The sequence below is a fragment of the Ambystoma mexicanum genome, chromosome 4q, assembly GCF_040938575.1.
Source record: "Ambystoma mexicanum isolate Mex_15411 chromosome 4q, UKY_AmexF1_1, whole genome shotgun sequence".
Classification (NCBI taxonomy): domain Eukaryota; kingdom Metazoa; phylum Chordata; class Amphibia; order Caudata; family Ambystomatidae; genus Ambystoma; species Ambystoma mexicanum.
In genome coordinates, this window is record NC_090928.1 from 528,312,980 (window position 1) to 528,415,699 (window position 102,720).

The 102,720-nt window shown below is 39.0% G+C and overlaps 36 non-coding genes across 36 annotated transcripts; all 36 read right to left on the bottom strand.

Moving 5' to 3' along the window:
* Nucleotides 1-188: 188 nt before the first annotated feature.
* TRNAK-CUU (transfer RNA lysine (anticodon CUU)) lies at nucleotides 189-261 on the bottom strand. Its single transcript has one exon. It is a non-coding gene; the product is annotated as a tRNA-Lys (tRNA).
* A 2,788-nt stretch (nucleotides 262-3,049) lies between these two features.
* On the bottom strand, nucleotides 3,050-3,122 carry TRNAK-CUU (transfer RNA lysine (anticodon CUU)). Its single transcript has one exon. It is a non-coding gene; the product is annotated as a tRNA-Lys (tRNA).
* Nucleotides 3,123-17,669: 14,547 nt separating this feature from the next.
* Nucleotides 17,670-17,742, bottom strand: TRNAK-CUU (transfer RNA lysine (anticodon CUU)). Its single transcript has one exon. It is a non-coding gene; the product is annotated as a tRNA-Lys (tRNA).
* Nucleotides 17,743-18,524: 782 nt separating this feature from the next.
* TRNAK-CUU (transfer RNA lysine (anticodon CUU)) lies at nucleotides 18,525-18,597 on the bottom strand. The gene has a single exon. It is a non-coding gene; the product is annotated as a tRNA-Lys (tRNA).
* Nucleotides 18,598-23,180: 4,583 nt separating this feature from the next.
* Nucleotides 23,181-23,253, bottom strand: TRNAK-CUU (transfer RNA lysine (anticodon CUU)). The gene has a single exon. It is a non-coding gene; the product is annotated as a tRNA-Lys (tRNA).
* A 4,131-nt stretch (nucleotides 23,254-27,384) lies between these two features.
* TRNAK-CUU (transfer RNA lysine (anticodon CUU)) lies at nucleotides 27,385-27,457 on the bottom strand. The gene has a single exon. It is a non-coding gene; the product is annotated as a tRNA-Lys (tRNA).
* Nucleotides 27,458-33,408: 5,951 nt separating this feature from the next.
* On the bottom strand, nucleotides 33,409-33,481 carry TRNAK-CUU (transfer RNA lysine (anticodon CUU)). The gene has a single exon. It is a non-coding gene; the product is annotated as a tRNA-Lys (tRNA).
* Nucleotides 33,482-34,674: 1,193 nt separating this feature from the next.
* TRNAK-CUU (transfer RNA lysine (anticodon CUU)) lies at nucleotides 34,675-34,747 on the bottom strand. Its single transcript has one exon. It is a non-coding gene; the product is annotated as a tRNA-Lys (tRNA).
* A 1,275-nt stretch (nucleotides 34,748-36,022) lies between these two features.
* On the bottom strand, nucleotides 36,023-36,095 carry TRNAK-CUU (transfer RNA lysine (anticodon CUU)). Its single transcript has one exon. It is a non-coding gene; the product is annotated as a tRNA-Lys (tRNA).
* Nucleotides 36,096-36,702: 607 nt separating this feature from the next.
* Nucleotides 36,703-36,775, bottom strand: TRNAK-CUU (transfer RNA lysine (anticodon CUU)). Its single transcript has one exon. It is a non-coding gene; the product is annotated as a tRNA-Lys (tRNA).
* Nucleotides 36,776-37,886: 1,111 nt separating this feature from the next.
* On the bottom strand, nucleotides 37,887-37,959 carry TRNAK-CUU (transfer RNA lysine (anticodon CUU)). The gene has a single exon. It is a non-coding gene; the product is annotated as a tRNA-Lys (tRNA).
* Nucleotides 37,960-43,259: 5,300 nt separating this feature from the next.
* Nucleotides 43,260-43,332, bottom strand: TRNAK-CUU (transfer RNA lysine (anticodon CUU)). The gene has a single exon. It is a non-coding gene; the product is annotated as a tRNA-Lys (tRNA).
* A 1,098-nt stretch (nucleotides 43,333-44,430) lies between these two features.
* Nucleotides 44,431-44,503, bottom strand: TRNAK-CUU (transfer RNA lysine (anticodon CUU)). The gene has a single exon. It is a non-coding gene; the product is annotated as a tRNA-Lys (tRNA).
* A 2,265-nt stretch (nucleotides 44,504-46,768) lies between these two features.
* Nucleotides 46,769-46,841, bottom strand: TRNAK-CUU (transfer RNA lysine (anticodon CUU)). The gene has a single exon. It is a non-coding gene; the product is annotated as a tRNA-Lys (tRNA).
* A 4,973-nt stretch (nucleotides 46,842-51,814) lies between these two features.
* On the bottom strand, nucleotides 51,815-51,887 carry TRNAK-CUU (transfer RNA lysine (anticodon CUU)). Its single transcript has one exon. It is a non-coding gene; the product is annotated as a tRNA-Lys (tRNA).
* Nucleotides 51,888-55,531: 3,644 nt separating this feature from the next.
* Nucleotides 55,532-55,604, bottom strand: TRNAK-CUU (transfer RNA lysine (anticodon CUU)). Its single transcript has one exon. It is a non-coding gene; the product is annotated as a tRNA-Lys (tRNA).
* Nucleotides 55,605-58,560: 2,956 nt separating this feature from the next.
* TRNAK-CUU (transfer RNA lysine (anticodon CUU)) lies at nucleotides 58,561-58,633 on the bottom strand. The gene has a single exon. It is a non-coding gene; the product is annotated as a tRNA-Lys (tRNA).
* Nucleotides 58,634-60,402: 1,769 nt separating this feature from the next.
* TRNAK-CUU (transfer RNA lysine (anticodon CUU)) lies at nucleotides 60,403-60,475 on the bottom strand. The gene has a single exon. It is a non-coding gene; the product is annotated as a tRNA-Lys (tRNA).
* Nucleotides 60,476-64,093: 3,618 nt separating this feature from the next.
* TRNAK-CUU (transfer RNA lysine (anticodon CUU)) lies at nucleotides 64,094-64,166 on the bottom strand. The gene has a single exon. It is a non-coding gene; the product is annotated as a tRNA-Lys (tRNA).
* Nucleotides 64,167-65,264: 1,098 nt separating this feature from the next.
* TRNAK-CUU (transfer RNA lysine (anticodon CUU)) lies at nucleotides 65,265-65,337 on the bottom strand. The gene has a single exon. It is a non-coding gene; the product is annotated as a tRNA-Lys (tRNA).
* A 2,265-nt stretch (nucleotides 65,338-67,602) lies between these two features.
* On the bottom strand, nucleotides 67,603-67,675 carry TRNAK-CUU (transfer RNA lysine (anticodon CUU)). Its single transcript has one exon. It is a non-coding gene; the product is annotated as a tRNA-Lys (tRNA).
* A 4,097-nt stretch (nucleotides 67,676-71,772) lies between these two features.
* Nucleotides 71,773-71,845, bottom strand: TRNAK-CUU (transfer RNA lysine (anticodon CUU)). Its single transcript has one exon. It is a non-coding gene; the product is annotated as a tRNA-Lys (tRNA).
* A 419-nt stretch (nucleotides 71,846-72,264) lies between these two features.
* Nucleotides 72,265-72,337, bottom strand: TRNAK-CUU (transfer RNA lysine (anticodon CUU)). The gene has a single exon. It is a non-coding gene; the product is annotated as a tRNA-Lys (tRNA).
* A 1,091-nt stretch (nucleotides 72,338-73,428) lies between these two features.
* Nucleotides 73,429-73,501, bottom strand: TRNAK-CUU (transfer RNA lysine (anticodon CUU)). Its single transcript has one exon. It is a non-coding gene; the product is annotated as a tRNA-Lys (tRNA).
* Nucleotides 73,502-74,081: 580 nt separating this feature from the next.
* On the bottom strand, nucleotides 74,082-74,154 carry TRNAK-CUU (transfer RNA lysine (anticodon CUU)). The gene has a single exon. It is a non-coding gene; the product is annotated as a tRNA-Lys (tRNA).
* A 432-nt stretch (nucleotides 74,155-74,586) lies between these two features.
* On the bottom strand, nucleotides 74,587-74,659 carry TRNAT-CGU (transfer RNA threonine (anticodon CGU)). The gene has a single exon. It is a non-coding gene; the product is annotated as a tRNA-Thr (tRNA).
* A 786-nt stretch (nucleotides 74,660-75,445) lies between these two features.
* On the bottom strand, nucleotides 75,446-75,518 carry TRNAK-CUU (transfer RNA lysine (anticodon CUU)). The gene has a single exon. It is a non-coding gene; the product is annotated as a tRNA-Lys (tRNA).
* Nucleotides 75,519-82,485: 6,967 nt separating this feature from the next.
* On the bottom strand, nucleotides 82,486-82,558 carry TRNAK-CUU (transfer RNA lysine (anticodon CUU)). The gene has a single exon. It is a non-coding gene; the product is annotated as a tRNA-Lys (tRNA).
* Nucleotides 82,559-86,820: 4,262 nt separating this feature from the next.
* TRNAK-CUU (transfer RNA lysine (anticodon CUU)) lies at nucleotides 86,821-86,893 on the bottom strand. Its single transcript has one exon. It is a non-coding gene; the product is annotated as a tRNA-Lys (tRNA).
* A 3,427-nt stretch (nucleotides 86,894-90,320) lies between these two features.
* TRNAK-CUU (transfer RNA lysine (anticodon CUU)) lies at nucleotides 90,321-90,393 on the bottom strand. Its single transcript has one exon. It is a non-coding gene; the product is annotated as a tRNA-Lys (tRNA).
* A 915-nt stretch (nucleotides 90,394-91,308) lies between these two features.
* On the bottom strand, nucleotides 91,309-91,381 carry TRNAK-CUU (transfer RNA lysine (anticodon CUU)). The gene has a single exon. It is a non-coding gene; the product is annotated as a tRNA-Lys (tRNA).
* Nucleotides 91,382-92,471: 1,090 nt separating this feature from the next.
* On the bottom strand, nucleotides 92,472-92,544 carry TRNAK-CUU (transfer RNA lysine (anticodon CUU)). Its single transcript has one exon. It is a non-coding gene; the product is annotated as a tRNA-Lys (tRNA).
* A 432-nt stretch (nucleotides 92,545-92,976) lies between these two features.
* On the bottom strand, nucleotides 92,977-93,049 carry TRNAK-CUU (transfer RNA lysine (anticodon CUU)). The gene has a single exon. It is a non-coding gene; the product is annotated as a tRNA-Lys (tRNA).
* Nucleotides 93,050-93,965: 916 nt separating this feature from the next.
* TRNAK-CUU (transfer RNA lysine (anticodon CUU)) lies at nucleotides 93,966-94,038 on the bottom strand. Its single transcript has one exon. It is a non-coding gene; the product is annotated as a tRNA-Lys (tRNA).
* A 1,090-nt stretch (nucleotides 94,039-95,128) lies between these two features.
* Nucleotides 95,129-95,201, bottom strand: TRNAK-CUU (transfer RNA lysine (anticodon CUU)). The gene has a single exon. It is a non-coding gene; the product is annotated as a tRNA-Lys (tRNA).
* A 5,991-nt stretch (nucleotides 95,202-101,192) lies between these two features.
* Nucleotides 101,193-101,265, bottom strand: TRNAK-CUU (transfer RNA lysine (anticodon CUU)). Its single transcript has one exon. It is a non-coding gene; the product is annotated as a tRNA-Lys (tRNA).
* Nucleotides 101,266-102,720: the final 1,455 nt, after the last annotated feature.

Genomic DNA, 102,720 nt, shown 5'->3' on the forward strand with positions numbered 1-102,720 from the left:
TTTTAGTTGTTTTCACCCAACGTGGGGCTCGAACCCACGACCCTGAGATTAAGAGTCTCATGCTCTACCGACTGAGCTAGCCAGGCTCCTTTGGATGCCTATAGTTTTCTTCCCTATCCCTGCACTGCCGTTTTCCACAGATAGGATGTATTTTTTTGGTCAAAAAGCACTAAAATTTTAGTTGTTTTCGCCCAACGTGGGGCTCGAACCCACGACCCTGAGATTAAGAGTCTCATGCTCTACCGACTGAGCTAGCCGGGCTTCTTTGGATGCCTATAGTTTTCTTCCCTATCCCTGCACTGCCGTTTTCCACAGATAGGATGCTGTGTAATCATAGGCTCTGGTGGAGTTTGGAAAGAAAATACACATCAGCCAGAGGCAGAAATAGTCTAAGAAAGTATCAAACACAATTACCAGTCAATATCAGAACGCATTGAAGAATATCAGGAAATAGCCGATTAAACCTGTGTGGAAAAAAGTCTTATTTGTGTTTTCTCCACTTTATTTTATAGTAAGATGATACATACTTTTTCTTTTACAGTGAATACATTAAGGTGTGGTATTGCCCCATTACACATCATCCAGACATGCATTCATATATTGCATGTTAACAATCAAAATATTGCAAATATTGTAAAGAGACTTTCAATTTCTATTTTTTTGGTCAAAAAGCATTAAAATTTTAGTTGTTTTCGCCCAACGTGGGGCTCGCACCCATGACCCTGAGATTAAGAGTCTCATGCTCTACCGACTGAGCTAGCTGGGCTCCTTTGGATGCCTATAGTTTTCTTCCCTATCCCTGCACTGCCGCTTTCCACAGATAGGATGCTGTGTAATCATAGGCTCTGGTGGAGTTTGGAAAGAAAATACACATCAGCCAGAGGCAGAAATAGTCTAAGAAAGTATCAAACACAATTACCAGTCAATATCAGAACGCATTGAAGAATATCAGGAAATAGCCGATTAAACCTGTGTGGAAAAAAGTCTTATTTGTGTTTTCTCCACTTTATTTTATAGTAAGATGATACATACTTTTTCTTTTACAGTGAATACATTAAGGTGTGGTATTGCCCCATTACACATCATCCAGACATGCATTCATATATTGCATGTTAACAATGAAAATATTGCAAATATTGTAAAGAGACTTTCAATTTCTATTTTTTTGGTCAAAAAGCACTAAAATTTTAGTTGTTTTCACCCAACGTGGGGCTCGAACCCACGACCCTGAGATTAAGAGTCTCATGCTCTACCGACTGAGCTAGCCGGGCTCCTTTGGATACCGATAGTTTTCTTCCCTATCCCTGCACTGCCGTTTTCCACAGATAGGATGCTGTGTAATCATAGGCTCTGGGGGAGTTTGGAAAGAAAATACACATCAGCCAGAGGCAGAAATAGTCTAAGAAAGTATCAAACACAATTACCAGTCAATATCAGAACGCATTGAAGAATATCAGGAAATAGCCGATTAAACCTGTGTGGAAAAAAGTCTTATTTGTGTTTTCTCCACTTTATTTTATAGTAAGATGATACATACTTTTTCTTTTACAGTGAATACATTAAGTTGTGGTATTGCCCCATTACACATCATCCAGACATGCATTCATATATTGCATGTTAACAATGAAAATATTGCAAATATTGTAAAGAGACTTTCAATTTCTATTTTTTTGGTCAAAAAGCACTAAAATTTTAGTTGCTTTCACCCAACGTGGGGCTCGAACCCACGACCCTGAGATTAAGAGTCTCATGCTCTACCGACTGAGCTAGCCAGGCTCCTTTGGATGCCTATAGTTTTCTTCCCTATCCCCGCACTGCCGTTTTCCACAGATAGGATGTATTTTTTTGGTCAAAAAGCATTACAATTTTAGTTGTGTTCGCCCAACGTGGGCTCGAACCCACGACCCTGAGATTAAGAGTATCATGCTCTACCGACTGAGCTAGCCGGGCTCCTTTGGATGCCTATAGTTTTCTTCCCTATCCCTGCACTGCCGTTTTCCACAGATAGGATGCTGTGTAATCATAGGCTCTGGTGGAGTTTGGAAAGAAAATACACATCAGCCAGAGGCAGAAATAGTCTAAGAAAGTATCAAACACAATTACCAGTCAATATCAGAACGCATTGAAGAATATCAGGAAATAGCCGATTAAACCTGTGTGGAAAAAAGTCCTATTTGTGTTTTCTCCACTTTATTTTATAGTAAGATGATACATACTTTTTCTTTTACAGTGAATACATTAAGGTGTGGTATTGCCCCATTACACATCATCCAGACATGCATTCATATATTGCATGTTAACAATGAAAATATTGCAAATATTGTAAAGAGACTTTCAATTTCTATTTTTTTGGTCAAAAAGCACTAAAATTTTAGTTGTTTTCGCCCAACGTGAGGCTCGAACCCACGACCCTGAGATTAAGAGTCGCATGCTCTGCCGACTGAGCTAGCCAGGCTTCTTTGGATGCTTATAGTTTTCTTCCCTATCCCTGCACTGCCGTTTTCCACAGATAGGATGTACTCTGGTGGAGTTTGGAAAGAAAATACACATCAGCCAGAGGCAGAAATAGTCTAAGAAAGTATCAAACACAATTACCAGTCAATATCAGAACGCATTGAAGAATATCAGGAAATAGCCGATTAAACCTGTGTGGAAAAAAGTCTTATTTGTGTTTTCTCCACTTTATTTTATAGTAAGATGATGCATACTTTTTCTTTTAAAGTGAATACATTAAGGTATGGTATTGCCCCATTACACATCATCCAGACATGCATTCATATATTGCATGTTAACAATGAAAATATTGCAAATATTGTAAAGAGACTTTCAATTTCTATTTTTTTGGTCAAAAAGCACTAAAATTTTAGTTGTTTTCACCCAACGTGGGGCTCGAACCCACGACCCTGAGATTAAGAGTCTCATGCTCTACCGACTGAGCTAGCCAGGCTCCTTTGGATGCCTATAGTTTTCTTTCCTATCCCTGCACTGCCGTTTTCCACAGATAGGATGTATTTTTTTGGTCAAAAAGCACTAAAATTTTAGTTGTTTTCGCCCAACGTGGGGCTCGAACCCACGACCCTGAGATTAAGAGTCTCATGCTCTACCGACTGAGCTAGCCGGGCTTCTTTGGATGCTTATAGTTTTCTTCCCTATCCCTGCACTGCCGTTTTCCACAGATAGGATGTACTCTGGTGGAGTTTGGAAAGAAAATACACATCAGCCAGAGGCAGAAATAGTCTAAGAAAGTATCAAACACAATTACCAGTCAATATCAGAACGCATTGAAGAATATCAGGAAATAGCCGATTAAACCTGTGTGGAAAAAAGTCTTATTTGTGTTTTCTCCACTTTATTTTATAGTAAGATGATGCATACTTTTTCTTTTACAGTGAATACATTAAGGTATGGTATTGCCCCATTACACATCATCCAGACATGCATTCATATATTGCATGTTAACAATGAAAATATTGCAAAGAGACTTTCAATTTCTATTTTTTTGGTCAAAAAGCACTACAATTTTAGTTGTTTTCACCCAACGTGGGGCTCAAACCCACGACCCTGAGATTAAGAGTCTCATGCTCTACCGACTGAGCTAGCCAGGCTCCTTTTGATGCCTATAGTTTTCTTCCCTATCCCTGCACTGCCGTTTTCCACAGATAGGATGTATTTTTTTGGTCAAAAAGTCCTACAATTTTAGTTGTTTTCGCCCAACGTGGGGCTCGAACCCACGACCCTGAGATTAAGAGTCTCAAGTTCTACCGACTGAGCTAGCCGGGCTCCTTTGGATACCTATAGTTTTCTTCCCTATCCCTGCACTGCCGTTTTCCACAGATAGGATGCTGTGTAATCATAGGCTCTGGTGGAGTTTGGAAAGAAAATACACATCAGCCAGAGGCAGAAATAGTCTAAGAAAGTATCAAACACAATTACCAGTCAATATCAGAACGCATTGAAGAATATCAGGAAATAGCCGATTAAACCTGTGTGGAAAAAAGTCTTATTTGTGTTTTCTCCACTTTATTTTATAGTAAGATGATAGATACTTTTTCTTTTACAGTGAATACATTAAGGTGTGGTATTGCCCCATTACACATCATCCAGACATGCATTCATATATTGCATGTTAACAATCAAAATATTGCAAATATTGTAAAGAGACTTTCAATTTCTATTTTTTTGGTCAAAAAGCATTAAAATTTTAGTTGTTTTCGCCCAACGTGGGGCTCGCACCCACGACCCTGAGATTAAGAGTCTCATGCTCTACCGACTGAGCTAGCCGGGCTCCTTTGGATGCCTATAGTTTTCTTCCCTATCCCTGCACTGCCGCTTTCCACAGATAGGATGCTGTGTAATCATAGGCTCTGGTGGAGTTTGGAAAGAAAATACACATCAGCCAGAGGCAGAAATAGTCTAAGAAAGTATCAAACACAATTACCAGTCAATATCAGAACGCATTGAAGAATATCAGGAAATAGCCGATTAAACCTGTGTGGAAAAAAGTCTTATTTGTGTTTTCTCCACTTTATTTTATAGTAAGATGATACATACTTTTTCTTTTATAGTGAATACATTAAGGTGTGGTATTGCCCCATTACACATCATCCAGACATGCATTCATATATTGCATGTTAACAATGAAAATATTGCAAATATTGTAAAGAGACTTTCAATTTCTATTTTTTTGGTCAAAAAGCACTAAAATTTTAGTTGTTTTCGCCCAACGTTTTGTTCCCTATCCCTGCACTGCCGCTTTCCACAGATAGGATGTATTTTTTTGGTCAAAAAGCACTACAATTTTAGTTGTTTTCACCCAACGTGGGGCTCGAACCCACGACCCTGAGATTAAGAGTCTCATGCACTACCGACTGAGCTAGCCGGGATTCTTTGGATGCCTATAGTTTACTTCCCTATCCCTGCACTGCCGTTTTCCACAGATAGGATGTATTTTTTTGGTCAAAAAGCACTACAATTTTAGTTGTTTTCGCCCAACGTGGGGCTCGAACCCACGACCCTGAGATTAAGAGTCTCATGCTCTACCGACTGAGCTCACCGGGCTCCTTTGGATACCTATAGTTTTCTTCCCTATCCCTGCACTGCCGTTTTCCACAGATAGGATGCTGTGTAATCATAGGCTCTGGTGGAGTTTGGAAAGAAAATACACATCAGCCAGAGGCAGAAATAGTCTAAGAAAGTATCAAACACAATTACCAGTCAATATCAGAACGCATTGAAGAATATCAGGAAATAGCTGATTAAACCTGTGTGGAAAAAAGTCTTATTTGTGTTTTCTCCACTTTATTTTATAGTAAGATGATACATACTTTTTCTTTTACAGTGAAAACATTAAGGTGTGGTATTGCCCCATTACACATCATCCAGACATGCATTCATATATTGCATGTTAACAATCAAAATATTGCAAATATTGTAAAGAGACTTTCAATTTCTATTTTTTTGGTCAAAAAACAATAAAAGTTTAGTTGTTTTCGCCCAACGTGGGGCTCGCACCCACGACCCTGAGATTAAGAGTCTCATGCTCTACCGACTGAGCTAGCCGGGCTCCTTTGGATGCCTATAGTTTTCTTACCTATCCCTGCACTGCCGTTTTCCACAGATAGGATGCTGTGTAATCATAGGCTCTGGTGGAGTTTGGAAAGAAAATACACATCAGCCAGAGGCAGAAATAGTCTAAGAAAGTATCAAACACAATTACCAGTCAATATCAGAACGCATTGAAGAATATCAGGAAATAGCCGATTAAACCTGTGTGGAAAAAAGTCTTATTTGTGTTTTCTCCACTTTATTTTATAGTAAGATGATACATACTTTTTCTTTTACAGTGAATACATTAAGGTGTGGTATTGCCCCATTACACATCATCCAGACATGCATTCATATATTGCATGTTAACAATCAAAATATTGCAAATATTGTAAAGAGACTTTCAATTTCTATTTTTTTGGTCAAAAAGCACTAAAATTTTAGTTGTTTTCGCCCAACGTGGGGCTCGAACCCACAACCCTGAGATTAAGAGTCTCATGCTCTACCGACTGAGCTAGCCGGGCTCCTTTGGATGCCTATAGTTTTCTTCCCTATCCCTGCACTGCCGCTTTCCACAGATAGGATGCTGTGTAATCATAGGCTCTGGTGGAGTTTGGAAAGAAAATACACATCAGCCAGAGGCAGAAATAGTCTAAGAAAGTATCAAACACAATTACCAGTCAATATCAGAACGCATTGAAGAATATCAGGAAATAGCCGATTAAACATGTGTGGAAAAAAGTCTTATTTGTGTTTTCTCCACTTTATTTTATAGTAAGATGATACATACTTTTTCTTTTACAGTGAATACATTAAGGTGTGGTATTGCCCCATTACACATCATCCAGACATGCATTCATATATTGTATGTTAACAATGAAAATATTGCAAATATTGTAAAGAGACTTTCAATTTCTATTTTTTCGGACAAAAAGCACTAAAGTTTTAGTTGTTTTCGCCCAACGTGGGGCTCAAACCCACGACCCTGAGATTAAGAGTCTCATGCTCTACCGACTGAGCTAGCCGGGATCCTTTGGATGCCTATAGTTTTCTTCCCTATCCCTGCACTGCTGTTTTCCACAGATAGGATGTATTTTTTTGGTCAAAAAGTCCTACAATTTTAGTTGTTTTTGCCCAACGTGGGGCTCGAACCCACAACCCTGAGATTAAGAGTCTCATGCTCTACGTACTGAGCTAGCCGGGCTCCTTTGGATGCCTATAGTTTTCTTCCCTATCCCTGCACTGCCGTTTTCCACAGATAGGATGTATTTTTTTGGTCAAAAAGCACTACAATTTTAGTTGTTTTCGCCCAACGTGGGGCTCGAACCCACGGCCCTGAGATTAAGAGTCTCATGCTCTACCGACTGAGCTAGCCAGGCTCCTTTGGATGCCTATAGTTTTCTTCCCTATCCCTGCACTGCCGCTTTCCACAGATAGGATGCTGTGTAATCATAGGCTCTGGTGGAGTTTGGAAAGAAAATACACATCAGCCAGAGGCAGAAATAGTCTAAGAAAGTATCAAACACAATTACCAGTCAATATCAGAACGCATTGAAGAATATCAGGAAATAGCCGATTAAACATGTGTGGAAAAAAGTCTTATTTGTGTTTTCTCCACTTTATTTTATAGTAAGATGATACATACTTTTTCTTTTACAGTGAATACATTAAGGTGTGGTATTGCCCCATTACACATCATCCAGACATGCATTCATATATTGCATGTTAACAATGAAAATATTGCAAATATTGTAAAGAGACTTTCAATTTCTATTTTTTTGGTCAAAAAGCACTAAAATTTTAGTTGTATTCGCCCAACGTGGGGCTCAAACCCACGACCCTGAGATTAAGAGTCTCATGCTCTACCGACCGAGCTAGCCGGGCTCCTTTGGATGCCTATAGTTTTCTTCCCTATCCCTGCACTGCTGTTTTCCACAGATAGGATGCATTTTTTTGGTCAAAAAGTCCTACAATTTTAGTTGTTTTCGCCCAACGTGGGGCTCGAACCCACAACCCTGAGATTAAGAGTCTCATGCTCTACCGACTGAGCTCGCCGGGCTCCTTTGGATACCTATAGTTTTCTTCCCTATCCCTGCACTGCCGTTTTCCACAGATAGGATGCTGTGTAATCATAGGCTCTGGTGGAGTTTGGAAAGAAAATACACATCAGCCAGAGGCAGAAATAGTCTAAGAAAGTATCAAACACAATTACCAGTCAATATCAGAACGCATTGAAGAATATCAGGAAATAGCTGATTAAACCTGTGTGGAAAAAAGTCTTATTTGTGTTTTCTCCACTTTATTTTATAGTAAGATGATACATACTTTTTCTTTTACAGTGAATACATTAAGGTGTGGTATTGCCCCATTACACATCATCCAGACATGCATTCATATATTGCATGTTAACAATCAAAATATTGCAAATATTGTAAAGAGACTTTCAATTTCTATTTTTTTGGTCAAAAAGCAATAAAATTTTAGTTGTTTTCGCCCAACGTGGGGCTCGCACCCACGACCCTGAGATTAAGAGTCTCATGCTCTACCGACTGAGCTAGCCGGGCTCCTTTGGATACCTATAGTTTTCTTCCCTATCCCTGCACTGCTCCACAGATAGGATGTATTTTTTTGGTCAAAAAGCACTACAATTTTAGTTGTTTTCGCCCAACGTGGGGCTCGAACCCACAACCCTGAGATTAAGAGTCTCATGCTCTACCGACTGAGCTAGCCGGGCTCCTTTGGATACCTATAATTTTCTTCCCTATCCCTGCACTGCCGTTTTCCACAGATAGGATGTATTTTTTTGGTCAAAAAGCACTAAAATTTTAGTTGTTTTCGCCCAACGTGGGGCTCGAACCCACAACCCTGAGATTAAGAGTCTCATGCTCTACCGACTGAGCTAGCCGGGCTCCTTTGGATGCCTATAGTTTTCTTCCCTATCCCTGCACTGCCGCTTTCCACAGATAGGATGCTGTGTAATCATAGGCTCTGGTGGAGTTTGGAAAGAAAATACACATCAGCCAGAGGCAGAAATAGTCTAAGAAAGTATCAAACACAATTACCAGTCAATATCAGAACGCATTGAAGAATATCAGGAAATAGCCGATTAAACATGTGTGGAAAAAAGTCTTATTTGTGTTTTCTCCACTTTATTTTATAGTAAGATGATACATACTTTTTCTTTTACAGTGAATACATTAAGGTGTGGTATTGCCCCATTACACATCATCCAGACATGCATTCATATATTGTATGTTAACAATGAAAATATTGCAAATATTGTAAAGAGACTTTCAATTTCTATTTTTTCGGACAAAAAGCACTAAAGTTTTAGTTGTTTTCGCCCAACGTGGGGCTCAAACCCACGACCCTGAGATTAAGAGTCTCATGCTCTACCGACTGAGCTAGCCGGGATCCTTTGGATGCCTATAGTTTTCTTCCCTATCCCTGCACTGCTGTTTTCCACAGATAGGATGTATTTTTTTGGTCAAAAAGTCCTACAATTTTAGTTGTTTTTGCCCAACGTGGGGCTCGAACCCACAACCCTGAGATTAAGAGTCTCATCCTCTACCGACTGAGCTAGCCGGGCTCCTTTGGATACCTATAGTTTTCTTCCCTATCCCTGCACTGCCGTTTTCCACAGATAGGATGCTGTGTAATCATAGGCTCTGGTGGAGTTTGGAAAGAAAATACACATCAGCCAGAGGCAGAAATAGTCTAAGAAAGTATCAAACACAATTACCAGTCAATATCAGAACGCATTGAAGAATATCAGGAAATAGCTGATTAAACCTGTGTGGAAAAAAGTCTTATTTGTGTTTTCTCCACTTCATTTTATAGTAAGATGATACATACTTTTTCTTTTACAGTGAATACATTAAGGTGTGGTATTGCCCCATTACACATCATCCAAACATGCATTCATATATTGCATGTTAACAATCAAAATATTGCAAATATTGTAAAGAGACTTTCAATTTCTATTTTTTTGGTCAAAAAGCAATAAAATTTTAGTTGTTTTCGCCCAACGTGGGGCTCGCACCCACGACCCTGAGATTAAGAGTCTCATGCTCTACCGACTGAGCTAGCCGGGCTCCTTTGGATGCCTATAGTTTTCTTCCCTATCCCTGCACTGCCGTTTTCCACAGATAGGATGCTGTGTAATCATAGGCTCTGGTGGAGTTTGGAAAGAAAATACACATCAGCCAGAGGCAGAAATAGTCTAAGAAAGTATCAAACACAATTACCAGTCAATATCAGAACGCATTGAAGAATATCAGGAAATAGCTGATTAAACCTGTGTGGAAAAAAGTCTTATTTGTGTTTTCTCCACTTTATTTTATAGTAAGATGATACATACTTTTTCTTTTACAGTGAATACATTAAGGTGTGGTATTGCCCCATTACACATCATCCAGACATGCATTCATATATTGCATGTTAACAATGAAAATATTGCAAATATTGTAAAGAGACTTTCAATTTCTATTTTTTTGGTCAAAAAGCAATAAAATTTTAGTTGTTTTCGCCCAACGTGGGGCTCGCACCCACGACCCTGAGATTAAGAGTCTCATGCTCTAACGACTGAGCTAGCCTGGCTCCTTTGGATGCCTATAGTGCTGTGTAATCATAGGCTCTGGTGGAGTTTGGAAAGAAAATACACATCAGCCAGAGGCAGAAATAGTCTAAGAAAGTATCAAACACAATTACCAGTCAATATCAGAACGCATTGAAGAATATCAGGAAATAGCCGATTAAACCTGTGTGGAAAAAAGTCTTATTTGTGTTTTCTCCACTTTATTTTATAGTAAGATGATACATACTTTTTCTTTTACAGTGAATACATTAAGTTGTGGTATTGCCCCATTACACATCATCCAGACATGCATTCATATATTGCATGTTAACAATGAAAATATTGCAAATATTGTAAAGAGACTTTCAATTTCTATTTTTTTGGTCAAAAAGCACTAAAATTTTAGTTGCTTTCACCCAACGTGGGGCTCGAACCCACGACCCTGAGATTAAGAGTCTCATGCTCTACCGACTGAGCTAGCCAGGCTCCTTTGGATGCCTATAGTTTTCTTCCCTATCCCCGCACTGCCGTTTTCCACAGATAGGATGTATTTTTTTGGTCAAAAAGCATTACAATTTTAGTTGTGTTCGCCCAACGTGGGCTCGAACCCACGACCCTGAGATTAAGAGTATCATGCTCTACCGACTGAGCTAGCCGGGCTCCTTTGGATGCCTATAGTTTTCTTCCCTATCCCTGCACTGCCGTTTTCCACAGATAGGATGCTGTGTAATCATAGGCTCTGGTGGAGTTTGGAAAGAAAATACACATCAGCCAGAGGCAGAAATAGTCTAAGAAAGTATCAAACACAATTACCAGTCAATATCAGAACGCATTGAAGAATATCAGGAAATAGCCGATTAAACCTGTGTGGAAAAAAGTCCTATTTGTGTTTTCTCCACTTTATTTTATAGTAAGATGATACATACTTTTTCTTTTACAGTGAATACATTAAGGTGTGGTATTGCCCCATTACACATCATCCAGACATGCATTCATATATTGCATGTTAACAATGAAAATATTGCAAATATTGTAAAGAGACTTTCAATTTCTATTTTTTTGGTCAAAAAGCACTAAAATTTTAGTTGTTTTCGCCCAACGTGAGGCTCGAACCCACGACCCTGAGATTAAGAGTCTCATGCTCTGCCGACTGAGCTAGCCAGGCTTCTTCGGATGCTTATAGTTTTCTTCCCTATCCCTGCACTGCCGTTTTCCACAGATAGGATGTACTCTGGTGGAGTTTGGAAAGAAAATACACATCAGCCAGAGGCAGAAATAGTCTAAGAAAGTATCAAACACAATTACCAGTCAATATCAGAACGCATTGAAGAATATCAGGAAATAGCCGATTAAACCTGTGTGGAAAAAAGTCTTATTTGTGTTTTCTCCACTTTATTTTATAGTAAGATGATGCATACTTTTTCTTTTACAGTGAATACATTAAGGTATGGTATTGCCCCATTACACATCATCCAGACATGCATTCATATATTGCATATTAACAATGAAAATATTGCAAATATTGTAAAGAGACTTTCAATTTCTATTTTTTTGGTCAAAAAGCACTAAAATTTTAGTTGTTTTCGCCCAACGTGAGGCTCGAACCCACGACCCTGAGATTAAGAGTCGCATGCTCTGCCGACTGAGCTAGCTAGGCTTCTTTGGATGCTTATAGTTTTCTTCCCTATCCCTGCACTGCCGTTTTCCACAGATAGGATGTACTCTGGTGGTGTTTGGAAAGAAAATACACATCAGCCAGAGGCAGAAATAGTCTAAGAAAGTATCAAACACAATTACCAGTCAATATCAGAACGCATTGAAGAATATCAGGAAATAGCCGATTAAACCTGTGTGGAAAAAAGTCTTATTTGTGTTTTCTCCACTTTATTTTATAGTAAGATGATGCATACTTTTTCTTTTACAGTGAATACATTAAGGTATGGTATTGCCCCATTACACATCATCCAGACATGCATTCATATATTGCATGTTAACAATGAAAATATTGCAAAGAGACTTTCAATTTCTATTTTTTTGGTCAAAAAGCACTACAATTTTAGTTGTTTTCGCCCAACGTGGGGCTCAAACCCACGACCCTGAGATTAAGAGTCTCATGCTCTACCGACTGAGCTAGCCAGGCTCCTTTTGATGCCTATAGTTTTCTTCCCTATCCCTGCACTGCCGTTTTCCACAGATAGGATGTATTTTTTTGGTCAAAAAGTCCTACAATTTTAGTTGTTTTCGCCCAACGTGGGGCTCGAACCCACGACCCTGAGATTAAGAGTCTCAAGTTCTACCGACTGAGCTAGCCGGGCTCCTTTGGATACCTATAGTTTTCTTCCCTATCCCTGCACTGCCGTTTTCCACAGATAGGATGCTGTGTAATCATAGGCTCTGGTGGAGTTTGGAAAGAAAATACACATCAGCCAGAGGCAGAAATAGTCTAAGAAAGTATCAAACACAATTACCAGTCAATATCAGAACGCATTGAAGAATATCAGGAAATAGCCGATTAAACCTGTGTGGAAAAAAGTCTTATTTGTGTTTTCTCCACTTTATTTTATAGTAAGATGATAGATACTTTTTCTTTTACAGTGAATACATTAAGGTGTGGTATTGCCCCATTACACATCATCCAGACATGCATTCATATATTGCATGTTAACAATCAAAATATTGCAAATATTGTAAAGAGACTTTCAATTTCTATTTTTTTGGTCAAAAAGCATTAAAATTTTAGTTGTTTTCGCCCAACGTGGGGCTCGCACCCACGACCCTGAGATTAAGAGTCTCATGCTCTACCGACTGAGCTAGCCGGGCTCCTTTGGATGCCTATAGTTTTCTTCCCTATCCCTGCACTGCCGCTTTCCACAGATAGGATGCTGTGTAATCATAGGCTCTGGTGGAGTTTGGAAAGAAAATACACATCAGCCAGAGGCAGAAATAGTCTAAGAAAGTATCAAACACAATTACCAGTCAATATCAGAACGCATTGAAGAATATCAGGAAATAGCCGATTAAACCTGTGTGGAAAAAAGTCTTATTTGTGTTTTCTCCACTTTATTTTATAGTAAGATGATACATACTTTTTCTTTTATAGTGAATACATTAAGGTGTGGTATTGCCCCATTACACATCATCCAGACATGCATTCATATATTGCATGTTAACAATGAAAATATTGCAAATATTGTAAAGAGACTTTCAATTTCTATTTTTTTGGTCAAAAAGCACTAAAATTTTAGTTGTTTTCGCCCAACGTTTTGTTCCCTATCCCTGCACTGCCGCTTTCCACAGATAGGATGTATTTTTTTGGTCAAAAAGCACTACAATTTTAGTTGTTTTCGCCCAACGTGGGGCTCGAACCCACGACCCTGAGATTAAGAGTCTCATGCTCTACCGACTGAGCTCACCGGGCTCCTTTGGATGCTTATAGTTTTCTTCCCTATCCCTGCACTGCCGTTTTCCACAGAAAGGATGTACTCTGGTGGAGTTTGGAAAGAAAATACACATCAGCCAGAGGCAGAAATAGTCTAAGAAAGTATCAAACACAATTACCAGTCAATATCAGAACGCATTGAAGAATATCAGGAAATAGCCGATTAAACCTGTGTGGAAAAAAGTCTTATTTGTGTTTTCTCCACTTTATTTTATAGTAAGATGATGCATACTTTTTCTTTTACAGTGAATACATTAAGGTATGGTATTGCCCCATTACACATCATCCAGACATGCATTCATATATTGCATGTTAACAATGAAAATATTGCAAAGAGACTTTCAATTTCTATTTTTTTGGTCAAAAAGCACTACAATTTTAGTTGTTTTCGCCCAACGTGGGGCTCAAACCCACGACCCTGAGATTAAGAGTCTCATGCTCTACCGACTGAGCTAGCCAGGCTCCTTTTGATGCCTATAGTTTTCTTCCCTATCCCTGCACTGCCGTTTTCCACAGATAGGATGTATTTTTTTGGTCAAAAAGCACTACAATTTTAGTTGTTTTCGCCCAACGTGGGGCTCGAACCCACGACCCTGAGATTAAGAGTCTCATGCTCTACCGACTGAGCTCACCGGGCTCCTTTGGATACCTATAGTTTTCTTCCCTATCCCTGCACTGCTGTTTTCCACAGATAGGATGCTGTGTAATCATAGGCTCTGGTGGAGTTTGGAAAGAAAATACACATCAGCCAGAGGCAGAAATAGTCTAAGAAAGTATCAAACACAATTACCAGTCAATATCAGAACGCATTGAAGAATATCAGGAAATAGCTGATTAAACCTGTGTGGAAAAAAGTCTTATTTGTGTTTTCTCCACTTTATTTTATAGTAAGATGATACATACTTTTTCATTTACAGTGAATACATTAAGGTGTGGTATTGCCCCATTACACATCATCCAGACATGCATTCATATATTGCATGTTAACAATCAAAATATTGCAAATATTGTAAAGAGACTTTCAATTTCTATTTTTTTGGTCAAAAAACAATAAAACTTTAGTTGTTTTCGCCCAACGTGGGGCTCGCACCCACGACCCTGAGATTAAGAGTCTCATGCTCTACCGACTGAGCTAGCCGGGCTCCTTTGGATGCCTATAGTTTTCTTCCCTATCCCTGCACTGCCGTTTTCCACAGATAGGATGCTGTGTAATCATAGGCTCTGGTGGAGTTTGGAAAGAAAATACACATCAGCCAGAGGCAGAAATAGTCTAAGAAAGTATCAAACACAATTACCAGTCAATATCAGAACGCATTGAAGAATATCAGGAAATAGCCGATTAAACCTGTGTGGAAAAAAGTCTTATTTGTGTTTTCTCCACTTTATTTTATAGTAAGATGATACATACTTTTTCTTTTACAGTGAATACATTAAGGTGTGGTATTGCCCCATTACACATCATCCAGACATGCATTCATATATTGCATGTTAACAATCAAAATATTGCAAATATTGTAAAGAGACTTTCAATTTCTATTTTTTTGGTCAAAAAGCACTAAAATTTTAGTTGTTTTCGCCCAACGTGGGGTTCGCACCCACGACCCTGAGATTAAGAGACTCATGCTCTACCGACTGAGCGAGCCGGGCTCCTTTGGATGTCTATAGTTTTCTTCCCTATCCCTGCACTGCCGCTTTCCACAGATAGGATGCTGTGTAATCATAGGCTCTGGTGGAGTTTGGAAAGAAAATACACATCAGCCAGAGGCAGAAATAGTCTAAGAAAGTATCAAACACAATTACCAGTCAATATCAGAACGCATTGAAGAATATCAGGAAATAGCCGATTAAACCTGTGTGGAAAAAAGTCTTATTTGTGTTTTCTCCACTTTATTTTATAGTAAGATGATGCATACTTTTTCTTTTACAGTGAATACATTAAGGTATGGTATTGCCCCATTACACATCATCCAGACATGCATTCATATATTGCATGTTAACAATGAAAATATTGCAAAGAGACTTTCAATTTCTATTTTTTTGGTCAAAAAGCACTAAAATTTTAGATGTTTTCGCCCTACGTGGGGCTCGAACCCACGACCCTGAGATTAAGAGTCTAATGCTCTACCGACTGAGCTAGCCGGGCTCCTATGGATGCCTATAGTTTTCCTCCCTATCCCTGCACTGCCGCTTTCCACAGATAGGATGCTGTGTAATCATAGGCTCTGGTGGAGTTTGGAAAGAAAATACACATCAGCCAGAGGCAGAAATAGTCTAAGAAAGTATCAAACACAATTACCAGTCAATATCAGAACGCATTGAAGAATATCAGGAAATAGCCGATTAAACCTGTGTGGAAAAAAGTCTTATTTGTGTTTTCTCCACTTTATTTTATAGTAAAATGATACATACTTTTTCTTTTACAGTGAATACATTAAGGTGTGGTATTGCCCCATTACACATCATCCAGACATGCATTCATATATTGCATGTTAACAATCAAAATATTGCATATATTGTAAAGAGACTTTCAATTTCTATTTTTTTGGTCAAAAAACACTAAAATTTTAGTTGTTTTCGCCCACCGTGGGGCTCGAACCCACGACCCTGAGATTAAGAGTCTCATGCTCTACGTACTGAGCTAGCCGGGCTCCTTTGGATGCCTATAGTTTTCTTCCCTATCCCTGCACTGCCGTTTTCCACAGATAGGATGTATTTTTTTGGTCAAAAAGCACTACAATTTTAGTTGTTTTCGCCCAACGTGGGGCTCGAACCCACGGCCCTGAGATTAAGAGTCTCATGCTCTACCGACTGAGCTAGCCAGGCTCCTTTGGATGCCTATAGTTTTCTTCCCTATCCCTGCACTGCCGCTTTCCACAGATAGGATGCTGTGTAATCATAGGCTCTGGTGGAGTTTGGAAAGAAAATACACATCAGCCAGAGGCAGAAATAGTCTAAGAAAGTATCAAACACAATTACCAGTCAATATCAGAACGCATTGAAGAATATCAGGAAATAGCCGATTAAACATGTGTGGAAAAAAGTCTTATTTGTGTTTTCTCCACTTTATTTTATAGTAAGATGATACATACTTTTTCTTTTACAGTGAATACATTAAGGTGTGGTATTGCCCCATTACACATCATCCAGACATGCATTCATATATTGCATGTTAACAATGAAAATATTGCAAATATTGTAAAGAGACTTTCAATTTCTATTTTTTTGGTCAAAAAGCACTAAAATTTTAGTTGTATTCGCCCAACGTGGGGCTCAAACCCACGACCCTGAGATTAAGAGTATCATGCTCTACCGACCGAGCTAGCCGGGCTCCTTTGGATGCCTATAGTTTTCTTCCCTATCCCTGCACTGCTGTTTTCCACAGATAGGATGTATTTTTTTGGTCAAAAAGTCCTACAATTTTAGTTGTTTTCGCCCAACGTGGGGCTCGAACCCACAACCCTGAGATTAAGAGTCTCATGCTCTACCGACTGAGCTCGCCGGGCTCCTTTGGATACCTGTAGTTTTCTTCCCTATCCCTGCACTGCCGTTTTCCACAGATAGGATGCTGTGTAATCATAGGCTCTGGTGGAGTTTGGAAAGAAAATACACATCAGCCAGAGGCAGAAATAGTCTAAGAAAGTATCAAACACAATTACCAGTCAATATCAGAACGCATTGAAGAATATCAGGAAATAGCTGATTAAACCTGTGTGGAAAAAAGTCTTATTTGTGTTTTCTCCACTTTATTTTATAGTAAGATGATACATACTTTTTCTTTTACAGTGAATACATTAAGGTGTGGTATTGCCCCATTACACATCATCCAGACATGCATTCATATATTGCATGTTAACAATCAAAATATTGCAAATATTGTAAAGAGACTTTCAATTTCTATTTTTTTGGTCAAAAAGCAATAAAATTTTAGTTGTTTTCGCCCAACGTGGGGCTCGCACCCACGACCCTGAGATTAAGAGTCTCATGCTCTACCGACTGAGCTAGCCGGGCTCCTTTGGATACCTATAGTTTTCTTCCCTATCCCTGCACTGCCGTTTTCCACAGATAGGATGTATTTTTTTGGTCAAAAAGCACTACAATTTTAGTTGTTTTCGCCCAACGTGGGGCTCGAACCCACGACCCTGAGATTAAGAGTCTCATGCTCTACCGACTGAGCTAGCCGGGCTCCTTTGGATACCTATAATTTTCTTCCCTATCCCTGCACTGCCGTTTTCCACAGATAGGATGTATTTTTTTGGTCAAAAAGCACTAAAATTTTAGTTGTTTTCGCCCAACGTGGGGCTCGAACCCACAACCCTGAGATTAAGAGTCTCATGCTCTACCGACTGAGCTAGCCGGGCTCCTTTGGATGCCTATAGTTTTCTTCCCTATCCCTGCACTGCCGCTTTCCACAGATAGGATGCTGTGTAATCATAGGCTCTGGTGGAGTTTGGAAAGAAAATACACATCAGCCAGAGGCAGAAATAGTCTAAGAAAGTATCAAACACAATTACCAGTCAATATCAGAACGCATTGAAGAATATCAGGAAATAGCCGATTAAACCTGTGTGGAAAAAAGTATTATTTGTGTTTTCTCCACTTTATTTTATAGTAAGATGATACATACTTTTTCTTTTACAGTGAATACATTAAGGTGTGGTATTGCCCCATTACACATCATCCAGACATGCATTCATATATTGCATGTTAACAATCAAAATATTGCAAATATTGTAAAGAGACTTTCAATTTCTATTTTTTTGGTCAAAAAGCAATAAAATTTTAGTTGTTTTCGCCCAACGTGGGGCTCGCACCCACGACCCTGAGATTAAGAGTCTCATGCTCTACCGACTGAGCTAGCCGGGCTCCTTTGGATACCTATAGTTTTCTTCCCTATCCCTGCACTGCCGTTTTCCACAGATAGGATGTATTTTTTTGGTCAAAAAGCACTACAATTTTAGTTGTTTTCGCCCAACGTGGGGCTCGAACCCACGACCCTGAGATTAAGAGTCTCATGCTCTACCGACTGAGCTAGCCGGGCTCCTTTGGATACCTATAATTTTCTTCCCTATCCCTGCACTGCCGTTTTCCACAGATAGGATGTATTTTTTTGGTCAAAAAGCACTAAAATTTTAGTTGTTTTCGCCCAACGTGGGGCTCGAACCCACAACCCTGAGATTAAGAGTCTCATGCTCTACCGACTGAGCTAGCCGGGCTCCTTTGGATGCCTATAGTTTTCTTCCCTATCCCTGCACTGCCGCTTTCCACAGATAGGATGCTGTGTAATCATAGGCTCTGGTGGAGTTTGGAAAGAAAATACACATCAGCCAGAGGCAGAAATAGTCTAAGAAAGTATCAAACACAATTACCAGTCAATATCAGAACGCATTGAAGAATATCAGGAAATAGCCGATTAAACATGTGTGGAAAAAAGTCTTATTTGTGTTTTCTCCACTTTATTTTATAGTAAGATGATACATACTTTTTCTTTTACAGTGAATACATTAAGGTGTGGTATTGCCCCATTACACATCATCCAGACATGCATTCATATATTGTATGTTAACAATGAAAATATTGCAAATATTGTAAAGAGACTTTCAATTTCTATTTTTTCGGACAAAAAGCACTAAAGTTTTAGTTGTTTTCGCCCAACGTGGGGCTCAAACCCACGACCCTGAGATTAAGAGTCTCATGCTCTACCGACTGAGCTAGCCGGGATCCTTTGGATGCCTATAGTTTTCTTCCCTATCCCTGCACTGCCGTTTTCCACAGATAGGATGTATTTTTTTGGTCAAAAAGTCCTACAATTTTAGTTGTTTTTGCCCAACGTGGGGCTCGAACCCACAACCCTGAGATTAAGAGTCTCATCCTCTACCGACTGAGCTAGCCGGGCTCCTTTGGATACCTATAGTTTTCTTCCCTATCCCTGCACTGCCGTTTTCCACAGATAGGATGCTGTGTAATCATAGGCTCTGGTGGAGTTTGGAAAGAAAATACACATCAGCCAGAGGCAGAAATAGTCTAAGAAAGTATCAAACACAATTACCAGTCAATATCAGAACGCATTGAAGAATATCAGGAAATAGCTGATTAAACCTGTGTGGAAAAAAGTCTTATTTGTGTTTTCTCCACTTCATTTTATAGTAAGATGATACATACTTTTTCTTTTACAGTGAATACATTAAGGTGTGGTATTGCCCCATTACACATCATCCAAACATGCATTCATATATTGCATGTTAACAATCAAAATATTGCAAATATTGTAAAGAGACTTTCAATTTCTATTTTTTTGGTCAAAAAGCAATACAATTTTAGTTGTTTTCGCCCAACGTGGGGCTCGCACCCACGACCCTGAGATTAAGAGTCTCATGCTCTACCGACTGAGCTAGCCGGGCTCCTTTGGATGCCTATAGTTTTCTTCTCTATCCCTGCACTGCCGTTTTCCACAGATAGGATGCTGTGTAATCATAGGCTCTGGTGGAGTTTGGAAAGAAAATACACATCAGCCAGAGGCAGAAATAGTCTAAGAAAGTATCAAACACAATTACCAGTCAATATCAGAACTCATTGAAGAATATCAGGAAATAGCCGATTAAACCTGTGTGGAAAAAGTCTTATTTGTGTTTTCACCACTTTATTTTATAGTAAGATGATACATACTTTTTCTTTTACAGTGAATACATTAAGGTGTGGTATTGCCCCATTACAAATCATCCAGACATGCATTCATATATTGCATGTTAACAATCAAAATATTGCAAATATTGTAAAGAGACTTTCAATTTCTATTTTTTTGGTCAAAAAGCACTAAAACTTTAGTTGTTTTCACCCAACGTGGGGTTCGCACCCACGACCCTGAGATTAAGAGTCTCATGGTCTACCGACTGAGCTAGCCGGGCTCCTTTGGATGCCTACAGTTTTCTTCCCTATCCCTGCACTGCCGCTTTCCACAGATAGGATGCTGTGTAATCATAGGCTCTGGTGGAGTTTGGAAAGAAAATACACATCGGCCAGAGGCAGAAATAGTCTAAGAAAGTATCAAACACAATTACCAGTCAATATCAGAACGCATTGAAGAATATCAGGAAATAGCCGATTAAACCTGTGTGGAAAAAAGACTTATTTGTGTTTTCTCCACTTTATTTTATAGTAAGATGATGCATACTTTTTCTTTTACAGTGAATACATTAAGGTATGGTATTGCCCCATTACACATCATCCAGACATGCATTCATATATTGCATGTTAACAATGAAAATATTGCAAAGAGACTTTCAATTTCTATTTTTTTGGTCAAAAAGCACTAAAATTTTAGTTGTTTTCGCCCACGACCCTGAAATGAAGAGTCTCATGCTCTACCGACTGAGCTAGCCGGGTTCCTTTGGATGCCTATAGTTTTCTTCCCTATCCCTGCACTGCCGCTTTCCACAGATAGGATGCTGTGTAATCATAGGCTCTGGTGGAGTTTGGAAAGAAAATACACATCAGCCAGAGGCAGAAATAGTCTAAGAAAGTATCAAACACAATTACCAGTCAATATCAGAACGCATTGAAGAATATCAGGAAATAGCCGATTAAACCTGTGTGGAAAAAAGTCTTATTTGTGTTTTCTCCACTTTATTTTATAGTAAGATGATACATACTTTTTCTTTTACAGTGAATACATTAAGGTGTGGTATTGCCCCATTACACATCATCCAGACATGCATTCATATATTGCATGTTAACAATGAAAATATTGCAAATATTGTAAAGAGACTTTCAATTTCTATTTTTTTGGTCAAAAAGCAATAAAATTTTAGTTGTTTTCGCCCAACGTGGGGCTCGCACCCACGACCCTGAGATTAAGAGTCTCATGCTCTAACGACTGAGCTAGCCGGGCTCCTTTGGATGCCTATAGTGCTGTGTAATCATAGGCTCTGGTGGAGTTTGGAAAGAAAATACACATCAGCCAGAGGCAGAAATAGTCTAAGAAAGTATCAAACACAATTACCAGTCAATATCAGAACGCATTGAAGAATATCAGGAAATAGCCGATTAAACCTGTGTGGAAAAAAGTCTTATTTGTGTTTTCTCCACTTTATTTTATAGTAAGATGATACATACTTTTTCTTTTACAGTGAATACATTAAGTTGTGGTATTGCCCCATTACACATCATCCAGACATGCATTCATATATTGCATGTTAACAATGAAAATATTGCAAATATTGTAAAGAGACTTTCAATTTCTATTTTTTTGGTCAAAAAGCACTAAAATTTTAGTTGCTTTCACCCAACGTGGGGCTCGAACCCACGACCCTGAGATTAAGAGTCTCATGCTCTACCGACTGAGCTAGCCAGGCTCCTTTGGATGCCTATAGTTTTCTTCCCTATCCCCGCACTGCCGTTTTCCACAGATAGGATGTATTTTTTTGGTCAAAAAGCATTACAATTTTAGTTGTGTTCGCCCAACGTGGGCTCGAACCCACGACCCTGAGATTAAGAGTATCATGCTCTACCGACTGAGCTAGCCGGGCTCCTTTGGATGCCTATAGTTTTCTTCCCTATCCCTGCACTGCCGTTTTCCACAGATAGGATGCTGTGTAATCATAGGCTCTGGTGGAGTTTGGAAAGAAAATACACATCAGCCAGAGGCAGAAATAGTCTAAGAAAGTATCAAACACAATTACCAGTCAATATCAGAACGCATTGAAGAATATCAGGAAATAGCCGATTAAACCTGTGTGGAAAAAAGTCCTATTTGTGTTTTCTCCACTTTATTTTATAGTAAGATGATACATACTTTTTCTTTTACAGTGAATACATTAAGGTGTGGTATTGCCCCATTACACATCATCCAGACATGCATTCATATATTGCATGTTAACAATGAAAATATTGCAAATATTGTAAAGAGACTTTCAATTTCTATTTTTTTGGTCAAAAAGCACTAAAATTTTAGTTGTTTTCGCCCAACGTGAGGCTCGAACCCACGACCCTGAGATTAAGAGTCTCATGCTCTGCCGACTGAGCTAGCCAGGCTTCTTTGGATGCTTATAGTTTTCTTCCCTATCCCTGCACTGCCGTTTTCCACAGATAGGATGTACTCTGGTGGAGTTTGGAAAGAAAATACACATCAGCCAGAGGCAGAAATAGTCTAAGAAAGTATCAAACACAATTACCAGTCAATATCAGAACGCATTGAAGAATATCAGGAAATAGCCGATTAAACCTGTGTGGAAAAAAGTCTTATTTGTGTTTTCTCCACTTTATTTTATAGTAAGATGATGCATACTTTTTCTTTTACAGTGAATACATTAAGGTATGGTATTGCCCCATTACACATCATCCAGACATGCATTCATATATTGCATGTTAACAATGAAAATATTGCAAATATTGTAAAGAGACTTTCAATTTCTATTTTTTTGGTCAAAAAGCACTAAAATTTTAGTTGTTTTCACCCAACGTGGGGCTCGAACCCACGACCCTGAGATTAAGAGTCTCATGCTCTACCGACTGAGCTAGCCAGGCTCCTTTGGATGCCTATAGTTTTCTTTCCTATCCCTGCACTGCCGTTTTCCACAGATAGGATGTATTTTTTTGGTCAAAAAGCACTAAAATTTTAGTTGTTTTCGCCCAACGTGGGGCTCGAACCCACGACCCTGAGATTAAGAGTCTCATGCTCTACCGACTGAGCTAGCCGGGCTTCTTTGGATGCTTATAGTTTTCTTCCCTATCCCTGCACTGCCGTTTTCCACAGATAGGATGTACTCTGGTGGAGTTTGGAAAGAAAATACACATCAGCCAGAGGCAGAAATAGTCTAAGAAAGTATCAAACACAATTACCAGTCAATATCAGAACGCATTGAAGAATATCAGGAAATAGCCGATTAAACCTGTGTGGAAAAAAGTCTTATTTGTGTTTTCTCCACTTTATTTTATAGTAAGATGATGCATACTTTTTCTTTTACAGTGAATACATTAAGGTATGGTATTGCCCCATTACACATCATCCAGACATGCATTCATATATTGCATGTTAACAATGAAAATATTGCAAAGAGACTTTCAATTTCTATTTTTTTGGTCAAAAAGCACTACAATTTTAGTTGTTTTCGCCCAACGTGGGGCTCAAACCCACGACCCTGAGATTAAGAGTCTCATGCTCTACCGACTGAGCTAGCCAGGCTCCTTTTGATGCCTATAGTTTTCTTCCCTATCCCTGCACTGCCGTTTTCCACAGATAGGATGTATTTTTTTGGTCAAAAAGCACTACAATTTTAGTTGTTTTCGCCCAACGTGGGGCTCGAACCCACGACCCTGAGATTAAGAGTCTCATGCTCTACCGACTGAGCTCACCGGGCTCCTTTGGATACCTATAGTTTTCTTCCCTATCCCTGCACTGCCGTTTTCCACAGATAGGATGCTGTGTAATCATAGGCTCTGGTGGAGTTTGGAAAGAAAATACACATCAGCCAGAGGCAGAAATAGTCTAAGAAAGTATCAAACACAATTACCAGTCAATATCAGAACGCATTGAAGAATATCAGGAAATAGCTGATTAAACCTGTGTGGAAAAAAGTCTTATTTGTGTTTTCTCCACTTTATTTTATAGTAAGATGATACATACTTTTTCTTTTACAGTGAATACATTAAGGTGTGGTATTGCCCCATTACACATCATCCAGACATGCATTCATATATTGCATGTTAACAATCAAAATATTGCAAATATTGTAAAGAGACTTTCAATTTCTATTTTTTTGGTCAAAAAACAATAAAACTTTAGTTGTTTTCGCCCAACGTGGGGCTCGCACCCACGACCCTGAGATTAAGAGTCTCATGCTCTACCGACTGAGCTAGCCGGGCTCCTTTGGATGCCTATAGTTTTCTTCCCTATCCCTGCACTGCCGTTTTCCACAGATAGGATGCTGTGTAATCATAGGCTCTGGTGGAGTTTGGAAAGAAAATACACATCAGCCAGAGGCAGAAATAGTCTAAGAAAGTATCAAACACAATTACCAGTCAATATCAGAACGCATTGAAGAATATCAGGAAATAGCCGATTAAACCTGTGTGGAAAAAAGTCTTATTTGTGTTTTCTCCACTTTATTTTATAGTAAGATGATACATACTTTTTCTTTTACAGTGAATACATTAAGGTGTGGTATTGCCCCATTACACATCATCCAGACATGCATTCATATATTGCATGTTAACAATCAAAATATTGCAAATATTGTAAAGAGACTTTCAATTTCTATTTTTTTGGTCAAAAAGCACTAAAATTTTAGTTGTTTTCGCCCAACGTGGGGTTCGCACCCACGACCCTGAGATTAAAAGTCTCATGCTCTACCGACTGAGCTAGCCGGGCTCCTTTGGATGTCTATAGTTTTCTTCCCTATCCCTGCACTGCCGCTTTCCACAGATAGGATGCTGTGTAATCATAGGCTCTGGTGGAGTTTGGAAAGAAAATACACATCAGCCAGAGGCAGAAATAGTCTAAGAAAGTATCAAACACAATTACCAGTCAATATCAGAACGCATTGAAGAATATCAGGAAATAGCCGATTAAACCTGTGTGGAAAAAAGTCTTATTTGTGTTTTCTCCACTTTATTTTATAGTAAGATGATGCATACTTTTTCTTTTACAGTGAATACATTAAGGTATGGTATTGCCCCATTACACATCATCCAGACATGCATTCATATATTGCATGTTAACAATGAAAATATTGCAAAGAGACTTTCAATTTCTATTTTTTTGGTCAAAAAGCACTAAAATTTTAGATGTTTTCGCCCTACGTGGGGCTCGAACCCACGACCCTGAGATTAAGAGTCTAATGCTCTACCGACTGAGCTAGCCGGGCTCCTATGGATGCCTATAGTTTTCCTCCCTATCCCTGCACTGCCGCTTTCCACAGATAGGATGCTGTGTAATCATAGGCTCTGGTGGAGTTTGGAAAGAAAATACACATCAGCCAGAGGCAGAAATAGTCTAAGAAAGTATCAAACACAATTACCAGTCAATATCAGAACGCATTGAAGAATATCAGGAAATAGCCGATTAAACCTGTGTGGAAAAAAGTCTTATTTGTGTTTTCTCCACTTTATTTTATAGTAAAATGATACATACTTTTTCTTTTACAGTGAATACATTAAGGTGTGGTATTGCCCCATTACACATCATCCAGACATGCATTCATATATTGCATGTTAACAATCAAAATATTGCATATATTGTAAAGAGACTTTCAATTTCTATTTTTTTGGTCAAAAAACACTAAAAGTTTAGTTGTTTTCGCCCACCGTGGGGCTCGAACCCACGACCCTGAGATTAAGAGTCTCATGCTCTACGTACTGAGCTAGCCGGGCTCCTTTGGATGCCTATAGTTTTCTTCCCTATCCCTGCACTGCCGTTTTCCACAGATAGGATGTATTTTTTTGGTCAAAAAGCACTACAATTTTAGTTGTTTTCGCCCAACGTGGGGCTCGAACCCACGGCCCTGAGATTAAGAGTCTCATGCTCTACCGACTGAGCTAGCCAGGCTCCTTTGGATGCCTATAGTTTTCTTCCCTATCCCTGCACTGCCGCTTTCCACAGATAGGATGCTGTGTAATCATAGGCTCTGGTGGAGTTTGGAAAGAAAATACACATCAGCCAGAGGCAGAAATAGTCTAAGAAAGTATCAAACACAATTACCAGTCAATATCAGAACGCATTGAAGAATATCAGGAAATAGCCGATTAAACATGTGTGGAAAAAAGTCTTATTTGTGTTTTCTCCACTTTATTTTATAGTAAGATGATACATACTTTTTCTTTTACAGTGAATACATTAAGGTGTGGTATTGCCCCATTACACATCATCCAGACATGCATTCATATATTGCATGTTAACAATGAAAATATTGCAAATATTGTAAAGAGACTTTCAATTTCTATTTTTTTGGTCAAAAAGCACTAAAATTTTAGTTGTATTCGCCCAACGTGGGGCTCAAACCCACGACCCTGAGATTAAGAGTCTCATGCTCTACCGACCGAGCTAGCCGGGCTCCTTTGGATGCCTATAGTTTTCTTCCCTATCCCTGCACTGCTGTTTTCCACAGATAGGATGTATTTTTTTGGTCAAAAAGTCCTACAATTTTAGTTGTTTTCGCCCAACGTGGGGCTCGAACCCACAACCCTGAGATTAAGAGTCTCATGCTCTACCGACTGAGCTCGCCGGGCTCCTTTGGATACCTATAGTTTTCTTCCCTATCCCTGCACTGCCGTTTTCCACAGATAGGATGCTGTGTAATCATAGGCTCTGGTGGAGTTTGGAAAGAAAATACACATCAGCCAGAGGCAGAAATAGTCTAAGAAAGTATCAAACACAATTACCAGTCAATATCAGAACGCATTGAAGAATATCAGGAAATAGCTGATTAAACCTGTGTGGAAAAAAGTCTTATTTGTGTTTTCTCCACTTTATTTTATAGTAAGATGATACATACTTTTTCTTTTACAGTGAATACATTAAGGTGTGGTATTGCCCCATTACACATCATCCAGACATGCATTCATATATTGCATGTTAACAATCAAAATATTGCAAATATTGTAAAGAGACTTTCAATTTCTATTTTTTTGGTCAAAAAGCAATAAAATTTTAGTTGTTTTCGCCCAACGTGGGGCTCGCACCCACGACCCTGAGATTAAGAGTCTCATGCTCTACCGACTGAGCTAGCCGGGCTCCTTTGGATACCTATAGTTTTCTTCCCTATCCCTGCACTGCCGTTTTCCACAGATAGGATGTATTTTTTTGGTCAAAAAGCACTACAATTTTAGTTGTTTTCGCCCAACGTGGGGCTCGAACCCACGACCCTGAGATTAAGAGTCTCATGCTCTACCGACTGAGCTAGCCGGGCTCCTTTGGATACCTATAATTTTCTTCCCTATCCCTGCACTGCCGTTTTCCACAGATAGGATGTATTTTTTTGGTCAAAAAGCACTAAAATTTTAGTTGTTTTCGCCCAACGTGGGGCTCGAACCCACAACCCTGAGATTAAGAGTCTCATGCTCTACCGACTGAGCTAGCCGGGCTCTTTTGGATGCCTATAGTTTTCTTCCCTATCCCTGCACTGCCGCTTTCCACAGATAGGATGCTGTGTAATCATAGGCTCTGGTGGAGTTTGGAAAGAAAATACACATCAGCCAGAGGCAGAAATAGTCTAAGAAAGTATCAAACACAATTACCAGTCAATATCAGAACGCATTGAAGAATATCAGGAAATAGCCGATTAAACATGGGTGGAAAAAAGTCTTATTTGTGTTTTCTCCACTTTATTTTATAGTAAGATGATACATACTTTTTCTTTTACAGTGAATACATTAAGGTGTGGTATTGCCCCATTACACATCATCCAGACATGCATTCATATATTGTATGTTAACAATGAAAATATTGCAAATATTGTAAAGAGACTTTCAATTTCTATTTTTTCGGACAAAAAGCACTAAAGTTTTAGTTGTTTTCGCCCAACGTGGGGCTCAAACCCACGACCCTGAGATTAAGAGTCTCATGCTCTACCGACTGAGCTAGCCGGGATCCTTTGGATGCCTATAGTTTTCTTCCCTATCCCTGCACTGCCGTTTTCCACAGATAGGATGTATTTTTTTGGTCAAAAAGTCCTACAATTTTAGTTGTTTTTGCCCAACGTGGGGCTCGAACCCACAACCCTGAGATTAAGAGTCTCATCCTCTACCGACTGAGCTAGCCGGGCTCCTTTGGATACCTATAGTTTTCTTCCCTATCCCTGCACTGCCGTTTTCCACAGATAGGATGCTGTGTAATCATAGGCTCTGGTGGAGTTTGGAAAGAAAATACACATCAGCCAGAGGCAGAAATAGTCTAAGAAAGTATCAAACACAATTACCAGTCAATATCAGAACGCATTGAAGAATATCAGGAAATAGCTGATTAAACCTGTGTGGAAAAAAGTCTTATTTGTGTTTTCTCCACTTCATTTTATAGTAAGATGATACATACTTTTTCTTTTACAGTGAATACATTAAGGTGTGGTATTGCCCCATTACACATCATCCAAACATGCATTCATATATTGCATGTTAACAATCAAAATATTGCAAATATTGTAAAGAGACTTTCAATTTCTATTTTTTTGGTCAAAAAGCAATAAAATTTTAGTTGTTTTCGCCCAACGTGGGGCTCGCACCCACGACCCTGAGATTAAGAGTCTCATGCTCTACCGACTGAGCTAGCCGGGCTCCTTTGGATGCCTATAGTTTTCTTCTCTATCCCTGCACTGCCGTTTTCCACAGATAGGATGCTGTGTAATCATAGGCTCTGGTGGAGTTTGGAAAGAAAATACACATCAGCCAGAGGCAGAAATAGTCTAAGAAAGTATCAAACACAATTACCAGTCAATATCAGAACTCATTGAAGAATATCAGGAAATAGCCGATTAAACCTGTGTGGAAAAAGTCTTATTTGTGTTTTCACCACTTTATTTTATAGTAAGATGATACATACTTTTTCTTTTACAGTGAATACATTAAGGTGTGGTATTGCCCCATTACAAATCATCCAGACATGCATTCATATATTGCATGTTAACAATCAAAATATTGCAAATATTGTAAAGAGACTTTCAATTTCTATTTTTTTGGTCAAAAAGCACTAAAACTTTAGTTGTTTTCGCCCAACGTGGGGTTCGCACCCACGACCCTGAGATTAAGAGTCTCATGGTCTACCGACTGAGCTAGCCGGGCTCCTTTGGATGCCTATAGTTTTCTTCCCTATCCCTGCACTGCCGTTTTCCACAGATAGGATGCTGTGTAATCATAGGCTCTGGTGGAGTTTGGAAAGAAAATACACATCGGCCAGAGGCAGAAATAGTCTAAGAAAGTATCAAACACAATTACCAGTCAATATCAGAACGCATTGAAGAATATCAGGAAATAGCCGATTAAACCTGTGTGGAAAAAAGTCTTATTTGTGTTTTCTCCACTTTATTTTATAGTAAGATGATGCATACTTTTTCTTTTACAGTGAATACATTAAGGTATGGTATTGCCCCATTACACATCATCCAGACATGCATTCATATATTGCATGTTAACAATGAAAATATTGCAAAGAGACTTTCAATTTCTATTTTTTTGGTCAAAAAGCACTAAAATTTTAGTTGTTTTCGCCCACGACCCTGAAATGAAGAGTCTCATGCTCTACCGACTGAGCTAGCCGGGTTCCTTTGGATGCCTATAGTTTTCTTCCCTATCCCTGCACTGCCGCTTTCCACAGATAGGATGCTGTGTAATCATAGGCTCTGGTGGAGTTTGGAAAGAAAATACACATCAGCCAGAGGCAGAAATAGTCTAAGAAAGTATCAAACACAATTACCAGTCAATATCAGAACGCATTGAAGAATATCAGGAAATAGCCGATTAAACCTGTGTGAAAAAAAGTCTTATTTGTGTTTTCTCCACTTCATTTTATAGTAAGATGATACATACTTTTTCTTTTACAGTGAATACATTAAGGTGTGGTATTGCCCCATTACACATCATCCAGACATGCATTCATATATTGCATGTTAACAATGAAAATATTGCAAATATTGTAAAGAGACTTTCAATTTCTATTTTTTTGGTCAAAAAGCAATAAAATTTTAGTTGTTTTCGCCCAACGTGGGGCTCGCACCCACGACCCTGAGATTAAGAGTCTCATGCTCTAACGACTGAGCTAGCCGGGCTCCTTTGGATGCCTATAGTGCTGTGTAATCATAGGCTCTGGTGGAGTTTGGAAAGAAAATACACATCAGCCAGAGGCAGAAATAGTCTAAGAAAGTATCAAACACAATTACCAGTCAATATCAGAACGCATTGAAGAATATCAGGAAATAGCCGATTAAACCTGTGTGGAAAAAAGTCTTATTTGTGTTTTCTCCACTTTATTTTATAGTAAGATGATGCATACTTTTTCTTTTACAGTGAATACATTAAGGTATGGTATTGCCCCATTACACATCATCCAGACATGCATTCATATATTGCATGTTAACAATGAAAATATTGCAAAGAGACTTTCAATTTCTATTTTTTTGGTCAAAAAGCACTAAAATTTTAGTTGTTTTCGCCCACGACCCTGAAATGAAGAGTCTCATGCTCTACCGACTGAGCTAGCCGGGTTCCTTTGGATGCCTATAGTTTTCTTCCCTATCCCTGCACTGCCGCTTTCCACAGATAGGATGCTGTGTAATCATAGGCTCTGGTGGAGTTTGGAAAGAAAATACACATCAGCCAGAGGCAGAAATAGTCTAAGAAAGTATCAAACACAATTACCAGTCAATATCAGAACGCATTGAAGAATATCAGGAAATAGCCGATTAAACCTGTGTGGAAAAAAGTCTTATTTGTGTTTTCTCCACTTTATTTTATAGTAAGATGATACATACTTTTTCTTTTACAGTGAATACATTAAGGTGTGGTATTGCCCCATTACACATCATCCAGACATGCATTCATATATTGCATGTTAACAATGAAAATATTGCAAATATTGTAAAGAGACTTTCAATTTCTATTTTTTTGGTCAAAAAGCAATAAAATTTTAGTTGTTTTCGCCCAACGTGGGGCTCGCACCCACGACCCTGAGATTAAGAGTCTCATGCTCTACCGACTGAGCTAGCCGGGCTCCTTTGGATGCCTATAGTGCTGTGTAATCATAGGCTCTGGTGGAGTTTGGAAAGAAAATACACATCAGCCAGAGGCAGAAATAGTCTAAGAAAGTATCAAACACAATTACCAGTCAATATCAGAACGCATTGAAGAATATCAGGAAATAGCCGATTAAACCTGTGTGGAAAAAAGTCTTATTTGTGTTTTCTCCACTTTATTTCATAGTAAGATGATACATACTTTTTCTTTTACAGTGAATACATTAAGGTGTGGTATTGCCCCATTACACATCATCCAGACATGCATTCATATATTGCATGTTAACAATGAAAATATTGCAAATATTGTAAAGAGACTTTCAATTTCTATTTTTTTGGTCAAAAAGCACTATAATTTTAGTTGTTTTCACCCAACGTGGGGCTCGAACCCACGACCCTGAGATTAAGAGTCTCATGCTCTACCGACTGAGCTAGCCAGGCTCCTTTGGATGCCTATAGTTTTCTTCCCTATCCCTGCACTGCCGTTTTCCACAGATAGGATGTATTTTTTTGGTCAAAAAGCATTACAATTTTAGTTGTGTTCGCCCAACGTGGGCTCGAACCCATGACCCTGAGATTAAGAGTATCATGCTCTACCGACTGAGCTAGCCGGGCTCCTTTGGATGTCTATAGTTTTCTTCCCTATCCCTGAACTGCCGCTTTCCACAGATAGGATGCTGTGTAATCATAGGCTCTGGTGGAGTTTGGAAAGAAAATACACATCAGCCAGAGGCAGAAATAGTCTAAGAAAGTATCAAACACAATTACCAGTCAATATCAGAACGCATTGAAGAATATCAGGAAATAGCCGATTAAACCTGTGTGGAAAAAAGTCTTATTTGTGTTTTCTCCACTTTATTTTATAGTAAGATGATGCATACTTTTTCTTTTACAGTGAATACATTAAGGTATGGTATTGCCCCATTACACATCATCCAGACATGCATTCATATATTGCATGTTAACAATGAAAATATTGCAAAGAGACTTTCAATTTCTATTTTTTTGGTCAAAAAGCACTAAAATTTTAGTTGTTTTCGCCCAACGCGGGGCTCGAACCCACGACCCTGAAATGAAGAGTCTCATGCTCTACCCACTGAGCTAGCCGGTTTCCTTTGGATGCCTATAGTTTTCTTCCCTATCCCTGCACTGCCGCTTTCCACAGATAGGATGCTGTGTAATCATAGGCTCTGGTGGAGTTTGGAAAGAAAATACACATCAGCCAGAGGCAGAAATAGTCTAAGAAAGTATCAAACACAATTACCAGTCAATATCAGAACGCATTGAAGAATATCAGGAAATAGCCGATTAAACCTGTGTGGAAAAAAGTCTTATTTGTGTTTTCTCCACTTTATTTTATAGTAAGATGATACATACTTTTTCTTTTACAGTGAATACATTAAGGTGTGGTATTGCCCCATTACACATCATCCAGACATACATTCATATATTGCATGTTAACAATGAAAATATTGCAAATATTGTGAAGAGACTTTCAATTTCTATTTTTTTGGTCAAAAAGCACTAAAATTTTAGTTGTTTTCCCCCAACGTGGGGCTCGAACCCACGACCCTGAGATTAAGAGTCTCATGCTCTACCGACTGAGCTAGCCGGGCTCCTTTGGATACCTATAGTTTTCTTCCCTATCCCTGCACTGCCGTTTTCCACAGATAGGATGCTGTGTAATCATAGGCTCTGGTGGAGTTTGGAAAGAAAATACACATCAGCCAGAGGCAGAAATAGTCTAAGAAAGTATCAAACACAATTACCAGTCAATATCAGAACGCATTGAAGAATATCAGGAAATAGCCGATTAAACCTGTGTGGAAAAAAGTCTTATTTGTGTTTTCTCCACTTTATTTTATAGTAAGATGATACATACTTTTTCTTTTACAGTGAATACATTAAGGTGTGGTATTGCCCCATTACACATCATCCAGACATGCATTCATATATTGCATGTTAACAATGAAAATATTGCAAATATTGTAAAGAGACTTTCAATTTCTATTTTTTTGGTCAAAAAGCACGAAAATTTTAGTTGTTTTCGCCCAACGTTTTCTTCCCTATCCCTGCACTGCCGCTTTCCACAGATAGGATGTATTTTTTTGGTCAAAAAGCACTGCAATTTTAGTTGTTTTCGCCCAACGTGGGGCTCGAACCCACGACCCTGAGATTAAGAGTCTCATGCTCTACCGACTGAGCTAGCCGGGCTCCTTTGAATGCCTATAGTTTTCTTCCCTATCCCTGCACTGCCGTTTTCCACAGATAGGATGCTGTGTAATCATAGGCTCTGGTGGAGTTTGGAAAGAAAATACACATCAGCCAGAGGCAGAAATAGTCTAAGAAAGTATCAAACACAATTACCAGTCAATATCAGAACGCATTGAAGAATATCAGGAAATAGCCGATTAAACCTGTGTGGAAAAAAGTCGTATTTGTGTTTTCTCCACTTTATTTTATAGTAAGATGATACATACTTTTTCTTTTACAGTGAATACATTAAGGTGTTGTATTGCCCCATTAGACATCATCCAGACATGCATTCATATATTGCATGTTAACAATCAAAATATTGCAAATATTGTAAAGAGACTTTCAATTTCTATTTTTTTGGTCAAAAAGCACTAAAATTTTAGTTGTTTTCACCCAACGTGGCGACCCTGAGATTAAGAGTCTCATGCTCTACCGACTGAGCTAGCCGGGCTCCTTTGGATGCCTATAGTTTTCTTCCCTATCCCTGCACTGCCGTTTTCCAGAGATAGGATGTATTTTTTTGGTCAAAAAGCACTAAAATTTTAGTTGTTTTCGCCCAACGTGCGGCTCGAACCCACGACCCTGAGATTAAGAGTCTCATGCTCTACCGACTGAGCTAGCCGGGCTCCTTTGGATGCTTATAGTTTTCTTCCCTATCCCTGCACTGCCGTTTTCCACAGATAGGATGCTGTGTAATCATAGGCTCTGGTGGAGTTTGGAAAGAAAATACACATCAGCCAGAGGCAGAAATAGTCTAAGAAAGTATGAAACACAATTACCAGTCAATATCAGAACGCATTGAAGAATATCAGGAAATAGCCGATTAAACCTGTGTGGAAAAAAGTCTTATTTGTGTTTTCTCCACTTTATTTTATAGTAAGATGATACATACTTTTTCTTTTACAGTGAATACATTAAGGTGTGGTATTGCCCCATTACACATCATCCAGACATGCATTCATATATTGCATGTTAACAATGAAAATATTGCAAATATTGTAAAGAGACTTTCAATTTCTATTTTTTTGGTCAAAAAGCACGAAAATTTTAGTTGTTTTCGCCCAACGTTTTCTTCCCTATCCCTGCACTGCCGCTTTCCACAGATAGGATGTATTTTTTTGGTCAAAAAGCACTAGAATTTTAGTTGTTTTCGCCCAACGTGGGGCTCGAACCCACGACCCTGAGATTAAGAGTCTCATGCTCTACCGACTGAGCTAGCCGGGCTCCTTTGAATGCCTATAGTTTTCTTCCCTATCCCTGCACTGCCGTTTTCCACAGATAGGATGCTGTGTAATCATAGGCTCTGGTGGAGTTTGGAAAGAAAATACACATCAGCCAGAGGCAGAAAGAGTCTAAGAAAGTATCAAACACAATTACCAGTCAATATCAGAACGCATTGAAGAATATCAGGAAATAGCCGATTAAACCTGTGTGGAAAAAAGTCGTATTTGTGTTTTCTCCACTTTATTTTATAGTAAGATGATACATACTTTTTCTTTTACAGTGAATACATTAAGGTGTTGTATTGCCCCATTAGACATCATCCAGACATGCATTCATATATTGCATGTTAACAATCAGAATATTGCAAATATTGTAAAGAGACTTTCAATTTCTATTTTTTTGGTCAAAAAGCACTAAAATTGTAGTTGTTTTCACCCAACGTGGCGACCCTGAGATTAAGAGTCTCATGCTCTACCGACTGAGCTAGCCGGGCTCCTTTGGATGCCTATAGTTTTCTTCCCTATCCCTGCACTGCCGTTTTCCAGAGATAGGATGTATTTTTTTGGTCAAAAAGCACTAAAATTTTAGTTGTTTTCGCCCAACGTGCGGCTCGAACCCACAACACTGAGATTAAGAGTCTCATGCTCTACCGACTGAGCTAGCCGGGCTCCTTTGGATGCTTATAGTTTTCTTCCCTATCCCTGCACTGCCGTTTTCCACAGATAGGATGCTGTGTAATCATAGGCTCTGGTGGAGTTTGGAAAGAAAATACACATCAGCCAGAGGCAGAAATAGTCTAAGAAAGTATCAAACACAATTACCAGTCAATATCAGAACGCATTGAAGAATATCAGGAAATAGCCGATTAAACCTGTGTGGAAAAAAGTCTTATTTGTGTTTTCTCCACTTTATTTTATAGTAAGATGATACATACTTTTTCTTTTACAGTGAATACATTAAGGTGTGGTATTGCCCCATTACACATCATCCAGACATGCATTCATATATTGCATGTTAACAATGAAAATATTGCAAATATTGTAAAGAGACTTTCAATTTCTATTTTTTTGGTCAAAAAGCACTAAAATTTTAGTTGTTTTCGCCCAACGTGGGGCTCAAACCCACGACCCTGAGATTAAGAGTCTCATGCTCTACCGACTGAGCTAGCCAGGCTCCTTTAGATGCCTATAGTTTTCTTCCCTATCCCTGCACTGCCGTTTTCCACAGATAGGATGTATTTTTTTGGTCAAAAAGCATTACAATTTTTGTTGTGTTCGCCCAACGTGGGGCTCGAACCCACGACCCTGAGATTAAGAGTCTCATGCTCTACCGACTGAGCTAGCCGGGCTCGTTTGGATGCCTATAGTTTTCTTCCCTATCCCTGCACTGCCGTTTTCCACAGATAGGATGCTGTGTAATCATAGGCTCTGGTGGAGTTTGGAAAGAAAATACACATCAGCCAGAGGCAGAAATAGTCTAAGAAAGTATCAAACACAATTACCAGTCAATATCAGAACGCATTGAAGAATATCAGGAAATAGCCGATTAAACCTGTGTGGAAAAAAGTCTTATTTGTGTTTTCTCCACTTTATTTTATAGTAAGATGATACATACTTTTTCTTTTACAGTGAATACATTAAGGTGTGGTATTGCCCCATTACACATCATCCAGACATGCATTCATATATTGCATGTTAACAATGAAAATATTGCAAATATTGTAAAGAGACTTTCAATTTCTATGTTTTTGGTCAAAAAGCACTAAAATTTTAGTTGTTTTCGCCCAACGTGGGGCTCCAACCCACGACCCTGAGATTAAGAGTCTCATGCTCTACCGACTGAGCTAGCCAGGCTCCTTTGGCTGCCTATAGTTTTCTTCCCTATCCCTGCACTGCCGTTTTCCACAGATAGGATGTATTTTTTTGGTCAAAAAGCACTACAATTTTAGTTGTTTTCGCCCAACGTGGGGCTCGAACCCACGACCCTGAGATTAAGAGTCTCATGCTCTACCGACTGAGCTAGCCGGGCTCCTTTGGATGCTTATAGTTTTCTTCCCTATCCCTGCACTGCCGTTTTCCACAGATAGGATGCTGTGTAATCATAGGCTCTGGTGGAGTTTGGAAAGAAAATACACATCAGCCAGAGGCAGAAATAGTCTAAGAAAGTATCAAACACAATTACCAGTCAATATCAGAACGCATTGAAGAATATCAGGAAATAGCCGATTAAACCTGTGTGGAAAAAAGTCTTATTTGTGTTTTCTCCACTTTATTTTATAGTAAGATGATACATACTTTTTCTTTTACAGTGAATACATTAAGGTGTGGTATTGCCCCATTACACATCATCCAGACATGCATTCATATATTGCATGTTAACAATGAAAATATTGCAAATATTGTAAAGAGACTTTCAATTTCTATTTTTTTGGTCAAAAAGCACTAAAATTTTAGTTGTTTTCACCCAACGTGGGGCTCGAATCCACGACCCTGAGATGAAGAGTCTCATGCTCTACCGACTGAGCTAGCCAGGCTCCTTTGGATGCCTATAGTTTTCTTCCCTATCCCTGCACTGCAGTTTTCCACAGATAGGATGTATTTTTTTGGTCAAAAAGCATTACAATTTTAGTTGTGTTCGCCCAACGTGGGCTCGAACCCACGGCCCTGAGATTAAGAGTATCATGCTCTACCGACTGAGCTAGCCGGGCTCCTTTGGATGCCTATAGTTTTCTTCCCTATCCCTGCACTGCCGTTTTCCACAGATAGGATGCTGTGTAATCATAGGCTCTGGTGGAGTTTGGAAAGAAAATACACATCAGCCAGAGGCAGAAATAGTCTAAGAAAGTATCAAACACAATTACCAGTCAATATCAGAACGCATTGAAGAATATCAGGAAATAGCCGATTAAACCTGTGTGGAAAAAAGTCCTATTTGTGTTTTCTCCACTTTATTTTATAGTAAGATGATACATACTTTTTCTTTTACAGTGAATACATTAAGGTGTGGTATTGCCCCATTACACATCATCCAGACATGCATTCATATATTGCATGTTAACAATGAAAATATTGCAAATATTGTAAAGAGACTTTCAATTTCTATTTTTTTGGTCAAAAAGCACAAAAATTTTAGTTGTTTTCGCCCAACGTGGGGCTCGAACCCACGACCCTGAGATTAAGAGTCTCATGCTCTACCGACTGAGCTAGCCGGGCTTCTTTGGATGCGTATAGTTTTCTTCCCTATCCCTGCACTGCCGTTTTCCACAGATAGGATGTACTCTGGTGGAGTTTGGAAAGAAAATACACATCAGCCAGAGGCAGAAATAGTCTAAGAAAGTATCAAACACAATTACCAGTCAATATCAGAACGCATTGAAGAATATCAGGAAATAGCCGATTAAACCTGTGTGGAAAAAAGTCTTATTTGTGTTTTCTCCACTTTATTTTATAGTAAGATGATACATACTTTTTCTTTTACAGTGAATACATTAAGGTGTGGTATTGCCCCATTACACATCATCCAGACATGCATTCATATATTGCATGTTAACAATGAAAATATTGCAAATATTGTAAAGAGACTTTCAATTTCTATTTTTTTGGTCAAAAAGCACTAAAATTTTAGTTATTTTCGCCCAACTTGGGGCTCGAACCCACGACCCTGAGATTAAGAGTCTCATGCTCTACCAACTGAGCTAGCCAGGCTCCTTTGGATACCTATAGTTTTCTTCCCTATCCCTGCACTGCCGTTGTCCACAGATAGGATGCTGTGTAATCATAGGCTCTGGGGGAGTTTGGAAAGAAAATACACATCAGCCAGAGGCAGAAATAGTCTAAGAAAGTATCAAACACAATTACCAGTCAATATCAGAACGCATTGAAGAATATCAGGAAATAGCCGATTAAACATGTGTGGAAGAAAGTCTTATTTGTGTTTTCTCCACTTTATTTTATAGTAAGATGATACATACTTTTTCTTTTACAGTGAATACATTAAGGTGTGCTATTGCCCCATTACACATCATCCAGACATGCATTCATATATTGCATGTTAACAATCAAAATATTGCAAATATTGTAAAGAGACTTTCAATTTCTATTTTTTTGGTCAAAAAGCATTAAAATTTTAGTTGTTTTCGCCCAACGGGGGGCTCGCACCCACGACCCTGAGATTAAGAGTCTCATGCTCTACCGACTGAGCTAGCCGGGCTCCTTTGGATGCCTATAGTTTTCTTCCCTATCCCTGCACTGCCGTTTTCCACAGATAGGATGTATTTTTTTGGTCAAAAAGCACTATAATTTTAGTTGTTTTCACCCAACGTGGGGCTCGAACCCACGACCCTGAGATTAAGAGTCTCATGCTCTACCGACTGAGCTAGCCAGGCTCCTTTGGATGCCTATAGTTTTCTTCCCTATCCCTGCACTGCCGTTTTCCACAGATAGGATGTATTTTTTTGGTCAAAAAGCATTACAATTTTAGTTGTGTTCGCCCAACGTGGGCTCGAACCCACGACCCTGAGATTAAGAGTATCATGCTCTACCGACTGAGCTAGCCGGGCTCCTTTGGATGCCTATAGTTTTCTTCCCTATCCCTGCACTGCCGTTTTCCACAGATAGGATGCTGTGTAATCATAGGCTCTGGTGGAGTTTGGAAAGAAAATACACATCAGCCAGAGGCAGAAATAGTCTAAGAAAGTATCAAACACAATTACCAGTCAATATCAGAACGCATTGAAGAATATCAGGAAATAGCCGATTAAACCTGTGTGGAAAAAGTCCTATTTGTGTTTTCTCCACTTTATTTTATAGTAAGATGATACATACTTTTTCTTTTACAGTGAATACATTAAGGTGTGGTATTGCCCCATTACACATCATCCAGACATGCATTCATATATTGCATGTTAACAATGAAAATATTGCAAAGAGACTTTCAATTTCTATTTTTTTGGTCAAAAAGCACTACAATTTTAGTTGTTTTCACCCAACGTGGGGCTCAAACCCACGACCCTGAGATTAAGAGTCTCATGCTCTACCGACTGAGCTAGCCGGGCTCCTTTGGATGCCTATAGTTTTCTTCCCTATCCCTGCACTGCCGCTTTCCACAGATAGGATGCTGTGTAATCATAGGCTCTGGTGGAGTTTGGAAAGAAAATACACATCAGCCAGAGGCAGAAATAGTCTAAGAAAGTATCAAACACAATTACCAGTCAATATCAGAACGCATTGAAGAATATCAGGAAATAGCCGATTAAACCTGTGTGGAAAAAAGTCTTATTTGTGTTTTCTCCACTTTATTTTATAGTAAGATGATACATACTTTTTCTTTTACAGTGAATACATTAAGGTGTGGTATTGCCCCATTACACATCATCCAGACATGCATTCATATATTGCATGTTAACAATGAAAATATTGCAAATATTGTAAAGAGACTTTCAATTTCTATTTTTTTGGTCAAAAAGCACTATAATTTTAGTTGTTTTCACCCAACGTGGGGCTCGAACCCACGACCCTGAGATTAAGAGTCTCATGCTCTACCGACTGAGCTAGCCAGGCGCCTTTGGATGCCTATAGTTTTCTTCCCTATCCCTGCACTGCCGTTTTCCACAGATAGGATGTATTTTTTTGGTCAAAAAGCATTACAATTTTAGTTGTGTTCGCCCAACGTGGGCTCGAACCCACGACCCTGAGATTAAGAGTATCATGCTCTACCGACTGAGCTAGCCGGGCTCCTTTGGATGCCTATAGTTTTCTTCCCTATCCCTGCACTGCCGTTTTCCACAGATAGGATGCTGTGTAATCATAGGCTCTGGTGGAGTTTGGAAAGAAAATACACATCAGCCAGAGGCAGAAATAGTCTAAGAAAGTATCAAACACAATTACCAGTCAATATCAGAACGCATTGAAGAATATCAGGAAATAGCCGATTAAACCTGTGTGGAAAAAGTCCTATTTGTGTTTTCTCCACTTTATTTTATAGTAAGATGATACATACTTTTTCTTTTACAGTGAATACATTAAGGTGTGGTATTGCCCCATTACACATCATCCAGACATGCATTCATATATTGCATGTTAACAATGAAAATATTGCAAAGAGACTTTCAATTTCTATTTTTTTGGTCAAAAAGCACTATAATTTTAGTTGTTTTCACCCAACGTGGGGCTCGAACCCACGACCCTGAGATTAAGAGTCTCATGCTCTACCGACTGAGCTAGCCAGGCTCCTTTGGATGCCTATAGTTTTCTTCCCTATCCCTGCACTGCCGTTTTCCACAGATAGGATGTATTTTTTTGGTCAAAAAGCATTACAATTTTAGTTGTGTTCGCCCAACGTGGGCTCGAACCCACGACCCTGAGATTAAGAGTATCATGCTCTACCGACTGAGCTAGCCGGGCTCCTTTGGATGCTTATAGTTTTCTTCCCTATCCCTGCACTGCCGTTTTCCACAGATAGGATGCTGTGTAATCATAGGCTCTGGTGGAGTTTGGAAAGAAAATACACATCAGCCAGAGGCAGAAATAGTCTAAGAAAGTATCAAACACAATTACCAGTCAATATCAGAACGCATTGAAGAATATCAGGAAATAGCCGATTAAACCTGTGTGGAAAAAGTCCTATTTGTGTTTTCTCCACTTTATTTTATAGTAAGATGATACATACTTTTTCTTTTACAGTGAATACATTAAGGTGTGGTATTGCCCCATTACACATCATCCAGACATGCATTCATATATTGCATGTTAACAATGAAAATATTGCAAAGAGACTTTCAATTTCTATTTTTTTGGTCAAAAAGCACTACAATTTTAGTTGTTTTCACCCAACGTGGGGCTCAAACCCACGACCCTGAGATTAAGAGTCTCATGCTCTACCGACTGAGCTAGCCGGGCTCCATTGGATGCCTATAGTTTTCTTCCCTATCCCTGCACTGCCGCTTTCCACAGATAGGATGCTGTGTAATCATAGGCTCTGGTGGAGTTTGGAAAGAAAATACACATCAGCCAGAGGCAGAAATAGTCCAAGAAAGTATCAAACACAATTACCAGTCAATATCAGAACGCATTGAAGAATATCAGGAAATAGCCGATTAAACCTGTGTGGAAAAAAGTCTTATTTGTGTTTTCTCCACTTTATTTTATAGTAAGATGATACATACTTTTTCTTTTACAGTGAATACATTAAGGTGTGGTATTGCCCCATTACACATCATCCAGACATGCATTCATATATTGCATGTTAACAATCAAAATATTGCAAATATTGTAAAGAGACTTTCAATTTCTATTTTTTTGGTCAAAAAGCATTAAAATTTTAGTTGTTTTCGCCCAACGTGGGGCTCGCACCCACGACCCTGAGATTAAGAGTCTCATGCTCTACCGACTGAGCTAGCCGGGCTCCTTTGGATGCCTATAGTTTTCTTCCCTATCCCTGCACTGCCGCTTTCCACAGATAGGATGCTGTGTAATCATAGGCTCTGGTGGAGTTTGGAAAGAAAATACACATCAGCCAGAGGCAGAAATAGTCTAAGAAAGTATCAAACACAATTACCAGTCAATATCAGAACGCATTGAAGAATATCAGGAAATAGCCGATTAAACCTGTGTGGAAAAAAGTCTTATTTGTGTTTTCTCCACTTTATTTTATAGTAAGATGATACATACTTATTCTTTTACAGTGAATACATTAAGGTGTGGTATTGCCCCATTACACATCATCCAGACATGCATTCATATATTGCATGTTAACAATGAAAATATTGCAAATATTGTAAAGAGACTTTCAATTTCTATTTTTTTGGTCAAAAAGCACTAAAATTTTAGTTGCTTTCACCCAACGTGGGGCTCGAACCCACGACCCTGAGATTAAGAGTCTCATGCTCTACCGACTGAGCTAGCCAGGCTCCTTTGGATGCTTATAGTTTTCTTCCCTATCCCTGCACTGCGGTTTTCCACAGATAGGATGTATTTTTTTGGTCAAAAAGCATTACAATTTTAGTTGTGTTCGCCCAACGTGGGCTCGAACCCACGACCCTGAGATTAAGAGTATCATGCTCTACCAACTGAGCTAGCCGGGCTCCTTTGGATGCCTATAGTTTTCTTCCCTATCCCTGCACTGCCGTTTTCCACAGATAGGATGCTGTGTAATCATAGGCTCTGGTGGAGTTTGGAAAGAAAATACACATCAGCCAGAGGCAGAAATAGTCTAAGAAAGTATCAAACACAATTACCAGTCAATATCAGAACGCATTGAAGAATATCAGGAAATAGCCGATTAAACCTGTGTGGAAAAAAGTCCTAATTGTGTTTTCTCCACTTTATTTTATAGTAAGATGATACATACTTTTTCTTTTACAGTGAATACATTAAGGTGTGGTATTGCCCCATTACACATCATCCAGACATGCATTCATATATTGCATGTTAACAATGAAAATATTGCAAATATTGTAAAGAGACTTTCAATTTCTATTTTTTTGGTCAAAAAGCACTAAAATTTTAGTTGTTTTCGCCCAACGTGGGGCTCGAACCCACGACCCTGAGATTAAGAGTCTCATGCTCTACCGACTGAGCTAGCCGGGCTTCTTTGGATGCTTATAGTTTTCTTCCCTATCCCTGCACTGCCGTTTTCCACAGATAGGATGTACTCTGGTGGAGTTTGGAAAGAAAATACACATCAGCCAGAGGCAGAAATAGTCTAAGAAAGTATCAAACACAATTACCAGTCAATATCAGAACGCATTGAAGAATATCAGGAAATAGCCGATTAAACCTGTGTGGAAAAAAGTCTTATTTGTGTTTTCTCCACTTTATTTTATAGTAAGATGATGCATACTTTTTCTTTTACAGTGAATACATTAAGGTATGGTATTGCCCCATTACACATCATCCAGACATGCATTCATATATTGCATGTTAACAATGAAAATATTGCAAATATTGTAAAGAGACTTTCAATTTCTATTTTTTTGGTCAAAAAGCACTAAAATTTTAGTTGTTTTCACCCAACGTGGGGCTCGAACCCACGACCCTGAGATTAAGAGTCTCATGCTCTACCAACTGAGCTAGCCAGGCTCCTTTGGATGCCTATAGTTTTCTTCCCTATACCTGCACTGCCGTTTTCCACAGATAGGATGTATTTTTTTGGTCAAAAAGCATTACAATTTTAGTTGTGTTCGCCCAACGTGGGCTCGAACCCACGACCCTGAGATTAAGAGTATCATGCTCTACCGACTGAGCTAGCCGGGCTCCTTTGGATGCCTATAGTTTTCTTCCCTATCCCTGCACTGCCGTTTTCCACAGATAGGATGCTGTGTAATCATAGGCTCTGGTGGAGTTTGGAAAGAAAATACACATCAGCCAGAGGCAGAAATAGTCTAAGAAAGTATCAAACACAATTACCAGTCAATATCAGAACGCATTGAAGAATATCAGGAAATAGCCGATTAAACCTGTGTGGAAAAAAGTCCTATTTGTGTTTTCTCCACTTTATTTTATAGTAAGATGATACATACTTTTTCTTTTACAGTGAATACATTAAGGTGTGGTATTGCCCCATTACACATCATCCAGACATGCATTCATATATTGCATGTTAACAATGAAAATATTGCAAATATTGTAAAGAGACTTTCAATTTCTATTTTTTTGGTCAAAAAGCACTAAAATTTTAGTTGTTTTCGCCCAACGTGGGGCTCGAACCCACGACCCTGAGATTAAGAGTCTCATGCTCTACCGACTGAGCTAGCCGGGCTTCTTTGGATGCTTATAGTTTTCTTCCCTATCCCTGCACTGCCGTTTTCCACAGATAGGATGTACTCTGGTGGAGTTTGGAAAGAAAATACACATCAGCCAGAGGCAGAAATAGTCTAAGAAAGTATCAAACACAATTACCAGTCAATATCAGAACGCATTGAAGAATATCAGGAAATAGCCGATTAAACCTGTGTGAAAAAAAGTCTTATTTGTGTTTTCTCCACTTTATTTTATAGTAAGATGATGCATACTTTTTCTTTTACAGTGAATACATTAAGGTATGGTATTGCCCCATTACACATCATCCAGACATGCATTCATATATTGCATGTTAACAATGAAAATATTGCAAAGAGACTTTCAATTTCTATTTTTTTGGTCAAAAAGCACTACAATTTTAGTTGTTATCGCCCAACATGGGGCTCAATCCCATGACCCTGAGATTAAGAGTCTCATGCTCTACTGACTGAGCTAGCCGGGCTCCTTTGGATGCCTATAGTTTTCTTCCCTATCCCTGCACTGCCGCTTTCCACAGATAGGATGCTGTGTAATCATAGGCTCTGGTGGAGTTTGGAAAGAAAATACACATCAGCCAGAGGCAGAAATAGTCTAAGAAAGTATCAAACACAATTACCAGTCAATATCAGAACGCATTGAAGAATATCAGGAAATAGCCGATTAAACCTGTGTGAAAAAAAGTCTTATTTGTGTTTTCTCCACTTTATTTTATAGTAAGATGATGCATACTTTTTCTTTTACAGTGATTACATTAAGGTATGGTATTGCCCCATTACACATCATCCAGACATGCATTCATATATTGCATGTTAACAATGAAAATATTGCAAAGAGACTTTCAATTTCTATTTTTTTGGTCAAAAAGCACTACAATTTTAGTTGTTATCGCCCAACGTGGGGCTCAAACCCATGACCCTGAGATTAAGAGTCTCATGCTCTACCGACTGAGCTAGCCGGGCTCCTTTGGATGCCTATAGTTTTCTTCCCTATCCCTGCACTGCCGCTTTCCACAGATAGGATGCTGTGTAATCATAGGCTCTGGTGGAGTTTGGAAAGAAAATACACATCAGCCAGAGGCAGAAATAGTCTAAGAAAGTATCAAACACAATTACCAGTCAATATCAGAACGCATTGAAGAATATCAGGAAATAGCCGATTAAACCTGTGTGGAAAAAAGTCTTATTTGTGTTTTCTCCACTTTATTTTATAGTAAGATGATACATACTTTTTCTTTTACAGTGAATACATTAAGGTGTGGTATTGCCCCATTACACATCATCCAGACATGCATTCATATATTGCATGTTAACAATCAAAATATTGCAAATATTGTAAAGAGACTTTCAATTTCTATTTTTTTGGTCAAAAAGCACTAAAATTTTAGTTGTTTTCGCCCAACGTGGGGCTCAAAGCCACGACCCTGAGATTAAGAGTCTCATGCTCGACCGACTGAGCTAGCCAGGCTCCTTTGGATGCCTATAGTTTTCTTCCCTATCCCTGCACTGCCGTTTTCCACAGATAGGATGTATTTTTTTGGTCAAAAAGCACTATAATTTTAGTTGTTTTCACCCAACGTGGGGCTCGAACCCACGATCCTGAGATTAAGAGTCTCATGCTCTACCGACTGAGCTAGCCAGGCTCCTTTGGATGCCTATAGTTTTCTTCCCTATCCCTGCACTGCCGTTTTCCACAGATAGGATGTATTTTTTTGGTCAAAAAGCATTACAATTTTAGTTGTGTTCGCCCAACGTGGGCTCGAACCCACGACCCTGAGATTAAGAGTATCATGCTCTACCGACTGAGCTAGCCGGGCTCCTTTGGATGCCTATAGTTTTCTTCCCTATCCCTGCACTGCCGTTTTCCACAGATAGGATGCTGTGTAATCATAGGCTCTGGTGGAGTTTGGAAAGAAAATACACATCAGCCAGAGGCAGAAATAGTCTAAGAAAGTATCAAACACAATTACCAGTCAATATCAGAACGCATTGAAGAATATCAGGAAATAGCCGATTAAACCTGTGTGGAAAAAAGTCCTATTTGTGTTTTCTCCACTTTATTTTATAGTAAGATGATACATACTTTTTCTTTTACAGTGAATACATTAAGGTGTGGTATTGCCCCATTACACATCATCCAGACATGCATTCATATATTGCATGTTAACAATGAAAATATTGCAAATATTGTAAAGAGACTTTCAATTTCTATTTTTTTGGTCAAAAAGCACTAAAATTTTAGTTGTTTTCGCCCAACGTGGGGCTCGAACCCACGACCCTGAGATTAAGAGTCTCATGCTCTACCGACTGAGCTAGCCGGGCTTCTTTGGATGCTTATAGTTTTCTTCCCTATCCCTGCACTGCCGTTTTCCACAGATAGGATGTACTCTGGTGGAGTTTGGAAAGAAAATACACATCAGCCAGAGGCAGAAATAGTCTAAGAAAGTATCAAACACAATTACCAGTCAATATCAGAACGCATTGAAGAATATCAGGAAATAGCCGATTAAACCTGTGTGGAAAAAAGTCTTATTTGTGTTTTCTCCACTTTATTTTATAGTAAGATGATGCATACTTTTTCTTTTACAGTGAATACATTAAGGTATGGTATTGCCCCATTGCACATCATCCAGACATGCATTCATATATTGCATGTTAACAATGAAAATGTTGCAAAGAGACTTTCAATTTCTATTTTTTTGGTCAAAAAGCACTACAATTTTAGCTGTTTTCGCCCAACGTGGGGCTCAAACCCACGACCCTGAGATTAAGAGTCTCATGCTCTACCGACTGAGCTAGCCGGGCTCCTTTGGATGCCTATAGTTTTCTTCCCTATCCCTGCACTGCCGCTTTCCACAGATAGGATGCTGTGTAATCATAGGCTCTGGTGGAGTTTGGAAAGAAAATACACATCAGCCAGAGGCAGAAATAGTCTAAGAAAGTATCAAACACAATTACCAGTCAATATCAGAACGCATTGAAGAATATCAGGAAATAGCCGATTAAACCTGTGTGGAAAAAGGTCTTATTTGTGTTTTCTCCACTTTATTTTATAGTAAGATGATACATACTTTTTCTTTTACAGTGAATACATTAAGGTGTGGTATTGCCCCATTACACATCATCCAGACATGCATTCATATATTGCATGTTAACAATGAAAATATTGCAAATATTGTAAAGAGACTTTCAATTTCTATTTTTTTGGTCAAAAAGCACTAAAATTTTTGTTGTTTTCGCCCAACGTGGGGCTCAAACCCACGACCCTGAGATTAAGAGTCTCATGCTCTACCGACTGAGCTAGCCGGGCTCCTTTGGATGCCTATAGTTTTCTTCCCTATCCCTGCACTGCCGTTTTCCACAGATAGGATGTATTTTTTTGGTCAAAAAGTCCTACAATTTTAGTTGTTTTCGCCCAACGTGGGGCTCGAACCCACAACCCTGAGATTAAGAGTCTCATGCTCTACCGACTGAGCTAGCCGGGCTCCTTTGGATACATATAGTTTTCTTCCCTATCCCTGCACTGCCGTTTTCCACAGATAGGATGCTGTGTAATCATAGGCTCTGGTGGAGTTTGGAAAGAAAATACACATCAGCCAGAGGCAGAAATAGTCTAAGAAAGTATCAAACACAATTACCAGTCAATATCAGAACGCATTGAAGAATATCAGGAAATAGCCGATTAAACATGTGTGGAAAAAAGTCTTATTTGTGTTTTCTCCACTTTATTTTATAGTAAGATGATACATACTTTTTCTTTTACAGTGAATACATTAAGGTGTGGTATTGCCCCATTACACATCATCCAGACATGCATTCATATATTGCATGTTAACAATCAAAATATTGCAAATATTGTAAAGAGACTTTCAATTTCTATTTTTTTGGTCAAAAAGCATTAAAATTTTAGTTGTTTTCGCCCAACGTGGGGCTCGCACCCACGACCCTGAGATTAAGAGTCTCATGCTCTACCGACTGAGCTAGCCGGGCTCCTTTGGATGCCTATAGTTTTCTTCCCTATCCCTGCACTGCCGTTTTCCACAGATAGGATGTATTTTTTTGGTCAAAAAGCACTATAATTTTAGTTGTTTTCACCCAACGTGGGGCTCAAACCCACGACCCTGAGATTAAGAGTCTCATGCTCTACCGACTGAGCTAGCCAGGCTCCTTTGGATGCCTATAGTTTTCTTCCCTATCCCTGCACTGCCATTTTCCACAGATAGGATGTATTTTTTTGGTCAAAAAGCATTACAATTTTAGTTGTGTTCGCCCAACGTGGGCTCGAACCCACGACCCTGAGATTAAGAGTATCATGCTCTACCGACTGAGCTAGCCGGGCTCCTTTGGATGCCTATAGTTTTCTTCCCTATCCCTGCACTGCCGTTTTCCACAGATAGGATGCTGTGTAATCATAGGCTCTGGTGGAGTTTGGAAAGAAAATACACATCAGCCAGAGGCAGAAATAGTCTAAGAAAGTATCAAACACAATTACCAGTCAATATCAGAACGCATTGAAGAATATCAGGAAATAGCCGATTAAACCTGTGTGGAAAAAGTCCTATTTGTGTTTTCTCCACTTTATTTTATAGTAAGATGATACATACTTTTTCTTTTACAGTGAATACATTAAGGTGTGGTATTGCCCCATTACACATCATCCAGACATGCATTCATATATTGCATGTTAACAATGAAAATATTGCAAAGAAACTTTCAATTTCTATTTTTTTGGTCAAAAAGTACTAAAATTTTAGTTGCTTTCACCCAACGTGGGGCTCGAACCCACGACCCTGAGATTAAGAGTCTCATGCTCTACCGACTGAGCTAGCCAGGCTCCTTTGGATTCCTATAGTTTTCTTCCCTATCCCTGCACTGCCGTTTTCCACAGATAGGATGTATTTTTTTGGTCAAAAAGCATTACAATTTTAGTTGTGTTCGCCCAACGTGGGCTCGAACCCAAGACCCTGAGATTAAGAGTATCATGCTCTACCGACTGAGCTAGCCGGGCTCCTTTGGATGCCTATAGTTTTCTTCCCTATCCCTGCACTGCCGTTTTCCACAGATAGGATGCTGTGTAATCATAGGCTCTGGTGGAGTTTGGAAAGAAAATACACATCAGCCAGAGGCAGAAATAGTCTAAGAAAGTATCAAACACAATTACCAGTCAATATCAGAACGCATTGAAGAATATCAGGAAATAGCCGATTAAACCTGTGTGGAAAAAAGTCTTATTTGTGTTTTCTCCACTTTATTTTATAGTAAGATGATACATACTTTTTCTTTTACAGTGAATACATTAAGGTGTGGTATTGCCCCATTACACATCATCCAGACATGCATTCATATATTGCATGTTAACAATCAAAATATTGCAAATATTGTAAAGAGACTTTCAATTTCTATTTTTTTGGTCAAAAAGCATTAAAATTTTAGTTGTTTTCGCCCAACGTGGGGCTCGCACCCACGACCCTGAGATTAAGAGTCTCATGCTCTACCGACTGAGCTAGCCGGGCTCTTTTGGATGCCTATAGTTTTCTTCCCTATCCCTGCACTGCCGCTGTCCACAGATAGGATGCTGTGTAATCATAGGCTCTGGTGGAGTTTGAGAAGAAAATACACATCAGCCAGAGGCAGAAATAGTCTAAGAAAGTATCAAACACAATTACCAGTCAATATCAGAACGCATTGAAGAATATCAGGAAATAGCCGATTAAACCTGTGTGGAAAAAAGTCTTATTTGTGTTTTCTCCACTTTATTTTATAGTAAGATGATACATACTTATTCTTTTACAGTGAATACATTAAGGTGTGGTATTGCCCCATTACACATCATCCAGACATGCATTCATATATTGCATGTTAACAATGAAAATATTGCAAATATTGTAAAGAGACTTTCAATTTCTATTTTTTTGGTCAAAAAGCACTAAAATTTTAGTTGCTTTCACCCAACGTGGGGCTCGAACCCACGACCCTGAGATTAAGAGTCTCATGCTCTACCGACTGAGCTAGCCAGGCTCCTTTGGATGCTTATAGTTTTCTTCCCTATCCCTGCACTGCGGTTTTCCACAGATAGGATGTATTTTTTTGGTCAAAAAGCATTACAATTTTAGTTGTGTTCGCCCAACGTGGGCTCGAACCCACGACCGTGAGATTAAGAGTATCATGCTCTACCAACTGAGCTAGCCGGGCTCCTTTGGATGCCTATAGTTTTCTTCCCTATCCCTGCACTGCCGTTTTCCACAGATAGGATGCTGTGTAATCATAGGCTCTGGTGGAGTTTGGAAAGAAAATACACATCAGCCAGAGGCAGAAATAGTCTAAGAAAGTATCAAACACAATTACCAGTCAATATCAGAACGCATTGAAGAATATCAGGAAATAGCCGATTAAACCTGTGTGGAAAAAAGTCTTATTTGTGTTTTCTCCACTTTATTTTATAGTAAGATGATGCATACTTTTTCTTTTACAGTGAATACATTAAGGTATGGTATTGCCCCATTGCACATCATCCAGACATGCATTCATATATTGCATGTTAACAATGAAAATGTTGCAAAGAGACTTTCAATTTCTATTTTTTTGGTCAAAAAGCACTACAATTTTAGCTGTTTTCGCCCAACGTGGGGCTCAAACCCACGACCCTGAGATTAAGAGTCTCATGCTCTACCGACTGAGCTAGCCGGGCTCCTTTGGATGCCTATAGTTTTCTTCCCTATCCCTGCACTGCCGCTTTCCACAGATAGGATGCTGTGTAATCATAGGCTCTGGTGGAGTTTGGAAAGAAAATACACATCAGCCAGAGGCAGAAATAGTCTAAGAAAGTATCAAACACAATTACCAGTCAATATCAGAACGCATTGAAGAATATCAGGAAATAGCCGATTAAACATGTGTGGAAAAAGGTCTTATTTGTGTTTTCTCCACTTTATTTTATAGTAAGATGATACATACTTTTTCTTTTACAGTGAATACATTAAGGTGTGGTATTGCCCCATTACACATCATCCAGACATGCATTCATATATTGCATGTTAACAATGAAAATATTGCAAATATTGTAAAGAGACTTTCAATTTCTATTTTTTTGGTCAAAAAGCACTAAAATTTTAGTTGTTTTCGCCCAACGTGGGGCTCAAACCCACGACCCTGAGATTAAGAGTCTCATGCTCTACCGACTGAGCTAGCCGGGCTCCTGTGGATGCCTATAGTTTTCTTCCTTATCCCTGCACTGCCGTTTTCCACAGATAGGATGTATTTTTTTGGTCAAAAAGTCCTACAATTTTAGTTGTTTTCGCCCAACGTGGGGCTCGAACCCACGACCCTGAGATTAAGAGTCTCATGCTCTACCGACTGAGCTAGCCGGGCTCCTTTGGATACCTATAGTTTTCTTCCCTATCCCTGCACTGCCGTTTTCCACAGATAGGATGCTGTGTAATCATAGGCTCTGGTGGAGTTTGGAAAGAAAATACACATCAGCCAGAGGCAGAAATAGTCTAAGAAAGTATCAAACACAATTACCAGTCAATATCAGAACGCATTGAAGAATATCAGGAAATAGCCGATTAAACATGTGTGGAAAAAAGTCTTATTTGTGTTTTCTCCACTTTATTTTATAGTAAGATGATACATACTTTTTCTTTTACAGTGAATACATTAAGGTGTGGTATTGCCCCATTACACATCATCCAGACATGCATTCATATATTGCATGTTAACAATCAAAATATTGCAAATATTGTAAAGAGACTTTCAATTTCTATTTTTTTGGTCAAAAAGCATTAAAATTTTAGTTGTTTTTGCCCAACGTGGGGCTCGCACCCACGACCCTGAGATTAAGAGTCTCATGCTCTACCGACTGAGCTAGCCGGGCTCCTTTGGATGCCTATAGTTTTCTTCCCTATCCCTGCACTGCCGTTTTCCACAGATAGGATGTATTTTTTTGGTCAAAAAGCACTATAATTTTAGTTGTTTTCACCCAACGTGGGGCTCGAACCCACGACCCTGAGATTAAGAGTCTCATGCTCTACCGACTGAGCTAGCCAGGCTCCTTTGGATGCCTATAGTTTTCTTCCCTATCCCTGCACTGCCATTTTCCACAGATAGGATGTATTTTTTTGGTCAAAAAGCATTACAATTTTAGTTGTGTTCGCCCAACGTGGGCTCGAACCCACGACCCTGAGATTAAGAGTATCATGCTCTACCGACTGAGCTAGCCGGGCTCCTTTGGATGCCTATAGTTTTCTTCCCTATCCCTGCACTGCCGTTTTCCACAGATAGGATGCTGTGTAATCATAGGCTCTGGTGGAGTTTGGAAAGAAAATACACATCAGCCAGAGGCAGAAATAGTCTAAGAAAGTATCAAACACAATTACCAGTCAATATCAGAACGCATTGAAGAATATCAGGAAATAGCCGATTAAACCTGTGTGGAAAAAGTCCTATTTGTGTTTTCTCCACTTTATTTTATAGTAAGATGATACATACTTTTTCTTTTACAGTGAATACATTAAGGTGTGGTATTGCCCCATTACACATCATCCAGACATGCATTCATATATTGCATGTTAACAATGAAAATATTGCAAAGAGACTTTCAATTTCTATTTTTTTGGTCAAAAAGCACTACAATTTTAGTTGTTTTCACCCAACGTGGGGCTCAAACCCACGACCCTGAGATTAAGAGTCTCATGCTCTACCGACTGAGCTAGCCGGGCTCCTTTGGATGCCTATAGTTTTCTTCCCTATCCCTGCACTGCCGCTTTCCACAGATAGGATGCTGTGTAATCATAGGCTCTGGTGGAGTTTGGAAAGAAAATACACATCAGCCAGAGGCAGAAATAGTCTAAGAAAGTATCAAACACAATTACCAGTCAATATCAGAACGCATTGAAGAATATCAGGAAATAGCCGATTAAACCTGTGTGGAAAAAAGTCTTATTTGTGTTTTCTCCACTTTATTTTATAGTAAGATGATACATACTTTTTCTTTTACAGTGAATACATTAAGGTGTGGTATTGCCCCATTACACATCATCCAGACATGCATTCATATATTGCATGTTAACAATGAAAATATTGCAAATATTGTAAAGAGACTTTCAATTTCTATTTTTTTGGTCAAAAAGTACTAAAATTTTAGTTGCTTTCACCCAACGTGTGGCTCGAACCCACGACCCTGAGATTAAGAGTCTCATGCTCTACCGACTGAGCTAGCCAGGCTCCTTTGGATTCCTATAGTTTTCTTCCCTATCCCTGCACTGCCGTTTTCCACAGATAGGATGTATTTTTTTGGTCAAAAAGCATTACAATTTTAGTTGTGTTCGCCCAACGTGGGCTCGAACCCACGACCCTGAGATTAAGAGTATCATGCTCTACCGACTGAGCTAGCCGGGCTCCTTTGGATGCCTATAGTTTTCTTCCCTATCCCTGCACTGCCGTTTTCCACAGATAGGATGCTGTGTAATCATAGGCTCTGGTGGAGTTTGGAAAGAAAATACACATCAGCCAGAGGCAGAAATAGTCTAAGAAAGTATCAAACACAATTACCAGTCAATATCAGAACGCATTGAAGAATATCAGGAAATAGCCGATTAAACCTGTGTGGAAAAAAGTCTTATTTGTGTTTTCTCCACTTTATTTTATAGTAAGATGATACATACTTTTTCTTTTACAGTGAATACATTAAGGTGTGGTATTGCCCCATTACACATCATCCAGACATGCATTCATATATTGCATGTTAACAATCAAAATATTGCAAATATTGTAAAGAGACTTTCAATTTCTATTTTTTTGGTCAAAAAGCATTAAAATTTTAGTTGTTTTCGCCCAACGTGGGGCTCGCACCCACGACCCTGAGATTAAGAGTCTCATGCTCTACCGACTGAGCTAGCCGGGCTCCTTTGGATGCCTATAGTTTTCTTCCCTATCCCTGCACTGCCGCTTTCCACAGATAGGATGCTGTGTAATCATAGGCTCTGGTGGAGTTTGGAAAGAAAATACACATCAGCCAGAGGCAGAAATAGTCTAAGAAAGTATCAAACACAATTACCAGTCAATATCAGAACGCATTGAAGAATATCAGGAAATAGCCGATTAAACCTGTGTGGAAAAAAGTCTTATTTGTGTTTTCTCCACTTTATTTTATAGTAAGATGATACATACTTATTCTTTTACAGTGAATACATTAAGGTGTGGTATTGCCCCATTACACATCATCCAGACATGCATTCATATATTGCATGTTAACAATGAAAATATTGCAAATATTGTAAAGAGACTTTCAATTTCTATTTTTTTGGTCAAAAAGCACTAAAATTTTAGTTGCTTTCACCCAACGTGGGGCTCGAACCCACGACCCTGAGATTAAGAGTCTCATGCTCTACCGACTGAGCTAGCCAGGCTCCTTTGGATGCTTATAGTTTTCTTCCCTATCCCTGCACTGCGGTTTTCCACAGATAGGATGTATTTTTTTGGTCAAAAAGCATTACAATTTTAGTTGTGTTCGCCCAACGTGGGCTCGAACCCACGACCCTGAGATTAAGAGTATCATGCTCTACCAACTGAGCTAGCCGGGCTCCTTTGGATGCCTATAGTTTTCTTCCCTATCCCTGCACTGCCGTTTTCCACAGATAGGATGCTGTGTAATCATAGGCTCTGGTGGAGTTTGGAAAGAAAATACACATCAGCCAGAGGCAGAAATAGTCTAAGAAAGTATCAAACACAATTACCAGTCAATATCAGAACGCATTGAAGAATATCAGGAAATAGCCGATTAAACCTGTGTGGAAAAAAGTCCTATTTGTGTTTTCTCCACTTTATTTTATAGTAAGATGATACATACTTTTTCTTTTACAGTGAATACATTAAGGTGTGGTATTGCCCCATTACACATCATCCAGACATGCATTCATATATTGCATGTTAACAATGAAAATATTGCAAATATTGTAAAGAGACTTTCAATTTCTATTTTTTTGGTCAAAAAGCACTAAAATTTTAGTTGTTTTCGCCCAACGTGGGGCTCGAACCCACGACCCTGAGATTAAGAGTCTCATGCTCTACCGACTGAGCTAGCCGGGCTTCTTTGGATGCTTATAGTTTTCTTCCCTATCCCTGCACTGCGGTTTTCCACAGATAGGATGTATTTTTTTGGTCAAAAAGCATTACAATTTTAGTTGTGTTCGCCCAACGTGGGCTCGAACCCACGACCGTGAGATTAAGAGTATCATGCTCTACCAACTGAGCTAGCCGGGCTCCTTTGGATGCCTATAGTTTTCTTCCCTATCCCTGCACTGCCGTTTTCCACAGATAGGATGCTGTGTAATCATAGGCTCTGGTGGAGTTTGGAAAGAAAATACACATCAGCCAGAGGCAGAAATAGTCTAAGAAAGTATCAAACACAATTACCAGTCAATATCAGAACGCATTGAAGAATATCAGGAAATAGCCGATTAAACCTGTGTGGAAAAAAGTCTTATTTGTGTTTTCTCCACTTTATTTTATAGTAAGATGATGCATACTTTTTCTTTTACAGTGAATACATTAAGGTATGGTATTGCCCCATTGCACATCATCCAGACATGCATTCATATATTGCATGTTAACAATGAAAATATTGTAAAGAGACTTTCAATTTCTATTTTTTTGGTCAAAAAGTACTAAAATTTTAGTTGCTTTCACCCAACGTGTGGCTCGAACCCACGACCCTGAGATTAAGAGTCTCATGCTCTACCGACTGAGCTAGCCAGGCTCCTTTGGATTCCTATAGTTTTCTTCCCTATCCCTGCACTGCCGTTTTCCACAGATAGGATGTATTTTTTTGGTCAAAAAGCATTACAATTTTAGTTGTGTTCGCCCAACGTGGGCTCGAACCCACGACCCTGAGATTAAGAGTATCATGCTCTACCGACTGAGCTAGCCGGGCTCCTTTGGATGCCTATAGTTTTCTTCCCTATCCCTGCACTGCCGTTTTCCACAGATAGGATGCTGTGTAATCATAGGCTCTGGTGGAGTTTGGAAAGAAAATACACATCAGCCAGAGGCAGAAATAGTCTAAGAAAGTATCAAACACAATTACCAGTCAATATCAGAACGCATTGAAGAATATCAGGAAATAGCCGATTAAACCTGTGTGGAAAAAAGTCTTATTTGTGTTTTCTCCACTTTATTTTATAGTAAGATGATACATACTTTTTCTTTTACAGTGAATACATTAAGGTGTGGTATTGCCCCATTACACATCATCCAGACATGCATTCATATATTGCATGTTAACAATCAAAATATTGCAAATATTGTAAAGAGACTTTCAATTTCTATTTTTTTGGTCAAAAAGCATTAAAATTTTAGTTGTTTTCGCCCAACGTGGGGCTCGCACCCACGACCCTGAGATTAAGAGTCTCATGCTCTACCGACTGAGCTAGCCGGGCTCCTTTGGATGCCTATAGTTTTCTTCCCTATCCCTGCACTGCCGCTGTCCACAGATAGGATGCTGTGTAATCATAGGCTCTGGTGGAGTTTGAGAAGAAAATACACATCAGCCAGAGGCAGAAATAGTCTAAGAAAGTATCAAACACAATTACCAGTCAATATCAGAACGCATTGAAGAATATCAGGAAATAGCCGATTAAACCTGTGTGGAAAAAAGTCTTATTTGTGTTTTCTCCACTTTATTTTATAGTAAGATGATACATACTTATTCTTTTACAGTGAATACATTAAGGTGTGGTATTGCCCCATTACACATCATCCAGACATGCATTCATATATTGCATGTTAACAATGAAAATATTGCAAATATTGTAAAGAGACTTTCAATTTCTATTTTTTTGGTCAAAAAGCACTAAAATTTTAGTTGCTTTCACCCAACGTGGGGCTCGAACCCACGACCCTGAGATTAAGAGTCTCATGCTCTACCGACTGAGCTAGCCAGGCTCCTTTGGATGCTTATAGTTTTCTTCCCTATCCCTGCACTGCGGTTTTCCACAGATAGGATGTATTTTTTTGGTCAAAAAGCATTACAATTTTAGTTGTGTTCGCCCAACGTGGGCTCGAACCCACGACCGTGAGATTAAGAGTATCATGCTCTACCAACTGAGCTAGCCGGGCTCCTTTGGATGCCTATAGTTTTCTTCCCTATCCCTGCACTGCCGTTTTCCACAGATAGGATGCTGTGTAATCATAGGCTCTGGTGGAGTTTGGAAAGAAAGTACACATCAGCCAGAGGCAGAAATAGTCTAAGAAAGTATCAAACACAATTACCAGTCAATATCAGAACGCATTGAAGAATATCAGGAAATAGCCGATTAAACCTGTGTGGAAAAAAGTCTTATTTGTGTTTTCTCCACTTTATTTTATAGTAAGATGATGCATACTTTTTCTTTTACAGTGAATACATTAAGGTATGGTATTGCCCCATTGCACATCATCCAGACATGCACTCATATATTGCATGTTAACAATGAAAATGTTGCAAAGAGACTTTCAATTTCTATTTTTTTGGTCAAAAAGCACTACAATTTTAGCTGTTTTCGCCCAACGTGGGGCTCAAACCCACGACCCTGAGATTAAGAGTCTCATGCTCTACCGACTGAGCTAGCCGGGCTCCTTTGGATGCCTATAGTTTTCTTCCCTATCCCTGCACTGCCGCTTTCCACAGATAGGATGCTGTGTAATCATAGGCTCTGGTGGAGTTTGGAAAGAAAATACACATCAGCCAGAGGCAGAAATAGTCTAAGAAAGTATCAAACACAATTACCAGTCAATATCAGAACGCATTGAAGAATATCAGGAAATAGCCGATTAAACCTGTGTGGAAAAAAGTCCTATTTGTGTTTTCTCCACTTTATTTTATAGTAAGATGATACATACTTTTTCTTTTACAGTGAATACATTAAGGTGTGGTATTGCCCCATTACACATCATCCAGACATGCATTCATATATTGCATGTTAACAATGAAAATATTGCAAATATTGTAAAGAGACTTTCAATTTCTATTTTTTTGGTCAAAAAGCACTAAAATTTTAGCTGTTTTCGCCCAACGTGGGGCTCGAACCCACGACCCTGAGATTAAGAGTCTCATGCTCTACCGACTGAGCTAGCCGGGCTTCTTTGGATGCTTATAGTTTTCTTCCCTATCCCTGCACTGCCGTTTTCCACAGATAGGATGTACTCTGGTGGAGTTTGGAAAGAAAATACACATCAGCCAGAGGCAGAAATAGTCTAAGAAAGTATCAAACACAATTACCAGTCAATATCAGAACGCATTGAAGAATATCAGGAAATAGCCGATTAAACCTGTGTGAAAAAAAGTCTTATTTGTGTTTTCTCCACTTTATTTTATAGTAAGATGATGCATACTTTTTCTTTTACAGTGAATACATTAAGGTATGGTATTGCCCCATTACACATCATCCAGACATGCATTCATATATTGCATGTTAACAATGAAAATATTTCAAAGAGACTTTCAATTTCTATTTTTTTGGTCAAAAAGCACTACAATTTTAGTTGTTATCGCCCAACGTGGGGCTCAAACCCATGACCCTGAGATTAAGAGTCTCATGCTCTACCGACTGAGCTAGCCGGGCTCCTTTGGATGCCTATAGTTTTCTTCCCTATCCCTGTACTGCCGCTTTCCACAGATAGGATGCTGTGTAATCATAGGCTCTGGTGGAGTTTGGAAAGAAAATACACATCAGCCAGAGGCAGAAATAGTCTAAGAAAGTATCAAACACAATTACCAGTCAATATCAGAACGCATTGAAGAATATCAGGAAATAGCCGATTAAACCTGTGTGGAAAAAAGTCTTATTTGTGTTTTCTCCACTTTATTTTATAGTAAGATGATACATACTTTTTCTTTTACAGTGAATACATTAAGGTGTGGTATTGCCCCATTACACATCATCCAGACATGCATTCATATATTGCATGTTAACAATCAAAATATTGCAAATATTGTAAAGAGACTTTCAATTTCTATTTTTTTGGTCAAAAAGCACTAAAATTTTAGTTGTTTTCGCCCAACGTGGGGCTCAAAGCCACGACCCTGAGATTAAGAGTCTCATGCTCTACCGACTGAGCTAGCCAGGCTCCTTTGGATGCCTATAGTTTTCTTCCCTATCCCTGCACTGCCGTTTTCCACAGATAGGATGTATTTTTTTGGTCAAAAAGCACTATAATTTTAGTTGTTTTCACCCAACGTGGGGCTCGAACCCACGATCCTGAGATTAAGAGTCTCATGCTCTACCGACTGAGCTAGCCAGGCTCCTTTGGATGCCTATAGTTTTCTTCCCTATCCCTGCACTGCCGTTTTCCACAGATAGGATGTATTTTTTTGGTCAAAAAGCATTACAATTTTAGTTGTGTTCGCCCAACGTGGGCTCGAACCCACGACCCTGAGATTAAGAGTATCATGCTCTACCGACTGAGCTAGCCGGGCTCCTTTGGATGCCTATAGTTTTCTTCCCTATCCCTGCACTGCCGTTTTCCACAGATAGGATGCTGTGTAATCATAGGCTCTGGTGGAGTTTGGAAAGAAAATACACATCAGCCAGAGGCAGAAATAGTCTAAGAAAGTATCAAACACAATTACCAGTCAATATCAGAACGCATTGAAGAATATCAGGAAATAGCCGATTAAACCTGTGTGGAAAAAAGTCCTATTTGTGTTTTCTCCACTTTATTTTATAGTAAGATGATACATACTTTTTCTTTTAAAGTGAATACATTAAGGTGTGGTATTGCCCCATTACACATCATCCAGACATGCATTCATATATTGCATGTTAACAATGAAAATATTGCAAATATTGTAAAGAGACTTTCAATTTCTATTTTTTTGGTCAAAAAGCACTAAAATTTTAGTAGTTTTCGCCCAACGTGGGGCTCGAACCCACGACCCTGAGATTAAGAGTCTCATGCTCTACCGACTGAGCTAGCCGGGCTTCTTTGGATGCTTATAGTTTTCTTCCCTATCCCTGCACTGCCGTTTTCCACAGATAGGATGTACTCTGGTGGAGTTTGGAAAGAAAATACACATCAGCCAGAGGCAGAAATAGTCTAAGAAAGTATCAAACACAATTACCAGTCAATATCAGAACGCATTGAAGAATATCAGGAAATAGCCGATTAAACCTGTGTGGAAAAAAGTCTTATATGTGTTTTCTCCACTTTATTTTATAGTAAGATGATGCATACTTTTTCTTTTACAGTGAATACATTAAGGTATGGTATTGCCCCATTGCACATCATCCAGACATGCATTCATATATTGCATGTTAACAATGAAAATGTTGCAAAGAGACTTTCAATTTCTATTTTTTTGGTCAAAAAGCACTACAATTTTAGCTGTTTTCGCCCAACGTGGGGCTCAAACCCACGACCCTGAGATTAAGAGTCTCATGCTCTACCGACTGAGCTAGCCGGGCTCCTTTGGATGCCTATAGTTTTCTTCCCTATCCCTGCACTGCCGTTTTCCACAGATAGGATGTATTTTTTTGGTCAAAAAGCACTATAATTTTAGTTGTTTTCACCCAACGTGGGGCTCGAACCCACGACCCTGAGATTAAGAGTCTCATGCTCTACCGACTGAGCTAGCCAGGCTCCTTTGGATGCCTATAGTTTTCTTCCCTATCCCTGCACTGCCATTTTCCACAGATAGGATGTATTTTTTTGGTCAAAAAGCATTACAATTTTAGTTGTGTTCGCCCAACGTGGGCTCGAACCCACGACCCTGAGATTAAGAGTATCATGCTCTACCGACTGAGCTAGCCGGGCTCCTTTGGATGCCTATAGTTTTCTTCCCTATCCCTGCACTGCCGTTTTCCACAGATAGGATGCTGTGTAATCATAGGCTCTGGTGGAGTTTGGAAAGAAAATACACATCAGCCAGAGGCAGAAATAGTCTAAGAAAGTATCAAACACAATTACCAGTCAATATCAGAACGCATTGAAGAATATCAGGAAATAGCCGATTAAACCTGTGTGGAAAAAGTCCTATTTGTGTTTTCTCCACTTTATTTTATAGTAAGATGATACATACTTTTTCTTTTACAGTGAATACATTAAGGTGTGGTATTGCCCCATTACACATCATCCAGACATGCATTCATATATTGCATGTTAACAATGAAAATATTGCAAATATTGTAAAGAGACTTTCAATTTCTATTTTTTTGGTCAAAAAGCACTAAAATTTTAGTTGTTTTCGCCCAACGTGGGGCTCGCACCCACGACCCTGAGATTAAGAGTCTCATGCTCTACCGACTGAGCTAGCCGGGCTCCTTTGGATGCCTATAGTTTTCTTCCCTATCCCTGCACTGCCGCTTTCCACAGATAGGATGCTGTGTAATCATAGGCTCTGGTGGAGTTTGGAAAGAAAATACACATCAGCCAGAGGCAGAAATAGTCTAAGAAAGTATCAAACACAATTACCAGTCAATATCAGAACGCATTGAAGAATATCAGGAAATAGCCGATTAAACCTGTGTGGAAAAAAGTCTTATTTGTGTTTTCTCCACTTTATTTTATAGTAAGATGATACATACTTATTCTTTTACAGTGAATACATTAAGGTGTGGTATTGCCCCATTACACATCATCCAGACATGCATTCATATATTGCATGTTAACAATGAAAATATTGCAAATATTGTAAAGAGACTTTCAATTTCTATTTTTTTGGTCAAAAAGCACTAAAATTTTAGTTGCTTTCACCCACCGTGGGGCTCGAACCCACGACCCTGAGATTAAGAGTCTCATGCTCTACCAACTGAGCTAGCCAGGCTCCTTTGGATGCTTATAGTTTTCTTCCCTATCCCTGCACTGCGGTTTTCCACAGATAGGATGTATTTTTTTGGTCAAAAAGCATTACAATTTTAGTTGTGTTCGACCAACGTGGGCTCGAACCCATGACCCTGCGATTAAGAGTATCATGCTCTACCAACTGAGCTAGCCGGGCTCCTTTGGATGCCTATAGTTTTCTTCCCTATCCCTGCACTGCCGTTTTCCACAGATAGGATGCTGTGTAATCATAGGCTCTGGTGGAGTTTGGAAAGAAAATACACATCAGCCAGAGGCAGAAATAGTCTAAGAAAGTATCAAACACAATTACCAGTCAATATCAGAACGCATTGAAGAATATCAGGAAATAGCCGATTAAACCTGTGTGGAAAAAAGTCCTATTTGTGTTTTCTCCACTTTATTTTATAGTAAGATGATACATACTTTTTCTTTTACAGTGAATACATTAAGGTGTGGTATTGCCCCATTACACATCATCCAGACATGCATTCATATATTGCATGTTAACAATGAAAATATTGCAAATATTGTAAAGAGACTTTCAATTTCTATTTTTTTGGTCAAAAAGCACTAAAATTTTAGTTGTTTTCGCCCAACGTGGGGCTCGAACCCACGACCCTGAGATTAAGAGTCTCATGCTCTACCGACTAAGCTAGCCGGGCTTCTTTGGATGCTTATAGTTTTCTTCCCTATCCCTGCACTGCCGTTTTCCACAGATAGGATGTACTCTGGTGGAGTTTGGAAAGAAAATACACATCAGCCAGAGGCAGAAATAGTCTAAGAAAGTATCAAACACAATTACCAGTCAATATCAGAACGCATTGAAGAATATCAGGAAATAGCCGATTAAACCTGTGTGAAAAAAAGTCTTATTTGTGTTTTCTCCACTTTATTTTATAGTAAGATGATGCATACTTTTTCTTTTACAGTGAATACATTAAGGTATGGTATTGCCCCATTACACATCATCCAGACATGCATTCATATATTGCATGTTAACAATGAAAATATTGCAAATATTGTAAAGAGACTTTCAATTTCTATTTTTTTGGTCAAAAAGCACTAAAATTTTAGTTGCTTTCACCCAACGTGGGGCTCGAACCCACGACCCTGAGATTAAGAGTCTCATGCTCTACCGACTGAGCTAGCCAGGCTCCTTTGGATGCTTATAGTTTTCTTCCCTATCCCTGCACTGCGGTTTTCCACAGATAGGATGTATTTTTTTGGTCAAAAAGCATTACAATTTTAGTTGTGTTCGCCCAACGTGGGCTCGAACCCACGAACCTGAGATTAAGAGTATCATGCTCTACCAACTGAGCTAGCCGGGCTCCTTTGGATGCCTATAGTTTTCTTCCCTATCCCTGCACTGCCGTTTTCCACAGATAGGATGCTGTGTAATCATAGGCTCTGGTGGAGTTTGGAAAGAAAATACACATCAGCCAGAGGCAGAAATAGTCTAAGAAAGTATCAAACACAATTACCAGTCAATATCAGAACGCATTGAAGAATATCAGGAAATAGCCGATTAAACCTGTGTGGAAAAAAGTCCTATTTGTGTTTTCTCCACTTTATTTTATAGTAAGATGATACATACTTTTTCTTTTACAGTGAATACATTAAGGTGTGGTATTGCCCCATTACACATCATCCAGACATGCATTCATATATTGCATGTTAACAATGAAAATATTGCAAATATTGTAAAGAGACTTTCAATTTCTATTTTTTTGGTCAAAAAGCACTAAAATTTTAGTTGTTTTCGCCCAACGTGGGGCTCGAACCCACGACCCTGAGATTAAGAGTCTCATGCTCTACCGACTGAGCTAGCCGGGCTTCTTTGGATGCTTATAGTTTTCTTCCCTATCCCTGCACTGCCGTTTTCCACAGATAGGATGTACTCTGGTGGAGTTTGGAAAGAAAATACACATCAGCCAGAGGCAGAAATAGTCTAAGAAAGTATCAAACACAATTACCAGTCAATATCAGAACGCATTGAAGAATATCAGGAAATAGCCGATTAAACCTGTGTGAAAAAAAGTCTTATTTGTGTTTTCTCCACTTTATTTTATAGTAAGATGATGCATACTTTTTCTTTTACAGTGAATACATTAAGGGATGGTATTGCCCCATTACACATCATCCAGACATGCATTCATATATTGCATGTTAACAATGAAAATATTGCAAATATTGTAAAGAGACTTTCAATTTCTATTTTTTTGGTCAAAAAGCACTAAAATTTTAGTTGTTTTCACCCAACATGGGGCTCGAACCCACGACCCTGAGATTAAGAGTCTCATGCTCTACCAACTGAGCTAGCCAGGCTCCTTTGGATGCCTATAGTTTTCTTCCCTATACCTGCACTGCCGTTTTCCACAGATAGGATGAATTTTTTTGGTCAAAAAGCATTACAATTTTAGTTGTGTTCGCCCAACGTGGGCTCGAACCCACGACCCTGAGATTAAGAGTATCATGCTCTACCGACTGAGCTAGCCGGGCTCCTTTGGATGCCTATAGTTTTCTTCCCTATCCCTGCACTGCCGTTTTCCACAGATAGGATGCTGTGTAATCATAGGCTCTGGTGGAGTTTGGAAAGAAAATACACATCAGCCAGAGGCAGAAATAGTCTAAGAAAGTATCAAACACAATTACCAGTCAATATCAGAACGCATTGAAGAATATCAGGAAATAGCCGATTAAACCTGTGTGGAAAAAAGTCCTATTTGTGTTTTCTCCACTTTATTTTATAGTAAGATGATACATACTTTTTCTTTTACAGTGAATACATTAAGGTGTGGTATTGCCCCATTACACATCATCCAGACATGCATTCATATATTGCATGTTAACAATGAAAATATTGCAAATATTGTAAAGAGACTTTCAATTTCTATTTTTTTGGTCAAAAAGCACTAAAATTTTAGTTGTTTTCGCCCAACGTGGGGCTCGAACCCACGACCCTGAGATTAAGAGTCTCATGCTCTACCGACTGAGCTAGCCGGGCTTCTTTGGATGCTTATAGTTTTCTTCCCTATCCCTGCACTGCCGTTTTCCACAGATAGGATGTACTCTGGTGGAGTTTGGAAAGAAAATACACATCAGCCAGAGGCAGAAATAGTCTAAGAAAGTATCAAACACAATTACCAGTCAATATCAGAACGCATTGAAGAATATCAGGAAATAGCCGATTAAACCTGTGTGAAAAAAAGTCTTATTTGTGTTTTCTCCACTTTATTTTATAGTAAGATGATGCATACTTTTTCTTTTACAGTGAATACATTAAGGTATGGTATTGCCCCATTACACATCATCCAGACATGCATTCATATATTGCATGTTAACAATGAAAATATTGCAAAGAGACTTTCAATTTCTATTTTTTTGGTCAAAAAGCACTACAATTTTAGTTGTTATCGCCCAACGTGGGGCTCAAACCCATGACCCTGAGATTAAGAGTCTCATGCTCTACCGACTGAGCTAGCCGGGCTCCTTTGGATGCCTATAGTTTTCTTCCCTATCCCTGCACTGCCGCTTTCCACAGATAGGATGCTGTGTAATCATAGGCTCTGGTGGAGTTTGGAAAGAAAATACACATCAGCCAGAGGCAGAAATAGTCTAAGAAAGTATCAAACACAATTACCAGTCAATATCAGAACGCATTGAAGAATATCAGGAAATAGCCGATTAAACCTGTGTGAAAAAAAGTCTTATTTGTGTTTTCTCCACTTTATTTTATAGTAAGATGATGCATACTTTTTCTTTTACAGTGAATACATTAAGGTATGGTATTGCCCCATTACACATCATCCAGACATGCATTCATATATTGCATGTTAACAATGAAAATATTGCAAAGAGACTTTCAATTTCTATTTTTTTGGTCAAAAAGCACTACAATTTTAGTTGTTATCGCCCAACGTGGGGCTCAAACCCATGACCCTGAGATTAAGAGTCTCATGCTCTACCGACTGAGCTAGCCGGGCTCCTTTGGATGCCTATAGTTTTCTTCCCTATCCCTGCACTGCCGCTTTCCACAGATAGGATGCTGTGTAATCATAGGCTCTGGTGGAGTTTGGAAAGAAAATACACATCAGCCAGAGGCAGAAATAGTCTAAGAAAGTATCAAACACAATTACCAGTCAATATCAGAACGCATTGAAGAATATCAGGAAATAGCCGATTAAACCTGTGTGGAAAAAAGTCTTATTTGTGTTTTCTCCACTTTATTTTATAGTAAGATGATACATACTTTTTCTTTTACAGTGAATACATTAAGGTGTGGTATTGCCCCATTACACATCATCCAGACATGCATTCATATATTGCATGTTAACAATCAAAATATTGCAAATATTGTAAAGAGACTTTCAATTTCTATTTTTTTGGTCAAAAAGCACTAAAATTTTAGTTGTTTTCGCCCAACGTGGGGCTCAAAGCCACGACCCTGAGATTAAGAGTCTCATGCTCTACCGACTGAGCTAGCCAGGCTCCTTTGGATGCCTATAGTTTTCTTCCCTATCCCTGCACTGCCGTTTTCCACAGATAGGATGTATTTTTTTGGTCAAAAAGCACTATAATTTTAGTTGTTTTCACCCAACGTGGGGCTCGAACCCACGATCCTGAGATTAAGAGTCTCATGCTCTACCGACTGAGCTAGCCAGGCTCCTTTGGATGCCTATAGTTTTCTTCCCTATCCCTGCACTGCCGTTTTCCACAGATAGGATGTATTTTTTTGGTCAAAAAGCATTACAATTTTAGTTGTGTTCGCCCAACGTGGGCTCGAACCCACGACCCTGAGATTAAGAGTATCATGCTCTACCGACTGAGCTAGCCGGGCTCCTTTGGATGCCTATAGTTTTCTTCCCTATCCCTGCACTGCCGTTTTCCACAGATAGGATGCTGTGTAATCATAGGCTCTGGTGGAGTTTGGAAAGAAAATACACATCAGCCAGAGGCAGAAATAGTCTAAGAAAGTATCAAACACAATTACCAGTCAATATCAGAACGCATTGAAGAATATCAGGAAATAGCCGATTAAACCTGTGTGGAAAAAAGTCCTATTTGTGTTTTCTCCACTTTATTTTATAGTAAGATGATACATACTTTTTCTTTTACAGTGAATACATTAAGGTGTGGTATTGCCCCATTACACATCATCCAGACATGCATTCATATATTGCATGTTAACAATGAAAATATTGCAAATATTGTAAAGAGACTTTCAATTTCTATTTTTTTGGTCAAAAAGCACTAAAATTTTAGTAGTTTTCGCCCAACGTGGGGCTCGAACCCACGACCCTGAGATTAAGAGTCTCATGCTCTACCGACTGAGCTAGCCGGGCTTCTTTGGATGCTTATAGTTTTCTTCCCTATCCCTGCACTGCCGTTTTCCACAGATAGGATGTACTCTGGTGGCGTTTGGAAAGAAAATACACATCAGCCAGAGGCAGAAATAGTCTAAGAAAGTATCAAACACAATTACCAGTCAATATCAGAACGCATTGAAGAATATCAGGAAATAGCCGATTAAACCTGTGTGGAAAAAAGTCTTATTTGTGTTTTCTCCACTTTATTTTATAGTAAGATGATGCATACTTTTTCTTTTACAGTGAATACATTAAGGTATGGTATTGCCCCATTGCACATCATCCAGACATGCATTCATATATTGCATGTTAACAATGAAAATGTTGCAAAGAGACTTTCAATTTCTATTTTTTTGGTCAAAAAGCACTACAATTTTAGCTGTTTTCGCCCAACGTGGGGCTCAAACCCACGACCCTGAGATTAAGAGTCTCATGCTCTACCGACTGAGCTAGCCAGGCTCCTTTGGATGCCTATAGTTTTCTTCCCTATCCCTGCACTGCCGCTTTCCACAGATAGGATGCTGTGTAATCATAGGCTCTGGTGGAGTTTGGAAAGAAAATACACATCAGCCAGAGGCAGAAATAGTCTAAGAAAGTATCAAACACAATTACCAGTCAATATCAGAACGCATTGAAGAATATCAGGAAATAGCCGATTAAACATGTGTGGAAAAAGGTCTTATTTGTGTTTTCTCCACTTTATTTTATAGTAAGATGATACATTACGGTGTGGTATTGCCCCATTACACATCATCCAGACATGCATTCATATATTGCATGTTAACAATCAAAATATTGCAAATATTGTAAAGAGACTTTCAATTTCTATTTTTTTGGTCAAAAAGCATTAAAATTTTAGTTGTTTTCGCCCAACGTGGGGCTCGCACCCACGACCCTGAGATTAAGAGTCTCATGCTCTACCGACTGAGCTAGCCGGGCTCCTTTGGATGCCTATAGTTTTCTTCCCTATCCCTGCACTGCCGTTTTCCACAGATAGGATGTATTTTTTTGGTCAAAAAGCACTATAATTTTAGTTGTTTTCACCCAACGTGGGGCTCGAACCCACGACCCTGAGATTAAGAGTCTCATGCTCTACCGACTGAGCTAGCCAGGCTCCTTTGGATGCCTATAGTTTTCTTCCCTATCCCTGCACTGCCATTTTCCACAGATAGGATGTATTTTTTTGGTCAAAAAGCATTACAATTTTAGTTGTGTTCGCCCAACGTGGGCTCGAACCCACGACCCTGAGATTAAGAGTATCATGCTCTACCGACTGAGCTAGCCGGGCTCCTTTGGATGCCTATAGTTTTCTTCCCTATCCCTGCACTGCCGTTTTCCACAGATAGGATGCTGTGTAATCATAGGCTCTGGTGGAGTTTGGAAAGAAAATACACATCAGCCAGAGGCAGAAATAGTCTAAGAAAGTATCAAACACAATTACCAGTCAATATCAGAACGCATTGAAGAATATCAGGAAATAGCCGATTAAACCTGTGTGGAAAAAGTCCTATTTGTGTTTTCTCCACTTCATTTTATAGTAAGATGATACATACTTTTTCTTTTACAGTGAATACATTAAGGTGTGGTATTGCCCCATTACACATCATCCAGACATGCATTCATATATTGCATGTTAACAATGAAAATATTGCAAATATTGTAAAGAGACTTTCAATTTCTATTTTTTTGGTCAAAAAGCACTAAAATTTTAGTTGTTTTCGCCCAACGTGGGGCTCGCACCCACGACTCTGAGATTAAGAGTCTCATGCTCTACCGACTGAGCTAGCCGGGCTCCTTTGGATGCCTATAGTTTTCTTCCCTATCCCTGCACTGCCGCTTTCCACAGATAGGATGCTGTGTAATCATAGGCTCTGTGGAGTTTGGAAAGAAAATACACATCAGCCAGAGGCAGAAATAGTCTAAGAAAGTATCAAACACAATTACCAGTCAATATCAGAACGCATTGAAGAATATCAGGAAATAGCCGATTAAACCTGTGTGGAAAAAAGTCTTATTTGTGTTTTCTCCACTTTATTTTATAGTAAGATGATACATACTTATTCTTTTACAGTGAATACATTAAGGTGTGGTATTGCCCCATTACACATCATCCAGACATGCATTCATATATTGCATGTTAACAATGAAAATATTGCAAATATTGTAAAGAGACTTTCAATTTCTATTTTTTTGGTCAAAAAGCACTAAAATTTTAGTTGCTTTCACCCAACGTGGGGCTCGAACCCACGACCCTGAGATTAAGAGTCTCATGCTCTACCGACTGAGCTAGCCAGGCTCCTTTGGATGCTTATAGTTTTCTTCCCTATCCCTGCACTGCGGTTTTCCACAGATAGGATGTATTTTTTTGGTCAAAAAGCATTACAATTTTAGTTGTGTTCGACCAACGTGGGCTCGAACCCATGACCCTGAGATTAAGAGTATCATGCTCTACCAACTGAGCTAGCCGGGCTCCTTTGGATGCCTATAGTTTTCTTCCCTATCCCTGCACTGCCGTTTTCCACAGATAGGATGCTGTGTAATCATAGGCTCTGGTGGAGTTTGGAAAGAAAATACACATCAGCCAGAGGCAGAAATAGTCTAAGAAAGTATCAAACACAATTACCAGTCAATATCAGAACGCATTGAAGAATATCAGGAAATAGCCGATTAAACCTGTGTGGAAAAAAGTCCTATTTGTGTTTTCTCCACTTTATTTTATAGTAAGATGATACATACTTTTTCTTTTACAGTGAATACATTAAGGTGTGGTATTGCCCCATTACACATCATCCAGACATGCATTCATATATTGCATGTTAACAATGAAAATATTGCAAATATTGTAAAGAGACTTTCAATTTCTATTTTTTTGGTCAAAAAGCACTAAAATTTTAGTTGTTTTCGCCCAACGTGGGGCTCGAACCCACGACCCTGAGATTAAGAGTCTCATGCTCTACCGACTAAGCTAGCCGGGCTTCTTTGGATGCTTATAGTTTTCTTCCCTATCCCTGCACTGCCGTTTTCCACAGATAGGATGTACTCTGGTGGAGTTTGGAAAGAAAATACACATCAGCCAGAGGCAGAAATAGTCTAAGAAAGTATCAAACACAATTACCAGTCAATATCAGAACGCATTGAAGAATATCAGGAAATAGCCGATTAAACCTGTGTGAAAAAAAGTCTTATTTGTGTTTTCTCCACTTTATTTTATAGTAAGATGATGCATACTTTTTCTTTTACAGTGAATACATTAAGGTATGGTATTGCCCCATTACACATCATCCAGACATGCATTCATATATTGCATGTTAACAATGAAAATATTGCAAATATTGTAAAGAGACTTTCAATTTCTATTTTTTTGGTCAAAAAGCACTAAAATTTTAGTTGTTTTCACCCAACGTGGGGCTCGAACCCACGACCCTGAGATTAAGAGTCTCATGCTCTACCAACTGAGCTAGCCAGGCTCCTGTGGATGCCTATAGTTTTCTTCCCTATACCTGCACTGCCGTTTTCCACAGATAGGATGAATTTTTTTGGTCAAAAAGCATTACAATTTTAGTTGTGTTCGCCTAACGTGGGCTCGAACCCACGACCCTGAGATTAAGAGTATCATGCTCTACCGACTGAGCTAGCCGGGCTCCTTTGGATGCCTATAGTTTTCTTCCCTATCCCTGCACTGCCGTTTTCCACAGATAGGATGCTGTGTAATCATAGGCTCTGGTGGAGTTTGGAAAGAAAATACACATCAGCCAGAGGCAGAAATAGTCTAAGAAAGTATCAAACACAATTACCAGTCAATATCAGAACGCATTGAAGAATATCAGGAAATAGCCGATTAAACCTGTGTGGAAAAAAGTCCTATTTGTGTTTTCTCCACTTTATTTTATAGTAAGATGATACATACTTTTTCTTTTACAGTGAATACATTAAGGTGTGGTATTGCCCCATTACACATCATCCAGACATGCATTCATATATTGCATGTTAACAATGAAAATATTGCAAATATTGTAAAGAGACTTTCAATTTCTATTTTTTTGGTCAAAAAGCACTAAAATTTTAGTTGTTTTCGCCCAACGTGGGGCTCGAACCCACGACCCTGAGATTAAGAGTCTCATGCTCTACCGACTGAGCTAGCCGGGCTTCTTTGGATGCTTATAGTTTTCTTCCCTATCCCTGCACTGCCGTTTTCCACAGATAGGATGTACTCTGGTGGAGTTTGGAAAGAAAATACACATCAGCCAGAGGCAGAAATAGTCTAAGAAAGTATCAAACACAATTACCAGTCAATATCAGAACGCATTGAAGAATATCAGGAAATAGCCGATTAAACCTGTGTGAAAAAAAGTCTTATTTGTGTTTTCTCCACTTTATTTTATAGTAAGATGATGCATACTTTTTCTTTTACAGTGAATACATTAAGGTGTGGTATTGCCCCATTACACATCATCCAGACATGCATTCATATATTGCATGTTAACAATGAAAATATTGCAAATATTGTAAAGAGACTTTCAATTTCTATTTTTTTGGTCTAAAAGCACTAAAATTTTAGTAGTTTTCGCCCAACGTGGGGCTCGAACCCACGACCCTGAGATTAAGAGTCTCATGCTCTACCGACTGAGCTAGCCGGGCTTCTTTGGATGCTTATAGTTTTCTTCCCTATCCCTGCACTGCCGTTTTCCACAGATAGGATGTACTCTGGTGGAGTTTGGAAAGAAAATACACATCAGCCAGAGGCAGAAATAGTCTAAGAAAGTATCAAACACAATTACCAGTCAATATCAGAACGCATTGAAGAATATCAGGAAATAGCCGATTAAACCTGTGTGGAAAAAAATCTTATTTGTGTTTTCTCCAATTTATTTTATAGTAAGATGATGCATACTTTTTCTTTTACAGTGAATACATTAAGGTATGGTATTGCCCCATTACACATCATCCAGACATGCATTCATATATTGCATGTTAACAATGAAAATATTGCAAAGAGACTTTCAATTTCTATTTTTGTTGGTCAAAAAGCACTACAATTTTAGTTGTTTTCGCCCAACGTGGGGCTCAAACCCACGACCCTGAGATTAAGAGTCTCATGCTCTACCGACTGAGCTAGCCGGGCTCCTTTGGATGCCTATAGTTTTCTTCCCTATCCCTGCACTGCTGTTTTCCACAGATAGGATGTATTTTTTTGGTCAAAAAGTCCTACAATTTTAGTTGTTTTCGCCCAACGTAGGGCTCGAACCCACGACCCTGAGATTAAGAGTCTCATGCTCTACCGACTGAGCTAGCCGGGCTCCTTTGGATACCTATAGTTTTCTTCCCTATCCCTGCACTGCCGTTTTCCACAGATAGGATGCTGTGTAATCATAGGCTCTGGTGGAGTTTGGAAAGAAAATACACATCAGCCAGAGGCAGAAATAGTCTAAGAAAGTATCAAACACAATTACCAGTCAATATCAGAACGCATTGAAGAATATCAGGAAATAGCCGATTAAACCTGTGTGGAAAAAAGTATTATTTGTGTTTTCTCCACTTTATTTTATAGTAAGATGATACATACTTTTTCTTTTACAGTGAATACATTAAGGTGTGGTATTGCCCCATTACACATCATCCAGACATGCATTCATATATTGCATGTTAACAATCAAAATATTGCAAATATTGTAAAGAGACTTTCAATTTCTATTTTTTTGGTCAAAAAGCACTAAAATTTTAGTAGTTTTCGCCCAACGTGGGGCTCGAACCCACGACCCTGAGATTAAGAGTCTCATGCTCTACCGACTGAGCTAGCCGGGCTTCTTTGGATGCTTATAGTTTTCTTCCCTATCCCTGCACTGCCGTTTTCCACAGATAGGATGTACTCTGGTGGAGTTTGGAAAGAAAATACACATCAGCCAGAGGCAGAAATAGTCTAAGAAAGTATCAAACACAATTACCAGTCAATATCAGAACGCATTGAAGAATATCAGGAAATAGCCGATTAAACCTGTGTGGAAAAAAGTCTTATTTGTGTTTTCTCCAATTTATTTTATAGTAAGATGATGCATACTTTTTCTTTTACAGTGAATACATTAAGGTATGGTATTGCCCCATTACACATCATCCAGACATGCATTCATATATTGCATGTTAACAATGAAAATATTGCAAAGAGACTTTCAATTTCTATTGGTCAAAAAGCACTACAATTTTAGTTGTTTTCGCCCAACGTGGGGCTCAAACCCACGACCCTGAGATTAAGAGTCTCATGCTCTACCGACTGAGCTAGCCGGGCTCCTTTGGATGCCTATAGTTTTCTTCCCTATCCCTGCACTGCTGTTTTCCACAGATAGGATGTATTTTTTTGGTCAAAAAGTCCTACAATTTTAGTTGTTTTCGCCCAACGTGGGGCTCGAACCCACGACCCTGAGATTAAGAGTCTCATGCTCTACCGACTGAGCTAGCCGGGCTCCTTTGGATACCTATAGTTTTCTTCCCTATCCCTGCACTGCCGTTTTCCACAGATAGGATGCTGTGTAATCATAGGCTCTGGTGGAGTTTGGAAAGAAAATACACATCAGCCAGAGGCAGAAATAGTCTAAGAAAGTATCAAACACAATTACCAGTCAATATCAGAACGCATTGAAGAATATCAGGAAATAGCCGATTAAACCTGTGTGGAAAAAAGTCTTATTTGTGTTTTCTCCACTTTATTTTATAGTAAGATGATACATACTTTTTCTTTTACAGTGAATACATTAAGGTGTGGTATTGCCCCATTACACATCATCCAGACATGCATTCATATATTGCATGTTAACAATCAAAATATTGCAAATATTGTAAAGAGACTTTCAATTTCTATTTTTTTGGTCAAAAAGCATTAAAATTTTAGTTGTTTTTGCCCAACGTGGGGCTCGCACCCACGACCCTGAGATTACGAGTCTCATGCTCTACCGACTGAGCTAGCCAGGCTCCTTTGGATGCCTATAGTTTTCTTCCCTATCCCTGCACTGCCGTTTTCCACAGATAGGATGTATTTTTTTGGTCAAAAAGCACTATAATTTTAGTTGTTTTCACCCAACGTGGGGCTCGAACCCACGACCCTGAGATTAAGAGTCTCATGCTCTACCGACTGAGCTAGCCAGGCTCCTTTGGATGACTATAGTTTTCTTCCCTATCCCTGCACTGCACTGCCGTTTTCCACAGATAGGATGTATTTTTTTGGTCAAAAAGCATTACAATTTTAGTTGTGTTCGCCCAACGTGGGCTCGAACCCACGACCCTGAGATTAAGAGTATCATGCTCTACCGACTGAGCTAGCCGGGCTCCTTTGGATGCCTATAGTTTTCTTCCCTATCCCTGCACTGCCGTTTTCCACAGATAGGATGCTGTGTAATCATAGGCTCTGGTGGAGTTTGGAAAGAAAATACACATCAGCCAGAGGCAGAAATAGTCTAAGAAAGTATCAAACACAATTACCAGTCAATATCAGAACGCATTGAAGAATATCAGGAAATAGCCGATTAAACCTGTGTGGAAAAAAGTCCTATTTGTGTTTTCTCCACTTTATTTTATAGTAAGATGATACATACTTTTTCTTTTACAGTGAATACATTAAGGTGTGGTATTGCCCCATTACACATCATCCAGACATGCATTCATATATTGCATGTTAACAATGAAAATATTGCAAATATTGTAAAGAGACTTTCAATTTCTATTTTTTTGGTCAAAAAGCACTAAAATTTTAGTTGTTTTCGCCCAACGTGGGGCTCGAACCCACGACCCTGAGATTAAGAGTCTCATGCTCTACCGACTGAGCTAGCCGGGCTTCTTTGGATGCTTATAGTTTTCTTCCCTATCCCTGCACTGCCGTTTTCCACAGATAGGATGTACTCTGGTGGAGTTTGGAAAGAAAATACACATCAGCCAGAGGCAGAAATAGTCTAAGAAAGTATCAAACACAATTACCAGTCAATATCAGAACGCATTGAAGAATATCAGGAAATAGCCGATTAAACCTGTGTGGAAAAAAATCTTATTTGTGTTTTCTCCACTTTATTTTATAGTAAGATGATGCATACTTTTTCTTTTACAGTGAACACATTAAGGTATGGTATTGCCCCATTACACATCATCCAGACATGCATTCATATATTGCATGTTAACAATGAAAATATTGCAAAGAGACTTTCAATTTCTATTTTTTTGGTCAAAAAGCACTACAATTTTAGTTGTTTTCACCCAACGTGGGGCTCAAACCCACGACCCTGAGATTAAGAGTCTCATGCTCTACCGACTGAGCTAGCCGGGCTCCTTTGGATGCCTATAGTTTTCTTCCCTATCCCTGCACTGCCGCTTTCCACAGATAGGATGCTGTGTAATCATAGGCTCTGGTGGAGTTTGGAAAGAAAATACACATCAGCCAGAGGCAGAAATAGTCTAAGAAAGTATCAAACACAATTACCAGTCAATATCAGAACGCATTGAAGAATATCAGGAAATAGCCGATTAAACCTGTGTGGAAAAAAGTCTTATTTGTGTTTTCTCCACTTTATTTTATAGTAAGATGATACATACTTTTTCTTTTACAGTGAATACATTAAGGTGTGGTCTTGCCCCATTACACATCATCCAGACATGCATTCATATATTGCATGTTAACAATCAAAATATTGCAAATATTGTAAAGAGACTTTCAATTTCTATTTTTTTGGTCAAAAAGCACTAAAATTTTAGTTGTTTTCGCCGAACGTGGGGCTCAAACCCACGACCCTGAGATTAAGAGTCTCATGCTCTACTGACTGAGCTAGCCAGGCTCCTTTGGATGCCTATAGTTTTCTTCCCTATCCCTGCACTGCCGTTTTCCACAGATAGGATGTACTCTGGTGGAGTTTGGAAAGAAAATAAACATCAGCCAGAGGCAGAAATAGTCTAAGAAAGTATCAAACACAATTACCAGTCAATATCAGAACGCTTTGAAGAATATCAGGAAATAGCCAATTAAACCTGTGTGGAAAAAAGTCTTATTTGTGTTTTCTCCAATTTATTTTATAGTAAGATGATGCATATTTTTTCTTTTACAGTGAATACATTAAGGTATGGTATTGCCCCATTACATATCATCCAGACATGCATTCATATATTGCATGTTAACAATGAAAATATTGCAAAGAGACTTTCAATTTCTATTTTTTTGGTCAAAAAGCACTACAATTTTAGTTGTTTTCGCCCAACGTGGGGCTCAAACCCACGACCCTGAGATTAAGAGTCTCATGCTCTACCGACTGAGCTAGCCCGGCTCCTATGGATGCCTATAGTTTTCTTCCCTATCCCTGCACTGCCGTTTTCCACAGATAGGATGCTGTGTAATCATAGGCTCTGGTGGAGTTTGGAAAGAAAATACACATCAGCCAGAGGCAGAAATAGTCTAAGAAAGTATCAAACACAATTACCAGTCAATATCAGAACGCATTGAAGAATATCAGGAAATAGCCGATTAAACCTGTGTGGAAAAAAGTCCTATTTGTGTTTTCTCCACTTTATTTTATAGTAAGATGATACATACTTTTTCTTTTACAGTGAATACATTAAGGTGTGGTATTGCCCCATTACACATCATCCAGACATGCATTCATATATTGCATGTTAACAATCAAAATATTGCAAATATTGTAAAGAGACTTTCAATTTCTATTTTTTTGGTCAAAAAGCACTAAAATTTTAGTTGTTTTCGCCGAACGTGGGGCTCAAACCCACGACCCTGAGATTAAGAGTCTCATGCTCTACTGACTGAGCTAGCCAGGCTCCTTTGGATGCCTATAGTTTTCTTCCCTATCCCTGCACTGCCATTTTCCACAGATAGGATGTACTCTGGTGGAGTTTGGAAAGAAAATACACATCAGCCAGAGGCAGAAATAGTCTAAGAAAGTATCAAACACAATTACCAGTCAATATCAGAACGCTTTGAAGAATATCAGGAAATAGCCAATTAAACCTGTGTGGAAAAAAGTCTTATTTGTGTTTTCTCCAATTTATTTTATAGTAAGATGATGCATATTTTTTCTTTTACAGTGAATACATTAAGGTATGGTATTGCCCCATTACATATCATCCAGACATGCATTCATATATTGCATGTTAACAATGAAAATATTGCAAAGAGACTTTCAATTTCTATTTTTTTGGTCAAAAAGCACTACAATTTTAGTTGTTTTTGCCCAACGTGGGGCTCAAACCCACGACCCTGAGATTAAGAGTCTCATGCTCTACCGACTGAGCTAGCCCGGCTCCTATGGATGCCTATAGTTTTCTTCCCTATCCCTGCACTGCCGTTTTCCACAGATAGGATGCTGTGTAATCATAGGCTCTGGTGGAGTTTGGAAAGAAAATACACATCAGCCAGAGGCAGAAATAGTCTAAGAAAGTATCAAACACAATTACCAGTCAATATCAGAACGCATTGAAGAATATCAGGAAATAGCCGATTAAACCTGTGTGGAAAAACGTCTTATTTGTGATTTCTCCACTTTATTTTATAGCAAGATGATACATACTTTTTCTTTTACAGTGAATACATTAAGGTGTGGTATTGCCCCATTACACATCATCCAGACATGCATTCATATATTGCATGTTAACAATGAAAATATTGCAAATATTGTAAAGAGACTTTCAATTTCTATTTTTTTGGTCAAAAAGCACTAAAATTTTAGTTGCTTTCACCAAACGTGGGGCTTGAACCCACGACCCTGAGATTAAGAGTCTCATGCTCTACCGACTGTGCTAGCCAGGCTCCTCTGGATGCCTATAGTTTTCTTCCCTATCCCTGCACTGCCGTTTTCCACAGATAGGATGTATTTTTTTGGTCAAAAAGCATTACAATTTTAGTTGTTTTCGCCCAACGTGGGCTCGAACCCACGACCCTGAGATTAAGAGTATCATGCTCTACCGACTGAGCTAGCCGGGCTCCTTTGGATGCCTATAGTTTTCTTCCCTATCCCTGCACTGCCGTTTTCCACAGATAGGATGCTGTGTAATCATAGGCTCTGGTGGAGTTTGGAAAGAAAATACACATCAGCCAGAGGCAGAAATAGTCTAAGAAAGTATCAAACACAATTACCAGTCAATATCAGAACGCATTGAAGAATATCAGGAAATAGCCGATTAAACATGTGTGGAAAAAAGTCTTATTTGTGTTTTCTCCACTTTATTTTATAGTAAGATGATACATACTTTTTCTTTTACAGTGAATACATTAAGGTGTGGTATTGCCCCATTACACATCATCCAGACATGCATTCATATATTGCATGTTAACAATCAAAATATTGCAAATATTGTAAAGAGACTTTCAATTTCTATTTTTTTGGTCAAAAAGCACTAAAATTTTAGTTGTTTTCGCCCAACGTGGGGCTCAAACCCACGACCCTGAGATTAAGAGTCTCATGCTCTACCGACTGAGCTAGCCAGGCTCCTTTGGATGCCTATAGTTTTCTTCCCTATCCCTGCACTGCCGTTTTCCACAGATAGGATGTATTTTTTTGGTCAAAAAGCACTATAATTTTAGTTGTTTTCACCCAACGTGGGGCTCGAACCCACGACCCTGAGATTAAGAGTCTCATGCTCTACCGACTGAGCTAGCCAGGCTCCTTTGGATGCCTATAGTTTTCTTCCCTATCCCTGCACTGCCGTTTTCCACAGATAGGATGTATTTTTTTGGTCAAAAAGCATTACAATTTTAGTTGTGTTCGCCCAACGTGGGCTCGAACCCTCGACCCTGAGATTAAGAGTATCATGCTCTACCGACTGAGCTAGACGGGCTCCTTTGGATGCCTATAGTTTTCTTCCCTATCCCTGCACTGCCGTTTTCCACAGATAGGATGCTGTGTAATCATAGGCTCTGGTGGAGTTTGGAAAGAAAATACACATCAGCCAGAGGCAGAAATAGTCTAAGAAAGTATCAAACACAATTACCAGTCAATATCAGAACGCATTGAAGAATATCAGGAAATAGCCGATTAAACCTGTGTGGAAAAAAGTCCTATTTGTGTTTTCTCCACTTTATTTTATAGTAAGATGATACATAATTTTTCTTTTACAGTGAATACATTAAGGTGTGGTATTGCCCCATTACACATCATCCAGACATGCATTCATATATTGCATGTTAACAATGATAATATTGCAAATATTGTAAAGAGACTTTCAATTTCTATTTTTTTGGTCAAAAAGCACTAAAATTTTAGTTGTTTTCGCCCAACGTGGGGCTCAAACCCACGACCCTGAGATTAAGAGTCTCATGCTCTACCGACTGAGCTAGCCAGGCTCCTTTGGATGCCTATAGTTTTCTTCCCTATCCCTGCACTGCCGTTTTCCACAGATAGGATGTATTTTTTTGGTCAAAAAGCACTATAATTTTAGTTGTTTTCACCCAACGTGGGGCTCGAACCCACGACCCTGAGATTAAGAGTCTCATGCTCTACCGACTGAGCTAGCCAGGCTCCTTTGGATGCCTATAGTTTTCTTCCCTATCCCTGCACTGCCGTTTTCCACAGATAGGATGTATTTTTTTGGTCAAAAAGCATTACAATTTTAGTTGTGTTCGCCCAACGTGGGCTCGAACCCACGACCCTGAGATTAAGAGTATCATGCTCTACCGACTGAGCTAGCCGGGCTCCTTTGGATGCCTATAGTTTTCTTCCCTATCCCTGCACTGCCGTTTTCCACAGATAGGATGCTGTGTAATCATAGGCTCTGGTGGAGTTTGGAAAGAAAATACACATCAGCCAGAGGCAGAAATAGTCTAAGAAAGTATCAAACACAATTACCAGTCAATATCAGAACGCATTGAAGAATATCAGGAAATAGCCGATTAAACCTGTGTGGAAAAAAGTCCTATTTGTGTTTTCTCCACTTTATTTTATAGTAAGATGATACATAATTTTTCTTTTACAGTGAATACATTAAGGTGTGGTATTGCCCCATTACACATCATCCAGACATGCATTCATATATTGCATGTTAACAATGATAATATTGCAAATATTGTAAAGAGACTTTCAATTTCTATTTTTTTGGTCAAAAAGCACTAAAATTTTAGTTGTTTTCGCCCAACGTGGGGCTCAAACCCACGACCCTGAGATTAAGAGTCTCATGCTCTACCGACTGAGCTAGCCAGGCTCCTTTGGATGCCTATAGTTTTCTTCCCTATCCCTGCACTGCCGTTTTCCACAGATAGGATGCTGTGTAATCATAGGCTCTGGTGGAGTTTGGAAAGAAAATACACATCAGCCAGAGGCAGAAATAGTCTAAGAAAGTATCAAACACAATTACCAGTCAATATCAGAACGCATTGAAGAATATCAGGAAATAGCCGATTAAACCTGTGTGGAAAAAAGTCTTATTTGTGTTTTCTCCACTTTATTTTATAGTAAGATGATACATACTTTTTCTTTTACAGTGAATACATTAAGGTGTGGTATTGCCCCATTACACATCATCCAGACATGCATTCATATATTGCATGTTAACAATCAAAATATTGCAAATATTGTAAAGAGACTTTCAATTTCTATTTTTTTGGTCAAAAAGCATTAAAATTTTAGTTGTTTTCGCCCAACGTGGGGCTCGCACCCACGACCCTGAGATTAAGAGTCTCATGCTCTACCGACTGAGCTAGCCGGGCTCCTTTGGATGCCTATAGTTTTCTTCCCTATCCCTGCACTGCCGCTTTCCACAGATAGGATGCTGTGTAATCATAGGCTCTGGTGGAGTTTGGAAAGAAAATACACATCAGCCAGAGGCAGAAATAGTCTAAGAAAGTATCAAACACAATTACCAGTCAATATCAGAACGCATTGAAGAATATCAGGAAATAGCCGATTAAACCTGTGTGGAAAAAAGTCTTATTTGTGTTTTCTCCACTTTATTTTATAGTAAGATGATACATACTTATTCTTTTACAGTGAATACATTAAGGTGTGGTATTGCCCCATTACACATCATCCAGACATGCATTCATATATTGCATGTTAACAATGAAAATATTGCAAATATTGTAAAGAGACTTTCAATTTCTATTTTTTTGGTCAAAAAGCACTAAAATTTTAGTTGCTTTCACCCAACGTGGGGCTCGAACCCACGACCCTGAGATTAAGAGTCTCATGCTCTACCGACTGAGCTAGCCAGGCTCCTTTGGATGCTTATAGTTTTCTTCCCTATCCCTGCACTGCGGTTTTCCACAGATAGGATGTATTTTTTTGGTCAAAAAGCATTACAATTTTAGTTGTGTTCGCCCAACGTGGGCTCGAACCCACGACCCTGAGATTAAGAGTATCATGCTCTACCAACTGAGCTAGCCGGGCTCCTTTGGATGCCTATAGTTTTCTTCCCTATCCCTGCACTGCCGTTTTCCACAGATAGGATGCTGTGTAATCATAGGCTCTGGTGGAGTTTGGAAAGAAAATACACATCAGCCAGAGGCAGAAATAGTCTAAGAAAGTATCAAACACAATTACCAGTCAATATCAGAACGCATTGAAGAATATCAGGAAATAGCCGATTAAACCTGTGTGGAAAAAAGTCCTATTTGTGTTTTCTCCACTTTATTTTATAGTAAGATGATACATACTTTTTCTTTTACAGTGAATACATTAAGGTGTGGTATTGCCCCATTACACATCATCCAGACATGCATTCATATATTGCATGTTAACAATGAAAATATTGCAAATATTGTAAAGAGACTTTCAATTTCTATTTTTTTGGTCAAAAAGCACTAAAATTTTAGTTGTTTTCGCCCAACGTGGGGCTCGAACCCACGACCCTGAGATTAAGAGTCTCATGCTCTACCGACTGAGCTAGCCGGGCTTCTTTGGATGCTTATAGTTTTCTTCCCTATCCCTGCACTGCCGTTTTCCACAGATAGGATGTACTCTGGTGGAGTTTGGAAAGAAAATACACATCAGCCAGAGGCAGAAATAGTCTAAGAAAGTATCAAACACAATTACCAGTCAATATCAGAACGCATTGAAGAATATCAGGAAATAGCCGATTAAACCTGTGTGAAAAAAAGTCTTATTTGTGTTTTCTCCACTTTATTTTATAGTAAGATGATGCATACTTTTTCTTTTACAGTGAATACATTAAGGTATGGTATTGCCCCATTACACATCATCCAGACATGCATTCATATATTGCATGTTAACAATGAAAATATTGCAAATATTGTAAAGAGACTTTCAATTTCTATTTTTTTGGTCAAAAAGCACTAAAATTTTAGTTGTTTTCACCCAACGTGGGGCTCGAACCCACGACCCTGAGATTAAGAGTCTCATGCTCTACCAACTGAGCTAGCCAGGCTCCTTTGGATGCCTATAGTTTTCTTCCCTATACCTGCACTGCCGTTTTCCACAGATAGGATGAATTTTTTTGGTCAAAAAGCATTACAATTTTAGTTGTGTTCGCCCAACGTGGGCTCGAACCCACGACCCTGAGATTAAGAGTATCATGCTCTACCGACTGAGCTAGCCGGGCTCCTTTGAATGCCTATAGTTTTCTTCCCTATCCCTGCACTGCCGTTTTCCACAGATAGGATGCTGTGTAATCATAGGCTCTGGTGGAGTTTGGAAAGAAAATACACATCAGCCAGAGGCAGAAATAGTCTAAGAAAGTATCAAACACAATTACCAGTCAATATCAGAACGCATTGAAGAATATCAGGAAATAGCCGATTAAACCTGTGTGGAAAAAAGTCCTATTTGTGTTTTCTCCACTTTATTTTATAGTAAGATGATACATACTTTTTCTTTTACAGTGAATACATTAAGGTATGGTATTGCCCCATTACACATCATCCAGACATGCATTCATATATTGCATGTTAACAATGAAAATATTGCAAAGAGACTTTCAATTTCTATTTTTTTGGTCAAAAAGCACTACAATTTTAGTTGTTATCGCCCAACGTGGGGCTCAAACCCACGACCCTGAGATTAAGAGTCTCATGCTCTACCGACTGAGCTAGCCGGGCTTCTTTGGATGCTTATAGTTTTCTTCCCTATCCCTGCACTGCCGTTTTCCACAGATAGGATGTACTCTGGTGGAGTTTGGAAAGAAAATACACATCAGCCAGAGGCAGAAATAGTCTAAGAAAGTATCAAACACAATTACCAGTCAATATCAGAACGCATTGAAGAATATCAGGAAATAGCCGATTAAACCTGTGTGAAAAAAAGTCTTATTTGTGTTTTCTCCACTTTATTTTATAGTAAGATGATGCATACTTTTTCTTTTACAGTGAATACATTAAGGTATGGTATTGCCCCATTACACATCATCCAGACATGCATTCATATATTGCATGTTAACAATGAAAATATTGCAAAGAGACTTTCAATTTCTATTTTTTTGGTCAAAAAGCACTACAATTTTAGTTGTTATCGCCCAACGTGGGGCTCAAACCCATGACCCTGAGATTAAGAGTCTCATGCTCTACCGACTGAGCTAGCCGGGCTCCTTTGGATGCCTATAGTTTTCTTCCCTATCCCTGCACTGCCGCTTTCCACAGATAGGATGCTGTATAATCATAGGCTCTGGTGGAGTTTGGAAAGAAAATACACATCAGCCAGAGGCAGAAATAGTCTAAGAAAGTATCAAACACAATTACCAGTCAATATCAGAACGCATTGAAGAATATCAGGAAATAGCCGATTAAACCTGTGTGAAAAAAAGTCTTATTTGTGTTTTCTCCACTTTATTTTATAGTAAGATGATGCATACTTTTTCTTTTACAGTGAATACATTAAGGTATGGTATTGCCCCATTACACATCATCCAGACATGCATTCATATATTGCATGTTAACAATGAAAATATTGCAAAGAGACTTTCAATTTCTATTTTTTTGGTCAAAAAGCACTACAATTTTAGTTGTTATCGCCCAACGTGGGGCTCAAACCCATGACCCTGAGATTAAGAGTCTCATGCTCTACCGACTGAGCTAGCCGGGCTCCTTTGGATGCCTATAGTTTTCTTCCCTATCCCTGCACTGCCGCTTTCCACAGATAGGATGCTGTGTAATCATAGGCTCTGGTGGAGTTTGGAAAGAAAATACACATCAGCCAGAGGCAGAAATAGTCTAAGAAAGTATCAAACACAATTACCAGTCAATATCAGAACGCATTGAAGAATATCAGGAAATAGCCGATTAAACCTGTGTGGAAAAAAGTCTTATTTGTGTTTTCTCCACTTTATTTTATAGTAAGATGATACATACTTTTTCTTTTACAGTGAATACATTAAGGTGTGGTATTGCCCCATTACACATCATCCAGACATGCATTCATAAATTGCATGTTAACAATCAAAATATTGCAAATATTGTAAAGAGACTTTCAATTTCTATTTTTTTGGTCAAAAAGCACTAAAATTTTAGTTGTTTTCGCCCAACATGGGGCTCAAAGCCACGACCCTGAGATTAAGAGTCTCATGCTCTACCGACTGAGCTAGCCAGGCTCCTTTGGATGCCTATAGTTTTCTTCCCTATCCCTGCACTGCCGTTTTCCACAGATAGGATGCTGTGTAATCATAGGCTCTGGTGGAGTTTGGAAAGAAAATACACATCAGCCAGAGGCAGAAATAGTCTAAGAAAGTATCAAACACAATTACCAGTCAATATCAGAACGCATTGAAGAATATCAGGAAATAGCCGATTAAACCTGTGTGGAAAAAAGTCTTATTTGTGTTTTCTCCACTTTATTTTATAGTAAGATGATACATACTTTTTCTTTTACAGTGAATACATTAAGGTGTGGTATTGCCCCATTACACATCATCCAGACATGCATTCATATATTGCATGTTAACAATCAAAATATTGCAAATATTGTAAAGAGACTTTCAATTTCTATTTTTTTGGTCAAAAAGCATTAAAATTTTAGTTGTTTTCGCCCAACGTGGGGCTCGCACCCACGACCCTGAGATTAAGAGTCTCATGCTCTACCGACTGAGCTAGCCGGGCTCCTTTGGATGCCTATAGTTTTCTTCCCTATCCCTGCACTGCCGCTTTCCACAGATAGGATGCTGTGTAATCATAGGCTCTGGTGGAGTTTGGAAAGAAAATACACATCAGCCAGAGGCAGAAATAGTCTAAGAAAGTATCAAACACAATTACCAGTCAATATCAGAACGCATTGAAGAATATCAGGAAATAGCCGATTAAACCTGTGTGGAAAAAAGTCTTATTTGTGTTTTCTCCACTTTATTTTATAGTAAGATGATACATACTTATTCTTTTACAGTGAATACATTAAGGTGTGGTATTGCCCCATTACACATCATCCAGACATGCATTCATATATTGCATGTTAACAATGAAAATATTGCAAATATTGTAAAGAGACTTTCAATTTCTATTTTTTTGGTCAAAAAGCACTAAAATTTTAGCTGCTTTCACCCAACGTGGGGCTCGAACCCACGACCCTGAGATTAAGAGTCTCATGCTCTACCGACTGAGCTAGCCAGGCTCCTTTGGATGCTTATAGTTTTCTTCCCTATCCCTGCACTGCGGTTTTCCACAGATAGGATGTATTTTTTTGGTCAAAAAGCATTACAATTTTAGTTGTGTTCGCCCAACGTGGGCTCGAACCCACGACCCTGAGATTAAGAGTATCATGCTCTACCAACTGAGCTAGCCGGGCTCCTTTGGATGCCTATAGTTTTCTTCCCTATCCCTGCACTGCCGTTTTCCACAGATAGGATGCTGTGTAATCATAGGCTCTGGTGGAGTTTGGAAAGAAAATACACATCAGCCAGAGGCAGAAATAGTCTAAGAAAGTATCAAACACAATTACCAGTCAATATCAGAACGCATTGAAGAATATCAGGAAATAGCCGATTAAACCTGTGTGGAAAAAAGTCCTATTTGTGTTTTCTCCACTTTATTTTATAGTAAGATGATACATACTTTTTCTTTTACAGTGAATACATTAAGGTGTGGTATTGCCCCATTACACATCATCCAGACATGCATTCATATATTGCATGTTAACAATGAAAATATTGCAAATATTGTAAAGAGACTTTCAATTTCTATTTTTTTGGTCAAAAAGCACTAAAATTTTAGTTGTTTTCGCCCAACGTGGGGCTCGAACCCACGACCCTGAGATTAAGAGTCTCATGCTCTACCGACTGAGCTAGCCGGGCTTCTTTGGATGCTTATAGTTTTCTTCCCTATCCCTGCACTGCCGTTTTCCACAGATAGGATGTACTCTGGTGGAGTTTGGAAAGAAAATACACATCAGCCAGAGGCAGAAATAGTCTAAGAAAGTATCAAACACAATTACCAGTCAATATCAGAACGCATTGAAGAATATCAGGAAATAGCCGATTAAACCTGTGTGAAAAAAAGTCTTATTTGTGTTTTCTCCACTTTATTTTATAGTAAGATGATGCATACTTTTTCTTTTACAGTGAATACATTAAGGTATGGTATTGCCCCATTACACATCATCCAGACATGCATTCATATATTGCATGTTAACAATGAAAATATTGCAAATATTGTAAAGAGACTTTCAATTTCTATTTTTTTGGTCAAAAAGCACTAAAATTTTAGTTGTTTTCACCCAACGTGGGGCTCGAACCCACGACCCTGAGATTAAGAGTCTCATGCTCTACCAACTGAGCTAGCCAGGCTCCTTTGGATGCCTATAGTTTTCTTCCCTATACCTGCACTGCCGTTTTCCACAGATAGGATGAATATTTTTGGTCAAAAAGCATTACAATTTTAGTTGTGTTCGCCCAACGTGGGCTCGAACCCACGACCCTGAGATTAAGAGTATCATGCTCTACCGACTGAGCTAGCCGGGCTCCTTTGAATGCCTATAGTTTTCTTCCCTATCCCTGCACTGCCGTTTTCCACAGATAGGATGCTGTGTAATCATAGGCTCTGGTGGAGTTTGGAAAGAAAATACACATCAGCCAGAGGCAGAAATAGTCTAAGAAAGTATCAAACACAATTACCAGTCAATATCAGAACGCATTGAAGAATATCAGGAAATAGCCGATTAAACCTGTGTGGAAAAAAGTCCTATTTGTGTTTTCTCCACTTTATTTTATAGTAAGATGATACATACTTTTTCTTTTACAGTGAATACATTAAGGTATGGTATTGCCCCATTACACATCATCCAGACATGCATTCATATATTGCATGTTAACAATGAAAATATTGCAAAGAGACTTTCAATTTCTATTTTTTTGGTCAAAAAGCACTACAATTTTAGTTGTTATCGCCCAACGTGGGGCTCAAACCCACGACCCTGAGATTAAGAGTCTCATGCTCTACCGACTGAGCTAGCCGGGCTTCTTTGGATGCTTATAGTTTTCTTCCCTATCCCTGCACTGCCGTTTTCCACAGATAGGATGTACTCTGGTGGAGTTTGGAAAGAAAATACACATCAGCCAGAGGCAGAAATAGTCTAAGAAAGTATCAAACACAATTACCAGTCAATATCAGAACGCATTGAAGAATATCAGGAAATAGCCGATTAAACCTGTGTGAAAAAAAGTCTTATTTGTGTTTTCTCCACTTTATTTTATAGTAAGATGATGCATACTTTTTCTTTTACAGTGAATACATTAAGGTATGGTATTGCCCCATTACACATCATCCAGACATGCATTCATATATTGCATGTTAACAATGAAAATATTGCAAAGAGACTTTCAATTTCTATTTTTTTGGTCAAAAAGCACTACAATTTTAGTTGTTATCGCCCAACGTGGGGCTCAAACCCATGTCCCTGAGATTAAGAGTCTCATGCTCTACCGACTGAGCTAGCCGGGCTCCTTTGGATGCCTATAGTTTTCTTCCCTATCCCTGCACTGCCGCTTTCCACAGATAGGATGCTGTATAATCATAGGCTCTGGTGGAGTTTGGAAAGAAAATACACATCAGCCAGAGGCAGAAATAGTCTAAGAAAGTATCAAACACAATTACCAGTCAATATCAGAACGCATTGAAGAATATCAGGAAATAGCCGATTAAACCTGTGTGAAAAAAAGTCTTATTTGTGTTTTCTCCACTTTATTTTATAGTAAGATGATGCATACTTTTTCTTTTACAGTGAATACATTAAGGTATGGTATTGCCCCATTACACATCATCCAGACATGCATTCATATATTGCATGTTAACAATGAAAATATTGCAAAGAGACTTTCAATTTCTATTTTTTTGGTCAAAAAGCACTACAATTTTAGTTGTTATCGCCCAACGTGGGGCTCAAACCCATGACCCTGAGATTAAGAGTCTCATGCTCTACCGACTGAGCTAGCCGGGCTCCTTTGGATGCCTATAGTTTTCTTCCCTATCCCTGCACTGCCGCTTTCCACAGATAGGATGCTGTGTAATCATAGGCTCTGGTGGAGTTTGGAAAGAAAATACACATCAGCCAGAGGCAGAAATAGTCTAAGAAAGTATCAAACACAATTACCAGTCAATATCAGAACGCATTGAAGAATATCAGGAAATAGCCGATTAAACCTGTGTGGAAAAAAGTCTTATTTGTGTTTTCTCCACTTTATTTTATAGTAAGATGATACATACTTTTTCTTTTACAGTGAATACATTAAGGTGTGGTATTGCCCCATTACACATCATCCAGACATGCATTCATAAATTGCATGTTAACAATCAAAATATTGCAAATATTGTAAAGAGACTTTCAATTTCTATTTTTTTGGTCAAAAAGCACTAAAATTTTAGTTGTTTTCGCCCAACGTGGGGCTCAAAGCCACGACCCTGAGATTAAGAGTCTCATGCTCTACCGACTGAGCTAGCCAGGCTCCTTTGGATGCCTATAGTTTTCTTCCCTATCCCTGCACTGCCGTTTTCCACAGATAGGATGTATTTTTTTGGTCAAAAAGCACTATAATTTTAGTTGTTTTCACCCAACGTGGGGCTCGAACCCACGATCCTGAGATTAAGAGTCTCATGCTCTACCGACTGAGCTAGCCAGGCTCCTTAGGATGCCTATAGTTTTCTTCCCTATCCCTGCACTGCCGTTTTCCACAGATAGGATGTATTTTTTTGGTCAAAAAGCATTACAATTTTAGTTGTGTTCGCCCAACGTGGGCTCGAACCCACGACCCTGAGATTAAGAGTATCATGCTCTACCGACTGAGCTAGCCGGGCTCCTTTGGATGCCTATAGTTTTCTTCCCTATCCCTGCACTGCCGTTTTCCACAGATAGGATGCTGTGTAATCATAGGCTCTGGTGGAGTTTGGAAAGAAAATACACATCAGCCAGAGGCAGAAATAGTCTAAGAAAGTATCAAACACAATTACCAGTCAATATCAGAACGCATTGAAGAATATCAGGAAATAGCCGATTAAACCTGTGTGGAAAAAAGTCCTATTTGTGTTTTCTCCACTTTATTTTATAGTAAGATGATACATACTTTTTCTTTTACAGTGAATACATTAAGGTGTGGTATTGCCCCATTACACATCATCCAGACATGCATTCATATATTGCATGTTAACAATGAAAATATTGCAAATATTGTAAAGAGACTTTCAATTTCTATTTTTTTGGTCAAAAAGCACTAAAATTTTAGTAGTTTTCGCCCAACGTGGGGCTCGAACCCACGACCCTGAGATTAAGAGTCTCATGCTCTACCGACTGAGCTAGCCGGGCTTCTTTGGATGCTTATAGTTTTCTTCCCTATCCCTGCACTGCCGTTTTCCACAGATAGGATGTACTCTGGTGGAGTTTGGAAAGAAAATACACATCAGCCAGAGGCAGAAATAGTCTAAGAAAGTATCAAACACAATTACCAGTCAATATCAGAACGCATTGAAGAATATCAGGAAATAGCCGATTAAACCTGTGTGGAAAAAAGTCTTATTTGTGTTTTCTCCACTTTATTTTATAGTAAGATGATGCATACTTTTTCTTTTACAGTGAATACATTAAGGTATGGTATTGCCCCATTGCACATCATCCAGACATGCATTCATATATTGCATGTTAACAATGAAAATGTTGCAAAGAGACTTTCAATTTCTATTTTTTTGGTCAAAAAGCACTACAATTTTAGCTGTTTTCGCCCAACGTGGGGCTCAAACCCACGACCCTGAGATTAAGAGTCTCATGCTCTACCGACTGAGCTAGCCGGGCTCCTTTGGATGCCTATAGTTTTCTTCCCTATCCCTGCACTGCCGCTTTCCACAGATAGGATGCTGTGTAATCATAGGCTCTGGTGGAGTTTGGAAAGAAAATACACATCAGCCAGAGGCAGAAATAGTCTAAGAAAGTATCAAACACAATTACCAGTCAATATCAGAACGCATTGAAGAATATCAGGAAATAGCCGATTAAACATGTGTGGAAAAAGGTCTTATTTGTGTTTTCTCCACTTTATTTTATAGTAAGATGATACATACTTTTTCTTTTACAGTGAATACATTAAGGTGTGGTATTGCCCCATTACACATCATCCAGACATGCATTCATATATTGCATGTTAACAATGAAAATATTGCAAATATTGTAAAGAGACTTTCAATTTCTATTTTTTTGGTCAAAAAGCACTAAAATTTTAGTTGTTTTCGCCCAACGTGGGGCTCGAACCCACGACCCTGAGATTAAGAGTCTCATGCTCTACCGACTGAGCTAGCCGGGCTTCTTTGGATGCTTATAGTTTTCTTCCCTATCCCTGCACTGCCGTTTTCCACAGATAGGATGTACTCTGGTGGAGTTTGGAAAGAAAATACACATCAGCCAGAGGCAGAAATAGTCTAAGAAAGTATCAAACACAATTACCAGTCAATATCAGAACGCATTGAAGAATATCAGGAAATAGCCGATTAAACCTGTGTGGAAAAAAGTCTTATTTGTGTTTTCTCCACTTTATTTTATAGTAAGATGATGCATACTTTTTCTTTTACAGTGAATACATTAAGGTATGGTATTGCCCCATTGCACATCATCCAGACATGCATTCATATATTGCATGTTAACAATGAAAATGTTGCAAAGAGACTTTCAATTTCTATTTTTTTGGTCAAAAAGCACTACAATTTTAGCTGTTTTCGCCCAACGTGGGGCTCAAACCCACGACCCTGAGATTAAGAGTCTCATGCTCTACCGACTGAGCTAGCCGGGCTCCTTTGGATGCCTATAGTTTTCTTCCCTATCCCTGCACTGCCGCTTTCCACAGATAGGATGCTGTGTAATCATAGGCTCTGGTGGAGTTTGGAAAGAAAATACACATCAGCCAGAGGCAGAAATAGTCTAAGAAAGTATCAAACACAATTACCAGTCAATATCAGAACGCATTGAAGAATATCAGGAAATAGCCGATTAAACATGTGTGGAAAAAGGTCTTATTTGTGTTTTCTCCACTTTATTTTATAGTAAGATGATACATACTTTTTCTTTTACAGTGAATACATTAAGGTGTGGTATTGCCCCATTACACATCATCCAGACATGCATTCATATATTGCATGTTAACAATGAAAATATTGCAAATATTGTAAAGAGACTTTCAATTTCTATTTTTTTGGTCAAAAAGCACTAAAATTTTAGTTGTTTTCGCCCAACGTGGGGCTCAAACCCACGACCCTGAGATTAAGAGTCTCATGCTCTACCAACTGAGCTAGCCGGGCTCCTTTGGATGCCTATAGTTTTCTTCCCTATCCCTGCACTGCCGTTTTCCACAGATAGGATGTATTTTTTTGGTCAAAAAGTCCTACAATTTTAGTTGTTTTCGCCCAACGTGGGGCTCGAACCCACGACCCTGAGATTAAGAGTCTCATGCTCTACCGACTGAGCTAGCCGGGCTCCTTTGGATACCTATAGTTTTCTTCCCTATCCCTGCACTGCCGTTTTCCACAGATAGGATGCTGTGTAATCATAGGCTCTGGTGGAGTTTGGAAAGAAAATACACATCAGCCAGAGGCATAAATAGTCTAAGAAAGTATCAAACACAATTACCAGTCAATATCAGAACGCATTGAAGAATATCAGGAAATAGCCGATTAAACATGTGTGGAAAAAAGTCTTATTTGTGTTTTCTCCACTTTATTTTATAGTAAGATGATACATACTTTTTCTTTTACAGTGAATACATTAAGGTGTGGTATTGCCCCATTACACATCATCCAGACATGCATTCATATATTGCATGTTAACAATCAAAATATTGCAAATATTGTAAAGAGACTTTCAATTTCTATTTTTTTGGTCAAAAAGCACTAAAATTTTAGTTGTTTTCGCCCAACGTGGGGCTCGAACCCACGACCCTGAGATTAAGAGTCTCATGCTCTACCGACTGAGCTAGCCGGGCTTCTTTGGATGCTTATAGTTTTCTTCCCTATCCCTGCACTGCCGTTTTCCACAGATAGGATGTACTCTGGTGGAGTTTGGAAAGAAAATACACATCAGCCAGAGGCAGAAATAGTCTAAGAAAGTATCAAACACAATTACCAGTCAATATCAGAACGCATTGAAGAATATCAGGAAATAGCCGATTAAACCTGTGTGGAAAAAAAGTCTTATTTGTGTTTTCTCCACTTTATTTTATAGTAAGATGATGCATACTTTTTCTTTTACAGTGAATACATTAAGGTATGGTATTGCCCCATTGCACATCATCCAGACATGCATTCATATATTGCATGTTAACAATGAAAATGTTGCAAAGAGACTTTCAATTTCTATTTTTTTGGTCAAAAAGCACTACAATTTTAGCTGTTTTCGCCCAACGTGGGGCTCAAACCCACGACCCTGAGATTAAGAGTCTCATGCTCTACCGACTGAGCTAGCCGGGCTCCTTTGGATGCCTATAGTTTTCTTCCCTATCCCTGCACTGCCGCTTTCCACAGATAGGATGCTGTGTAATCATAGGCTCTGGTGGAGTTTGGAAAGAAAATACACATCAGCCAGAGGCAGAAATAGTCTAAGAAAGTATCAAACACAATTACCAGTCAATATCAGAACGCATTGAAGAATATCAGGAAATAGCCGATTAAACATGTGTGGAAAAAGGTCTTATTTGTGTTTTCTCCACTTTATTTTATAGTAAGATGATACATACTTTTTCTTTTACAGTGAATACATTAAGGTGTGGTATTGCCCCATTACACATCATCCAGACATGCATTCATATATTGCATGTTAACAATGAAAATATTGCAAATATTGTAAAGAGACTTTCAATTTCTATTTTTTTGGTCAAAAAGCACTAAAATTTTAGTTGTTTTCGCCCAACGTGGGGCTCGAACCCACGACCCTGAGATTAAGAGTCTCATGCTCTACCGACTGAGCTAGCCGGGCTTCTTTGGATGCTTATAGTTTTCTTCCCTATCCCTGCACTGCCGTTTTCCACAGATAGGATGTACTCTGGTGGAGTTTGGAAAGAAAATACACATCAGCCAGAGGCAGAAATAGTCTAAGAAAGTATCAAACACAATTACCAGTCAATATCAGAACGCATTGAAGAATATCAGGAAATAGCCGATTAAACCTGTGTGGAAAAAAGTCTTATTTGTGTTTTCTCCACTTTATTTTATAGTAAGATGATGCATACTTTTTCTTTTACAGTGAATACATTAAGGTATGGTATTGCCCCATTGCACATCATCCAGACATGCATTCATATATTGCATGTTAACAATGAAAATGTTGCAAAGAGACTTTCAATTTCTATTTTTTTGGTCAAAAAGCACTACAATTTTAGCTGTTTTCGCCCAACGTGGGGCTCAAACCCACGACCCTGAGATTAAGAGTCTCATGCTCTACCGACTGAGCTAGCCGGGCTCCTTTGGATGCCTATAGTTTTCTTCCCTATCCCTGCACTGCCGCTTTCCACAGATAGGATGCTGTGTAATCATAGGCTCTGGTGGAGTTTGGAAAGAAAATACACATCAGCCAGAGGCAGAAATAGTCTAAGAAAGTATCAAACACAATTACCAGTCAATATCAGAACGCATTGAAGAATATCAGGAAATAGCCGATTAAACATGTGTGGAAAAAGGTCTTATTTGTGTTTTCTCCACTTTATTTTATAGTAAGATGATACATACTTTTTCTTTTACAGTGAATACATTAAGGTGTGGTATTGCCCCATTACACATCATCCAGACATGCATTCATATATTGCATGTTAACAATGAAAATATTGCAAATATTGTAAAGAGACTTTCAATTTCTATTTTTTTGGTCAAAAAGCACTAAAATTTTAGTTGTTTTCGCCCAACGTGGGGCTCAAACCCACGACCCTGAGATTAAGAGTCTCATGCTCTACCAACTGAGCTAGCCGGGCTCCTTTGGATGCCTATAGTTTTCTTCCCTATCCCTGCACTGCCGTTTTCCACAGATAGGATGTATTTTTTTGGTCAAAAAGTCCTACAATTTTAGTTGTTTTCGCCCAACGTGGGGCTCGAACCCACGACCCTGAGATTAAGAGTCTCATGCTCTACCGACTGAGCTAGCCGGGCTCCTTTGGATACCTATAGTTTTCTTCCCTATCCCTGCACTGCCGTTTTCCACAGATAGGATGCTGTGTAATCATAGGCTCTGGTGGAGTTTGGAAAGAAAATACACATCAGCCAGAGGCATAAATAGTCTAAGAAAGTATCAAACACAATTACCAGTCAATATCAGAACGCATTGAAGAATATCAGGAAATAGCCGATTAAACATGTGTGGAAAAAAGTCTTATTTGTGTTTTCTCCACTTTATTTTATAGTAAGATGATACATACTTTTTCTTTTACAGTGAATACATTAAGGTGTGGTATTGCCCCATTACACATCATCCAGACATGCATTCATATATTGCATGTTAACAATCAAAATATTGCAAATATTGTAAAGAGACTTTCAATTTCTATTTTTTTGGTCAAAAAGCATTAAAATTTTAGTTGTTTTCGCCCAACGTGGGGCTCGCACCCACGACCCTGAGATTAAGAGTCTCATGCTCTACCGACTGAGCTAGCCGGGCTCCTTTGGATGCCTATAGTTTTCTTCCCTATCCCTGCACTGCCGTTTTCCACAGATAGGATGTATTTTTTTGGTCAAAAAGCACTATAATTTTAGTTGTTTTCACCCAACGTGGGGCTCGAACCCACGACCCTGAGATTAAGAGTCTCATGCTCTACCGACTGAGCTAGCCAGGCTCCTTTGGATGCCTATAGTTTTCTTCCCTATCCCTGCACTGCCATTTTCCACAGATAGGATGTATTTTTTTGGTCAAAAAGCATTACAATTTTAGTTGTGTTCGCCCAACGTGGGCTCGAACCCACGACCCTGAGATTAAGAGTATCATGCTCTACCGACTGAGCTAGCCGGGCTCCTTTGGCTGCCTATAGTTTTCTTCCCTATCCCTGCACTGCCGTTTTCCACAGATAGGATGCTGTGTAATCATAGGCTCTGGTGGAGTTTGGAAAGAAAATACACATCAGCCAGAGGCAGAAATAGTCTAAGAAAGTATCAAACACAATTACCAGTCAATATCAGAACGCATTGAAGAATATCAGGAAATAGCCGATTAAACCTGTGTGGAAAAAGTCCTATTTGTGTTTTCTCCACTTTATTTTATAGTAAGATGATACATACTTTTTCTTTTACAGTGAATACATTAAGGTGTGGTATTGCCCCATTACACATCATCCAGACATGCATTCATATATTGCATGTTAACAATGAAAATATTGCAAAGAGACTTTCAATTTCTATTTTTTTGGTCAAAAAGCACTTCCTTTTTTAGTTGTTTTCACCCAACGTGGGGCTCAAACCCACGACCCTGAGATTAAGAGTCTCATGCTCTACCGACTGAGCTAGCCGGGCTCCTTTGGATGCCTATAGTTTTCTTCCCTATCCCTGCACTGCCGCTTTCCACAGATAGGATGCTGTGTAATCATAGGCTCTGGTGGAGTTTGGAAAGAAAATACACATCAGCCAGAGGCAGAAATAGTCTAAGAAAGTATCAAACACAATTACCAGTCAATATCAGAACGCATTGAAGAATATCAGGAAATAGCCGATTAAACCTGTGTGGAAAAAAGTCTTATTTGTGTTTTCTCCACTTTATTTTATAGTAAGATGATACATACTTTTTCTTTTACAGTGAATACATTAAGGTGTGGTATTGCCCCATTACACATCATCCAGACATGCATTCATATATTGCATGTTAACAATGAAAATATTGCAAATATTGTAAAGAGACTTTCAATTTCTATTTTTTTGGTCAAAAAGTACTAAAATTTTAGTTGCTTTCACCCAACGTGGGGCTCGAACCCACGACAGTGAGATTAAGAGTCTCATGCTCTACCGACTGAGCTAGCCAGGCTCCTTTGGATTCCTATAGTTTTCTTCCCTATCCCTGCACTGCCGTTTTCCACAGATAGGATGTATTTTTTTGGTCAAAAAGCATTACAATTTTAGTTGTGTTCGCCCAACGTGGGCTCGAACCCACGACCCTGAGATTAAGAGTATCATGCTCTACCGACTGAGCTAGCCGGGCTCCTTTGGATGCCTATAGTTTTCTTCCCTATCCCTGCACTGCCGTTTTCCACAGATAGGATGCTGTGTAATCATAGGCTCTGGTGGAGTTTGGAAAGAAAATACACATCAGCCAGAGGCAGAAATAGTCTAAGAAAGTATCAAACACAATTACCAGTCAATATCAGAACGCATTGAAGAATATCAGGAAATAGCCGATTAAACCTGTGTGGAAAAAAGTCTTATTTGTGTTTTCTCCACTTTATTTTATAGTAAGATGATACATACTTTTTCTTTTACAGTGAATACATTAAGGTGTGGTATTGCCCCATTACACATCATCCAGACATGCATTCATATATTGCATGTTAACAATCAAAATATTGCAAATATTGTAAAGAGACTTTCAATTTCTATTTTTTTGGTCAAAAAGCATTAAAATTTTAGTTGTTTTCGCCCAACGTGGGGCTCGCACCCACGACCCTGAGATTAAGAGTCTCATGCTCTACCGACTGAGCTAGCCGGGCTCCTTTGGATGCCTATAGTTTTCTTCCCTATCCCTGCACTGCCGCTTTCCACAGATAGGATGCTGTGTAATCATAGGCTCTGGTGGAGTTTGGAAAGAAAATACACATCAGCCAGAGGCAGAAATAGTCTAAGAAAGTATCAAACACAATTACCAGTCAATATCAGAACGCATTGAAGAATATCAGGAAATAGCCGATTAAACCTGTGTGGAAAAAAGTCTTATTTGTGTTTTCTCCACTTTATTTTATAGTAAGATGATACATACTTATTCTTTTACAGTGAATACATTAAGGTGTGGTATTGCCCCATTACACATCATCCAGACATGCATTCATATATTGCATGTTAACAATGAAAATATTGCAAATATTGTAAAGAGACTTTCAATTTCTATTTTTTTGGTCAAAAAGCACTAAAATTTTAGTTGCTTTCACCCAACGTGGGGCTCGAACCCACGACCCTGAGATTAAGAGTCTCATGCTCTACCGACTGAGCTAGCCAGGCTCCTTTGGATGCTTATAGTTTTCTTCCCTATCCCTGCACTGCGGTTTTCCACAGATAGGATGTATTTTTTTGGTCAAAAAGCATTACAATTTTAGTTGTGTTCGCCCAACGTGGGCTCGAACCCACGACCCTGAGATTAAGAGTATCATGCTCTACCAACTGAGCTAGCCGGGCTCCTTTGGATGCCTATAGTTTTCTTCCCTATCCCTGCACTGCCGTTTTCCACAGATAGGATGCTGTGTAATCATAGGCTCTGGTGGAGTTTGGAAAGAAAATACACATCAGCCAGAGGCAGAAATAGTCTAAGAAAGTATCAAACACAATTACCAGTCAATATCAGAACGCATTGAAGAATATCAGGAAATAGCCGATTAAACCTGTGTGGAAAAAAGTCCTATTTGTGTTTTCTCCACTTTATTTTATAGTAAGATGATACATACTTTTTCTTTTACAGTGAATACATTAAGGTGTGGTATTGCCCCATTACACATCATCCAGACATGCATTCATATATTGCATGTTAACAATGAAAATATTGCAAATATTGTAAAGAGACTTTCAATTTCTATTTTTTTGGTCAAAAAGCACTAAAATTTTAGTTGTTTTCGCCCAACATGGGGCTCGAACCCACGACCCTGAGATTAAGAGTCTCATGCTCTACCGACTGAGCTAGCCGGGCTTCTTTGGATGCTTATAGTTTTCTTCCCTATCCCTGCACTGCCGTTTTCCACAGATAGGATGTACTCTGGTGGAGTTTGGAAAGAAAATACACATCAGCCAGAGGCAGAAATAGTCTAAGAAAGTATCAAACACAATTACCAGTCAATATCAGAACGCATTGAAGAATATCAGGAAATAGCCGATTAAACCTGTGTGAAAAAAAGTCTTATTTGTGTTTTCTCCACTTTATTTTATAGTAAGATGATGCATACTTTTTCTTTTACAGTGAATACATTAAGGTATGGTATTGCCCCATTACACATCATCCAGACATGCATTCATATATTGCATGTTAACAATGAAAATATTGCAAAGAGACTTTCAATTTCTATTTTTTTGGTCAAAAAGCACTACAATTTTAGTTGCTTTCACCCAACGTGGGGCTCGAACCCACGACAGTGAGATTAAGAGTCTCATGCTCTACCGACTGAGCTAGCCAGGCTCCTTTGGATTCCTATAGTTTTCTTCCCTATCCCTGCACTGCCGTTTTCCACAGATAGGATGTATTTTTTTGGTCAAAAAGCATTACAATTTTAGTTGTGTTCGCCCAACGTGGGCTCGAACCCACGACCCTGAGATTAAGAGTATCATGCTCTACCGACTGAGCTAGCCGGGCTCCTTTGGATGCCTATAGTTTTCTTCCCTATCCCTGCACTGCCGTTTTCCACAGATAGGATGCTGTGTAATCATAGGCTCTGGTGGAGTTTGGAAAGAAAATACACATCAGCCAGAGGCAGAAATAGTCTAAGAAAGTATCAAACACAATTACCAGTCAATATCAGAACGCATTGAAGAATATCAGGAAATAGCCGATTAAACCTGTGTGGAAAAAAGTCTTATTTGTGTTTTCTCCACTTTATTTTATAGTAAGATGATACATACTTTTTCTTTTACAGTGAATACATTAAGGTGTGGTATTGCCCCATTACACATCATCCAGACATGCATTCATATATTGCATGTTAACAATCAAAATTTTGCAAATATTGTAAAGAGACTTTCAATTTCTATTTTTTTGGTCAAAAAGCATTAAAATTTTAGTTGTTTTCGCCCAACGTGGGGCTCGCACCCACGACCCTGAGATTAAGAGTCTCATGCTCTACCGACTGAGCTAGCCGGGCTCCTTTGGATGCCTATAGTTTTCTTCCCTATCCCTGCACTGCCGCTTTCCACAGATAGGATGCTGTGTAATCATAGGCTCTGGTGGAGTTTGGAAAGAAAATACACATCAGCCAGAGGCAGAAATAGTCTAAGAAAGTATCAAACACAATTACCAGTCAATATCAGAACGCATTGAAGAATATCAGGAAATAGCCGATTAAACCTGTGTGGAAAAAAGTCTTATTTGTGTTTTCTCCACTTTATTTTATAGTAAGATGATACATACTTATTCTTTTACAGTGAATACATTAAGGTGTGGTATTGCCCCATTACACATCATCCAGACATGCATTCATATATTGCATGTTAACAATGAAAATATTGCAAATATTGTAAAGAGACTTTCAATTTCTATTTTTTTGGTCAAAAAGCACTAAAATTTTAGTTGCTTTCACCCAACGTGGGGCTCGAACCCACGACCCTGAGATTAAGAGTCTCATGCTCTACCGACTGAGCTAGCCAGGCTCCTTTGGATGCTTATAGTTTTCTTCCCTATCCCTGCACTGCGGTTTTCCACAGATAGGATGTATTTTTTTGGTCAAAAAGCATTACAATTTTAGTTGTGTTCGCCCAACGTGGGCTCGAACCCACGACCCTGAGATTAAGAGTATCATGCTCTACCAACTGAGCTAGCCGGGCTCCTTTGGATGCCTATAGTTTTCTTCCCTATCCCTGCACTGCCGTTTTCCACAGATAGGATGCTGTGTAATCATAGGCTCTGGTGGAGTTTGGAAAGAAAATACACATCAGCCAGAGGCAGAAATAGTCTAAGAAAGTATCAAACACAATTACCAGTCAATATCAGAACGCATTGAAGAATATCAGGAAATAGCCGATTAAACCTGTGTGGAAAAAAGTCCTATTTGTGTTTTCTCCACTTTATTTTATAGTAAGATGATACATACTTTTTCTTTTACAGTGAATACATTAAGGTGTGGTATTGCCCCATTACACATCATCCAGACATGCATTCATATATTGCATGTTAACAATGAAAATATTGCAAATATTGTAAAGAGACTTTCAATTTCTATTTTTTTGGTCAAAAAGCACTAAAATTTTAGTTGTTTTCGCCCAACGTGGGGCTCGAACCCACGACCCTGAGATTAAGAGTCTCATGCTCTACCGACTGAGCTAGCCGGGCTTCTTTGGATGCTTATAGTTTTCTTCCCTATCCCTGCACTGCCGTTTTCCACAGATAGGATGTACTCTGGTGGAGTTTGGAAAGAAAATACACATCAGCCAGAGGCAGAAATAGTCTAAGAAAGTATCAAACACAATTACCAGTCAATATCAGAACGCATTGAAGAATATCAGGAAATAGCCGATTAAACCTGTGTGAAAAAAAGTCTTATTTGTGTTTTCTCCACTTTATTTTATAGTAAGATGATGCATACTTTTTCTTTTACAGTGAATACATTAAGGTATGGTATTGCCCCATTACACATCATCCAGACATGCATTCATATATTGCATGTTAACAATGAAAATATTGCAAAGAGACTTTCAATTTCTATTTTTTTGGTCAAAAAGCACTACAATTTTAGTTGTTATCGCCCAACGTGGGGCTCAAACCCATGACCCTGAGATTAAGAGTCTCATGCTCTACCGACTGAGCTAGCCGGGCTCCTTTGGATGCCTATAGTTTTCTTCCCTATCCCTGCACTGCCGCTTTCCACAGATAGGATGCTGTGTAATCATAGGCTCTGGTGGAGTTTGGAAAGAAAATACACATCAGCCAGAGGCAGAAATAGTCTAAGAAAGTATCAAACACAATTACCAGTCAATATCAGAACGCATTGAAGAATATCAGGAAATAGCCGATTAAACCTGTGTGAAAAAAAGTCTTATTTGTGTTTTCTCCACTTTATTTTATAGTAAGATGATGCATACTTTTTCTTTTACAGTGAATACATTAAGGTATGGTATTGCCCCATTACACATCATCCAGACATGCATTCATATATTGCATGTTAACAATGAAAATATTGCAAAGAGACTTTCAATTTCTATTTTTGTTGGTCAAAAAGCACTACAATTTTAGTTGTTTTCGCCCAACGTGGGGCTCAAACCCACGACCCTGAGATTAAGAGTCTCATGCTCTACCGACTGAGCTAGCCGGGCTCCTTTGGATGCCTATAGTTTTCTTCCCTATCCCTGCACTGCTGTTTTCCACAGATAGGATGTATTTTTTTGGTCAAAAAGTCCTACAATTTTAGTTGTTTTCGCCCAACGTGGGGCTCGAACCCACGACCCTGAGATTAAGAGTCTCATGCTCTACCGACTGAGCTAGCCGTGCTCCTTTGGATACCTATAGTTTTCTTCCCTATCCCTGCACTGCCGTTTTCCACAGATAGGATGCTGTGTAATCATAGGCTCTGGTGGAGTTTGGAAAGAAAATACACATCAGCCAGAGGCAGAAATAGTCTAAGAAAGTATCAAACACAATTACCAGTCAATATCAGAACGCATTGAAGAATATCAGGAAATAGCCGATTAAACCTGTGTGGAAAAAAGTCTTATTTGTGTTTTCTCCACTTTATTTTATAGTAAGATGATACATACTTTTTCTTTTAAAGTGAATACATTAAGGTGTGGT